General features: G+C 42.8%; 1 protein-coding gene across 2 annotated transcripts; it reads left to right on the top strand.

Moving 5' to 3' along the window:
* Positions 1-30803: 30803 nt before the first annotated feature.
* Positions 30804-106782, top strand: FLOT2 (flotillin 2). 2 transcript variants are annotated; one of them, XM_077480396.1, is made up of 11 exons: positions 30804-31001; positions 68173-68254; positions 82276-82366; positions 93354-93477; positions 97044-97162; positions 98197-98310; positions 98407-98526; positions 98639-98853; positions 100332-100515; positions 102524-102673; positions 104651-106782. In XM_077480396.1, exons 1-11 carry the CDS (start codon positions 30953-30955, stop codon positions 104687-104689), a joined length of 1287 nt encoding a protein of 428 aa, XP_077336522.1. In that variant the 5' UTR covers positions 30804-30952; the 3' UTR covers positions 104690-106782. The 2 variants fall into 2 exon arrangements, with proteins under 2 accessions (XP_077336522.1, XP_077336521.1); XM_077480395.1 differs by lacking the exon at positions 82276-82366 and adding an exon at positions 88139-88229 and having other exon boundaries at positions 30805-31001.
* Positions 106783-144179: the final 37397 nt, after the last annotated feature.

Genomic DNA, 144179 nt, shown 5'->3' on the forward strand with positions numbered 1-144179 from the left:
TGGATGTGCGAAGGCATGAGGACTTCGTCTTTGGGCATACTGTGCTGCAGGCAGTGGTACAGGGTCCTCAGGTCTGAGTACACCCTATATTGTGTGGTTCCCCTCCTCTTAGATAGCATTGCTCTCATTGCTCTGGGACATCCCACCAGTAATTACTGAGTCTCTGTGTCCCGTGATGTACGAGAAAGAAAATAGGCTTTTTATAACAGCTTACCTGTAAAATCCTTTTCTTTTGAGGAACATCACGGGACCCAGAGGTCCATCCCCTCTTCTAATACACTTATATTGCTTTGATACAAAACGGAGGTACCTCCAGTAGGGGGAGGGGTTATATGGGGGATTGAACTTCCTGTCTAGGGTGTGCCAGTGTCCAGTCACCTAGTGATATACCCTATAACCCACCAGTAATTACTGAGTCTCTGTGTACCGTGATGTACCTCAAAAGAAAAGGATTTTACAGGTAAGCTGTTATAAAAATCCTATTTTCTTCAGTTTGGATAGAATCGGGAAGCATTAGAACCTTTGTCACCTTTTTATTGCTGTCTATGTAAACTCTGTTTAAAGTTAATCAGTTTCATTACCCTGTAGTCAGGTTAATAATTGTCTCCAGTATTTGTAACTGTTACTGATTTAGCGATAACAGTTTTTTTTCTGCAGTGTTTCATTTGTGGAGCCTTATTTAATAGTAAATCTTAGTGGTCATTTTTGATAACCAGACATACTTTGTAGCTGAAGGTGATCAAATGTAAACTAATTCCAAAAATGCACATAAATTTATTAGACATCAATCAGCCATAATATTATGACCATCCACCATAACCCATTGAGACATGGATACCATTACACCTGAAGGTATGCTGGGGTATCTGGCAATAAGATTCTTTATATCCTGTAGGTTGCAAAGTGGGGCCTCCGTAGATCAGATTCGTTTTTCCAGTACATCCTACAGTTCAATTGGATTGAGATTTTGAGGCAAAATAAACACCTCAAACTAATTTTTGTGTTCCTCAAACCACTTCTTAATTCCTCAAGGCCACCACCCTCCATTGCTCCTGTTGTCCAGTTATGATGATCATATGTACATTGTAGGAGCTATTTGCTGTGGACATGGGTCAGCATAGGACCCATATGCAACAAACTGCAATACGCTGTGTTCTGACATCTTGCTATCAGAACCAGCGTTAAAGGATAAGTTCTCCTTTTGTAACATGTTACACATGGACCGCCCATGCACCTCCCCAATCTGACAGCTAGCAGGGATCTTTGAGCCCCACACACTAGCTGACACAATTTTAAAAAAAAGTGTCTGAGTGGGGCTGCGCCTGCCTGACCGCATCACTCATTCACAGCATCCTATGAATGGGAATACTACAATTCCATGAACTAACAGTGCTGTGGTAGTTCATTCTCTCTTCCTTTCCAATTGCATCTGCTTGTCCATACGGGCACAAAGATACACTGGGAGATCTGCTGGAGACCTGCATCAGCAGATTGCTGCAAAAGAAGTGCATTTATTTATTTTAAAAAGGGAACTTATCCTTTACCTTTTTCAGCAATTTGAGCGACAGTAGCTCTTCTATTGGATCAGACAACATGGGCCAGTCTTCGCTCCCCCACATTCATCATTGAGCCTTGGCTGCCTATGACCCTGTTGCTAGTTTTTTGGTTTTCCTTTCCTCGCTTGGTTGTTCCTGATCACTGCAAACGGGATCTGATTCTCGTCTTTGTCACAATAGACAATGCAATATGCTTAAGCTGAAGAGACACAAACGATGCAAATTTCTTGTGTCTTTATTGAAGTCCAAACGAATTTTTATGATAAAATGGCACAATAAAGCCAACATATTTTGGGGCCAAACACACTCCTCCCTTCATCCGGGGGGGGGGGGGGGGCTACAAATGGGTGCAAATATACAGGTCATGAAACTAAAAGGTCATAAATGATTACGGTATATACAAGTAAAGAGTAATATATATAAAAGGCAAAGGGTATATCGCCATAGAAAAGAGCAATGGGGAGAGTGGGCATCCCTGCCGTGTACCTCTACTCATTTCAATTTTTTTCGGATTGGTCCCCAGGCTTGTGGCAAACTTTAGATGAGACTTTTTATGGATATCTTTGAGAAATGGCTTTCTTCTTGCTACTCTTCCATAAAAGCCAGATTTGTGCAGTGTACGACTGATTGTTGTCCTATGGACAGACTCTCCCACCTCAGCTGTAGTTCTCTGCAGTTCATCCAGAGTGATCATGGGCCTCTTGGCTGCATCTCTGATCAGTCTTCTCCTTGTCTGAGCTGAAAGTTTAGAGGGACGGCCAGGTCTTGGTAGATTTGCAGTGGTCTGATACTCCTTCCGTTTCAAAATGATCGCTTGCACAGTGCTCCTTGGGATGTTTAAAGCTTGGGAAATCTTTTTGTATCCAAATCCAGCTTTAAACTTCTTCACAACAGTATTACGGACCTGCCTGGTGTGTTCCTTGGTCTTCATGATGCTCTCTGCGCTTTCAACAGAACCCTGAGACTATCACAGAGCAGGTGCATTTATACAGAGACTTGATTACACACAGGTGGATTATATTTATCACCATCAGTCATTTAGGACAACATTGGATCATTCAGAGATCCTCGCTGAACTTCTGGAGTGAATTTGCTGCACTGAAAGTAAAGGGGCCGAATAATTTTGCACGCACCACTTTTCAGTTTTTTATTTGCTAAAAAAGTTTAAATTATCCAATAGATTTCGTTCCACTTCACAATTGTGTCCCACTTGTTGGTGATTCTTCACAAAAAAATTAAAATTTTATATCTTTATGTTTTAAGCCTGAAATGTGGCAAAAGGTTGAAAAGTTCAAGGGGGCCGAATACTTTCGCAGGGCACTGTATGTATCCATGCTGCCAATGCTTATAGGACATGGAGTGTCAAATTGATATACACTCATAGTCCAGTGTGTCTCTGCTGTGTTCCAAGGTTTTTCCGGACATGCGATCAGGAGTCTCAATACGGTGACTCATCTAGTCCAAACAGTCCAAGCAATGCAGGATTATCCTGGTAGGGCCATGGCAGCCCTGGCATCCCATGTTGATGCATTTCATGCACTTGATTGTGCACTTCTTCAAAACAGAATATTATAGGCTTACCTGTTGGGAAAATTGGTGTGTAAGGGTTTACAACCACTTTAAGAAAGACCTTTTCTGCAGACCATGCAACAAAACTCTGCCCATAGAATAATTTGTGCATTTACAGTACTTTATGCAAGTTGTTTACCAGTAAAGGCCTACCTTTTGTAGACATCCGAAAGGGCAGAGGCTACCACTAGGTGCTGACATCTTGGCTGTGATGTCAGCAGCTTCAGCAGACTCAGAGCTGTCAATCAGGTGCGCTTTATAGCATTTCACTTGACTCCCATCATGGCATCTAAATAAAAGGTTATGTAGGGAGTGGAATAGCATAGACCATAATTTGTTATTTATATAGCACTAAGAATTTATACAGTTTACCTGTACATTCCCATCAGACCCTGTTGTCAAAGAGCTTACAATCTAAAGTTCTATTTTAAAAGTGAAAATCTACGCAACCCACAATATAACACAAACTGTACACATTTTACAACCAATATTCTCAATAAATGAATTGTTGCTGCAAAACAGGAAACGTGTTCTCACTTCAAAATAGCTAAATATAATATATAAAGTGCTGTGTTTCATTAAAAACTCAGTTGCACATTATTACAAAAGTATAATGCTGCATGAAGTGACTGATGTAACAATATCTTAATACATACACGATACTTGTTTATAATATGCCAACATAAATTACAAAAAAGTCCAGTATGTATGTGAGAAGGTGCCACCACCACTATACTATTGCAAATCAAACAAATAGTCTGTGACATCCAAAATATGCTCTGATGTAAGGTACAGGCTGATCAACGTGCACCAATGTGATCCCTTTCAGTGTGAACCACCACCAATCACTCTCCACACTCACCTTAATTTTGGATCTTGACGCTTTCCCCTTTAAGGGGTCAAAAATTTGTCACTCCAAATCCTTGCTCCTGATATCTCCAGAGCTCAATATATACAGTATATCAAGCAAGCTCTCCACCAACCCAGTTTCTCTAAAGGAATAGAAACCAAACATAGTGTTTCTTGCTTACAAAAAACATATTTATTAAAAAGTTCATAAAATCCACAGTAGTGCACCACCTTAAAAATTAATGAATAACATATGCCCCCTGTAAGATCACAGCATCACCAAACTCCAGTATCCAGGTTGTTCCTTCCTGATGGCGTCATGACGTCACACTAAGCCCCGTTTCATCACTGACCTTTTAATTAAAGTATATCGGCCTGCCAGTTTGACGTTGCCTTCTTGAGCCGTCTTGAAGTGACGTGAGTGTGCACCAAGTTTCCTTATTGTTATTTATAGTTACATTTTGTTTAAGTATAATATAGATATTTTTGTAACACATTTTTTTTGATAGTGAAGGTCCTGAGGAAGCATTTACATGAAACACAATGACCTCTCTGAATTTTGTGATTTTGGAGACATAAATGGAATGTACAATGTTCTGAGTGGTAAACATATTTTAGGGGGTATTTCCCCAATGTTTTTAATAATTTTTGTATTTGCATTTTATTTTAATCATGTAATAAAAACTTTGATTTTAAAAAACATTTTGTCATTATCCTTGGTACCAGTAAAGTTCGTTCAGTTTTTTTCTTGGTTTTGAATACTCTAGTAGGATGTGGTACAGAGCCAGGCGGCTACTTTTATAGATTAATAGAAAGTGATAATAGGACCTAGAGGAAGCCAACAGAGATGTTTATGGGTTCACCCTGGCCCAACCCAGACATCATCAGTTCCAGCAAATGGTCCTATTTGGGTTATAAAATGCATGCAAGTGTATGGGTGATATTGGGAAACACATCGGGCCTTGATATACAGTAGCTAGATAAAGATTGTATTTGTTATTGGGGTCTACCTCGCTGTTGTACAATAAACGTTTTCAGTATTTCCATCTGAACACATCGGTTTTCCTGATCCGTGCAAGCTTCAGTCAAGAATAAGCCAATCTGGCAAGCTCCTTTTTGAAGTTTGTTATATAACGGGATGAGTGAGATCCAAATACGTCAAGCCTTTCTGCTGAGAATAACAGCACCAGCAGCTGCGAAGAACATTGGAAAAAAGAGACTCCATCATCCATAGCCGCCACCAGCATTTCTAAACTGCCTATAACTTATGTTATTAGACTGGTTAGAAAATTATGATTCATCTACGCTTTTCCTTTTTGTTAAGAGATAACATTCAGATGCAGCAACATCCCAGAATAAATCTGGATGGGGTCATTTTGTCACTTTGGCCTAAACATGGAATTTCTTGCTAATGTAACGTAGTACTGTACAACATTATAATGCAGGGCTTGTTTCTGGGATGGGCTTAGAGACACTGGATACAACTAATATTCTGATGGCATTCCACTGACATGACATCGGCTCTGCTATACAAGGGAAGAACGTTATCGTCATGTGCTCTAGACTCAAAGTGAAATGAGGACAATGACAAATCGGAACACAAGATTTCACCTTTACTTAGTGCTTATGTACTGTATGTTGTATATTGCGATGCAGCTGTCAAATTCTTCAGTCTTCACTTCTGTAACATTTTTATTTTATTTTTTGCAAATTCATTATTATTTTCCCAATTAAAATAAATTTCCTTAAATTATTTTTTTTTCCAGGAAGTAAGAGCTTTTCTTGTCAGTTCCTATGTCTCCATCCTTTACAATCAACTGCTTTGGATTTTTGTTTTATTTTATGTAGAATATAACATGAATAGTAGGAACTTCCTAAGGAAGGTGAAAACCTTATATTGGCGGTTAGTGATAGAAGGGCTTCATTACTTTTATGGTCAGTGGGAAAGTCATTCACTAAAAGTAAAAAACAAAGCTTGTGCCAAATATAATAAATAACTATAAAGCTGCTCCACAAATACTGTAGGCAAGCAATTAGACAATGTGAATGTGTTGGTAAGGGGCACTACAAAAGTGGCACTAATAATAAACATGCTAATAAATCTATTTCAGACCATGTGTCAAGGATAAAGTGAAAGAACAATTAGTGAAAGTGATTAAATATGCAAAATATCTAATAAAAGTCCATAATTCCTTCAGTAAAATAGTCTGGAAGAGAACTTGAAGGGTCAAATCAGAAGTATACAGACAGCCCTTCACCATTTGACAGAGAATGCAAATAACACCCTATGTGCTTCAATGAAAAACCTGATCACCAGATTTCCATTACCTCTTTAACCACTTACCCACTGGGCACTTACACCCCCTTCCTAACCAGACAAATTTTCAGTTTTGAGTATGGATGGGGGTGGATGGGATGGCTGAGCATGGATGGATGGATGAGTATTGCTGAGGATAGATGAGTATTGCTGAGCATGGATGAGTATTGATGAGGATGGATGGCTGAGTATTGATGAGGATGGATGGGGGATAGATGGGATGGCAAATAGATTGGAATGAACTAGTGATTCTTCAATTTTATATCACATCTATTGTTAAATATGGCAACAGTGTGTTGTTTTTATTGTGCTATTGTATTAGTATTTTATAGCTTATTGTTAGAATGTATATTTATTGTCTGCATCCGTTATGATAACATTTTACCATTAGTGTATTCATTTTGTATGCCAACGGTAGTCTATTGTCTCTGATGGAGGCTTGTCACTACAGTGGGAGTGAGTAGGGTGGAGATCTTTTTGCTCCGCCAATCATGTTCCATTGCACATGCTATTTAGTCTTCTGCCTAGTGACCGTAACGCTTCCTGATGAAGTAGCATTATGAAAGTACATCGAGGCGCCTTCCAGTGACGTCACTTCCGGGTCAGAACCTTCGGTTTTGTCACTCAGCATAGTGTGGAACGCACGCCGATCTCTTAGCGTGAGATGAGCAGTGGGTGGTTACCACCAGCATCCATTGCGGGTCATCCCAAGTGCTGAGAATAGACACCACACAATGTAAGCAGGCTTTTGTTATGTTTTAGTACTTTTTAAATAAAGCAATATTACGGAATTGGTCCTCCTCTTGTCTTCTATTTCCCATGGGCAACCGTGCTGGAGAGGAGAGTATAGAAGTTCCCTGACCCATCCTCAGTCTACTTGTTCCAGAACTACAATCTAGCAATCCTAGACCTTCTTTTTAGTTAAAGAGGTGTCAGGAACTTGGTAGGAGGCCGAGATGCTGGGTGGGCTCCCCTTGCGGTCGAGTGCAGCACACCACTGAAGGTGACCCAGCAGGTGTGGTGCCCACAGAGGCACGGGTGCCTGGTTACTGGAGACAGACGTGCTTTGGCAGGTCCAGGAGACAGGGACCAGGGAAGTAACTGGATCGCTGAGCTGGGAGCCAGGCCAGGGATCATTCACAGGAAGATAGTCCACAATAAGATTGACCAAGGGTGAGCCGAGTCTTGATATAGGGAGCAGGATAAGCAGAGTCCAATAGCCAGGCCTTTGTCAAATGCAGGGAGCAGGCAGAAGGAGGTCAGGTGCAAGCCAGAGGATCAGAAAGAGCAGGTCAGAACAAGCCGGGTCGATACAGAGGAGATCACATCAGCAGGTAATACTGGACACAGGAACACAGGGGGAGCTGACGATAAATCAGCAGTGCATTGTTGCAAGCAGTGGGTTTAAAACGTCAGTGGCGTCCAGATTACAGCGAGTGTGCATCGTTGCGTGTTCGCCTGATCACAGCACCGCACATCCGCCTAGTCACGGCACTGCGCGTCCTTGTGCACCAATACGTGCCAACGTGCCCTTGTCTGTGCTGGTTTGTCAATCCTGCACCATTGCACACAAGGATGTACTTATTTCCCTGACAAGAGGTCATGGAAATCTGGTGATCAGGTTTTTCATTTGAACACATAGGGTGGGATTTTGATTCTCTGTCAAGTGGTGAAGGACTGTCTGTACACTTCTGATTTGACCCATCAAGTTCTCTTCCTGCCTATTTGAACGAATTATGAACTTATTAGATATTGTGCCATTTTAACCACTTGCCGACTGCTGCACGCTGATATACGTCGGCACAATGGCAGCGGTGGGCAAATGAGCGTACCTGTACGTTCCCTTTAATTGGCGGGGCTAGTGGGCCATCACGTACAGCGTGACTGTGCCCGCGGGTCCTGTGGACTCGATGTCCGCCGGTGTCCCGCGATCGTGTCACAGAGCCGCAGAACGGGGAGATGCCTATGTAAGGCATTTCCCCATTCTGCCTAGTGACATGACAGGGAGCTGTCATGTCAGTGGTAGCCCATACCCCCTACAGTTAGAATCACTCCCTGGGACACACTTAACTCCTTGATCGCCCCCCTAGTGTTTAATCCCTTCCCTGCCAGTGTAATTTACACAGTAATCAGTGAATTTTTATAGCACTGATCGCTGTATAAATGACAATAGTCCCAAAATAGTGTCAAAAGTGTCCCCCATAATGGCGCAGTCACGATAAAAATCACAGATCGCTGCCATTACTAATAAAAAAAATTAATAATAATGCTAAAAACGTAATCCGGTATTTTGTAGACGCTATAACTTTTGCGCAAACCACTCAATATACGCTTATTGCGATTTCTTTTACCAAAAATATATAGAAGAATACATATCGGCCTAAACTGAGGAAAACATTTTTTATATATTTATATATTTTTATACATTTTTGGGGGATATTTATTATAGCAAAATGTAAAGAAATATAGCTTTTTTTTCAAAATTGTAGCTCTTTTTTTGTTTATAGCGCAAAAAATAAGAAACCGCAGATTTAATCAAATACACCAAAAGAAAGCTCTATTTGTGGGGAAAAAAGGACGTCAATTTTGTTTTGGTGTAACGTTGCACGACTGTGCAATTGTCAGTTAATGCAACGGAGTGCCGAATTGCAAAAAGTGCTCTGGTCAGGAAGGGGGTAAAAACCTTCCGGGGCTGAAGTGGTTAATCACTTTCACTAAGGGTCAGTTCACACCACATGCAGTCCAGTGCATTTTTTTTCTGCATCAAAAATGGACGGAAAGTAGGTTATATGGTTTTCAATGGCATAGTTCACACCAGTGTGGTCAGTTCCAGTGCTTTCCAGTTCCAGAAAAAAAATAGAACATGCTGCATTTTTTCTGCACTGGACTGTACTGGAACGCTGTAAACGCATCAAAAACGCACCGGAACGCACCTAAATGCACCAAAAACGCACTGCAACACACTTGTCCTTATTTAAGGTTAAGAACAAAAAGGGGGGGAAGAACTGGACTGCATCAAAAACGCATCAAAAATGCACTGGAACGCATCAAAAACACGCATGCAGAAAAGCACCTGTAACGCATCTGGACTGCGTTTCTATGGTGTGAACTGGCCCTTAGTGTCACTTTTGGTGACACTAAATGCACCAAAACCACCAATAGAAGCCTATGGGTTAACTGCACGAAAACCACCGGCATACCTGCCTGCGGCCAAACCATAGCAGATCAGTGTGAAACCGGCCTAACATGTTTGAAAAGGTGGGGACATTTTGTATGTGTTTTGGTATGTGTTCTTTGTTTTTTGTTTATTTCCTATAAAATAATGTGTATGAAAAAATAGTGGATCTGAGCGGGGCCATCCACTGAATCTGGGTGGATCGGATCGGATGAGATCTAATGAAAATGGACATGCTCTGACAGGCCGCTCAGTGAACAGAGACAGACCTGTCATCCGCCAGCTCAGCGGAGATCAATGGAGAGATCTCCTGCTGAGCTGGTGGACTCAGCTGAGTGGATCCGTCTTGTGTGAATGAGGCCTTATGTGTATTAAAGTGAATTTGTCAAGAGATAAGGATGGTGGTTGCCATTGCAGGCCACCTAAAGAGGCTGGCTGTTTCTGATTTTAGTAAGTTTTATTCACAGTCCAGAACAAGTATGCTGTAAATGAGAGTCAGAAAAAAATGTGAACTATTTATGCCTATGATTCAGTGGCTGAATTAAGATAATTCTGGTCAATCTGGGGTAGACTTGATCTCTGAAGCTAAACTATAGACATATACATAATGCAGCTATGTATTCATAAATACATTAATAAAGGAGCTTGTTTGGCTGTACCCATCCTTTGGATCACAGAAGTGCAGTTCGTTCTGCACTCCTGTGACCCATTTTCAGCAGACAGTAGGCTGAAGCCCATTGTCGGCTGATGTCATAGAGCCGATCCCGGCTTGGGCAAGATTGCGACAATGAAGGTGGGATCCACCCACATGCCTGGACCACCACCCAGCTCAGCCTCTCAGTGAGTCTCTGAAAGCCTGGCATGGCCGCTCCCACACCTTCCACAGCCCAGCGCTCCAGTGAGCAAGGAGGGGCAGAGCAGAGAGCCGTTGACTGACTGTCACCAGCTCTCTGCTCATTGAGCACTGAGCGATCGGCGGTGTTTGATTGCTCGGTTCTCAGTCTTAGAACCGGCGGGGGACAAATGCAGCATTGAACCGATGCTGTATCCACCTAGGTAAGTATGATTCTGCAAAAAAAACAAAAACATACTTCTTTTTTTAATGTATTTTTTAATGAAAGCTGTGTAAGTGCATGAATTGGGTATCAGTCTATTGTAATGTTATATAGAAGAGCTCAGACTGGAAGAAATGATCTACCCCTGTGCAGCCCAGAGGTCTGCAAAATCTGTTAATTCTTCAATTTACATGGCTAAAGGTGTAAACTGTTACCAAAATGGTGGGGCAGAGATGTTATAACAGCTTTTTACAGCATGTGAGTGATAGATGATGTTTAGAACCACAGACCTAAAAATTTTCACGAAACTCACGATACAAGCCCTGCCGATCCACATCCCCTCCATCTACTTTAACCAAGTGAATGCGATGTTCTATGATTTCATATGGGCCCATAAACGACCCAGGTTAAACAGGCCGCAACTTACTCTACCAAAAATCTTTGGTGGATTAGCTGTGCCAGACATCCATAAATATCAGCAGGCAACCCACTTGATCAGATTCATTGACTGGAACCGCCATCAGGCCACTAAACTGTGGCCTCGCCTAGAACAGTCCCAATGCAAAATTCCTTTAGCTCCCTGGTGCTACCACTCGCTGCCAAACAACATCAAAAATCACCCCCTAGTAGCGCTGACTACACGGATTTGCTCATCACTCTTCCTTGGATACTCCCTCGGGTCAACCCAATCCCCGCTATAACCGATAGTTGGGAACCCTCTATTTTCTCCAGGTTTCCAAGATCCTGTCTTATATTTTTTTGAGGAACTCTGGACACTTCCAAGCCTCCATTTCCTCACCCGTAACAAGTGGCCATCCCTACCCGAGCTCATGAACCCGGAAGGGCCCTTTCGACTTGACCACTGGTGGGCACTCCAAATCAATCACTTTTTCAAGTTTACCTTCCCCACATGGTTTCTGTCAAACTCTCACCACCCTGGAGACTTATTGCTTGGAGAAAGATACCATGCCCCACACCCTATCGGCCGCATACGAATTGCTGATCATGCCGCATGAGGGCTACCAACCGAAATGCCTCAACACATGGGAGGAGGATATCAAGTGCACACTCTCCCCACAACAAAGGTAAAACACGCTCCATTTCACTTTCATTATAAGTCATCCATATGTACAAAGATACAGGAGACAAATTACAAAATTGTCACCAGACCCCTGCAAAGTTAAAAAAATTATTTCCCTTGTCCTCGGACCGCTGCTGGAGATGTCAACAAGACCAGGGAACAATCCTCCACATCTTTTGGTACTGCCCTAAACTAGACCATTTCTGGAAGAACTCCCCATACCAGAAGACCCGGCCTTCTTTCTGCTCCATGCTTCTAACATCCCATGGAAAACATACAAAAAATCTATAATTCGCCACCTCATCGACACAGCCAAGGCATGCATCCCTCTATGCTGGAAGTCCACACAACCCCCATCCATAGGCCTGTAGCTTAACAAGATGGAAGATCTTATCCTCACATCCTGTCACCAACGGGAACATTACACAAAGACATGGACAAACTGTAATGTATTTGCCTTCTTTTATGAGGGTCGTGCCCTCCTGGAAAAAGGGCCACAACGGAATAGCTTGTCTCTAATACAATAAGGATGACGGATAGCGGCCTACTGTCTGCTGAACCCTCCGGTCTGTACTAAAACCTGGGAGAAGCACATGCATCACCCTCCCTCCGAGCTCCATCTCCCCTTCCTGTCAGTCCCCCCCGCATAGCTTTCTCACTAATGCCCCTCTTTACCTTCCCCGCTTCCTCCCCTCCCCCCCTAACTCCTCCATCCTTTTCTGAGCCCCCATGGCTTTATTGATTTCATTTAGTCTCAGCCTTATATCTTCTGGGAAGTTTCTTCTGGAAGTTTCCTTCACTGTTTTATATGTCGAAAAAGTAGAAGCTGAGTCCATGTGACCACCCACTGCTGCACATTAAAAGGCAATGGAGCAGACAGAAGCAGACACCTGGTGAAATGGCAGTAAAAGTGTCTGCCCATGCCCTTTTGGGGCCACCATAGGGTGGCTCTGACAGGGTAGGAGCAAAAGATATGTATTTAACAACTTCACTCATGACACGATACGTTGTTTTATTATATCTGATGATGTTGTGTCTTGTGCTCTCCTGCTTCTTTAAATAAAAGATTTGAAAAAAAGAATGCTTATCCTATTCCGTTGATTACAGAGTTATTTGACCGCCTCAAGGGAGCAACGGTTATCACAAAGCTGGATTTGAGAGGAGCATACAATTTTGTGAGGATCAAGGAGGGCAACAAATGGAAAACTGTATTTAATACCAGAACAGGCCATTATGAGTACCTTGTAATGTCATTTGGCCTTTTCAACGCTCCGGCAGTTTTCCAGGACTTTATCAAGATGTACCCTGAGATTTGTTGCAGTTATGTGTGGTGGTTTATATCGACGATATCCTAATTTTTTCCAAATCCCTAGAGAGTCACCATACAGATGTCTGTCGTGTGCTTCAGAAGATGAGAGAGAACAATCTCTATTGTAAATTGGAGAAGTGCGAGTTCCATCGTGAACAGGTTCAATTCCTGAGTCATTTCCACTGCCGGTTTTTCAATGGACCCAGAGATACTTTCAGCAGTCATACAGTGGCCCCGACCCATGGATATACGTCCTCTGCAATGTTTTCTTGGCTTTGCCAATTGTTATCAAAAGTTTATTTGTAACTTCTCATCCATGGTCAAGCCTCTGACTCATATGACCAGAAAGGAAAGTAACCCACAGAGTTGGTCTCTGGAGTCCATTAAGGCCATAAGGTCTCAAGGCTGCCTTTGTTTCTGCTCCTGTGTTGGCACATTCTAATCCTATGTTACCCTTTATCCTTGAGGTTGATGCTTCTGAGACTGGAGTCTTAACATCCTACCTCTGAGTGCGCTATGCATCCTTGTGGCTACTTTTCCAAAAAATTGTCACCTGTGGAATGCAATTATGAGATTAGGGACAGAGAGTTGTTAGTGATCATTTTAGCCCTTAAAGAATGGAGGCATCTCCTCGAAGGTACCACTGTGCTGGTTCTCATTCTTACTGACCATAAGAATCTTACATTCTTGTCTGAAGCTAAATGCCTCTCTCCCAGAAGGGCACAATGGGCTCTTTTCTTGTCAAGTTTCAATTACATTGTCTCATTCTTACCCAGTACTAAGAATGTAAGGGCCAACACTTTGTCGTGACAATGTTCAGTTCAGTCCCTCTCTGACTTCTCCTTGATCAACACATCCTGAGACTCTCTCCTGTGTACCTATTGAAGACATGCTTGGGTGATGTCCCTTCTGGTTCCTGATCCTGCTTGCTTTTATACTAAGCTGATTCTCAGTTTCCTGAAGTATGCTGATCTCTGGCTCCCTGATGTCCTGGCTTTTCTGACTATCCGTTCTGGTTACTGAACTCTAGCTATGATTTGACTACATTGCTCGGTTTACCTTTTACGATTATTATTATTAAACAAGTGTGATTTTTAACTGCATTTCTGTCTCGGTCTGATTCATTGTTTCTGACAGCCTTGTGTCTTTAGCTAGCTCTTTGATGGTATACTGGAGATATCCTGGCAAGCAGGGTGAAGTAAAGTGTGCTTGTGGTGTCCTGAAGCAGGATGAACACTGTCGCTTGGCAGGGAGTAATTGCAGCACAGGGTTCTACATGTTTAGAAAGACAATGTTGTCTGCTTGCAGTGTCCCTTGTTAGAGGGAGGGCAAGTGCCCATTCACCAGTCCTAATGATCTTTTTTGATGGGAAGTGATGTGAACACTCCGCAGCAGGCCTCTGCCGAGCCTGGCTCTAGGGATGGCGCTCAATCTGGTGTCGTGCTCCACTGCTGCCTAGCAGAATCTGGCATGGATGTGAAGAGAGTGGCTTCCAGGATGCCGCTAGATGACCAGGAGTGGCTAGCAGTGGATGCTCCTGTACACACACATGATGACTCCCTCCCTGAAGCACAGGCCGCAACTCTTCTACAGCTAGGTCTAACATTGAGAGACTTGATTGCAGATCCAGGCCGAGGTCCCAAGAGAGTGATCCTAGCCTATCCCAGGCTTTTTATTACCTCTTCCAGCATTCTCCTCTCCCTCCTCAGCTGGCTGGTACTTGTAATCCGACTTGAATGCAAACCCTGCATCCTTGGACTACAGGTCCCAAGATGCTTTGTTTCAATTGCTGATATTCTTCACCTTGCTGGCAGGATGTGATGACAAATTCTAAGCTGAGCATTAGAGAGGAACAGTCTCACTAAAGTAAGTGCTGCTAAGTGTCTCCTGATAAGGCGGGTGTTCTGCCGAAAACTCCAACTCACCAAAATCTCCAACCATTTCACTTCCGGTGACTCTCCAGCCACAATAATTGGAGATTTTGATGAGTTGCCTGTTTTTTACAGAACAGCATATACAGTACGGTACACAACGAGTTAGCTGTTTTCATAGAATGCTGAGTAAGGAGGAAAAGAGTTGTCGCTGCCTTGGAGGGGGCCATGTTGTTGGCTAGTATCAGTACACTCCAGTACACTCATTATATGGTGTATCGGAGTGAATAGGTTTCCTTTGTTCTGTCAAAACTGGCAACTCGTCAAAATCTCCAATTATTGCCGCTGCAGAGTCACCGGAAGTGGCGTAGTTGGAGATTTTGCTGAGTTGAAATTTTCAGCAAAACACAGACAATATTAGCCAGCTCCTGGCTACAGAAGAATCAGGTCTAGTGACAGTAGTTTTCGCGCCAGACAGTGAGGATAGTTTAGCACTGAGATCTACTGATTTGCCCTTAGTGGGTATTTTACAGGCAGGTCTCACTGCTAGGTCTAATTCCAGGAGGGGAGGGATTAGGTGTTTTACGGGGGTTCGTGGGGGGGATCCCTGGGGGTTGGGTGTATGTAGGCAGATAGTTAAAAGAACATGTTCCAGGTCGGGGACAGGCAAGGGTCGGCACCATATTGGCAGTGAGGTAATCAAGGGTCTTTTTTTTTTTTTGTAATTGTTTATTTTAAATTTTCAACATCATACAGAAGAAAATATACATGAAATATTAATATTAACATATCGAGATTGCAGGTATACTTTGATTACAGGGCATACAAAATCTAAACATATAGGGGTATAGTGATGTGATTAAAGTAGTAATTTGAGTGGGGGAGAGATAATCGCATTCCTAAAATAAAAAAAAAATAAAGAAAAAAAAAAAATTGAAATTGAAGCGACCTTCTACCATACCTTTAAGGGGGTTATAGACAGAAACTGTAAACAGACTATTTAACCTCAAAGAGAGCTTTAAGGAAAAATTGATTTCAGACCTTCTCTCGGGGACATGTATATATCCAAGTTTAACTAAGTAGGAGCAATCCCATCAGAGCCATATGTAGACTCATCCCATGTTGACCAAATTTTAGAAAATTTCTGCATCTTACCCTCCACTACGGCCGTCAAGTGTTCCATTCTGCGTATGTCAGCTACAGTGGTGATCAATTGCGGAAGTGTTGGTGGAGAGGTGGACAACCATAACCTGGGTATGACCCTTTTAGCAGCCAATAAGATGAAGGACAACAATCTGCGCAAGGCCTTAGAAATACCAGAGAAAGGGAGGCCTAGTAGATCATGCATGGGCGTCAGGGGAATAGGAGTGCCAGCCAGTGTTTCTAACAGATTTTGGACTTGGAGCCAGAACTGGTGGACTAGGGGGCAGTCCCAAAAAATATGGTAGTGAGAGCCGACATCTCAACCACATCTCCAGCATTGCTTTTAAATTAACCTGTTACGGGCATGTAGAATATCTGGAGTCCTATACCAGTGCATTAGAACTTTGTATGCAGTTACCTTGTGGGTCACACATCGAGATATTCTGGAAGTGTGCTCCCATATGTTCCCCCAGTCCACCAGGGAAATATTGTGGTGTAGAATCTGAGACCATTTCCTCATGTAGTGGTGGGTGTTCACCGTCATAGGAATTGCTTCATGTAATATTGTGTAAATAGTAGAGATCAGTCGGGGTTCGTAAGGACCCTTAGCACATAGGATCTCAAAGTCTGTGGGTTTGTCCAGAGTCAGAGAAGGGGACCTGGTAGAGAAAAAGTGTCTGATCTGTAAGTATGAATGTAGAAGCCTTTGGGGGATCTGGTGTTGCTTTTGCAAGGTGGGAAAAGTCAATAAATGGCGTGTTGTCGGGTTAACAAAGTGTCGGAGTTGAAAAAGTCCCGCTTGGGTCCATGGTAGCATACGATCATAGGACAGGCTATCTGGGATGTCTGGGTTAAATAGGATATTTAAAAGCGGTGGACACGGTGAGGATAGGGAAAAGCGGTCATTGCACCTTTTCCAGGTATTCAACGTGAACAACATGGGAGCTAGGCATATGTGCCGTAATTGGGGCATATGAAGGGCAGTAGAAGGCCAAAGCATATAGCAAGGATGTACCGGGGCTGTAACACTCATTTCTATTTCTGACCATCTATTTGGGGCCTTCCGGGAGGTCCAGGAGGTAAGAACTCTCAGGTGTGTGGCATAATAGTATTTAATGAAATCTGGGCCTCCGAGCCCCCCCCTATTCCTCCGAGCCAGGACCACCGTCCCTGCTAACCTGTGGGAAGCGTTATTCCAAATAAAACGGAGGCTTCTCCTTTGAAGGGATTTCAACTGTGACATAGGGATAGCCACAGGTAAAGTTTCAAATAAATATAATAACTTAGGGAGGATAGACATTTTAAGGACATTGATTCGGCCCAACAGGGATAGGGGGAGAGATGTCCAGTATGTCAGCAAGCGATTAATTTCCGAGAACAGGGGGGGAAATTGGCCTTATATAAAGTATCATAGGAAGCAGTAAGGCGAACCCCCAGGTATTTAAGTGAGTGAGGACACCAGTGGTAATTATACTTACTTCGGAGCGAAGATAAGAGGGCTGGGGATATGTTTACAGGTAATGCTTCGGTTTTAGTATCATTAATTTTGATACCCGAGAGGCTACCAAAAGTGGATAGTAGGTGGTGAAGGTGTGGTAGGAATGCGTGCGGGTGGGTGAGAGTTAGGAGGACATCATCCGCGAATAAGGATAGTTTATATTCTGCGTTGCGGAGGCAAACTCCTTTAATATCTGAACATTCCCGTATAGCCGCAGCTAGGGGTTCCAGACTGAGAATAAAGAGCAATGGCGATAGAGGGCAACCCTGTCTCGTACCGTTGCTAAGGGGAAATGGACGGGACAGATGGGAGGAGAGTTGTACCTGGGAGGTGGGCTTCGAGTATAGGGCTCGGAGGGCGTGAATAAAGGGGCCTGAAAATCCAAAGTGGTTTAGTATCGCAAACATAAATGGCCAGCTAAGGCGATCAAACGCCTTTTGGGCATCTAAACTGAGTATCAAAGCGGGTTTTTTAGTTTTAGTAAGCAGGTCTATAAGGTCAATTGTGCGGCGAGTATTGTCCCCCGCATGTCTTGTGGGAACGAAACCCACCTGGTCTCTATGGATCAGCGCTGGCAGCAGTAGAGAGAGCCTGTTCGCTAGAATCTTGGTAAAGATTTTGTAATCAGAGTTCAATAGGGCTATGGGATGATAATTGTCAGGGAGGGAAGGATCCTTATCTGGTTTAGGGATAGTGGTTATGACTGCGTGTAGGAACGAGGGGTGTGGTATTGTGCCCTGGAGCAGTGAGGAGAATAGGGTCAGCAGGTGTGGGGACAGGGACTCTAGGAACGTCTTATAATAGGCGTATGGAAGGCCGTCTGGTCCTGGGGCTTTATGCGTGGGGAGATGTTTAATTACGTCAACTAGTTCGTCAGTGGAGATAGGTTGGTTTAAGGAGGAGCGTTGTTCTGGTGAAAGTTTTGGGAGGTGAATAGATGATAGGAAGGAGTCCAATCTGTCTTGTGGGAACTGAGTCTGTGTGCCCGTGTTCAGGCAGTTGTAAAGTTTGTTATAACATTCTCTGAATACTCCGGACATGGTCTGAGGGCAGTGCGTTGGTGTACCGTCTGATTGCAGTATATAATCAGGAATGGATAAAAAGGGCCGGGGCTTAAGTTTGTGGACAAGCATCCTATGTGGTTTGTCTGCAAACTCATAGAACTTTCGCTTAGACCATAACATTGATTTTGAAATTTTATTTGCGTCTATAGCCTTAATGCGGTTGCGAATAGTAGTTACTGCACGCAAGCGATCCACTGTAGGGGAGCGGAGTAACCGCGCCTCCGCCGCCTGCAGCTGGGCCACAAGCTCCACCCTCAGCCCAACAGAGTCCCGCTTCAGGCGTGAGCTGGCTGAGATGCACTCCCCCCTAAAAACTGCCTTGTGGGCCTCCCACACAGTAGATATATCTGAAATGGAGCCTACATTGAGATGGAAAAACTCCTCCAGTCTCTTGAGTAGTCTATCTTTGGTTTCAGCATGTCGCAATAGAGACTCATTCAGTCTCCAGTGGCAAGTTTTAGGTGAAGCGTTATGGAGCGTCACATTGAGAGTAATGGGGGCGTGATCAGACCACGTGATAGGCTCTATTTCAGAAGATATCACACTGGGTAGCAAGGGTGCAGTTATTAGAAAGTGGTCCAGTCGGGAATACAATTTATGCGGGGGGGGGAGAAAAACGTGTATTGGCGATGGGTGGGATGTTTCACTCTCCATGCATCAAAGAGATTGTGGGAGCGGATTAGTTTGCGAAAGGAGGTGGACAGTTTAAGAGTTTGGAGGGACGGGGTTTGTTGAAGTAGTGCTAATCTATCCCTACCAGGGGACATACACATGTTGAAGTCCCCGCCTATGATTGCGAAAGGCTGAGAAAAGGAGCGCAGCCGATCCAATACTCTGGTGAGAAAGCCAATTTGTCCCGTATTAGGGGCATAAATATTAGTTAAGGTAAAGGAGGTGTTCAGATGAGAACAGTTCAGGAGTATAAACCGACCTTGGGGATCTAGGATCGAAGCAAGGATCCGTATAGGGCATGAACGTTTAATCAAAATGGCTACTCCAGCCTTCCCAGATGGGCTGGATGCCATAAAAACAGTAGGGTACAGCTTAGAGGCAAATTTAAATGAGCCCTCCGGGCGGAAGTGCGTCTCCTGAACCATTATCACATCGGCCCCAGAGGATTTGAATTCCCGCAAGGCTAGCCAGCGTTTTCTTAAGGAATTCAAGCCCTTAACATTACAGGAGAATATTTTTAGAGCCATAAAACATTCATGGAGTAATTAGCAGATGATATTGGAATCTGGTACATGTGGTTGGAGTGCTCTGGTCTAAGGAGGTCTGGAAGAGGCATATACACATCAGCATTTCCTAGTAACATAATATTGTATGTCAAGTTTACAACCTGCAGCGACATGTAAGAACCAGGACAGGTCAAAAAAGGACCTGGTAAGAACTTGAAAAAATATTTTAAAAAAAATAACCTGAGTAAAATATAGAGAGACAAAAACGAAGAGATAAAAAACAAAAAACATAAAACATGTATCTTGAAAGCCTGAAGGATATAAAATCTTCAGGAAGCCAAGGCAGAACACCTTGGACCTATAAAGGGACATAACAAACATTTGGAGTGGTAAACCATGTACTGCTCCCATAAAGAATGATTAACCTCGGACTCTTAACATTTGAACAGTGGTCAGACATACCACCATCGACTGGGAGTACAATACCAGCTGGGGGGGCCCCGCAGGGGGGGGGGAGGCGGCTCATTGAGCACTACAGAAATGGGAGAGATTAAAAGATAGGGGAATGTTCCCCGTAGAGTTCCTGAAGAGGTCCGACAGGTTCCTGGAAATCAAGGGTAAGGAGGTGCAATTCGGACAGGCTCTGGAATTTCAGGTGGGTTGTTTAGGCATGTTGGGGCGTTGCGGTGTGGAGAAGCCTCTCTGATGTCTCTGACGAACTGGGGTCCAAATTGCCGTAGGGGCTTGGAGAGGTTTGGGGGCCAGAGCGGGCGGGGGGAGTTGGAGGTCCTCTTCCGGGACAGGTGGGAGGCCCAAATTGCGAATGAAGGCCTCGCATTCATGCAATTCTCTGATAGAGTATTGGGTGCCATCTTTGGATGCTGACAGCCGAAAAGGGAAACCCCATCTGTAGGGGATTTGGTGTAGTTGGAGGTGTGCAGTGATTGGTCGGAGGTTGCGCCTCTTGGCCAAGGTGATGGGAGAAAGGTCGCTGAAGATCTGGATCTTAGAGCCTTTGAAATCGATGCGATTTTTATTGCGTGTGGCTGCAGTTAGAGCTTCCTTGCTGTCATAATAGTGGAAACGGACTATAACGTCCCTTGGATTGGATCCAGGAGGAGGTTTGGGGGCCAAAGATCTATGGGCTCTGTCTAGACGCCAATCGATATCTGGTATGTGCGGAGCCAGAGTGACAAACAGATCAAGTAAGTATACCCACAACTTCTTATCACTGACTGTTTCAGGGACTCCACGAATCCTCACGTTTGAGCGACGTTCTCAATTCTCCAAATCTTCTTGTTGGAGTTGTATTTGGGAGACTGTGTGTTTAAGAAATGCGTTTTCGTCCTCCAATACGTGCATGTATTGCACATTCTCATCAAATTTAGATTCCAAAGTGGCAGTACGCTCTCCAAGCTGGTCAATCTCTCCTCTAAGCTCCTGAGCAAGCTTCCCAACCTCTTTAGCTATATTGCGTGTCAAATCCTGTAGGAGTGTCTGTAGTTTCAGGTCCAGGACCGTTACCGTAATTGCTTCGGCAGGATTTTTTTGCTGGGTAGAGCCACCTTTGTGAAGAGAACTTGGTGTGGAGGGCAGGGGGTCGGTGGCCTCTAGCGGTTCTGCCAGCGTGTGTAAGGCTGGAGATTGCGATCTGTGTAGCTATCGCTCCATGTCGTGTGCAGGACGGATGTCGATGGCGGGATAAAGCCTTGATATATATTCTTTTGAAAACCAACTTTGCCCATGTAGTATCCGGAGGAGTCCGGGGGGCAGCTGATAATGACCCTGTGTATGTGAGAGCTTATGAAGTGGTGCAGGGTCCCTTAGGAAAGGAGCGGTATATTAAGCCACACTAAGACATGGTTTCAGCGTTGTTAGCCGCCCATGAGTTCTGCCGGTTTGCGCTGATTCCAACAACTGAAATTATTAAGTCTCAGTAGAAGGGGGTATGTCTCTTTAAGGGCTCGTTGAAGAGGCTGTATAGGGAGAGCTGACTGGTGAGTAGATGACTCCCGTGGACTCACAGTAGCCGTCTGCCTCGATGGATAAACAATTTCACCCAGACCAGGGGGGGGGGGGGCGCCGCCTCCTGGATTGGTCCACGGAGACTCCGAACGGAGATGGCGGAGGCCAAGCCAGGTGTAGCCTGGAGAAGGGGCCTTAGCTGGAGCTCTAACCCACTAGGGCAGTAGTCAGGCTGTTAAGAGCCTGAACCCAGGAGGAGGCCGGGCCGGAGAGAGGGCCGTGGGGCTTTGGGGAAGGGGAGAGTGTCCAGTACACAGCAGGGAGAGGTCTGGGGAGAGCAAGGGCCCCTTGGGCTAAGACAGTGCCTCACCTGCAGTCCGTGGAGCTCACCGTCACCTCCTCTCCTTCAGCTGTCTTGGGATCCTGGAGTGTGGGTGGATGAGATGGCAGCCCTAGTGTCCAGGTTCCAGTGCGTAGGCCCCCTGCCAGACGCTGGGGCAGGAATGTGTGGGAACTGGCATGCTTCACTGGGCCTCGCTAGGCCTCACTAGGCCGCATCCGTGGCAGACAGTCCCGGGGGCCCCACGGACCTCCAGAGGTCCCCAGTTAATGACTAGGGCAGACCAGGTGGCAAGGGGAGCCGAGCAGCCCACCAGGAGGGCCTCCGTTAGCGTGGTTGAGGAGGGTGGAGGCCGGGAGGACGGCCGCGGCGTCTTCCCGCCGGGCGCTGGTGTAGGAAAGTGCGGGGACTGGCTGGCTGTACTAGGCCGCACTAGGCCGCATCCGCGGCAGACAATCCCGGCGGCCCCGCGGGCCTCTGGACCTTACCGGGCATGGAGTAGGGCAGTCCGGATGATGGGGAGATCCACTGCCAGGTCCCCCGTTGAAGTGGTGGAGGAGGATGAAGGGCGGGGAAGATGGCGGACGGACAAGGCCGGCGTCTCTCTCCGTGGATCCCAAGCCAATCTCGTCCCAATTTTCCTCCAGGCTGAGGCAGGGCAAGTGGTAGGGTGCATAGGCCGAAGGATTGGGGAAAAACGGCCGTGTATGTACCCAGATTGCTGCGGATTGCACTGGGCACTCAGGAGCTCTCTGTGAACACGTCCGTCCTGGGTCACTTCTGGGTCCACCCCTCATCAAGGGTCTTTTAACACAGATGAGCAGCAGGCATCAAAGGCAAGGGAAATCCAAGGTGTCTACAATGTGGGACAAAATAAAAAATACTTTTTATTTTTTTATTTCAACACTAGTACCAAACTAATGTTTATTGCTGACTTATGATTACTTTGAGCTATGTGCACTGTGCTTTAGCTAGCAGCCTGCCAGGGGGTCAGTAAGGGGTTAACACAGGCTTTGTGTCTTTCTGGGCATTCTCTATACCCTGTGTTGCTATAAAAGGGTGGAGGGCTCTGCTCTGATAGCTCCTGATTACATGGGAAGGAGAGCAAGCTGGGCTTTGGACTGATACAGCTGTCACCTCTAAGGAGACCAACCCCTTTTTGGGCAACGAAGTGCGGCCCCACCAAGGTTCAAGTGAATTGTCTGAGCCAATGGGCTTTATCACAAGGAGAGATATGAGCTGGCAGCCTGGGGTAGGAAAGAGATATTTCTGCAGCAAGATATCTGTGAAAGACTGTTGAACTGACTGAATCTGCAAGAGTTTTTCAGTAAATTATTGTTAACGGTTTCAGTGCCTGGTCTGAAGTTCTTCCACAAAAGAGTGCATGCAGGGCATATCACGAACAGGGCTTGCACAAAGGGGATGAAGAGGAGATGTAAGAAAACCATTATGCAAGGGTTAAACATGCAATAAAGTTGGCAGGAGATGTAACTATATTGTCGTTACCATGGGTAACCAATGCAGTGGTGTGAATGTGATAGCAACAAACCACTATTAAGTATTCAAATCTAACAAGTGGAACTGTGCAAAGGCGTTCGGTTTGCTTCTGAGTTGGTGTGCCGATTAGGCTCAGTTGACACTGTTGTGGGTGGCTGTGGGTACAGGAATCGAAGCTGTTCCCACACCCAAATCATGCTGTTCTGTAGAGACATTCGGGGCTGCCATTCTTTCTTAATGACACCCCATGCATCTCAACATACAGCATGTCTGCAGGTGCGGGAACCACAGGGAAATCACATGGTGCAAAAGCAGCATGCAATTTCCCTGTGGCCGTCTTTTTAAAATGGTGCAAGAACCTTTTTTTGTGGGATGCCGTGCCTAAGAAATAGCGGGTTCCAAAAACGCACTGGTGTAAACCAATAGTTAAAGCCGATTTTGCATGACCCCTGTGCCAGTGTTTTCCCAGGGCATTAGCGAGTGCATTTTCGAGGGTCCCCATATCAGGTTAAGCCCTGCCCACACAGGGATCAGAGCTGAAGAGAATCCAGCGATGATGCTGGGCAGAACTCAGTTGAAATAGTCTGCTGGGTATCAGGATTTGTGGACACGTGTGGCATGGCACATTTTGTTAAACACCCATGCTCATGAGTATGTGCAAGATCCAATATGCATGGGAACGACTTGGGTACAATCAGCCTGCCCATACATGAGCCGGTCCCTGCTGAACCATCAGAATTTTGATCCATGTATGGCTGGCTTTAGTCCCTACTCCCTACTTCACTCCTCACTGCTATTCCTGTCCTGATGCTGGAGGAAGCTATTCAGGGAGTAACTGACGGAAAGTCAAGGTTGATTCCTCAGGATAAGAAAAGTCAACAGCAGTTCTTTCATTCTAAGAACTATTGAAGGCAATTCAAGGACACCAGACTACACAAGACAGGGAAAGAGTATATCAGAAGATAGTTCTCAGAACTCCTTCCTGAATTCTGAGAACTACCTTCTCAGACTTCAAAAATTGCTGAGAAATCCTTCCAATGGTCTGTCTGCCCAGAAGCCCACAAGAGAGTAAGAGGCAGATAAGCCCTGTTCTACAGGATCTAGGTGGATTATCAGACCGCTGAATTTTGGATACTATTCAAAAGGGATACAGAACGGAGTTTCTCAAGATGTGTTTGTAAAAACTCACCTTCCCAAGTCTAAAGAAAAAAGTTGATCATTGAATATTATTTCTATTTTATTATTTCTATTCTTCTATTTTTTTTCTGTTTTATTCTTTTATTTTCCATTCTATTCTTTTCTATTCTATTCAAAATTCTAATTTCGGAAGACGGTTATATTCTTTCTACTTTATTTTAATCTATTCTATTACTTCTATTCTATTGTTTTTTTTCTATTCTGTTCTATTCTTTTATTTTCTATTCTGTTCTTTTCTATTCTATTTCATTTTATTATTTCTAGTCTAATCTATTATATTCCTTTATTTTCTCTTCTATTCAACAATTCCTATTTCGTAAGACAGTTGTATCCTTTCTATTCTATTCTATTCTAAAATTAGAATTTTGGAAGATGGTTATATTGTGTTTTTTTCTATTCTATTCTTTTCCATTGAAGTCTACTCCATTCTATTCTAATTCAAATTTCAGAAGACGGTTATATTCTATTTTATGTTATTATTTTATTTTCTATTAAATTCTGCTCTCTTTTACTCTATTCTTTTATTTTCTATTCTATTCTTTTCAATTCTATCTCTTTATATTCTATTTTATTATATTCTTTTATTTTCTATTCTATTCCTTTATTTTCTATTCTATTTTATCCTATTTTGTTTTCGAATTTGATCCGAATACGATTTCAATTTTGAAACAATTTTTTTTTGCTATTTTGGATTCGTTTAAATTTGTTACTATTGCAATTTGGAAATTTGGATACATCCAAATCTCATAAGAACGAAAAATTTGTCAGAATTTGAATATAGAATTAAACAAACTGTACATGTCTACTTGCACTTGTGGCTTGGCTTTGTTCACAGGAGATTTGTCTATTTCATTACCTAGATGATATTATGCTGTTGGCAGAATCTCTAGCTATTCTAGAATCACATGAGTCTATGGTGCTGCAAACCCTGTCAGATTTTCTGATGGATTGTGAAGCCCCAAAAGAGTCAGCTCACACTAACTAGCTTATTATGCATGCATTGTTTGTCTTTAATAATTGTGTCCCTACCTCACTCTGTAGCTAGGGGATGCTCTATGTAGTTAGTCCCACCCTTCTTCTTCATGCTTTAGCCTCAGTTCACTACATGTACTGCATTCTGCTGGAGCTAGACACACTCTGATTTATTTTTAACAATCTGTTGTTTTGGATTAAAGCTTTTTCTGATCTGCAAGATGTCATTTGGATTGAGTCACTGTTTGCCCAGCTACTCAGATTGTAAATTAAGCTATCGCACAACTAAATCAGTTATAGAGATCACGCTTTCAGTGTTTAGACTGCAGAAGCAGAACACCCAAGCACAGAATGGAATAATAGGGATAATATTAGATATGGTGGCACAAATTGTCTCCCTCCAAATGAGGTGTACACAAACATTCAACTTTTCAGAACCACAATGACAGTCACAAGGGTATTGGCAAAATCCTGTATGAACTTTCTAGGCAAGCTTTCAGCTTTAATTTTTATGTTTTTTTTAGGGAAAGGTGGCATCACAAGCATTTCTAAATATTTTCTGCTGCAAAGGGACCAGAGGTCATTTTTTAAATGTATCAATAGATTTTCTATTGTGACAGACATACAGATACTGACAGCAGGAAGACCACTGAGCCTTGGTTTCTGGATCACCCTTATGTCAGATGCCAGTCTACAAGGATGGTGCTCATTGCCTAGCATACCAAGTCCCTAAAAAATGGGAGTCAGATGGGTTGCATCAATTTGTATGCCGCTATACTTAAAACCAAAGATGATGGGGGGGTCACCAAAATGTACTGGTATAAGTCTCTCGCTGAGCAACCACCACAGGGCCCGACAGGTCTAAACCCAGGCAGTTGCACTAACAAAAGCTCCCCGTGGGGGCTGGAGCCAAGGGACATTGAGATGGTATGAGGTTTACAGGGAAACATTTAAAAAGAACAGGCCAATCTAGGGAGGTCATAAAAAATATATATAAAGTTTAAACATTTAAATTGTCCACTGGAGAGAGACATCCAGGAAAAAAGGGGGAGTCAAGCATTGGATAGCAAGTTAGAGTACTCAAAAAATCTCACATTTGTATACAGGTGGTTGTAAGTAGTCAAGAAGACTTGTATGGAGTGTCAAGCGACAGTCTTGAATCTAAAAAGCCAAATGGGGTAACATCAGAAAGGGGAGAGACCGCACAAAGACAAGGTACAGAAATGTAGAGGGGTCCATATCAATATGTATATACCACGGAACATAGTCCTAAAATGTCTTTACCTTAGTCTGGATAGCGGTCCGCATATGCCATGTGCAGGCTACATCCTAACGCTGATCTGTCACTGTGGCCATTTTAAATAGTAGCTACTACTAGAGGACTGGCCAATCAGCCACCCCATCCAAGTTTGGATGTGTTGCCAGTTAATCGGGTAGCAACGGCATTCAGTGAGCTTCAGCTGAAGTATGGGCAACTTCTACCCGTGAGGTGCGCGGTCCCACCGATGGGTGGGGTCACTTCACACGGTTGCAGACGCAAAAATGCCCATAGCAGATGCAGGGGTGAAAGCAAGCCCTGTATGTAACCAAGCCTCGCTGTGGATCACAAAGGACAGAGCAAAGGTCAGCCAACAGGAGGCGTGGCCAGTTCTGCCACGCAACCAATGAGCAGGGATGGCTTACGTGATGGAAAAAAGGGAGATACAAGGACCAAGATGGAAATTGCATCAACTCCTGGGCAAACACCAGCCACACCTATGGGGTGGCCTGGGTGTGCCGGGCAGAGCAATAAAACAATGGGGTCGAGGCCAGCCCAGACCACAGGCGGGCAGCATGGAGAAACACCAGGGTGGGACATAGATGGTGAAAAGCAGGGCGGCATCTAAAAATGATGGCCCCCTGAACAAATGAGGGCCAGATTGTTGCAATAATCAAATACTAAACATAATAACACATCTACAATATAAACGAAAGACTCAATATACTTTACAATCGTCAATTATCATAGTATCCCTTAATGGATAGAGAGGAAAAACAAGATACTGTTATCCTCACTGACCCTGAGGACTTTGCTTCTCATGCTTCCGCAAACTTGCTATTCTTCAAAGCCTGCAACAGGACCCAAGAATTTGTGGAATCAAAGAAAAGGATCATTATTAGTTGGCAACCCTCCTTGACCACTATTACAAAGGGGAAAGTCTCAGAACTCATCTCATCCCCACAGAGGGAGTAGAGGATGACATTTCTTGAGGACACCTTAAAGAGGAGTTTATGTAACACCTTTCCAGACTGGTAGGTTACAGTCTCATGGAAAAACCTATTTTGAGGCTTCTGTTGGTCAAAGGAGCGGTGAAGAAGGGGGCCACCTTAGTGATGCATGTCAAAAAAATTTTAGTCCTCGGCGCCCAGGGCTGTCAGCTTCCTATCGACTGCATCTGCATTATATGGTGTAAGATTATCTAGGGGCAAAACCAGATATGGAGAGGTTTGCAGTTGACGATCCACTGGGTTACTGGGTCATGAGAATAGTCCACTGGCCAGAACTTGCCCAGTATGCAATTGAGCTGGTGGGCTGCCCTGCATGCAGTGTGCTTTCCGAACAGGCATTCACTGCTGCTGGAGGTTTTGTGACAGATAAAAGAGCATGTCTGTTCACACACTCTGTTGACTGGTTGACATTCATCAAAATTAATAATTTCTGGATTAACAACAGCTATAAAGCCCCTGGTGCCGATGTCACCAATGAAGTGTTTTAGGATGTGGAATCACTGCAAGACTGTCTACACTGACTAGCTTTGTGGGTGTTGATTTTATCTGGAAGAAATTTTTAAATATACAGGTTTTATGGGCAAAGTTAACACTCTAGGAGCAATTTTTCTGCACATGTTTGACAGATGCATATAATTTCAATTGTTTACAGCAAGGCCAATTCAAGAATACCTCTATAGGGTTACGGTGTGAAGGCACCACCAACATCCAAAGCCCAATTTTTCCCTACCTGTTGCTTTTTTCCAAAGTCTGCCAAACAGACACCAAAATGTATCCAAAAATCTCTAATCTTGTTCCAAGTGCACTAAATTGTGGTGTCATCACACAGACTGACTCCCCAGCCGCTTTTTATAAAATAAAGTAAACTTGCATGGAAAATATGATTTTTTTTTTCTTTCGTTTATTTTTGCTGCAGCAGGTTCTATACACAGTACAGATGCGCCACTTTGCAGGCAGACTAAGGGGACCTCTCAGACACTATATTTAAATGCATTTTTCATTGTTATTGTTTCACTTTAAGCATCATTAAATCACTGCTTATTTAAAGAGGAAGTAAAGGCAAAAAAAAAACACACCCTGTAAGGCAAAGGCATAATGAGCTAGTATGCATAGCTTCCTTGTCTTCCTCTTCGCCGCTGCCATGTATCCCGGAGCGACTTCCGGGTCTCGCTGCTCCGGCGCTGTGATTCGCTGGAGCCGCGATGACGTCACTCCTGTGCATGCACGCGGGAGCTGACATTCGCGGCATATCGCCGCGATCTGCGGCCTGCCGAGTGCGCCTGTGCCGTAGACAGCGGTGGCTGTCTTCGGGTAAATATCTCCTAAACTGTATAGGTTTGGGAGATATTTCTTGGACCTACAGGTAAGCCTTAAAGAGGAAGTAAACCCTGATGAGTTTACTTCCTCTTTCATTCCCTGTAAAGGCAAAGCATAATGAACTACTATGCATCGCATAGTAGTCCATTATGTGTCACTTACCTGACACAGGAGCCAGCGAAGTCACCGCTGTCCCCTGTAGTTCTGAGCGTCCATCTTCTTGGTGGGTCTCCGTGGGTCCCGCTGCTCCGGCGCTGTGATTCGCCGGAGCAGCGATGACGTCACTCCTGCGCATGCGCACGGGAGCCGAGACTCGCGGCATTGCCGTCATCGACGATGCTCCGCTCAGTGCGCCTGCGCGCCGCTGTCTACGGCGCATGCGCCGTAGATAGCGGTGCCCTTCTTCGGGCAAATATCTCCTAAACCGTATAGGTTTGGGAGATATTTCTTGGACCTACAGGTAAGCCTTAATCTAGGCTTACCTGTAGGTCAAAGTGGTTTGTAAGGGTTTACAACCACTTTAATCTAGGATTACTTGTAGGTCAAAGTGGTTTGTAAGGGTTTACAACCACCTTAAAAATGATCTTTTTTAAAAACTTTTTTTGCATTGATACATGTCCCTCAGGGCAGTACCCAGAAACCCGCCCCCCCCCTCCCCCCTGCACCCTTTGTATGGCCGACAACTTGCATATAAGCCTTCAAAATGGGCACTTTTGATTTTTTTCCAGGTCTGGTCGCTGTTTGGCTCCGAACTTTTGCGATGTTCTAAAGTTCTGGTGCAAATTGAACCCGGGGGGGGGGGGGGGGGGGGTGGTTCGGCACATCTCTAGTTATAAGTCTGTCTATATATGTATTATTTATGCTCTGTTTATCTTTATTTTATATATATATTTTTTTTTTTTCTAACTGTCTATATATTTATTTTTTATAATCTATATATTTATTAGTTATACTGTATATGTATACATTTATTATTTATACTTTATATGTGTTAGTTATACTCAATATATCTTTATTATGTATACTGTATATACATATGTTTGTTATCTATCCTCTCTCCACAATCATATATATATATATATATATAGACACACACATATACAGTATATTTATTATTTAAACTCTATTCAGTATTATTTATAGAATTGTTATTTCTTCTCTCTCTCTCTATACTTTAGCCCATGTTTGCCCTGATCTCCGTACATTTGAACCTCACATATGTTCGATGTGAGATTTTCTGCAGCAAATCAGAGATATTGGGGATGAAGAACTTGTGTCCATATCTCCAGCATGGCGAGCGGTGACCAGGGAATGTTATCTCTCCCAGCTCACGGATGTCGTCAGCATTCCAGTCCAACATAAACACTGGACGGGGGAGGGGTTCTTTCTGGTCTGCGTTACGCTCTCTGCTGGTCTACAAAGCGTTAACTTCGGAGGCGCAGACCCTTTTCCCGCGCGCTGATTGGACGCCAGCTCTGTGTTCATGCTCACGGCCTGCCTTTTAACACTTTCACCACCGGCCCCGCCCTCTGCCTGGGCTAATATGTACAGTGATAGAAATGATTGGGCCACACCCAGTGGGCGGGCTTGTTCTGTACGCGGGCGCCGCCTCGGCCGGGTGTGTGAGAGGACAGTGACGGACAGGCGGCTCGTTGTTTTGGTTGTGAAGCAAGCAGAGGGGAGGACTCGGCCGAATATCTGTAGCAGAGAACAGCCTAGCCGTTCGGAGTCATGGGGAACTGTCATACGGTGGGGCCCAACGAGGCGCTGGTGGTGTCTGGTGAGTGCGGGGCCTGGCGGGGGCTCTTCTCTTCCCGCAGTGTGATGTGCCCGGTGCATTGTGGGGTATACATGGAGTTCTAATGCGGAGAACGGCCCGGAGAGATCCTGTGATGGAGGAGAGGACGGGACACTCGGGATATCATTCACCACATGTGAATGTGGGATTCCCCTTATTGGCTCCGTGCAATGGTCACTATGGTGACGGGGTGCTGTTCTTGCGTCAGTGCCCCTCCCCCGCCCACCTACCCGATATTTAGGGATCACTGTACAACAGAAGGGGCTGCCCACCTACCTGATATTTAGGGATCACTGTACCTCAAAATGGGCCGCCCACCTACCTGATATTTAGGGATCACTGTACCTCAAAAGGGGCTGCCCACCTACCTGATATTTAGGGATCACTGTACCCCAGAAGGGGCTGCCCACCTACCTGATATTTAGGGATCACTGTACCTCAAAGGGGCCACATTACCCCAGAAGGGGCCGCCCACCTACCTGATATTTAGGGATCACTGTACCCCAGAACGGCCTGCCCACCTACCTGATATTTAGGGATCACTGTACCCCAGAACGGCCTGCCCACCTACCTGATATTTAGGGATTCCTATATCCTACAAGTGGAGGTCCCCCCAGAACTGAGAAAGGCACCCCATCTTCGGTCATGTATATGAATATAGTGGGGTGTATAACATAATAGACGTCTGTATTTTGGTGCCCAGAAGCATGGCACAGAGCCGCATGTACAAATGAATCTCGGCATACCTCGGTACGGGGTGTACAGGTATGGTATACTCTGAGGCAGGGGTCTTCAAACTATGGCCCTCCAGTTGTTCAGGAACTACAATTCCCATCATGCCTAGTCATGTCTGTGAACGTCAGAGTTTCGCAACAGCTGGAGGGCTGTAGTTTGAGGATCCCTGCCCTAAGGCATGGTTCACACTATGATGTCATTTGCAGTGCGATTATGTAGTGTACCTTTAATGTGACTTTGGTTGTGGATATACATATTATATGGGGCCAAACGGCACCAAAGTCACACAGGAGCCTTACCTAAAGTCACATGGCAACATTGAAGCAATATTTCCATTGTTGTGCGACCCAAGTTGCATCTGAAATCACATCAGTATGACCCAGGCTTAGGTCTCGTCTACACTTGCAACTAGGGTTGGTGGTAAAACCCCCACAGCTTAGCTGTGGTTTTACCTCCCCCTTTTGATGCAGAGGCTGTGATGGTGCCTAGCACGCTCTGTGGGTGGTACCACCCGCTAAACACAATCCATTCAAGTGAAAGGGGCCACGTTGCAAACGTGCACAGCACATGTGATTGCCTCATGGTTGTACGGCATGCGGGGGGTTAAAGCAGGAGGCGATACAGTGTATCCTTATTGCCTGTTAAAAGCTCTGTAAAAAGTGATCCAAACACAGATTGCTCTTCAGAGAGCAATGCTAGTGTAAATGAGCCACAAGTGTAAACACCTATACAGATGTTTTCATTCAGAGCTGTATCCTGTAATTTGTATGTGTGACTCCACCACCCACCTGCGGCTCCCGAGTGACAAAATACAGACGTCTATTACATGATAGGGGGGATGTTTCTTATATAGATCACCTAATGCTACGGGATAAATGATTGTAGGGTTTAGTGATCCCTAAAAATCATCAGGTAGGTTGATTGCAACGTGGAGTGTATAGTAATCCCTAAAGGCAGATGATTGCTTGTATAGTATAGTGATCCCTAATACTCGTCAGATGACTGTATAGTATAGTGATCCCTAATACTCGTCAGATGACTGTATAGTATAGTGATCCCTAATACTCGTCGGATCACTGTATAACTGGGGTTCTGCAATCAGCGGACCTCCAGCTGTTGCAAAACTACAAGTCCCATCATGCCTCTGGGTGTCGTGCTTGTGGCTGTCAGTCTTGCTATGCCTCATGGGATTTGTAGTTCTGCAACAGCTGGAGGTCTGCTAATTGCATATCCCAGCTGTACAGTATAGTGATCCTTAATGTGCATCAGGTAGGTAAATAGCTGATTGTAGAGTACAGAGAACCCTAATAAGCATCAGGTAGGTGGGTGGCCCCTTGTATAGTAATCCCTTAGGCTGGATTCAGACCTATGGCATTTTTAGTGCTTTTTTTTTCATTTTGCAGATTTGCACTACAGAACGTGCTCCATAGGAAACCATGTTAAATGGACTGTAGTGCAAATCTGCAAAATGCACTAAAAATGCCTAGGTGTGAATCCAGCCTAAAATGCATCAGGGAGTTGGTCAGCCCTTTGTATAGTGATCCCTAATCAGAGGCGGCTCTAGGCTTTTTGAGGCCTTAGGCAAAACCTAGACATGAGGCCCCACCCCTGCCCATAATGGGAAAAATAATTCAAGCGATAAAAAAATGAACTGTACAAATTACATATATTAAGAGCTTTAAAGTGCTGGTGTCAGTGCTCTTGGTGCTGGTGTCAGTGCTCTCTATCTCAGTGCTGGTGTCTGTGCTCTCTATCTCACAGGCAATGTTAAACCGTTGCCGCTCTGAGCTTAATGCCGCAGCGGCATTGTTGTCAGCAGAGGCGGCTCTTCAATTAGGCTGTCAGGAGGCCCCTGTGAGTGCGAGGCGTTAGGCGACCGCCTTATTTGCCTAATTAGAGAGCCGCCTCTGTCCCTAATAATCTTCACATGGCTTCCTTTTAGAGTGTGGTCATCCCTATTGCGCATCAAGTAGGTAAATGGCTGATTGTAGAGTACAGAGATCCCTATAATGCATTAGGTAGGGGGGCAGCTCCTTGTAGAGTATAGTGATCCCTAATGCACATCAGGGAGGTGGACAGCCCTTTGTATATTGATCCATAATTCTCATCATATATGGTAGGTAGATAGCTTTGTGGAGAGTATAGCGATCCCTTAATACACATCAGATAGATGGACAGCTCCTTGTAGGGTATAGTGATCCCCATTACGCATCGTGGGGGGGAGGGGGACTGCTTTAGATACTGCCCAGTGATGGCACATCCCCTGCAGCCGATGGTAAACACACATACAGTGTACACGCCTATGGAGCAATCCCTTGGAGCTGCTTAAATCTTCAAAGATGAGGAGACAGGTGCACAGCCATTCTCATTTCATTGGATTTTTCAAAGAAAGGCATTGATTTCCTGATTTGATCATCATTCATTTAGCGCCCAGTTCTAATTTGATTATCTTGTGTTTTGTGTTAATTGGTGAGATCTCAGCGTCAGTTCCTTCATTGGTGTTTTAACTCCTCTCTGTCTGACAGAAGGTGAACCAGAAGAAACCAAAAGCCCTGTTATGTGTAAATATAATAATATTTATTACACCCACTTGTAAACCTGTCTCCGCTTGTAGATGTAATTACCTTGAAAACCCAGACAACATATATATTCAATATATTCTGCGTTTCAGGATCTCTGACAGGTAACTAGTTGTTATCACTGCCAAATGCACGCGTCTGGAAGGGATACACGCCCAGATACATATATATTCTATTGGTCCTAATTTGTTTTGCTAACCTGTTAAAGGTTTGTAGAGCTAATTGTTTCCATAATGTGCCTTGTTCATCCTATGTATGCTAATGTGATCATTATGGGAGGACAAATGCAGTGAGGACCATGGAGCTGGCCTCCATTGACTGCCGACGCTTGTTTATAGAAGATGTAGAATCTGCAGGGAGTGGCAGCACTTGGGATTGGCTCCATGCAGAGTAATCATCCTATTCCCAATAGGTCCAAGGCTTGACCCTTTCCTGCCTGGAGGAGATTGTTTCACATTCATATTGCAGCTCCCCCTAGCACTGAGCCGGTTGGATAGGACTGTGTGTGTTTTCCCTGGGCTCACTCAGAGGTAATTCGATCAGGATGATTGATATGTTCTTTAGGTTCTTTCTTACATTTGCATCCTGAGTCCGTATGATGAGCTTGCAGGATCTATCCAGTAATCAATCTGCTTGTATTACTCTGAGGCTGCCTTTCCTAGCCAGGGTTCTCTTGGAATCCGAAGGCTCTTCCAGAGGTTCTTAGGGCTTCCTTGAGCTGTGAACCAGTGACAGATTGCTCTCCCACCTACAATAACTAACTAAAGGGGACTGTTTCACATTACCGTGTAATGGAAGGAGTCACAGTGATCATCAATGCAAGGGGGCTTTTTTTCAACTAACCACCAATGTAAACAGGCGTTTCTCCACCGACCACAAATGTAGGGGGATGCTACAATTTTCAGTTTGATTCTTTTCTGGCCATTATTAATAATTTTCATGATAGTTATTGACTTCTAGAGCAAGGAGGGTTGTAAAATCAGCTCTGGCTGTCGGATATTCTGGGTAATGTCATGTTCTGTATTCATATTTTTAAAACTTTAACAGCTTACTGTATGTGCTACTTTACAGTAAAATGTATTCTTTTTTAACAGGGGTTTCCTGAGACCTCAGTTATATTGAGTGCAGGGGTCTCCAAACTTTCTAAACAAAGGGCCAGCTTACTGTCCTTCGGACTACAAGACGATTTATTTTATTTAAATCAAATTTATTTTAATAAAATGCTTTTGAAGTAGAAATCTATCTAAAGGTAGTTTACTGTTTTAAGATACATTAATTTAGTTTCTTTAGCATGAACTTAGTTATATAGCATGAGGCTGTATATCCTGCGATATTGTAACTTTTTTGTAAACCCCTTTAACGAATCCAAGCTCTGCAAGCTGAGATAACATGCACTGTCCTGATGCATTCACACACTTTCACAGTAACCCTTAGATAAAGCAAAGTTCAGGAATATTCCTTTATCACATTGTTTTGCAAATCTATGTACACTACAAATTGTATGATTATTTCAAAAGAAATTCATCTGTACCAGGCTGTGAGGAGGAAGGGCAAGCAGCAAAACCCACTAAGCAGCTTATAGAACTTGTGATCTTTCTGCACATAGCTAGAAGTGCTTTATTCCTCCCTTCAGGAGCAAAATGGCAGTAGGCCATAAAAGATACCCAGTTTGGGAATATTTACTACCCTGACAGCTTATTATTCTAAATAGGAAACCTTTAAAGTGGTTGTAAACCTTTTACAACCACTTTTTACTACGGGCAAACCTATAATGAGGCTTACCTGTAGCTACACTGGATATCGCCTAAACTTGCACGGTTTAGGAGATATCCCCTGTATTTGCATGGGCCAACATCATCGGCACATGTGCACTGAAGCAACGGGACGTACGTCCCGTTATTTCAGTTAGACTGTGCCGTTATTTATTTTTAGGGTTTACAACCACTTTAATTTTGTTTGCAAATATGAAAGATTCTACCAGCAAGGAGGAGTCCTTTTTATATTTAAAGAGCACCTGTCATTTCAGATCCATCATGGCAGCGCCTGTTAGTGGACATCCACTCACCTTGTTGCGTCACTGCCGTATCACCAGCCATCCCATTAAAGTGAATGGGACTGTCCGTGAGTCAACAGCAGGCCAGAGGAAGAGCCGCTGTGGGACACAGATGACAGTTGCTCTTTAAAAATTATGATTTAAATATAGTTACTTTAAATCAAATCCACCCCGTTGGTATCAGTTGGTGGCATAATGTCCCATCATTGGTATTCGTGGAAGAAATCATGCCCCATCATTGATATCACTAGGAAAAATAATGCCTTATATCTGTAAATGGAATGGTGCCCCAAGGGCCAGATAAGAACAAGCACAAAGGGCTGCAGTTTGGAGACCACTGATCTAGAGTAAAAACTCTGCTTGCCCTAAGGTTGGCGTGAAGTTTGTCTGGTTCTTGAAGATCCAGTTAAAGTTCTTTGTGTATGGCCAGCTAAAGTGCATTATGTATTTTGGGTTTGCTTTGTGTGGGATGTGTCTGAAATAATACAGGACTACAGCATGTACTGTAATTAGCAGGATATATGTCAACAAATGTGTGGAGTAAAGTATTTTTGTAATGAGATAAAATTCTGACCCATTACAAAGAATAAATGTAGTATATGGCAGGGTTCCTGATTACGCTGGTTTATTGTACATTTGGCCTGCACTGTTTGTATTTCTTTACTGAATAAGAATGTTGGAGGACATTTGCTCACATGACTTGGCTGATTATTGTAGGATTGTGTTCATTCAGTATCCAGTGTCAGTGTTTACAGTTGCTCATATGATTCTGGAGGAAGCAGCTTTAGACATTTCAATGTTTTCAGGAGTGGCCTGAATGTTGCAGGAAGCCTTTGAGAGGAAACCAGCCTAATGTGCAATACGTACGTTTCTGAGCCATTTTACTTGGTCCAATCTTTTGGATCCAGGAGTTGAAAGCTTGCTACAGGCACCTCTTTCAAAATCAAAAGTATGACCCAAGCTTTTTAGGCCATACTTCAACTATGGATCACAGGAGTGCAGTTCCTTCTGCATTCATATGGCTTGTTTTCAGCCGATAGCAGGTTTTAGCCTGCTAATCGGATAACGTCACTCAGCCAGTCCAGGCACGGGAAAGATCCCCACTTTACAATCGGATCCACCCAGATGCCTGGGCTGCTAGCTGGTTTAGCCCCTCAGTGTATGTACAACGCACTGGGTTTAAAGCCCACACCCTCTGCTGCTGTATATATGCATTGAGCAGTCTGCAAGAGATTAAAGCAGTTCTTCACTGTGTTTGCAAAAAAATTAAGTTCATTGAATAAATGAAATACTTGTATAGCGCACAATGCAAACTGAATCGCCTCTAGGCGCTGTGGTGAGCTTTGATCATCTGCTAAAAGAGGAAGGTCTTGAGTTTTTTCCTAAAAGCCAGGTGATTTTCTTCCAGGCGGATGTTGATTGGTAGAGCATTCCATAGCCGAGGCCCTTGGACAGCGAATCTCCGATCACCCTTGGATTTATACCGGGCTTTGGGCACGAGGAGGAGGTTTTTGTTGGCTGGTCGAAGACTGCGGTTTGGTGTGTAATGATTTATTTTCTCCATTAGGTATTGCGGAGCTTCTCTATGCACGCATTTGTGGGTGAGGCACAGGGTCTTGAACTTGATCCGATTTTTTTACGGTTAGCCAATGTAAGCTCCTCAGTGAAGGAGAGATGGATTCCCAGGGTTTTTTTCCTGTTATCAGCCTTGCCGCCGTGAATTGGATCAGTTGTAATCGCGCAAGTTGATATTGTGGTAATCCTATGTAAAGCGAGTTTGCGTAGTCCAGTCGTGAATTAATGATTGTTCCAACTACCACTGCTTTGTCATTCTTTGGGATAAAAGGGATGAGTCTGCGAAGCATGCGCAGCAGATGGTGAGATCGACTGACTACAGATCCTATTTGCGCATCCATTGACATTTGTGCGTCTAAAATAACCCCGAGACTCTTCGCTTTGGTCTTTGGGGAGATAGTCTGCCCAAAGACGGTTGGTGGAGACCAGGAGGTTTTGGTTGCGGGCTTATGATTTGGGTGTAAGATAAGAAGCTCTGTCTTTGATTCATTCAGCTGGAGGGAGTTGGTGGTCATCCAGTCCTCTATTGATTTGAAGCAGTTTTCAAATTGTTGTTGGTGATCTTTTTTTCCATTGATCCGGAAATAAAGTTGCGTGTCGTCAGCGTAAGAGTGGAAGCAGAGATCTGAGCATCTGATGATTTGAAGGAGTGGGCGAATGTAAATGTTGAAGAGAACGGGTGACAACGGAGAGCCTTGAGGGACTCCGCAGGTGACTGCCCGAGTTTCGGAGAGGAATTTTCCTAGTTTCACTGTCTGTGACCGATTTCCTAGGAAGGACACGAACCAATGGAGATCAATGTCTTGGACTCCAGCTACTTCTGTGAGGCGGATGAGTAGAGTATTGTGATCTACTGTATCAAACGCTGCACTTAGGTCTAGCAGTACGAGGAGACACGGCTCTCCGTCATCTGCTGCTTCGAGGGCGTCATCCCAAATCTTGAGGAGAGCTGTTTCTGTTCCATGACCCGGGCGGAAGCCTGATTGCAGCGGGTCCAGGAGTTTGTGAGTATCCAGGTGAAGTTGTAGCTGATGTACTACAGCTTTCTCCATGATCTTAGAAATGGTGTTGAGGCTTGTAATTGGCCTACGGTTGTTTGGATCCTGAGGGTCCAGGTTTGGTTTCTTGAGTAGAGGTTTGACGATGCCTTGTTTGAGGATGCTGGGAAAAATCCCTTCGTGGAATGATCGGTTTATGAGGTGGGTTATGGTTGGAGCCACGATGTCGGAGCATTCTTTCAGTAGTTTTGTGGGGATGATGTCAATAGGTGAGGTACTGTCACGCAGTTTATTAATGATGTTTTTTGCGGTGTCTACGGTAATTGGGTATAGTGAAAATTTTGGCGGTTGCGGTATGTTGGTGCAGACATCCTCTATGTATTTGCTGGCTGAGGTTGGATGTTTTCTTCTGACAAATTGTTTCTCTGATGGTTTTGACTTTATCGATGAAAAAATCCGACAGTTTGTCACAGTAATCCTGGGATTCGCTTTCTGGGGGTTGTAGGCACACCAGATTCATTGATTGATTAACCAGTTTAAACAGTTCCCGTGGTTGGTTTGCGGCCATTGAGATTGTATATGAGAAGTGGTCCTTTTTGGCTTTGAAGATTGCTTTCCGATAATTCTCTGTGAGACCTTTGTAGTTAAATAGGTTTTCCTCGGTGGGATTTCTTCTCCATGTTCTTTCCGCTCTTCTGCGTTCTTGCTTTAGTACGGAGAGGGAGCTATTAAACCATCCAGCATTTTTCTTCCTGATGAGTGCCCTGCGTTTTGGTGCTACCGAGTCTGCTGATTGCAGTAATGCCTTGTTCAGGGAGTTGAGTGTTTCCTCCGTAGAGTGGTTTAAGGTTATTGTAGATATCTTTTTGGACAGAGTGGTTTTGAAGGCTTCGGAGTACAGTTTTTTTATGCAATCTGGTCCAGTGCATTGTTACAGGTTTCCGTTTTGTGTTGGTGATGTTGGTAGCGATTTTGAATTTGATGGCGTGGTGATCCGTCCATGGCAGAGTTATGTTGTTGCGTATGTTGATGTTCTGTTTGAAAATGAGGTCCAGGGTGTGTCCTGACCCATGCGTGGGAGTCTTTATCAGTTGCTGTAGACCCAGTTCTTCTAGTTGATTGATGCAGGCAGTCACGATGGGGTCTTTAGGCTCGTTTGCCCAAAGGTTGAAATCTCCGAGTGCCAGGAAATTTAATTCAAAGACGTTATACTACTGTAGCAGCTGACTTTTTTTTTATTTATTTATTTATTTTTTCTTTATCGTGCATCATGGGACACAGCGCACCATAGTAATCACTATGTGGACGTATATAGGCACCTTCAGGTGATGGACACTGGTATACCCAATATAGGAAGTTCACTCCCTATATATCCCCTCCTCCTACCAGGAATACCTCGGTTCTTTTTTTTTTTTGCCAGTGTCTAAAAGGTGTTGGTCACGAGTGAAGATGTGCTCTGAGGAGCTCCGCTGGAGGGATCCTTGCTGGATTTAAACAGCCTTCATAGACTGGATCCATCCAAAATGCCACTAAGGCCAAGGTGGAGGGTACCCAGGCCTTGTATACAAAGCACAAGGTTTTGCCTGTAACGCCTCTTTGCAGGGCTGGACCCCGAGACCCAGGGCTTTTTGGTAATGCCTACATTACCTAAAGTTATTTCCTGGCGGGGTGCTAATGCAGGTCCAAGGGAGTGGAACCCCTATTAAGGGACCCGATCCTTGAAGGTTTGCTAAATGCAGGCAGCCATAATGGGTTAAGTTCTGCTCTGACTGGTACAACAGTATCCTGCAGCGAGCATAAGGTAAGGGAAGAAGCCTAGGAACTGTAAAAAGTCCTATGTTTTTATTTTATTTTTCTTCCATGAGTAAAATGTTGCCATGCCCTAAAGTCTTCACTAGAGGGAGTAAATGCACATAGCTTGATATGTTGCTTCTCAGTCAGCTCAGTGTCCAGCTAAAGACAGCATGTGTGTGGTCTCAGCAGCCAGGGGCGATTTATAATCAGGAACAAAGTTCAGCATGTTCTTCTGCCCCCTTGGGGAACTAATGGGGTGGGACATACAACAGTGGTTGCTACTCTCCCCAGGGGGTGCGGTGGCGGCTTCCCTGTGTGTATTTTTTATTACAATCTTTTGCATGCCTAAACGGAGCAGCTAAAATATTCCCCACATAGCCATAAAGCTCATTTCCCCAGCCCTAATCCATACTTGTTTTTTACTAGGACAGAGCCTCCCCTCCTATGGGTCTGCACTGGCAGACCCGAGTACCGTCCGCGCATGCAGACTGCTATTTAATTAAAAAATTTAAAACAGAGGGGCGGGCTAGCGACGAGGGGGCGCTGTGGGCGCAAGCAGAGCTTGCACCTGAGGCTTTTAATAATGGAGACTTCATTAACAGAAGATCATCTCTATCAGATACAAACTGAAGAGATGGAAGTCTGACACACAGGAGTGCTGGGGCATTTAAGGGATGCATGCAGGCATTTTCCCGTACAGAAATAATAATGCAAATAATCGAGTGTGTGTGTGTGTGTGTGTGTGTATATATGTGTATATATGTGTATATGTATATATGTGTGTGTGTGTGTGTGTGTGTATATATGTATATAATATATATATTAGTCATACAGTTGAACTTCAGTATAAACGTTGTAACAATTTGTCAATGCAATAGACTGTGTGTAAGTATAATAGTTTAATCACTAAACCTTTTTCTGACATTTGCTGGTTTCAAGTAAAAATTTTTTGGTTTTTTTTTTTTGCTAGAAAATTACTTAGAACCTCAAAACAACATGATAAAATAGATTATATATAACTGTATTTGCGCAGCAGTCTTTCAAATGCTATTTTTGTTTTGAAAAAATGACTTTAATGAATAAAAAAAAAAAAATAGTAAAGTTAGCCGAGTTTTTGCTTGGAATAAAAAGATCACAAGTCTCTCACTATATATCCATCTCATTAAAAAAAAAAAAAGAAAAAAAAAAAAAAGAAAAAAAAAAAAAAGACTTAAAGCGGTAGTAAACCCGCACATTTTATTTATTTTTTTTATTTTTTTTAACCTGCAAAGCAAAAGGCATAATGAGCTAGCATCTGGCCCGATCCACGCCGAGGGAGCTGACATGCTCCCTCTGCGTTTTTTCTTCCGGGTATCGCGGCTCCGGCGCGGTGAGTGGCCGGAGCCGCGATATCGTCACTCCCGCACATGCGCGTGGGAGATTTCATTCCGGCCGCTGGCCACTGCCGGATTTTCAGGCCGCGAATCCCCTTGTGCGCTTGCGCCGCTGCAGTCAGCGGCGCATACCGAGGGGGATATCTCCTAAACCGTACAGGTTTAGGAGATATTTTTTTTACCTACAGGTAAGCCTTATTATAAGCTTTCCTGTAGGTAAAAGTTTAAAAATCGAGTATACAACCACTTTAATGAATAAAAAAACAAAAAAAAAAAACACACACACCACAGTAATGTTAGCCCATTTATATAAAAAAACCCTAGTTAGACTTACCGGTAACGGTATTTCTACGAGTCTTTCAGGACAGCACCTGGAGAGAGCGCAGCTCCACCCACTTTCCCAGGAATCACTGCAGATCACTTTAAAGACCCGACACTTCCACCATGGCCTCAGTTGTTCATAGAGTACCTCCAGCCATGCTGAAATTAAATAAGCAGAACATAACAATAACACCACATTTTTCAAATACAATCTAGGGTGGGTCATCGGCGCTGTCCTGAAAGACTCGTAGAAATACTGTTACCGGTAAGTCTAACTAGGGTTTTCTCCCTTCATCTTTCAGGACAGCACCTGGAAATGAGTACTTGCTCTAGGGTGGGACCACCGCCTGCAGAACCTTTCTGCCAAATGCTTGGTCTGAAGCTGAAAGCAGGTCCAACCTGTAGTGGCGGGTGAAGGTGGAGAAGCTTGTCCACGTAGCCGCTTTACAGATTCAATTCGGAGAGGCCCCTGCTCTTTCCGCCCAGGATGTTGCTACTGCCCGAGTGGAATGGGCGACAACCCCTGCGGGGGGGCTCTACTCCGGATGCACTATAGGCTTCCCTAATAGCCATTCGTAGCCACCTAGCTATAGTATTTTTGGATGCACTATAGCCCTTCCGTGGTCCTGAGAATGCGATGAAAAGAGAGCTTGACTTCCTAAACTCACTTGTGATCTCTAGATAGTGTAATAGGCACCTTCTTACATCTAGGCTATGAAAAGATTTCTCTTTAGCGTTTGAAGGTGAAGGACAAAAGGTAGGTAGAACTATTTCCTGCGTCCTATGAAAGGCTATTGAGACCTTTGGTAGGAAGCCCGGGTCAGTTTTAAGACCCACCCGGTCCGGGAATATGTAACAGAAAGGCTCCACTATTGATAAGGCTTGTAATTCGCTTACTCTTCTAGCAGATGTAATAGCCACTAAAAGGACTAACTTAAGTGACCACAACCTGATAGTCGCTGCTACTGGGGGTTCAAAAGGTTCCTTGGTCAATGCCTGTAGAACCAAAAACCGGTCCCATTTAGGGAAAAACTTAAATGGTACAGGCCTAGCTCTGGCCAACGCTTTAAAAAAAATCTAATAAGCGGTTCTTGAGATAACCGTCTCTCAAGGAAAACCGATAAAGCAGCCACCTGTGTCTTCAGAGTACTGGCTGCCAACCCTAGTTCCATGCCCTCATGGAGAAATTCAAGAACCGAAAGAATCTCCTGGGGAGGGAATTCCTTTGATAGGCACCAGGAGTTAAAATGTTTCCACGTTTTAATATAAATTGACCTAGTAGTATCTTTTCTACTTCCTAAGAGGATTGTGATGAGCTTATCAGATAACTCCTTTCTCTTTAAAATTTGCTCCTCAGTAACCACCTGGTTAAGTTGAGTTGCCCGATCTTCGGATGCTGAAGAGGTCCCTGGGTTACAAGATCCCTTTGAAGCGGAAGAACCCAGTGGGGTCCCACCGCCATCCTCTGTATGGTAGCAAACCATGTCCTTTTGGGCCAAAAGGGGGCCACTAAAATCAGACTTGTGGATTCCCCCTGCAATTTCTTTAGAACCAAAGGGATCATTTGAAAAGGGGGGAAAGCGTAGCACAGGCGGAAATCCCACGGATGTGCTAGGGCATCCAGTCCCCTTGCCTGATCTTGCCTGTTTAAAGAGAAGAAGGCCCTCACTTTGGTGTTGCTCCGTGACGCAAATAGATCTATCTGAGGAAGACCCCATCTCACTGTCAGATCCTGAAAAACGTTGGGGTTTAGACTCCATTCTGATTCCCAAACTTTTTCCCTGCTCAGAAAATCCGCTACAACATTCAGGTCCCCCTTGAGGTGTACTGCTGATATGGACCTCAGGTTGCCTTCTGCCCATGACAGAATCTGTCTGGCCAAGGATAGCAGCACCCTGCTCCTTGTGCCCCCCTGCCTTGGTATATAGGATACAGCTGTGGCGTTGTCGGATAAGATCTGGATATGGAGGCCTTGAACCACTTCCTTGAAGGCCCATAGTCCGAGCAGAATGGCCCTGAGTTCCCTCCAATTGGAGGATCTCCTGGACTCCCTGACTGTCCAGCTCCCCTGGGCCATCTGCCCTTCCAGGTGGGCACCCCACCCCCAGGAGCTTGCGTCTGTAGTCAGCCTCCAGTCTACCGGAAAACACCAAAGTAGACCCCTGTCTAGAGATGAGTGATTCCTCCACCACCAGAGCTTTCTCTGGACCCGAGGGGGCATCCTGAATTGTTTCTCCAGGGACTCCCCGTAGGACCAATTCGTCAATATTGCCTGTTGGAGCTCCCTTGCATGCAGGCGTGCCCACTGTACTGCAGGGATGGATGCTGTGAGGAGGCCCAAAACAGACATGGCTGCCCTGACAGAAATAGGCAGGTTTGTCTGGGTCCTCTTCACAGTACTCTGGACTTTTTCTATTTTCTCTACTGGGAGAAAAATCTTTTCCTGTCTGGAGTCGATGGTGTACCCCAGGAACTTTATCGACTGGGATGCAATCATGCTTGATTTTTCCCTGTTTATCAGCCATCCGAGACCCTCTAAGTGTCTTACTGTCCTCCCCAGGTCCCTCTCCAATAGATGTTTTGTATTGGCAAAAATTAAAAGGTCGTCCAAGTATGGAACGATTGATATACCTTCTACCCTGAGGGGCGCTAGGGCCTCTGCTACGATCTTTGTAAATATCCTCGGAGATGAGGATAGACCGAACGGGAGAGCTCTGAACTGGAGATGTATCACCGAGCCTCCCGTCCTGAGCGCAAACCTCAGATATTTCTGTGAAGCTATGGCCATGGGCACATGGAGATATGCATCTCTTAAGTCTATGGATGCCATAAAACAGTTTTGGCATCAGAAGACTCTTCACCGAGAAGATTGTACCCATCCTGAATCTTTTGTATCTGATCGATTTGTTTAAAATCTTCAGATTCAGGATCAATCTGAATTTGTCCGATGGTTTCCTTACAAGGAAAATGTGTGAGTAACAGCCCAGCCCTATCTCCTCGGGGGGAATGTACATGATCACCTTTTGCTGCATCAGTTCCCGCAGAATAGAGATCATGGCTACTGATTTTTCTGGGTCCTGAGGAGCCTGGGTTACAGAAAACCGTGCGGGAGGGGGATGATTGAATTCCAGCCTGTAACCCTCTTCTATTGTTTTGAGGATGAACAGACTGTTTGTCACTGACTTCCACTGCGGCAAAAAGGCCTGTAACCTTGCTCCCACAGCTGGAAGACTGTCACTGGCTTTTTGGGTTCGGGGTAGGGGGGCGGACTAACACTCCCGACTTGCCCCTTCCCCTCTGAGGCTTCCAGGGCCTCCTATATCCTGTCTCTTTGGTCTCTGAGGTTTTTCGAAAAGCACGAAAATTTTTAGTGCTCTGGGGAATCGCCTTCTTTTTAACAGGAAAACCCTTCCTTCTTCTTGTCAGCCGTTCTGTCCAGAATGGCTTCAAGGTCAGGGCCGAACACCAAATCTCCCTCCAATGGAAGACCGCATAATTTGGCTTTTGAGGCAGTATCCCCTGTCCATGTCTTCACCCATAAGGCCCTACAGGCTGAGATTATCAGGGCTGAGGACCTGGCTGACATCCTAATTGACTCCGCCGAGGCATCCGCCATATACCCCACTGCTTTTAAGAGAACAGACAAGGTATCGAGCAGGTCCTTTCTAGGTGTTCCTGCCTCAATATGGTCTTTTAACTGTTCTAGACAGTGCTCCAAATTTCTGGCTACTACAGTTGAAGCCATTGCTGGCTTGAGGTTTGCCAATGTTGAGTCCCAGGCCTTCCTTAGGAGGGAATCAGCTCTTTTGTCCATGGGATCCTTGAGGATACCCATGTCCTCAAACGCAAGATCCGTATTCCTTGAGACCTGAGAAAAGGCCGCGTCGAGCTTAGGTTTCTTGTTCCACACCTGCGAGCTATCCTCCTCAAAGGGAAACCTGCGTTTGAGGGACCTGGAAAAGAAAGGAGCCCTCTCAGGGTCTCTCCATTCCTTTTTAACAGTTTCGGATAGAAACTTATGCACCGGGAAAACTGTGTTTCACCTCGCCCAAACCCTGAAACATTTTGTCATGTAGTGACAGTTGGGCCTTATCCTCTGTGATATTTAGAGTAGCGTGGATATTTTTAAGCAGGTCATCCACCTCCTCTAAGGATAATTTATACCGGGATGAAGAAGCAGAAGCCTCCTTTACTTTCTCTGCCTCCTCCTCTGAAACAGAGGACGTACCATGTTCCTCCTCCTCCGAGTCACTGCCCCCCCTGGATGCAGACGCTGGAGAGTGAGAACAGGGCGCTAAACCACTACCTGCAGCTGGGCGTCTGTCTAAATAAGACCGGAAAGATTCAAAGGTATCTGACAATTCTTTCCTGAAAGAACTTAGTAGCTCTCCCTGCTGAGACGCAGGGTTATTGGAAGCTGCTTCTTCTTTGACCAAGTCGCTTATGCAGGACCTGCATAACACCTTAGTCCAAGAATCTCTTAGTACGTTTTTACATGATGGGCACCTCCTCTTGCTGGGAGGGGACACATTTTTGGTCTTTTCTTTCGCTTTCTGAAATATACCAAGGAAAAAACCTGAGTTACAATACACATAAAAATATAAAAAAGAAGATATGCTGCCAAATAGAACAGATTAACAATTTTCACATTCTATTTGCTCTTCAGCCATTGAATCCCCCCACAGACTCACTAAACAACTATTGAAAGCATTATTCCTAAATAGCATCATAGGAAAACAATGCTGCTGGCTTCCCAATGCAAGGAAGGGAGAAAACAATCAAGGCTCAAACAGTAATGACAGAGACCACTGCCCCTGCTTACCTGAGCCTGGCTGACAATCGTGGCTCCTGTTCCTGCCACCGCCGATTGATCCTCCTCCATCGTTCAGCAAGGATCAATGGCGTCTGGGCGCTTTTATCTGTTTAAATTCCACGCCAATCCCGGAAGTGATGTCAGCCGAAGAGACCGCCCCCTCTCCCTGCGTTCCAGCGGCCGGAAGCTGCGTCGCACCGTCGGAAGTCCCGCCCCCGGCCGGAATGACGCCCTTGTCATCCAGACCCGGAAGGCGTGAGCCTGAACGAACGGCGCGAGATATGAATCTCGGCCGCGTCCCAGACCCAGCCACCGGTCTAGAAGAGTGGGGAACCTCCACGGCCTGACCCCCCCCTGGGTATGAAGGAGAGCGGACACCGGAGCGACCCCAAATGACGGTATGCCTCCAACTCTCCCCACCTGGAGAGAGCGCAGCACCCCTTGGTTCCCTGAAGCGCTTCCACCATGGCCGGAGGAAACGCTACAACTGAGGCCATGGTGGAAATGTCCGGTCTTTAAAGTGATCTGCAGTGTTTCCTGGGAAAGTGGGTGGAGCTGCGCTCTCTCCAGGTGCTGTCCTGAAAGACGAAGGGAGAAATAAAAAATGGGCTAACTTTTTACTGTGTTTGTTTATATATATATATATATATATATATATATATATATATATATATATATATATATATATATATATATATATATATATATATATATATATATATATATATATATATATATATATATATATGAGACTTGTGATCTTTTTATTCTAAGTAGTGGTGTGCTTTTCCAGATTTGGCTTTGTATGTAGCAAGAGCATAGCTAATTACTGGTTAGTTCAGCAAATTTTCTAATTTTTGGCTAAGATAGGCCATAGGGTGGAAGGAAAGAATTGCTTGATTTCCCCCCCCCCCCCCCATCAACACGGTCAGTGTTTATAGGCGAATACCTCCTGACATTCTGCTGGTAGGGAGCAAAATGCAATGATCACTTCAAGCGGGGGTAGCCACTAGCAGTGTTCTGCATGCAAAAAATCTTGACGGGCTGGTTGTACTGAAGTCAATCAATGGTTCAACGTTAGTACAATCAGCCTGCCCATAGATTGAGATTCAATCCATCTATGACCTGATTAGCTTGACATGTTACAGATAAACCTCTAAACCTTTGATAATACACACCTGAACATGAATAGTAACCTATCTGTGGTCATTCTTTCTCTCACTCTTATTGAACATGCTGATAAAAAAAGCTTTAATACGCTTCTTGGCACGAGTCTTTATTTACATAAGCTTTGCATTCACAAATGATAAGTACCTTCTTATAAGTACCTGCTTAAAGGGGTTGTAAAGGTACGTGTTTTTTTTTCTCCCTTGAAGCATCCTATTATATATAATATAGTATGTATAGTAAAGTTGTGGGTTGTTTAACTCTCGTAGTAGATGCTTTTGCCAGCGATTCAAACCAGTCAGGAACTGTATTTTGTATTTTTATTTAAAAAGGCAAATAAAAGTCCATAACATAACTGTTTGCCACACAGGGGTTCTTCTCCAGCAAATACACACAACAGAAAATGCTTGCCCGCCTGACTCTGTAGCAGTACTTCTGCTCTTTTATCCTGGTCACACAGACCACTGGATCCTTCAGTGCGGACGGCTTTACTTTGGCGCCAACAGCTCCGCTCTGGCCTTAGTCCTCAGGCTGTTTCACGGCCTCTTGCAGTCACACATGTTCTGGCAGCCCCTCTGACTCCTGGCGACCTCCTGTCTCTTGGTATGGAGCAGTCTCCAACTGGGAGTCCTGAGGTATTCCCATAAACTCAATATAAGGGCTGTGCTCACCTGAGCACGCACCCTGCTGGGCATCTACAAAATCTGGACACGGTTGGAGATCAAGTCCCACCCAAGACACTATGGAATCTCCAAACTAGATAGCCCCATGATGGAATACCAAAACCTGGAGAAAGCTGTGAAAGTAGTCTTCTCCAGTCCAACACCTATGCTCTGCGGTCTTGCACCAAGCAAATGTGCACACCCTGTGTCCCCCCCCAAACTACCAATTTTACCATGACAGCATCTCCTACTGTGTTATATATTAGCAAAATACAGTGCAATGGCCCTTGATTTTAGTATAATGATCTGTGTTACTGAGGCCCCTTTCACACTGGGGCGGGAGCGGCGTTAGCGGTAAAGCGGCACTATTTTTAGCGCCTCTTTAGGCCCTTTCACACTGAGGTGGTTTTCAGGTGCTACATCGCTAAAAATAGCGCCTGAAAAAAAAAAAACAGCCCCTTTTACTCCAGTGTGAAAGCCCTCCGGCTATCACACTGGAGTGGTACTCTAGCAGGACGGTGAAAAAAGTCCTGCTAGCAGCATCTTTGGAGCAGTGTATTCACCGCTCCTACCCATTGAAATCAATGGGGCAGCGCAGCTATACCGCCGGCAAAGCGCTGCTGCAGCGATACTTTTGTGGGCGGTTTTAACCTTTTTTCGGCCGCTAGCAGGGGCTAAAACTGCCCAGCTGGTGGCCGAATACCACCGCTAAAGCAGCGCTAAAAAATAGCGGCTATTTACCGCCAACTCCGCTCCTGCCCCAGTGTGAAAGGGGCCTTGCCGTAATTTTAGCGGCGGTATTCGGCCGCTAGTGGGGCATTTTTAAAAATCATTAAAAAGGGTTAGAAACGCCCGCAAAGTGCCGCTGCAGCGGCGCTTTGCCGGAGGTATAGCTGCTCTGCCCATTGATTTCAATGGTTAGGAGTGTTGAATGCACGTCTCCTTCACCGCTCCAAATATGCTGCTAGCAGGACTTTTTTCACTGTCCTGCTAGCGTACCGCTCCAGTGTGAAAGCCAGAGGGCTTCACACTGGAGTGAAAGGGGCCGGTTTTTTTCAGCGCTGTAGCTCCTGAAAACCGCGTCAGTGTGAAAGGGGCCCAAGTGTGTGTTTGTTTTGTTTTTTGTGTTTTTTGTTTTTGTTTTTTTACTTATCAAAGCAGACACTTCTATTTTTTATTTTGTGTTAACTTCTGTTTGTATTGAATTGAAACTTCAGTGCAATGTCCTACCCAAAACCACAACTCTTTACAGTGACTCTAAATTTTGGATTCACATATATTGATTTGAAACCTCATGACCTATCATTTGGGAGTGAATGGCAACTGACTGTGCTACTAAACAAGAATTGCTATGTAGCAATGCCATATATCATATCATATCATATCATATCATATCACCATATCAATTAGGATGAATACATTTTGTCTATTTGAGATTTCTGACCCATGGAATTTCCCTTTTTTTTTACTTGTCATGTACACATGAATGCACCTGTTAAACTTATTTTCGTCACCTGACATACATTCATTCATTATTCAGTGTATGCTGGGATCTGCCTTTATGCTTCTGACTTGTCTCAAAATAAACAGAAAAATAAATAGAAGTCCTATTTTGAGTTATTTACACTTAAAACTCCAGTGTTTTAAGGGCTGGTTTAGACCATGCATAGAATCTAGAAATTTTAGAACTTAGTGATGCTAAACACGATATTGTATAAACATCAAGCCACTGTATTTAATTTAATATAAAAAAATGCTGCTTATTTAAAAAGGAACCTAAACTGGAGCATGATCATAGATGTCAACAGCTGGCCTACACAATGTCAAGCTGCAGCGGAGACAGACAAGTGTTAAGTTACCTGTTAGGAGTTACATAGGAGGTCTAGTGCTACAATTATTGCTCTAGCGATCAGAGCGATACCTCACGTGTGATCTTAACACCATTTTACATTTGCAGGCATGACTTGGTATGTGTTTTCTTTGACGCACGGAGGGATGGGTCACTTATAAAAAAAAAATAATAAAAAAAAACCCCTTTAAAACACTGTCCCTTTGCTGCCAAGTAAACCGTAATTGAGGTTGCTTCTGGTTCACTATATCGGAGCCCCGGTCAAAGCTGATTCTGACTTTGTTTGGCTCTCTGGCCAGCCGGCGGACGTGCCAGACCCGGGTGGGGGGGTGGTCCACTCCCACCGCTTGTTATAACAGCTGAGCGGCTGATTGGCCAACCAACTGTTGGCTCTAAAAAATGATACTTGGGTGATGCCTGCAGGTAAGTGGTTTTGCGTAAAGTGGTTAATGACACATTAAGAGCTCTTTCATGCTAACAGCGTGGCTGTGTTAGCGGTAAAGTGCTGCTAGTTCTAGCTGAGCTTTTCAGACAATATCGGGGCGCTTTTAACCCCTGCTAATGGCCAAAAATAGGGTTAGATCAGGGGTTGACAAATTTGCTTGGAATCTAGGAGCCAGCTTAAAAAGTTAGGAGCCAGGTCCGTGACGGCGATCCGGACCTGTCCCTGGCCTGACATGGAGACGAGTGAGGGGAAGATAGCAGCGCCGTCGCCGCCCACCCCCCGTCTCCAAGTCATTGCCCATAGCTCTTAGAGGGACATTTTATTTATTTTTTTTCAAATGACAATTTTTTTTTTCAATTGCATTTTAGTGTAAATATGAGATCCGAGGTCTCTCTGACCCCAGATCTCATATTTAAGAGGACCTGTCATGCTTTTTCTATTACAAGGGATTTTTACATTCCTTGTAATAAGAATAAAAGTGACACAACATTTTTTTTAAAAGAACAGTGGAAAAAAAAAAAGTTAAAATAAGCAGAAAAAATAATAATTTTTAAACGCGCCCTGTCCTGCTCGCATATAAAATCGGTGTTCGAAACACACATAGGAGGTAGCGCCGTGATCGGTAGAGCGAGAGCAATAATTCTAGCCCCAGACCTCCTCTGTGTAACTCAAAACGTGCAACCTGTAGAATTTTTTTAAACGTCGCCTATGGAGATTTTAAAGGGTAAAAGTTTGTCGCCATTCCATGAGCGGGTGCAATTTTGAAGCGTGACATGTTGGGTATCAATTTACTCGGCGTAACATTATCTTTCACAATATAAAAAATAAATTGGGCTAACTTTACTGTTGTCTTATTTTTTTATTAACTAAATTATTTTTCCCAACAAAAGTGCGCTTGTAAGTCCGCTGCACAAATACGGTGTGACAGACAGTATTGCAACAACCACCATTTTATTCTCTAGGGTGTTAGAATAAAAAATATATATAATGTTTAGGGGGTTCTTAATAAAGGGCAGAAGAGGCAGGTAATATAAAACAGGCAGAGGAAACTTTGCAGAGGAAATTAGCATTGCTGGTTTGTCATACCAACAGCGACCACAAGAGGGCGCCAGATTCCATAAGGAATCATAGGACCGCAGAAGGCCTCAAAGCCGCGGCCTAAATTTTCGGCCGCCGGCGGAACGGCCCGACGCGATCACGCTGGGGGGGTCCACAGAGACAGGATTACCCCCAGCTGTGCTGCCCCAGGCGCGAGGTCGCTATTTCTAGTCGCCAATGCGACCTGGCGCCCGGGTTTTGTCGAGCCCTGGGTTAGATGCACCTGAAAAGTGCCAAAATGTTTTGGCAGCGGTGCCCATTCAGTTCAGTGGGAAGGGGTGGTAGAGGAGCAGTGTATTCACCGCTCCAAAGATGCTGCTTGCAGGACTTTTTCTAAGTGCACCTCTCCAGTGTGAAAACACTTGGACTTTTACCCTGAGGCTGCAGGGGAGGCATTTTTACGGTGCTTTACGGGCATTATCTTTAGTGCCTGAAAAACACCTCCAGTGTGAAAGGGGTCTGAAGTAGAACTATAGGCAATACCTTTTTTTTTTTTTTTTTTTTTTTTTTTTTTTCATTTTGGTTAGAGTATGGGGGTTATTAGACTCCCTTACTCTAACCAAAATGGGGCAAAAAAAAAGTTTGCCATCTTTGTCCCATTTGTGGCGATTTACCTTCGCTTCCTGTCTCATAGCCAAACAGGAAGTAAGAGGAAATCCCTGAAAATTTGAGGTATCTCTTGGGGACCTCCAGGTCACCATTCTATTTTAAAGCCAGATAGAGAAACCAAAAATGATTGTAGCATGTGAAGAAAGACTTCTAAATGTATGTTGCCTTCACTACAGTTATGTTAAGGAAGCATATGGGACAGGGATTTCATCTAATGTGGTTTAAGACCCGTTTATTTTAGGATTTCAAAACTGTTGGTAAATGATTTTCTATCAGAGGTATTTCACATAATTTTTTTTGGTTTGCATAATGACTTTGTAAAGAAGGCAAACCACAGAGAGAGACTTTCTAAGAAGACATCGGCACCAATGTATTGATTGTTGCAGTTTCCTTCTATGCATTTGTGGGTTGTGGTGTTGTAATAACTGACAAGTACAACAATAATCCAAATGTTTAAATTGCAAAACCATCTGACACAGAGCCTATGCAGGGTTAGAACTATGGGGGAGCACTGAGAAAGTGACTAGAACTGGGGGTCCGAGGGTGGGCTAATGTCATTCAGATGTATTGCTGGCCAAGTAACACTCTCTTGTGGTGTGTGTGTGTGTGTGTGTGTGTGTTTGTTTTTTTTTGTGGTGTTTTTTTTATATTTTATTTTTTTCCCACACATGCTAGTTACTCAAACATTAGATGGCAGTTGTTCTTAAATTTGGGCTGTTGGCTGCGTTGCACGTGAGATTTGTCCAGCTATACTCATGAACCTCCTCAATTTGGCGGATGGCAGTCTTTGTACCTTTTTTTTTTTTTATTTTTTTTATTTATTTTTTTTTTTTTATGCTGTAGAGCAGGGGTCTCTGAACTTTTTTTTGGTATGATGGCCACATTGTATATTGATTCAACTTTAGTACAACCAGCTTGTCTGTCTGTGTGTGTTTTCTGCATTTAATCGCTGCCGACGGCTATAGCCACCAGCAGTGATAATTGTGTTCTGCTGGCAGGGAAGGCTCTAAATCAGCAGAACGCAATAGTGCTGCTGAAAGGATTCTCCCATTACCACTGACTGTGTTGGTGGGGAAATCAAGTAATTTTCTTTCCTTCCACCAGTGGTGGTAGGAAAGAAAATTGCAAAATCACTGAGCTGCTTTAGGCAGGTCCTCACATTGCATAGTTTTGGTAAATCTAAGATTGATATTGTTTGGTCAGGTTGTAAAGGTGACCCTTATGATGGTCTGCTTCATTCATATCACCATAACCATGGATAAAACCTCCCCCCATCAAAAACTGGTACAGGTGACATGTAGGATGTTATACAGGAAAATGTGAGTGGGTAGAAGACCTCCTCTTCTTCCTCCCCCCCTTTTTTTTTTTATTTATTTTATTTTTTTGCCTCATAAGTATTCAGTATTTGGTTCATGACCTACATAATTCTGAACGGAAATGGTTCTACCTGTTCACTGAATTCCACAAACCATTTCCTTTCGAATTGGTGTTATTGAGCATTCACTGTACAGAGAATACGGGTGAGCTGTAGATGGAATCCCTTCATTCAGAACATCACTACTTTGGACACATTCCTCTGCATTCCTCCACTGCAGCTATATAACCTGTCAGACTGTAAACTGTAGTGTGTCCCGTCATTTGAACATTGAAAAAATTCTTTGTATTCACAATTTTTTTTTTTTTTATAAACTTGCTGTACTATTTATAGAGTGTTAGGTCCATGTATGTAAATCCTACTGAACCAACCCTCTGAGATAAATGATAAAAAGTCCACTGGTCTTTAATAGTTTTAGGCACTTTTAGCAGACTGATGTTGAAAGTGGGAAGTATTAGAGTACAATCCTTCTGCTGCGTTAGTAAGAAGGAAACAGACTGATTTTAAGCCAGCAAATATGGCTGTGTGTGCATGTACAGCTGGAGTGTAGATGTAAGATACAAAAGCTAAAAGTGGTAGTAAACACTCATTTGGATTTTTATAGGTAAGCTTAGAATATAGCTTACCTGTAGATATGATTATTTCCTAAACGTGCATCGTTTATAAAATATTCTAGCGAGTAGCAGCCGGGGGTGTCGCCGTCGCATGCCTGTGCTGTTCCTGCAGAGCGCTGTGCCGCAGGAGTGATGTCATTGCAGCTCAGCCATTTGATCTGCTGGAGCCCGAAAACCCAGAAGGCATAACGGGGGAAGATGGAAGCCTCGTCAGTGATGATGGTGCCCTGCTGGAAGGTTTCATTCTAAGGTAAGTATTTCATGTGCTAGTATGTAATCCACATTATTGCCTCGCAGGGGATTTTTTTTTTTTCTCTCCCAATGCTGCGGTTTACTACCACTTGAAAGGGTCTGTTTCAACAGTACACTCGGCTATAACTTGTGGTATATTTATTATAATAATTGCGAATGGTTGGTTGTTAATCCTTTAAATGAACAAAGCATATCCTTTTATTGCGCATACTTACCTCAGTCCATAGCACCTAGTGTGGTTCCTGTCTGATGTCTTTCTTGTGTTATCTGCATCTGCACTCTGGCAGTTTTTACAGACACCAGTAAATTCTTAGGGAAGCCCCACCCGGCTTCAGCACATAACAGGTGATTGGCAGCCTCAGCTACTCATATTTTCCTATGAACATAGGCGTGCGCACATTGTGAGGTACTGATTCCCCCTGCTTCCTGTCCCATCTCCCCCCCCCCTCCCCCCTGTCCTTAGTTTCTTTCTATGTCGCAAAAGTGAGACATCAGGGGTCTGTTTAGACCATGGGTCTTCAAACTATGGCCCTCCAGTTGTTCAGGAACTACAATTCCCATCATGCCTAGTCATGTCTGTGAATGTCAGAGTTTTACAATGCCTCATGGGATGTGTAGTTTTGCAACAGCTGGAGGGCCGTAGTTTGAGGATCCCTGGTTTAGACCCTTGATATTTCACCAAAGCCACATAATGAGTGGCTCCTAAAAAAAAAAAAGTAAAAATGAATAAATAATATTGTAAAAATTATTTAAAAATTATAAAAAAAAAAAAAATTGACACGTCCAATGCTCTGCTGATATACACTCATGTGTATTTGTTCTCTGAGGTGCACACCCTAATGCTATAGTCTGCGCACACCAATGCCTATGAAACTGGGTAGAGGCGAGTTCATTCCCTCCGCTCAGGTCTCAGATTACACTCAGTTGTGTGCTGTGCAGTTTGTGAGGTCATATCCATGCCTCCTGCAAGCTGAAAAATAAACTTTCTTTTGTGTACTTTACCTCTGGAGAAGAAGGGGCTACAGATAAAAAGGTACACATTTTGTGGGAGAATTTTCTTCATCACCTGAGGCCAGTCATGGGATTATATAAGGGTTAATTATCACTTTAAAGTGGAAGTCCAGCAAAGAACTAACCAAGCCTAAAACTGCTATCGACCACCTTCTAACTCCTATACTAAGTACCTTTTTAGAAGGAAGATGCATATAGTTATTCTCAGTGCGCGCCAGTTCAGTTCAGGTTACGTGACCGGCTCCCAGTGGCTGGCTTCAACAGAGAGGAGGGCCAGCCAACGACAGATGCTCTATAATAATACTTATGGGTGACGTCACCACCCAGGTATTCCATTCATTGCTAGTACCCTCTTCTCTTGCCATGAAGCCAGCCTCTGGGGAAGTCATGTGATTGGACCAAAGCTCTCTGCAAATGTGTAACTATAGACCTCTTCCTTCAACAGGATTGTTGGTAAAGAAGTTAGAAGGGGGGTGAGAGCAGTTTTTTAAGTTTAGTTATAGATTGGACTTCCACTTTAAGTTCAATAGTAATAAAAATTGGGGAGAAAATGGTAAATATTACCTATTGTATAACAAGCACTTACAGTGGCGCTCTAAGTGAGTCTAAAGAGGTGCGGCGCTAAAAAGAGACCAGTGTGGGTCAGAGGAGGGATTATACCCACCTCTTCTGCTTGCAGAGTTGGTTCTGTTTAACGCTGAGCTCAGACTACTGCAGTAATGAGCAGTACCACCCCATAACATGCCCCTCAACACACTAGGGCAGGGGTGCTCAACCTGTGGCTCTCCAGCTGTTGCGGAACTACAAGTCCCATGAGGCATAGCAAGACTCCGACAGCCACAAGCATGACACCCAGAGGCAGAGGCATGATGGGACTTGTAGTTTTGCAACAGCTGGAGAGCCACAGGTTGAGCACCCCTGCACTAGGGGGAACACATTGCCTTCCCAAAATAGGGGTACTGGCAGCATGTTCAAATTAAATCCGCTGTCTGTAGTGTGTAACCTAACAAGCTTTAATGCACCACACAGATTGTGTTCCAGTCTATTGACACTGTCTGCCAGCAACGCATAAAACTAGCACTGAGCTATATTTATATATTTTTATTTTAAAGAGGAAAACTTTTTTTTATTTTTTTTAAAGCACTGATGTATACAAAAAAGGCAACTTATAGACTTTAAAAATTAACTAAAATTGTTCTGATTTCCCTTTTTAATGATACTTTTGATCTGGCAGCAATAAGTTACTTTTATATGCATTTGCATTTTCTCTGTGCTCTGACTAATGTCAGAATTGTAGCACAGCGAAGTCACATGTTTGTAAATTCCCAGCCGAGGTCATACTTTTGCCATCATTGTAGGGAAATTATGCAATGATTTACGTGACTTATGCCCTGTACACACGATCAGACTTTTGCTGGCAGAAGTTTCCGATGAGAGCTTTTGGTCGGAAAATGCGATCGTGTGTATGCTCCATCGGAATTTCAGCCAGCAAAAGATTGAGAGCATGTTCTCAATTTTTCAGTCGGAAAAAGTTCCGATCGTCTGTACAAATTCTGCTGCGCAAAATTCCTACGCATGCTTGGAATCATTGAACTTAATTTTCTTGGCTCGTCATAGTGTTGTACATGACCGTGTTCTTGACGGTCGAAAAGTTCAAAGAACTTTTGTGTGACCGTAATGTATGCAAGACAGCTTGAGCAGAATTACATCGGAAAAACCATCAGAGCTTTTTCCGACCAGAATTCCGATTGTGTACACGGCATTAGTGTGTGACAGTGCAAAATAAAATATGCAGCACATTTCCACAATGAATTTTCTATGTTTTGTTCCTTTTAACTGTCCTACTGCCAGAGTCGTTATTTTTAATATCCATGTTTGTCTACACGCTTTTTTTATTTCTATTTTTTCTGAAAGCATAAAAAGTGTGCCGAAAAATGTTTTCAAAGAAATCGGAGCTTGACATTTTTTGTTTTGTTTTTTGTTTTATAAAATTGGCATCTTTTCACTCGCTCAATCACAAAAAATATATTTTTTTAACCGCTTCAGCCCCGGAAGATTTTACCCCCTTCCTGACGAGCACTTTTTGCGATTCGGCACTGCGTCACTTTAACTGACAATTACGCGGTCGTGCGCCGTTGTACCCAAACATTGACTTTCTCTTTTCCCACAAATAGTGCTTTTTTTTTGGTGGTATTTGATCACCTCTGCGGTTTTTATTTTTTGCGCTATAAACAAAAAAGTGAAAATTTTTGAAAAAAAACTCTATTTTTTCTTTTTGCTATAATAAATATCCCCAAAAAATATGTAAATAAAGGTTTTTGTCAGTTTAGGCTGATATGTAGAAGAAAACATATTTTTGGTAAAAAAAAAAAATCACAATAAGCGTATATTGGTTTACGCAATAATTATAGCGTCTATAAAATAGGGTATAGTTCTATGGCATTTTTTATTCTTACTAGTAATGGCGGTGATCTGCTATATTTTTTTTTTTTTTTTTTTTTTTTTTTTTATTGGGACTGCGAGATTATGGCGGACACATTGGACACTTTTGACACATTTTTAGGACCATTGGCATTTATACAACGATCAGTGCTATAAAAAATGCACTGATTACTGAAAAATGTCACTGGCAGGGAAGGGGTTAACCACTAGGGGGCGATCAATGGGGTTAATTGTGTCCCCTAGTGTGTGTTCTAACTGAAGGGGGGGAGGGGACTATCTAGGAGAGATGACAGATCGCTGTTCATACTCTGTATGAACAGACGATCAGTCTCTTCCCTCAGAGAACCAGTAACTGTGTGTTTACACACACAGATCCCGGTTCTCAGTATGTCAGCAGTGATCACGGGAGCACGGCGGTGATCGTGACTGCTGGGCACTCGCATCGGCTATGCGCGTGCCCCTAGTGGCCATAGGGTGAAGTGATGTTACATAATGTTTTGCCCAGCCATGCCATTCTGCCGCAGTTAAACTGCGGCAGCTGGACAGCAAGTCGTTAACATAAATGCCATAAACTACTTTAGTAGTGAGAAATTTAACATCCTGCACTCACACTTCAGATGAGCCCCAATTCATGCCCCTTCACGCCTCAGATCACTGTACCCCTCCCTGCAAATCTGTCCTGCCACTGTACCCCTCCCTGCACATCTGCTCCACGAATGGTCCCCTTTTCTCATCTGCCCCACCACTGTACCACCCTGCTCTTCTGCACCCAATCTCTTCCCCCCCCCCCCCCCCCCCCAATCACAAAAGCTGATGATCGCAGCTACAAAGTTAGAGAACCAAACAATTTTTCCCATCTTTTACAATGTGTGGGGTCACAGTGCCTCCCCTTCAGTGCAGGTTCAGAGTGGGGAATTCTGAAATTGGAATGCATTAGTGTCTCACTGACACTTCCCTGAGCTGCTGATGGGGAGGGAGACGAGTGCCGGCAAAAGAGGTTCTCGTGCTGCTTGCGGCACCAGTGTCGGAGGTTGCTAATCCCTGGCATAGACCATCAATAAAATGGACAATATTTTGGCTACAACTTTCTACAGTTTTCAGTAAAATAAAAAATGCATGAATTTATTTTGGTGCACACAAACGCATAATACCCATTTTGTTGGCTAGTTCTAAATCCTCTGTTATGGATTGACAACACACATTTTTGTAGATTAAGGCCGGCCATAGATGGTCGGTTCTGCAGGAATCGGCAGAGGTTCTAATCACGTATGGGTAGGCTGAATTACCAAGTTGATTGCTTGATCTGCTTGGGTACGTCCAGCCTTCCAGATTGACTTTCAATTATCACTAGCAACTGCTATAGCCGCTAGCATTAATCACTGTCTCCCAGCGGTTTCAGGAAAGAAATTCGCACCATCTATGGTCTGCCTAACTTTGACAATAAGGGGTTGTTCAAGCACTAAAGGGCTAAAAATCGCCTCTCCTGCAGTCCCAGTGTGAAAGCCCCGGTGCTTTCACACCGGAGAGGTGTGCTTGCAGGATGTTAGAAAAAGTCCTGCAAGCAGCATCTTTCGGGTGGTGGGGGAGTGGTGTATCCTACGCTCCTCCACACATCCCTTGCCCATCCCTTGTAAAATCAATGGCTACTCCTCCTCCAAAGTATGGCGATACCACATGTGTGAGACTTTTACATTGAAGTAGTACCTTCAAGCGTTCTAGGAGCATAAATTACACACCTCATTTCACTCTTACCCATCACACTTTTGAAGGTCCTTGAGCACTAGGACAGTGGAATTACCCACAAAATGACCCCATTTTGGAAAGCAAACACCCCAACGTGTGTATGAGGCATGGCCTGCAGATAGGTACTTGGGTACTCTGATGTCCTGGTGACAGGTACTCGGGTGAACTGTGACGGGTACTCAGTAGAGCTGCACAATTAATCGCAAAGAATCATTATTGTGATCTTGACCAGAGTGTTTCACAATTCTTTCTATGCAAAGAATTCTCTCTGCTCTTCTGAAACCACAGCCCTCAAAAGGAAGGAAGAGAAAAACTGGGCAGTCTGCCAAGAATCAAAACATTCTTTATCAGTTGAACTTAATTATAAACATTGTAACAATTTTGTCAATGGAATAGACTTTGTACGTGAAAAAGTTTAACCACTTAAACACTAAACCTTTTTCTGACATTTGTTGGTTTGAAAGTTGAAATCTTTTTATTTTTATTTTTTTTGCTAGAAAATTACTTGGAACCCCCACAAATGTATATATTTTTTTCTAGTAGACACCCTAGAGAATAAAATGGTGGTTGCTGCAATATTTTGTCACACTGTATTTGTGCAGCAATTTTTTGGAAAAAATTACTTTAATGAATTAAAAAAAAAAAAAAAAAAAACAGTAAAGTTAGCCCGTTTTTGTATTTATTTATTTTTTGGTATAATGTGAATGATTTTACGTTGTGAGAATTGTGATCTTTTTTTTTTTTTTCTAAGCAAAGAAATTGTGATTCTCATTTTGGCCAGAATCGTGCAACTCTAACACTCGGGTACTCCGGTACTTAGATGGGCTGTGACAGGTACTCGGGTACTCTGATGGCTGGTGAAGGGTACTTTGATGGGTGGTGACAGGTCCTCTTTATTGGAGGGGGGCAGTCAGTACTGTAAGCGGTAACGAGATGTTACTGCAATCTCCTTCTCACACACGATCAGTGTGAGGAGGAGAACCAATTAACATCTCGTTACCACAGTTTGTTGACCTTCTGTGACCAGCTGTGCTTGGACACAGCCAGTCACGTGGTAAAGAGACTTTTTTTTTTTTTTTTATTGGCTCTTTACATGGATCCGGGATGGACTGTGTCCAAGCGACACACCTCAACCCCCGATTGCCACGCTGCGGGGGCCCACAGGAGCAGCAAGAAACCTAGGATGTCATATGACGCCTTCCCAGGATGGGAGATCCCATCTGCGGACATCATATGACTATAGCCCGGTAATGAAGTGGTTAAACTAGGTCTTCCTTCGTAAAATACATTTCTTTTTTTATTATTATTATTATTATTATTATTATTATTATTATTATATATTTTTTTTTTTTTTTTTTTTTTTTTTTTGAACGTTCGTTCAATTTTTCTAATTGTTAGTAGAGTCAAATCGATGTATATTTTCAACCACAGTGACGGGAAAATTTGGAAATAGAAAACTTCTTGTTCAAAGGAATTTTCAGACAATGTGGTTTTCGTTCAGAAATGACATTCTTTTTAAAAACAGACTTTTAAAAACAAGTGACAATTTCATACAACATTCTTTCATTCAGTGACTGTACAAAGATATTTTTGTCTGAATAGTAATACGTGTATGGGCAGCCTAAGGCTCGGTACACACCTATGCAGTTTGCTTTTGATCTGTTTCTGTAGTGCTTTTTGCTGTGCGTTTTTGATTTTTGCGCACGTGATTTTGCTGCGATTTATTCATTTTATCTTTTTTGGCACATTAAAAAAAACGGATTACTACAAAAAACGCTTCTCAATTTGAAGTATATTGAACCAAGTTTTGTGTTTAAAAATAAGTCTCTGACCCTTTCCAAATACGCAGCGGCTGAAAAAAGCATAGATGTTAAAGTGTGCCATAGGAAACCATATAAATGAATTGTAGTGAGTTTCTGCAAAAAGAACCAAAAAACACATAGATGTGATTTTCAGGTCTACGAAGTTTAGTAACATAATGGGGTTAAGAAAACTAAAATTAGCCCTTTATAGTACAAAAAAAGCAGATAATCACTACTGGAAGGGGTTCATTTTTTTACACTTTAGAACTGTGTAACATTTACAGTAGTGATTATGTGCTTTTTGTACTATATAGGGCTCATTTTGTTTTTTTAATCCCATTATGTTACTGGGCGATTAATCGATTATGAAAATAGTAATCATTTAATTCCATAATCTGTTAGTTGTCGATGAATCGATTTAGTTGCTTCAGCCCTACTTAAGGCCTGACACCGATGCAGTTTTTTAGTACTTTTTGCATTTTACAGATTTGCACATTTAACATTGTTTCCTATGGAACACGATCTGTAGGTCAAAAAGCACAAAAAAATACATAGATGTTAATCCAGCCTAAAAAGCACCCCACTAGTGGCCAAAAAGCTCAGTTTTATTAACGCCCCTCCCCTCCGCCCAAGTGTGAAAGTAGCCTAAGTGTTGTCAGCATGCTCATACCCACCTACTCTTTCATCTCAAGAACACGAAGGTTACTAATTCTATAGTCCTAGGATGAGGACTCTGAGAGCTTACTACTTTAAGGTGAAGCAAAGTGAGCACTGGACACAGTGTTACCTCGTGTACTAAAAAAAAAAGTATCGCTACATCACTGCTTGTGCTGCTCCATGTAAAGCAGCTATCTGGATTGGCGTTTTGGAGGCTGTACCCAAAACCTACTAACCTAGATGTGTAGGGCTTACCTGGGTTGTCCTCTATAGGCACAGGGATTGCGTTGTAGTACTTTTCAGACTACAGTGTACACCGTGTGTTAGTTTCAGAGCTCTTTCCAGGTGTAGAGCCATGGCACAGCCCCAGAAGGAGCCTCGTCCAAATTTTCCCCAACCTCCAGTTTTACCAAAGCGAGGGTTAAGGGAGAGGGACTGAATGTGGACATCATCCTAAGTGCCTGCTCCTCATCTCCATTTTCCCATGAAGGCAGTGCCATTCTGCTGCTGCTACTGAAGCACCACATGGATGTCCAGTCTTCTGTCTGCTTCCAGTGCCTGTCTTGTAGTGTACTCCAGAACCTTGGACTCCCTATTGTTAGTCCTCATTTATCAGAATTTTTCTCAGCTCCATCGTGTGAGGCCGAGGCCTCCCCCTGTTCATAGGGAGTGTCTACTCTGGACTTCATGGCTGTTTCTACTCAGTTCCTGGGGCATTTTGCCTGCAGTGGCTGTAAGCATGCTCCAGAGCCATCCCTTACAGTGTCTAGCTATGAACCCAATCAAACCTGATTTGGGGCCACTGTTATCATCTCTAAAGAGGTGCCACATGCGTTGACTCAGTTTTATGCAGTTTGGATTACTTTGCATCTGTAGGATCAGCCTGCTGTTCAGGCATTTGGTCTTTCGGAAGCTCTTACAGCTGAAAAAACCTTTCTGCTTTCTGTTACTATTTGAGTCATTACTCAGACTGGAGACACTCTGAAGGGTCGGGGGTCCCACCTAAAGTGTGTCAGAACTTTTCACCTTTTTAAAAGGACATTTTGTAAATTGGCAGTCTAACACAGTAGAGACACCAATTATCCAATATAACAGCGCTAAAAGGGTTGAAGTTGTGCTCCCCTTTACTACATATACTCCTAATCTGTCAAAATCCCCAATTGCGTCACTTCCCCTTTTTCTTTCCAGCAGTAGTAATTGCAGATTTTAACAACTTGCATCTTTTCAATGAACACCGGCAGCGTATGCATTACGGTATATGACGTCTTAGCTGTTTTGATAGAACAATGACTAAGCAGTAAAAAAATGTGTTTTTGCCTTGGAGGCGGCCATGTTGGTTAGTAGTGGGCGGAGTAACAATGCCCACTAATTATATTGTCTGCTGTAGTGTATACGCTGCTGGTGTTCATTGAAAAGAGACAAGTTGTCAAAATCTGCAATTGCTGCTGGAGAGAAACGAAGTGACTTAACTAGAGATTTTGACGAGTTGGCTCTTTTGACAGAACACCCCCATACAGATGCCCAGAGCACTTTGGCTGTGTAGTTGGGACACTGATTCTGTATTCAAGGAACGTCTGACCTAATTGAACGCTGAGGGATGTTCTGTTTTTTGCCATGTTCTTGACACCTCGATTATCTATGCCACGGGTGGACAGAGTGCGCTCCTCTTCAGTGTAGGAGGTTGGTGAAATACCACCCTTCATCTTCAGCAACAGGTACCCTGTAGTGTGTTGGTACAGGTACCAAGTCGTGTGTTTTGAGTTAGATATTTTATTTTTTATTTTTTCTTCAGTCAGCAGGCCGAAAGAAAGAGAGAAGGATCAGATTCCTTCTTCCACACAAGCGAGGTGGGTGGCGGAATAACCTCCAGCCAGGATATTGTACAGCGGGACTCTCCAGAGACCCTGGAGAATAAAATGGGTGTTGCAATTTTGATTGTCGCACAATATTTGTGCAGCCCTTTATGAAATGCAATTTTTCAGGGGGGGCGGGAAAAGCATGAATTTTAGCACACACAATATAATACCCACTTTTTGTTTAATGTAAAAGACTATGTTGCATCACGTAAGTAGATGGCAAACATGTAAAGACACAAGTGAGTTAAAATAAAGTTTGTTAGAATAAACTATTAAATAAATGCATCAGAGTTGTGTATATCAAAGGCATTGATATACACAACTCTGACGCATTTATTTAATAATTTATTCTAACTGAAACTTTATTTTAACTCGCTTGTGTCTTTACATGTTTGCTATCTACTAGTGATGCACCGAAATTTCGGCCGCCGAAACATATCGGCTGAAAATGCCCTTTTCTGCCATTTGCCGAAAGAGAAAAACGGCCCATAATGGGGCGTGGCCTGGGTGGGGCAGGGCTCCGCCCCCACCCCCTGGTGACGCCCATCATGGGGGGTGTATAGCGCAGGAGAGCCGCCTCCGCCGCTTGCTTGATCACAGCGCCGGGAACATCAAAGCTTTCATTTCAATAGCTGTGTGTTCCTGACCGCGCGCCGTCACACGCAGCCCCTCCCCCTTCTCCGGGCACTTAGATAGACAGATCATCCGCAGGATTGGACGGATGATCTGTCTATCAAAGTGCCCGGACAAGGGGGAGGGGCTGCGTGTGACGGCGCGCGGTCGGGAACACACAGCTATTGAAATGAAAGCTGTGATGTTCCCGGTGCTGTGATCAAACAAGCGGCGGAGGCGGCTCTCTTCCCTACACAGGCTGCAACAAAAGGGGACACACAGGCTGCCAATGGGGACACACAGGCTGCAAAAGGGGGATGCCTCCTGTACCGTGTCCCCAGTCTCTGACCATCTCCTGTACCGTGTCCCCAGTCTCTGACCATCTCCTGTACCGTGTCGCCAGTCTCTGACCACCTCCTGTACCGTGTCGCCAGTCTCTGACCACCTCCTGTACCGTGTCGCCAGTCTCTGACCACCTCCTGTACCGTGTCGCCAGTCTCTGACCACCTCCTGTACCGTGTCGCCAGTCTCTGACCACCTCCTGTACCGTGTCGCCAGTCTGTGACCACCTCCTGTACCGTGTCGCCAGTCTGTGACCACCTCCTGTACCGTGTCGCCAGTCTGTGACCACCTCCTGTACCGTGTCGCCAGTCTGTGACCACCTCCTGTACCGTGTCGCCAGTCTGTGACCACCTCCTGTACCGTGTCGCCAGTCTGTGACCACCTCCTGTACCGTGTTGCCAGTCTGTGACCACCTCCTGTACCGTGTCGCCAGTCTGTGACCACCTCCTGTACCGTGTCGCCAGTCTGTGACCACCTCCTGTACCGTGTCGCCAGTCTGTGACCACCTCCTGTACCGTGTCGCCAGTCTGTGACCACCTCCTGTACCGTGTCGCCAGTCTGTGACCACCTCCTGTACCGTGTCGCCAGTCTCTGACCACCTCCTGTATAAAAATATTTTTTAAAAACAGTCATTTTCGGTATCGGTGCTGTTTCGGTATCAGTTTCAGTTTTCGGCCTAGTGCATTTTTTCATTTTCGGTATCGGTTTCGGCACCAAAAAACCCATTCGGTGCATCCCTACTATCTACTAAGGGTCCTTTCACAGGGGGCGGATCAGTGGTGATGCGCCCCGTGGATATCCGCTTGCTCAGCGGGGATCGCTCCGCCGATCCCCACTGAGCAGGAAGATAACAGGTCCGTCTCTGCACACTGCGCAGGGACGGACCTGTCACAGCGCCGCTCTCCCCTATGGGAGATCGGGTGATGACGGACCGCAGTGTCCGTCGTCATCCGATCCGATGACGGATGGAAAAATAGCTTTTTACTCCGTCACTTTTTCGGAGCGGGTCGGATGTGAGCGGACATGTCAACGATGACATCCGACGCTCCATAGAGCTCTATGGAGCATCCATTCAGGTCCGCCTGAAAAACTGACAGGTGGGCCTGAACGGATCGTCCGTGTGAAAGGGGCCTTAAGTGACGCAACATCATCTTTTACATTGATGTGTTACAGACTCTTTTCTCCTGTAGTGCAAATCTGCAAAATGCAACAAGCACTAAAACTGCATATTTGCACTACAGTCCACTTAACATGGTTTCCTATGGAACGCGATCTGCAGTGCAAATTTGCAAAATGCAAAAAGCACAAAATGCATAGGTGTGAATCCAGCTTTAGTGCTGATGTTACTCTGACATTGTCCTGTGTATGTTCTGACTCATGTATTATGTATAGGAGGCTCCCACGGGAAGTAGTGTAAGTCTTCATGTACACGGGACGTTGTACATGAAGCCTAAAGAATTACTGCGTTAAGCCGCATTTTAGAAGCGCTTGAAATGCCTGTAAGCTCATCTTCTCTATGCATTTTTAAAAAAAAATGACCAACTGCTCCTAAATGTCCTTTTTAATGGCAGAAGTGTACATGAGGCCTAGGACTGCTGCTGTCATGATATGAAGCCAGACTGCTCATTTGTTTTTCAGTGCACCTTGCTGATGGATACCTGTCCAGGTGTGCTGCCGGGAATAGTACATGTACTTTTTTTGTGATTTAGACCTCCTAATGCAAGGCACATTAACTGTCCTGTGCTAACAGACTATCTCTTCAGTGTGAGGGTTAGGCCTTTCACACTTGCGTGGCCTGAAAGTTGATTTTGCGGCGACTTTGCCGCAATTTCGACACAACCTGAAGCAGTGCTTGTATAATGTCAAGGTCTAGGGATCTTAAGTCGCCCCAAGGTAGTGCAGGGACTACTTTGAAGTCACTGTGACTTGAAGTCGCACAAATATGAATGGTACGCACTGAAAATCATGGAATATGACTTGTCATGCGACTTTGCAGTCTCAAGTCGCACAAGTGTGAAAGGGGCCGAAGTCTTCTCTTCACACACCAATAATTTTTTAATAAGTAATGTCGAGCTTGAATGTTTAGTTTGACAAGTGGTGTGCAATCGAGATAGAGATATAGATAGATATAGATATTTTCAACTGCCTATAATTGTTTTTACATATAGTATATACTGAAGGTAACTATTGCTTTTGCATTTTTCATCACATGTTTAAATTTTGAATTGTCTAGCTTTGTGACTGGTTTACTTTATTTACTGGATTCTTCGTGCTGCAAGTGAGCTTTCTTTAGACATTTTACTTTTAACAAAAAATGTGATGGTTTCTTTCTTGGTGTGATCCATATAAGTTTCTGACTGTATCCTTCTGTTCTAGGTGGCTGCTGTGGCTCCGATTCTAAACAGTATGTTTATGGAGGATGGGCCTGGGCTTGGTGGTGTATCGCCGATACTCAGAGGTGCGTAACTTAGATTTAAGTCGGCAAAAACTGCAGTGCCTGCAAAACCAGGGCAGTTATTGCTGTGCGAGTTTGTTGCATGTTACTTTATTTTGCTGTTTTCATTTATTTTAAAGGTGCAGACTTTCATGCAACTGCATTGAAATCCAGAAATATGAATAAAGTCTAATTACAATTTATTGCCACACTCCTAATTTTGTAATCTCTTATCAGAAAAGTTTTGCACCTTTAAATGATTTCAAATATTACACTGCATGCACTTAGTTGTCATGATAGAAAATGTTATTGTGAAAATGTAAAGACAAGGCAACACTTAGGCACACATTCTATAGCTTTTAAAATATCTGATGCCTTTACAACAGATTCTTTGTCAAGCTTTCAGATGGGACAGACATTGTCGATGAGCATCGCCAGTTGAACATTGTAGGAAAAGATGTTCAGCTGAAGCTTAGGTGTTAAAGTTTGCCTTGTCTTGACATTGTGATATTGGCATGGTACACTCTCCAGTCAACAGTGATATTGCATAAATTCTTAAAAATTGGCACAGCTTAAAGCGGTGTTTCACCCATTTCTGTATTTATTAAAAGTCAGCAGCTACAAAAAGTGTAGCTGCTGACTTTTAATAAACAGACACCTGTCCCAGGGTCCACCCTCTCCACAGTGCCGACATTGCAAGTGTGGGCAACCCAGCTGTGACAGCTTGCGGCTTCACAGCCGGGGCGCACACTGTGCGAGTCGCGCTGCGTGTTCTGAATGGCCAGGCAATCTTTTGGGACCTGTGAGGTGTCCCAGAAGATTGCAGTGAGGCAGGGGGGAGAGGAGAACTTCCACTCAGCCCCGCGCCATGAGCGGAAGTGGGAGCTGGGTACCTGTCAAAACTAGGTACCCGCTCACATGTGACATATTTGGGAGGCCTTAAAGCGGAAGTTCCACTTTTGGGTGGAACTCCACTTTAGGATAAATACTTTTCTTTTTTTCATTTGTAGGTTTCCATGCAGGAGAGTCATGTTACTTAGTCATGTGACCGGCATTTCCTTCAACGGATGCTTTTTTTTTTTTTTTTTTTTTTTTTTTTTTTTTTTTTTTTTACAATGCGGAGCAAACTCCATGGCACACACTGTATGGAATAAATCACATGGTGATTAGTGGGTAGTGGTTTCTACTATCCACTATAAATGGCCCCCTAGGATTGGGCTCGACAAACCCCCGGGTGCCAGGTCGCATTTGCGACTAGAATTAGCGACCTGGGGCGGCACAGCTGGGGTATCCTGTCTGTGTGGACCCCCTCACCGGCACGTGATCGTGTTGTGCCATGCTGGCCGGTAATCGTGGCCACGACTTTGCAGATTTCTGCAGTGCTATACTTCCTTCTGGAATCTGGCGCTCTCTTGTGGTGGCTGTTGGCATGACATCCAGCAATGCTAATGGAGCTTCCGCTGCCTATAAAAATTAACCTATCTTATCTTAACTTATCTTAAATTTACACAGACTACTAGAACCAAATATTATATATAGGCATTTAACTTGTGTAGGTAATTAAGTGTTTAATGATTAAGCACTTGGCGTCCCATCGGAATATTTTCATTACCTACACAAGTGTGTGTGTGTGTGTGTATTATTAGTTTGGTTCTAGTCGTCTTTCTGTGTAAATTTAAGATTGGTTCATTTTTATATTGAAAATTAAAGCTTTATTGGTCGTTAAAAAAAAAAAAAAAAAAAAACTGGCTCCTAACATTTTTTGCTGGCTTCTAGATTCCAAGCAAATGTGTCAAGCCCTGCCCTAGGACATCATCCAGTTTCCTTTTTTCTGGCATGAGTCAAATATACGCTCCTTTTGGGGAACTCAAAAGGGACTGATGATGATTTTATTTAGAAATATTTGAAGAGTGCTCTAGACCAAGAAAAGAAAAAACAAAGTTCAACTCTTTGGTTGGACAGAACGGGGAGGGAGAGCATTTTGAAAAGGAGAAACTGCAATGCAAGGATTAGAAATCCTTCCGCCCTCTATGCCTAACTAAGATCGGTTTTGATGCAGTTTTACTTTAACAATTGATACCCAACAAAAACAAAGCTGATCAATTAGATTGCTTCTTTAATTTTGCAGGAAATCCTAAAGTGGAGGTTAGCGATGTTCAGGTGATCAATACTAAAGCAACATAGAAACATCACAGAACCTTGTAGCACAGAGTGATTGTTGTTACACTTAAAGTGCAAAATGAGGCTAGCTATACCTATTCTCAAAAAAGAAAATGTCCCCTCCTCACTTCTACTTATCCTGCACAGCCTGCATAAAAAAAAAAAAAAATTTCCCCCCAATTTCTGTTCTAGTCGCATGTTTAAGCAGCTCCCCTGTGTCAGGATGGTTCATGGGAGCGTGTGTGCAATTTCATGACTGGGATTTTTACAGCCGCCATTGAGCGCTCTCTTACACATGGGTGCTGGAGCTGCTGGATCACATGACCTGACCAAATTAAAAAATGATAAGCACAGTTTTAAAGAATAAATTATAGATAGCCTTTCATCACACACATGTTAAATCTAAGATATAGCATTAGCAGCTTAATGACTATAATTGACCCCAAGTATCAGTATGTTCCAAATGTCCATAGTTTAATTGAAGAACATGAAATGGTCCATCCATGTGGTTCATACACAGCATAAATCCAGTCAGGGTTCCCTTCACCACATCTCGTGAGACCTCTCCCCTATGGTGATTAACTCACCAGAAATCCTCAGAAAATGCACCTGTGTAGAGACAGGGGAGGAAGCATCATATGATACAGAGGAAGGAGCTGTAGGAGTGTGACATTGTATCCCCTGGTGCAGGGATCTCCTGTGTAAGATGGAAGCATGCCCCCTGATGCAGATCACATGCCTGACAAAGGGGCCCTGCGTGGCTCTGAAATGTTGCACTATCCTATCCTTGTGTTGTGATCATGCAATAAATCGCCCGTTTGGACACTATATGTGTGGTTCCATGGTGTGCTGGCAGATATCTTCACCCAGATTGTAATACAGGAGCATTTTCTGAGGATTTCTAGTGAGTTCATTACCATAGGGGAGAGGTCTCACGAGGTGTGGTGAAGGGAACCCTGACTGGATTTATACTGTGTATGAACCACATGGATGGACTATTACTTCATGTTCTACAATTGAACTATGGACTTTTGGAACATATTGATACTTTGGGTCAATTATATATATTAAGCGCTGCTAATGTTATATCTCAAATTTTAACATGTGTGATTGGTTTTATTTATAGTAGCTGCTATTAGTGCTAATTTACTCAAATGAGAGGGTTCTATGTGCGCTGGGGAAGAAGCATCTGTTCACACTGGGTGATTTTAGTATAGTTAGCCTTTACTACCAGTTTTAAATTTGTTTCAGAACCCCAGGATACTGTTTTATGCCATTCATAAAAGTACTGTAGACCACCACAGTCTTGTGAATCCTATTTGTAGCACCATTCCAAAATACGACATTGAAGGCTGCTTTGCAGCTTTATTTCCTCTATACCGTTTTTTCCATAAAAAAAATCCATTTGGCATTCTTGAGCTCTTTTAAATGCACTCGTTGATTTGCTGTCATGCTAACACTCTTCCTTCAGTCCGCTTGGTAATGAGCTTGAAACAAATATATAATTCCTCCCTTTCTCTCTGGCTTTTCTAATCAACATACTTGTTTCTAGTCCATTATTATGGCTAATGGTTGTCATACCCACTAGTCAGCTAGAATTTTCTGGAAGAGGTTATACATCTGGGACTGGTCCTGTATTTCCTTGATGGGTTTTTGGAAACACCTGCCATAGTTTGAGATGCCAAATACCTGTTGATCTTGGAGAGTTAACTTCATAGTTCACGTCTTGCATGTTTTCAGATACTACAGCTTCAGTCTTGTGGCATCTTTTGTAGCATCTTTGCACACACTGCTCAATTGTCACACTCCTTGAGGCTCTATTAGAAGTGGGTTAGCATAATGTATTTTCAAGCTGGAAGGTCCAATTGGGGAAAAATGTAATTTAGAACTGAAACTTCAGGGAAAGTTGGGGCTCTCCAAGTGTGCACCTGGGTGCATCACTTGAGATATCTAGAGCAATTCTATTAGGGCCCTGTGCTTAATGGCATTTCCTGCTGTTGGTGTCACCAGAGGTAGGAGGACTGACTTGCTGAAGAAACATAGAATGCTATTTGCCATAGCTAGTATTATGTAGAAGCCGTTACAATCCCTCTCCTTTTGAAGTGATTGTAAACACATATAAACAAAAAAACAAGTTGAAATTGCTTCCTTTTGTGCAATGGAATTTCACAGAGGGGCCCACAACCTCCTTTTTGGGTCCCTTACTATCGCTCCTGCTGTTCAGTGGGTCACCATAGGAAGCTGGCTCCTATAGTGGCATACCTGCTAGCTCAATCACAAGCTGTGCTGCCTGTGTCCTTAGACACCACAGTGTGGCTCAGCCTCCTTTGTCACAGGATTTAACTTGCAGCAGTGGGAACCAATGGCTCCTGCTGCCTCAGCCAAGCCTGTGAGATCAGGAAGTGAGAAGAAAGATCTGCTGCAGAGAGGAACAGTGCTGGATCGAGTGAGGGCTCAGGTAAGAATTGGGGGTGGGGGCGATACTTGGTTATCTAAACAGTTTTTTTGTTAGTTTTTTTTGTTTTTTACCTTTTATTGCAAGGAATGCATTAAGGTAAAAAAAATATATTTAGGTCTTGTAAACTCCTTAACCTGTATTTCTTCAGTAAACCAGTTTGTCCTGCCATAGTGCACAATGATAGGCCACAGGAGGCTCCCAGAAAGCTGATTGTCCTCCCACTGCACACCAGACATAGTCGATACAGGGTGGGTTGCTGGGCTCCAAGATGGCAATCCTCAGATCCCATTGTGTATAGGGTCCAAACTAATGTGACCCCATCACTACTTGCTTTACTCTTGAGGTGAATCTGTATCACCCCTGGTATTTGGTGGTGTTTTGGTTTCTACAGATTTTTCCTATACAGTGTTTTTGAAAAATCATTACTAGAACGATGAAGTTCACCTGAGGAGTAAACTCTGTTGATGTAGTGGTTTGGAATCTGAAAAGCCAGCCTCAAGACAAACGTGTGAGGTCTGCTTTTTACTCCTTTTTAAATAGTTCTAATGCAGATGTATAGGCCTACAATGTTTTAAGCTGCTAGGTAAATCTTTTATGAATTCCAACCAGACCAAATACAAGGGCTGCTGTAGTCAAGTATATCCCAGCAAAACGAATACACTCAACATATTACATTGTGTGTCTCCATACACAACGGTCCATCTCTGAATGGTTGGTGCACGTTTTTTCTCTTATTCCTGTGCATTTTGAGGTGCATGTTCTAAACGCTCATTACTCTTGAGGAACTTGTATGTTTAGGCATGCACGTGTATGTGTCTATTAGGCATGCACATACACTGCAAATGTGGATTAAAGAGGAACTGTAATGAGCACCATTGGACACCCCATGACAAAATGTTATCTTTTGGGATTAGGGGCCTATTTTTTTTGTTTTTAAGGAAGTTGACCCTGCCTTTTTAAAACCCTTATTGTAATATTTAAAGGGCAAGTCCACCCACCAGTAACAGATTAAATTATAGTGGAATGAATCAACCCCTTTTTATACCTGTTGGAGACTCCAGTCAGGGAGCTCAGCTCAGTGCACACAATTGAATCTGTAATTTACAAGCTGATTGACATGGGTATAAAAAAAAACCTGACTAGTGCCCCTTTTTAGTCCCAGTATCACATTTCTAAAAGTCCATAAATTGAGAGGTAGGACTTCACTATCAAAGGCTGCAACAGGTTTGCTCAACTGGACCTGAGGTCTCTCCAGCTGGAGTCACAGTGAGGTACTAGACATTTTTAAAGAGTGTTTTAACTGCCAGGCATCTGGCAAAAATTTAAATATTGGTTTTGGGTGGACTGATCCTTCTGTGGAAATTTGCAAGTGTAAAACATAGGCACAATATAGGATATTAAATCTTTTGTAGTTTTGCCGAGCACGTATTTGTTAGAATTAAAGTAAATTGGTTACAATTTCAACTAATGGCATGCTCAGATATTGTGGCATTATATTTTGACTTGCAGCTAATAGCCCTGTTATCAGGTAGAATTGTGCTGCTGTTTATACCTTTACCATATTCATTGTATCTGGTCTCTTGTTAAATGCACCAGCAACAAAAATAGAAAAAATAGAGGTTGCCAAAGTTTATTAAAGAGTTTTGGTGTTTGAAATGTCAAGTAACTATCTTTTCCTAAACCTAAACCCATTTGAAGACGGTAAACGTGAACTGTTTCCATTTTTTTTTTTTTTTTTTACTGGAAATTGTTAAGACTTTAATAACCATGCAAAGAATATTTATTTTACATCGTTGACCTAACGCACTATAACCTTCCACAGTTTTGAACTACGTATAGACTTCAGATGGCGACATCAAAGAACCAATTGATCTAACAAAAATTCAAAGCACAAATGAGCACAGTCCTGTTCATAGTCTAAAAAAGAAAATTAAGCTATGGCGCTAAAACCTTATTAGTGTGCTATAAATATAAATGCTGATACTCTGCAAAATCAAACGAAACCTAATGTAGAATTTCCCAAACTCCACTATATGCGTGGTATTAAACAAATTGCGTGAGACGAAAAAAATGTGAATGAAATGTGTGTCTTATCTTACAACACAAACATGCACAGGTGTAGTGAAAAATACGGTTAAACTAACACGGCTAAAAATATGGGTGCTTGAGTAAAAAAGTGCTTTTGCTCACATGTGTGAGCCAATAATTATACTCCAAAAGTGACAATCAGAAAAGCATTGTGAAAAAATATCAAATAAGAACACCAAAAAAATATTTTTTATAATGTCCAACTAAAAATATTTGTTCAAAGTCGCATCTTCTAGTTGTCATAAAAACGCATAAAACTTTTTTCTGGTAAGGAAGGTAAAGCAAGGTGACTGGTGTAAAGGGTTGGATTCCTCTCCGGTGCGCCACTCTGTGTTAGAGAAGAAATATATATATGCGCTCACCAGACATCAAACCCTTAATGGGTTAACCAAGCAGTCACAGTATGAGCCACTGTGCAGCTCTCGCAGGGCTCTGCCTCCGCTGTGCTGTGGAGATATTTTGCACTCTTCCAGACATCAAACCCTTAATGGGTTAACCAAGCAGTCACAGTATGAGCCACTGTGCAGCTCTCGCAGGGCTCTGCCTCCGCTGTGCTGTGGAGATATTTTGCACTCTTCCTTCCGTGAATGGTCCGTTTAGCGTTTATGCATAAAGGGAAATAGAAGTACAGCCATAGTGCAATACTGTTGTATAAACGTACTTGTTTATTAAAATCAGGTTACTCACATAATCCAAAAAGACAAATCGCTGTGAAATTAGTTGCGCCGGCGTTACTGCTTGAATAGCGGTGTAAGGTGCACGCCCTAGGCCACGCCCTACGCGTTTCGTCAGAGCGACGTCATCTGGAGCGCAACAGCGGTTAGGCAGTTTATAGGAAATGGTCTGAGGACAGATCCCTGAAATAAACCAAAACAGTGGAGGAAAAATTCTATTTGTAGACATTTTTAATATAGTCTCCACAAAAAAAAGATATTTGGCTGCTGCAGATTATTGTGATTGCACGCTAGATTCCCGTTGTGAGGCAACAGGGTTGGAATGCATGTATTTCCCAGCAGTAAACACTGGGCGAATATTTATTTTATACTAATAACAAAATGCTAAGAGTGGTCCTAAATGGGACTTTACAGACTTTAAAGGAGAAAAACCTTTTTGCAAAAAATAAATAATCCACATTGCATATTTTTTCTTGGAGCCTGTAAAGCAGATGTGTCCAACCTTTTTGACCTTCATTGGGCCACATTGGAAGAAGAAGAACTGTCTTGGGCCACAATAAAAATACACTAACGGTAATAGCTGATAATCACAAGTTAACAATCACTGATATAGATAATGTATCTCTGAGTAATAACTTCATTTTGAAATTTTTGTTTTTGTAATTTTTTTAATTTTTTATTTTTTTTATTATAAAAGTAAAAGGGCAACATAAATATAGTACGATATTAGATGCTGTTTTTGCTAAAATGCAGCAAGACCGCATCATTAAAGAGGAAGTAAACCCTGATGGGTGTTACTTCCTCTTTGATTCCCTGCAAAGGTAAAGCATAATGGACTACTATGCATCGCATAGTAGTCTATTATGTGTCACTTACCTGACACAGGAGCCAGCGAAGTCACCGCTGTCCCCTGTAGTCCAGAGCATCCATCTTCTTGTGGGTCTCTCTGCTCCGCCGCTGTCATTCGGCGAAGGCGCGATGACGTCATTCCCGTGCATGTGCACGGGAGCCGCCACTCGTGTCATATCGCCGCTGTCTACGGTGCATGCTCCGTAAACAGCGGTGCCTGTCTTTCGGCAAATATCTCCTAAACCTTGTAGGTTTAGGAGGTATTTCTTGGACCTACAGGTAAGCCTTAATCTAGGCTTACCTGTAGGTCAAAGTGGTTTGTAAGGGTTCACAAACACTTTAAGGCCCGTGTTCTGTTTTTGATGCGGTTTTTGAATCGACCTGCGGAAAACACTACAAGCACAGTAGTTCATGGTAAAATGGTTGCAAAATCATGTGCGTTTTGGGTGCCATTATCGGTAGCGATTGCTCTTATCTGCCGAATGCCGATAACACAATTTTCGGACAACATTTTCACTGCATAGCTAATATTTTTGTTTGGGAAGATAACTTGGTCTAAAAGATACTGTCAATTTTGTCTTCGGCCTCATGTGTTTGCTAAGTGTAAACACAATTTTACAAAACATTTTAAAGTAAATTTATGATTTTGTGTTGGGCCGTATTTATAGCCATCTTGGGCTGCAGATTGGACACCCCTGCCGCATTGCAATCACGATCAGAGGAGCACAGATGCAATGTTCCTGTAGGTCAGGGGTAGGCAACATTGGCCCTCCAGCTGTGGTGAAACTAAAAATCCCATTACTCCTCTGCCTTTAGGAGTCATGCCTGTGATTGTTAAGGTCTTGCAATGTCTCCTGGGACTTGTATTTTTAAAACAGCTGGAGTGCCCAGGTTGCCTACCCCTGCTGTAGGAGGTTTGAGGATGAGAGGCTGTGAAATCTAAACATGTCTCATGTTACTGCCTTTAACCACTTAAGGACCGAGCCTCTTTTTGACACTTAGTATTTTTGCTATAAAACTACGTGGACCCCCCCCCCCCAAAATATATATATATATATATATATATATATATATATATATATATATATATATATATATATATATATATATATAATAATTTTTTATATATAGAGAGAGAGAGATAGTCAAAAGATAATACGAAATGTATAACTGTACATTATTAAATTTCATTTTCCTGGACTGGCAAAAATCAAGCTACAACAAAAAGGTAGGTCAAATGGATTACCTGTGTATTCAAAGAATACATTTTAAAAGATTTTGAAGGCTTCAGCGTCATAGGGATGAATCAATTGGTGTAGCCATAGAGAGAGATCTGTATGTATAAACAATTGCCCACTAATGGTTCATCTATGGGGAAGTGAAAGTGGTAATCAATAAGGGGATAAAAAATCCACTAATCCAAAGATAGGACAGGAAAAGCATCTACCTGATGCTAAAGGCCTTGATCAATTCCAAAGATTCCGAAAAACCAGGAGAGGAGAAATAAAAGCCCTTTTTTTTTTTTTTCTTAAAGCTGCAACATATCAGAGACCACCTTTTTAGAATCCATAACCAAATCGACGCATGTCTCTGATCAGCTAAGGATAAGAGCCAATAACCAATACCTCCAGTGTAGCTTAATTACCTGCAATGAGACCCAGGATATTCTCCCCCCCCCCCCCCCCCCCATGCTGGACCATCAAACCTAACTGTAACTGGCATCTTTTTTATATCTCTCTCCACCTCCCTATGGAGACAAATTGGCTCCAAAAGAGGGGTGAGGACGCCCTAATGCCTTAATGCGTTAGTACACATGCCAAGGTCATGCCGGAAGTGACGTCAAGACGCCAGGGACGCATCGGAAATGATGTCGACAATGCCAAGAACAGGAGCGTCCACAACACATCAGACGTTACACACCAGAAATGATGGCAAATGTGACAAAATGTCTGACATCAATAGGATCAGACGTTGGAAATAAAACCGATGTTTGTGTCAGACGTCAAGAAATTGATTCATCCCTATGACTCTGGAGCCTTCAAAATCTTTTAAAGTGTGTTCTTTTGAATACACAGGTAATCCATTTGACCTAAGTTTTTGTTGTCGCTTGATTTTTGCCAATCCTGGAAAATGAAATTTAATAATGTACAGTTATATATTTTGTATTTATCTTTTGACTTTCTCTATAAAAAATAAATAAAATGTCAAAAAGAGGCTCGGTCCTTAAGTGATTAAAGGCTGTAACATGAGACCTGTTTAGATTTCACAGCCTCTCATCATCAAACCTCCTACAGCAGGGGTAGGCAACCTCGGCACTCCAGCTGTTTGAAAACTACAAGTCCCATGAGACATTGCAAGACCCTATGTTTCCCTCACTAGGCTCCAGGCCTGTCGGGGGAGAGTATGCGATCGTCTCCACCGCTACCGATGGCTCCAGTAAGCAGCGGAGAAGACCGGAGCGTGGTGAAACTGATCTTGTGGCGAATCCGCCGCAGAAACCACTTTTGCTCTAAAGAGAACCACCCACCGTTGCTGAAAATACAGGTCTTATGGCAGTTAGCTACTGCCATAACGGCATTTACCGTCAAAGTAATGACGTACAGCCACGGCAATTTGTGGTAAGTGGTTAAAGACGTAATGTCTTTAAGTCAAAATTATACTCACCTAGGTGGATGCAGCATCTTTCCTCTGCTGCTTCTAAGACTGAGAACTGAGCGATCAAAGACCACTGAACATTTCTCCACTTTCAAGAAGCAGAGAGCTGGTGACTCCGTCACCAACTCTCTCCTCTGCCCCTCCAGGGCTGGGGGGGGGGGGGGGGGGAGCAGCTGGTTTAAGCTCTCAGCAGCTTGCTGAAAGGCTGAGCCAGCTGCCGGTCCGGGCATCTGGGTGGATCCCGACCATATAGTTGGGATTTTTTCAGAGCCTGGACTGGCTCTGTGACATCAGAAGGCTTCAGCCCACTATCCGCTGAAAACGGGTCACAAGAGTGCAGAACAAATTGCACTCCTGTGATTCACAGAAGTATAGCCAAAAAAAGCTTTGGTTATACTTCCTTAACATCCACGATGTAAAGTGAAACCTGGTCAAAAAGTGGGGCTTTAGATAGTTGTTACTAGGAGGCTGGGTTTGATATATGCCAAGACTGTTATCTTATTTTTGTTGGTGCCAGTATCTTAGGTATAACCTAGACCAGAACATTATACCCTTCATCAAAGCACCCACTGTGGAGGTGGTCCTTCTGGGTTTACATGGGAGGTGTGAAGTATAATACTAACTTGGCAGAGCACAGTACCAGAACTGACATCGCAAAATTATTGTGGGGTGTGGTATCCAATTTAGTAAGAATGACTTTTGAACATCTCCCCTGTCCACTGCAAATCATTGATCTAAACCCAATTCCAACTAGACCATCATTATGGTAGCATGCAATGGCGGCGTAACACCTTTGGGTGACGAGAAAGCAGAATCACTGTTATTGGCTCTCCCCTGCATAGACACTTATCAGCAGAAAACTATAGATTTTTTTTTTTGGAGAAACTGCTATAGTTTTTGGTAGTAAGAAGGTTCAAAGTGGGTCTGGTGTGGTACTAAATAGGAGGAATTTCTATATTTATAGAAAGCGCTCCCAGTGTGAAAGGGGTCTTACACTGGTGCTTTTAATTATTGTTGGGGGGGGGGGGGGGCATAAATTTTATTGGGCTATAGCTTTGCATGACCGTGCAGTTGTCAGTTAAAGCAGTGCTGTATCACAAACCTCTCCTTTTTGTTTCCTCGGTTTCCCAGCCAGGGGTTGGTGACCCTCGGGAGGGTCCCGGCTGAGCTCTTTGCCCAATAAAATGAACGTGACAGATGTCGGAAGCCCCTCGGCCTGGGCCTGGAGGGGCATCGCCACGGGGTTTGCCCTGATTTCTAAGTGGACACTGGGGTGCCAGATCATTTGACTAAGATAACGTGGTGGTTTAGCCACGGCTGGGGCCACTGCTGTTGCAAACTGATAGGTTTCCCCCGATCCCCCACACAGTGTTGGTTGACTGTATTTTTGTTAAACTGGAAAACTGAGTGATCTATGTCTTTTACAGTTTATCTTTGTATTACCTGCAATCCGTAAATAAAGAATAAAAAAAAATAAAAATAAAAAAAAGCAGTGCTGTATCGCATAAAATGGCCTGGTCATGAAGTGGGTAAAACCTTCCGGCGCTCAAGTGGTTATAACCACTTCCTGCCTGGTCAGTAGCAGATTGACGTCCGGGAAGTGGTTCTGTTATCCTGACTGGGCGTCATATGACATCCAGTAGGATAACATGCCAGTACGGGGGCGCACGTCGTAAGTGTGGCGTGTCAGTCTGACATGCCGCATCTCCACCCGTGATGAGCCTCTGTCAGAGGCTTCTTACCTCATGATCAGCTGTGACCAATCACAGCTGATCACAGCATGAGCTAGGAAGTGCCGGTCGGTGGCGCTCTCTGTGATTATTAGCACATCAGATGTAATTAAAAGCTGCCAATCGGTACCCAGTCAGTGCCCCATCATAACACCCTGCCAGTGCCCAATAAAGTGCCAATCAGAGCCCACAACAGTGCCAATCAGTGTCCATCAGTAACACCTGTCAGTAACTAATCAGTACCTGGCACTGATGGGTGGTACTGACAACTATAAGTGCCCATCTGTTCTACATATCAGTGTCCATCAGTGAAGGATAAAACAAAATTTTATAACCGAAACGAAGAAAAAAAATATTATTTTTTTTTTTCAAAAATTTGGGGCTTTTTTTTAGTTATGTAAAAAAATGAAAACCCCAGTGGGGGTCAAATACCGCCAAAAGAAAGCTCTATTTGTGGTTAGAAAATGATAAATGTTTAGTTTGGTTACAGTGTTGTATGACCTTGTAATTGTCATTCAAAATGTGACAGCTCTGAAAGCTAAAAATTGTCCTGGGCAGGAAAGGGTGACAGTGCATGGTATTGAAGTGGTTAAAGAAAAAATGAGACACTTGTGTGGGGTTCTTTTTCCTCTTTGGTGTTTGTCCAGTTTGAGAGCTTTTCTTTAACTGTCCTATATACAGAATAGGAAGTGGAAGGAAGCCTGTAAGAAATCGCCCAATAAACTGTACAACTGGGGTAATGCTTTCCAGTGGGAACACAGGCCGCAATAAAAACCTGACATGTTTTTACCCTTCTCTACTCTGTCCAAAACTAATATATAGGGGAAAAAATGTTGACTTTTGTGGTTGTGCTGCTTTTGGCCAATTGAAAGGGATGCGTTTGTTATACTGACATTTTATGTTCTCTGCAGTTTTTCAGAATACACATACATTTATCTCAGAACTACCAGCTCACATTCAACAGCTTTATTTTAATGTTGTGATGGTGAAAATGTGAATTGCAGAACTGACAGCTTGCGGTTATACAGTTTGTGCATAAACGTGATTGCTGCTTCCCCTGCAAATGTTTCACTGCTATTCACAACCTATTTCACCAATGTACTTTGACTACAGTGGCCATGTACTGTCCATTTTTTATATTGTCACACAATTTAAATGTTGGAATAACCTAGCCAGTTCTAGATGTGGGTGGGTTGGAAGGGGGGGGGGGGGGGTTATGTAGTCGCACAATCTTAGGTTGCTGCTTACACCATTGAACAGCACCTGTAGTAACCCACTTTGGAGCTCTGGTTGGACACGCTGCATGCTGCTCCTGAAAAGGAGAATCAGACTAACTACACTACTCTTCTCTGTCCTTTGGTGGAGTAGGTTTGTGTGTTGCTCTCTGGTAACCACTCTGTGTATTTGCTGCCCTCATTTAATGCTGCTCAGACTGTCATTGGAGGTTATGACCATCCTTTGTCGCTGCGAGAATATTGAGACATCGGAGGGGGTCCCTCTGTTCGTAACGGGGGTTGCACAGGTAATCGACTTCAAGCTTCCTAACTCTACTCTTTGTTTCCGTTTTTTGTTTCATTATAAGCAGCTACATCGGCAAGAGGATCCTCCATTAACAATAATAACCATATTTTTCTACATATTCCAGCCTTAATCTTTAAACTTTCCTTCCTATGCATTCTATCCCCTTTTCCTGTGTGTCCAGCAGTCACGTTTGGATGTAATGTGAAGCTCTTAGAAAGTTTGCAAAGGGGTTGTGTGCGTGTTTTTTTTATTTATTTATTTATTTATTTATTTATTTTTTGTGATCCTAAAACTGAACCACAATTTCTTGAAGTTGCCTGTAGTTAGAATCTCTCTTTTAAGACATGTATGAGTGATCAAGTCCTCATCGGTTGTACTGACTTTCTAAACCGAATGATGTTTGTGTGTCCTCTTACACTCCAAGACGATACAAAACTTGATACCTGCAAGATTGGGAAGACGCTATTTAAGTGAAGTGGACTCTTTCTTTCCCTTTCATTACATACCACTAAGATCAACTCACTTTCTAACTTTTGTCAAATATTCTTTCCACTAAAGCATTATTTTGGTACTTAGAAAAGCCTAAAAAGTAACTATAAAAAATAACACATTGAGAGATTAAATAAGAAAGGAGCTGTTGCAATATTCGGCATGAATCCAGAGTTTTTTTCCCTGCAGAGTAGTTTCTACCACAAGGTATCCTCAGGCTTTCAGGTTTAATGGCTGACAGCCAGCATCATTTAACCTACTTCCTCTAGGCCCAGGGCATCATGAGCCCATCCCCAGCCACTGTCTTTTCTGCGAAAAGACAGCACAGTGCTGAGTTTCTCTGTCACTCCAATTCCTCCTTTTACAGGAACTGCGAGAAGCTGATACCAGGTAAAATTCAGGAACTTGCAGTAAAGCTGCTTTTGCAAAAAATACATTTTACAGTGTAGTGATGAATACAGATACATTAAAGTGGTTTTAAAGTCTTTTTTTTTTATTTATTTTTTCCTTTTTACCTTTGGGCAATCCCCTGCATTTAAATGGTTCATAAAGTCGGGAGGTTTTTTACTTTAACGCATTAAGATAAATAGCCTTCTGTGTTCAGCCCCCTAATACTTACTGGGGCTCCTTATGTCCACTAGTGTCTCAGCCAATCTACATAGCCGAGACAAAACCGCGCCCTTGGCGGCTTCCGCTGCTGTCTATCGATGTCTGTTAGCCAATCAGGAGAGAGAGGGGGTGGGGCCAAGCCGCAGCGGTGTCTGAATGGACATGCAAAGCTGCAGCTCGGCTTGGGTACCCCCATAGCTTGCTGTGGGGGGCACTCAACTGGAGGGAGGGGCCAGGAGCACAGAAGACGGACCCAAGAAGCGGAGGATCCAGGCTGCTCTGTGCAAATTCACTGCAACAGAGCAGGTAAGTATAACATTATTATTATTACTATTACTAATAAATAAATATATATATATATATATATAATTATAGAAAAAATAGATTTTCCGATGTCTTTAAAACTCCTAACTACAACCCCCACCCGAACATTTACTTGAGCCCATCAGCAATCCAGCACTGTGGCTGGCTGCAGGTATTCCCCCGTCACTTCCTGGTCTCACAGTAAACTCGGGCACTATTGGCTCCTGCTATTGTCAGGGAAATCTGAGGAAGGAGCAGGGGGTGTCTATGGACTCGCACAGCCCAGCTTTGGAGCGCACCTGTGCATGTGCCCCCATAGTACATGGCTTGCCCTGGGGGCACACACAGTAAATTAAGAACAGAGCATGCTGGAGGGGGACTTCAGAAGAGGATGCATGAGACAATAGTAATGCACAGAGCAGGTAAGAATAGCATCTATTTTTTTTTTTTTTTTTTGTTAATAGTTTACAAGTTTGATTTATGTAATATCTGTCTATAGTTTCAATTTATACTACCAAAAGAGGTGATCACTATTTCAAATATTGTGGATGCATGTGTGATACCTGGTCCATTTCTATAGGAGCTGTAAATAGCTGTAGTAGCCTGAGCCACTGCAGTGATCCTGTGATCTCCTGGGTGCCATGCTGAGCAGCTGCTCTTCTGCATAGTAACCACGGGGGGGTGGTTGCTCACTCGGCATTCCACCATTCAGAGAATGCCTTGCATTTTTCATAATGAAAGCAAAGTGTTCTCTAATTGGCTAAAGAGGGGCACTGATGTCAATCTTCACCTTGTCAAATTAGAACACTTTGCATTCATTAAAACATGTAAGGCACACTCTGAATTGCAGCCCTGCTGAGCAAGGCGCTGCCTGTGGTTTCTATGCCAGGAAGATAGAATGCCCAGCATAGCACCTGTAAGATTATGGCCATCACTAGATATATCAGGCTTGATCACATATGCATACTTACAAGTATGCAAAATATACCACCCCTGGGGTTCAGCTTGAATAAGCTGGCAGCTCACTCTGCTCCCTGCTGTGCCCTCCACGCCATAGCTAAGGGAACTTGGTTTTATGCCCTTGTCTTCTGTAATTTTAGCCTGAGAGCAGTTAGATTACACTTTCACTGTGATCTACTTCTGACTGTAGCTGAAAAGGCCCTACAAGCTGTGCTCAGATTAGTCAAATCATTTGCGAGCATGGTGCTAAAAATGGTCAGTTTGAATGGTCATACTGTGCTAAACTAGCTATATTTAGGTTGTGTGGTTGTTACACGTTCATTAAGGCTGAGCGTTCAGAAGCCACATTGTTTGCTGAATGTGGATGGGCACATTTCATTCACTTATGCTGGACATAATGATTCAAATCTCATCCTGTTCAGTGGGGACTGGCCAAGATTCTAACCATCTATGGACAGGCTGATTGTACCCAAGTCAATCCATTGATCGAATTGGGTACAACCAGCATGTCTGACTTTTTTTTTTTTTTTATGCAATTCTTTTTTTCCAGAGGCTATAGCCCCCCACCAGGAGATCACAATGGCTCCCCCATGAACACTGGCTGTGTTGATGAGGGAATCTAGCGATTTTCAAAGATCAAACCATCTTTGACCTGCCTTAGATCTTTGACTAACACAGCCATTTATGCCTCATAGATTTATATATATATATATATATATATATATATATATATATATATATATATATATATATATATATATATATATATATATATATATATATATATATATATATAAGTGTAAGTATAGATACATTTATTTAACTTGTTCAGATCCGCGCTATAGCCGAATGACTGCTACAGCGCGGATCTGCTTTGCCGGGAGGACGTCTATTGAAGTCTTCTCCCTTTCAAAGCTGGCCACTCCCCCCTGAAGGGGGTGCGCGTCGCGTGCTGTGATCACCCGAGTCAGCGAGACTTGGGTGATCACAGATCCGAGTAAGAGGCCGATCCCGGCCCCTCACCACGTGATCAGCTGTCAGCTTATGACAGCTGGTCATGTGATGTAAACAGAGGATCGGTAATCTGTTTTTTTTTTTTGTTTGTTTTTTTTTCTTCTCTCACTGACAGCTTGTGAAAACAAAAGCCGATTGCCGGCTTCTGTTTGAGGGGACAACGGTCCCGAAGAGGAACGGGCAAAACTGCCTCATGTTACCACAAGTAGCACCCGCCAGTGCCACAAATCCGTGCACACATTAGTAATCGATAGTAATCAATGTCGCCTATCAATGCCCACCAGTGGTGCCAATCAGTGCCACCTAGCATTGCTGCATATTGGTGTCACCTACCAGTACCAGTGCCGATCAGTGCAGCCTCATCAGCGTAAATCAACTCATCAAGGAGAAAAATTACCTGTTTGCAAAATGTATTAACAAAATATAAAACGGTTTTGTATTTTTTCTTTTCTTTTTAAAGCGGCCTTTTTACTTTGGGGTTTAAAAAAAAAATAAAAAATAAAAAAAGGTGATCAAATACCACCAAAAGAAAAGCGAAAAAGAAGAGTTTAGTGGGACTTTATACGAGGCATAAAGGGGCCGTTCAAATCCCCCTCCTCCATCCCGGTTCAATATATTAAATAAAAAGGACTTTTCCATGAAGCATGGGAGCAATAAAATAAATGAAATAAAAAATAGGTTTTAATTTGTTCAAATAATCATAAAATATTCATATTGGTTCTATGAGTTTTGCTATATATAAATAATTTTACAATTCGTTAGAAAATATTGCACATTGACATTCTAACAAGGAGTTAATGCATATATTATGAGATACATAGGATAATTGAGACATGGTTTTATAAATTAAATTACTAGCTGTAAAAACATCTCTAAAATGCCCTGAAAATTAAAATAAAAACAAATAATAACATAAAACGAAACGGATGAAAAGAACGACCATCAAGAGAATTCAGAATTTGTACGTGTGTGCACTCGGTTGTTAGCTCTACGCGTTTTAAGGCATTATAGCCTATCATCAGGAGAAAAACCATGGTAGTGATCTATGAATGAAAAAAGGATATATGATATTTGGATATTAAAGAAATATCTCTAATAAATATATATATATATATATATATATATATATATATATATATATATATATATATATATATATATATATATATATATATATATATATATATATATATATATATATATAAATATATATTATAACCATGTCTCAATTATCCTATGTGTCTCATAATATATGCGTTAACTCCTTGTTAGAATGTCAACAATCAATGTGCAATATTTTCTAATGAATTGTATGATTGTAAAATTATATATATATATATTAAAACGCATAGAACCAATTAATATGAATATTTTAACCAACTAAAACCTATTTTTGATTTAATTTATTTTATTGCTCCCGTGTGCTTCATGGAAAAGTCCCGTCATTTGTGCCTTTTTATTTAATACCACCAAAAGAAAGCTCTATTTGTGGAGAAAAAAATGTTTATAAAAATTTCCATTTGGGTACAGTGTTGTATGATCGCGCAATTGCGTTCAAGGGATGAACTCCACAATTTTGGAGACTGGCAGGCATGCTAAAACTGTAGGTTTTGTCAAAAATTCTGCAGACTAACCTTGGGTATCCTAGAAAAGGCACCCAATAATACACATACATGCTGGATAGAGATGTCTCTCTGAAGTTCTCACCGGGCTACATTTGCAGTGTTTGGTCAGTATCGAAGCAGCAGTGAAAATATTTTTAAATTTGTGTTTCAAATATTTTGTTTTTGGAGTGATTGATCAATCATTTGAAACATAAGAGGTTTAAGACCAATTCCTGAAACTTCTCTTCTTCTTTATTTTTTTTTGTATTTTTTTTTTTTTGTATTCCTGAAACCTTTGAGGGCTTTCAGGAAGTTGAATTGCACACTGTGTTTTGGAAGTTGTCCTGCTATTGAACCTACCAGTGTCCTCCCGAAAGTGAAATAATAACTTTGGTTTGACTTTGCATTTAATCTTAGCAGCAGGTTGTATAACAGTGCTCAGAAGCTGCAAGGACCCAACTTTTTGCAGCTCCAGTGAAAATAATTTCTTGTCATTTTTAGTATGTCTCTTGTCTTAACTTTAACACTGCTTTTTATGAGGAAAAAAAGTGGATTGTCTGCTTTTTACCTTTTTTTTTTTTTATGGGTAATTCTTTTAAAATGACCTTAATTTACAATTGGTGCTGGTGCATTTAAACCCAAAGAGCGGAAATATTGTGCCGATAACATACAAAATCTGAGCTAAGCATTGCGTACAATGTGACTGTGGGCTAGAAGGGGAAGGTGATCTATAGGAAGTGTAAAGTTGTTGATGGCAAACTGGAAAATATGCAAATGTTTTACCTTTTTGACAGGATCTCCTTAGAGATAATGACGTTACAGCCCAGGTGCGAGGACGTAGAGACGGCTGAGGGTGTAGCTTTAACAGTCACAGGTGTGGCACAGGTACTGTAACAGCTGATCGTTTTGGAAATGCATGACTCCGGAAATGGATGCCAACAGTGCCAAGACAAGTCGGCACCCAGGTGTACATCTAAAGACACTGGAAACATCCATAGTTGGTTGCACAATGAATATCTTGCAGAAATTGTTTAGAAAATGACTGCTTTATTGCATACTGTAAAGTGTAGTTGAACCTTGGCACGGTTATAAACTTCATGTTTTATAATTGCTTTATGGTAAACCTGTCAATAGTTATAGTATATAAATATTGGTTGTTCAGGATAACATCTTCATACCTGGACCCTAAATTGCAGGATTATGCTAAATGTAAATCACTTCTGTCTGAAGTATAAAATTACTCTTCAGTTTGAGAGCCCTCTTTGTTATAAGTCTTTCCTTGATGCATCTGACAAATTATATCCTACAGGGTCCTCGATGGCAGTAAAACCCTGTCAGAATTTGAATCCCTCCCCACTTTTGATTATTTATACATTTTTATAATTGGCAGTAAATTAGCTTTTTAATAGGCCCTCACTAAACTATATCTGCTGGAACATTACATCCTCAAAGGTCAATGCAGGTGTACCACAGCCATTCCAATCCTTCTCTCGGCAACTGTTTCTCCTCCCAGAGCTTCTGTTTTGTGTTGCAGTAGCGATTAGAAGGCTGCCTAGATAGATGTTCACTATCACAAAATCTTCCATTCAGAATTTTCTATATTATTATTGTGTGCATTTTTCTTTAAAGCCCACCTCGGCACAAGAAGAACCTACCTTTACAGTCCATGGAGGGCACCACACACTTCAAGGGTTTAATGCTCTTCAACTCGAGGGGTAGAGCAATAAGGTGTAGTACTTGCCTGACTTCTCACTCTGTAGCTTCCCATGTAGCTTCCAAACCTAAAGCCTCATAACCTCCTTTCAATGCCTGCCGTTAACATTACAATGGGCACTTCACAGTGCAGATCACACAGGTTGGGCCTTAATCGCACCTATATTATTTATGGTGTTGGTGAAGCATTTATAAAGCGTTAGCTGGGTGCTGGGGGAGAGGCAGTGGAGTTTCCTGCACTAGTAAAAAGAACTAGGACAAAGCAGCTGCAGTCAATTTCTGTTTGTACAGAGCAGCCATGTGATGACACCATTTGCTTCTGTGTGCAGGCAAGGGCATTAAGCCAGTCAACAATACTGACAGTGCCAGGCAGAGCGGAGGCATTAAGCATTATTGCTTTTTTGTATCGGCATGATTGAGCTGGACCAAGCCAAGTGTCAGAATTCAAGCAATACAAATCCATCTTGCAGAGAATTCACAAAAATCCCTGCTATCTCACCACAACCTAACCACCAACACAAGTGATCGAGCCCTAAGGCACTCCCAGCTGTTATTTTACACTTGCATATAACATATAATGCAGGGCTATTAGCATTGTACACAATGGTGCCATGGTAAAATGAGCATTTAACCCTTGCAGTGTGGGGGGTTTGCCCACCGCGTATTATATTTTATTTTTTCATCTCAGGGCTGGGCTTTAATCTGTGAGGTTGCTCATTTGTTTAATGCAGTTACATAAAGGAGCACTGTGCAGCACAGGAGAAATGTGAATCATGTAATGGAATGAAACTAATTTTCTTATAGAGAATACATTAGAAAATTACAGCAGCCAGGCTTCTGTATTGGCTGCAGGTTTAATCACTGTGTGCCATTTGTGTTGCATTAGGAAAATGTCATCTACGTTATGGCTTTTTTTATTTATTTTTTTTGCTTCCTACAAATACAGCAAAATTACGTCTTGGAAGACTTAAAAAACATTTCAGGAGAAACTTTGTTTCGCCTGCAAATTGCTAAATATGCAGTTAAAAAATTAAATGGGCCATTCTGCCTGCCATTGAATTTAGAACTAATGTGGATGGTCCTGCCTGACACAGGATTTATAATTGTTTGAGGGTGTAGAAAATATGCAGGGTTACCACAACTTCGGCTTTGCAGTTTTCAATGTTCACCTGCTTGTTGCACATTGAATTGGCTGTGTGGGGCAGTAGTGAGGTGACATAATAAGCTTCAAAGCTTAACCAGGACATAGTTGTCCACTTAGCAGTCAAAGTAGCAAAAATGTGTGATCACAAGATTCTCTGAACTGCAAAACCTCTGTCAGAAAAAATGTTCATACCAGTGTATTTAAAGGTCATATACTGTATAGTGATTTTGTAGAGTCCAGAGCACCTGCTGCCATTTTCTGCACCCCAATTCCTATGTTTTCATACATAGGACATTGAAACCAGGCTAAGCAGCTAAACTATGCACACAAACCTAGGAACTGGGGTGTAGAAAGAAAGTAGCAGGTGCTCTGGACTGATAAGTCAAAATTTGAAATCTATTGCTGTAGCAAGAGGCAATTTGTTGGGGCAAGGGCTGGAGAGCGGTACAATGAGTGTCTGAAAGCAACAGTAAAGCATGGTGAAGGTTCTTTGCAAGTTTGAGGCTGCATTTTTGCAAATGGGGTTGGAGATTTGGTCAGGATCAATGGTGTCCTCAATGCTGATAAACATCTCACCATTTTTCTAGGTAAATATATTTCTAAAGGTTCTATTGGCATTACATTTTCACCATATGTTGGTAACAACCCATGCATACAAAGAAGCCAAAACAAGTAAGTTTAGATATTAAGTTGTGTAATACAGTGGAATGACACAGGGAAAGTATTGACCACATGAAGAAAGGCATGGAAAGCCAAGACACCAGCTGAAATATAGCAGTAATTGGAAAGCAATCCTGCCACTTGTCAGTGTAAATTAACATCCATCTCAACTAATGGCCTAAAAAAAGTGTCTCATTACCAAGGTGCCACACAGACCTCTCATGATGGGTAAATGCAGACCGCTCTCTCAATACCTTTGCAACCTTACTGTTACAAACCATTCTGATGACTTTGATTATAGAAGGACTTCAAAACTTCTGAATGTCCCAGTGAGCACTGTTATGGCCATAATCCGTGGAGGGAAAGATCCTAATTTCACGATAAACCAGCCATGACCAGGTGCTCCTCTCAAGACTTCTGACACAGGAGTTAAAAGAAAAGAGTTGTCCAAAAGCCAAGGACCACTTGCGGCGAGCGCCATAAAAACCTTGAATTGGCAGGTACGATTGTTTCAAAGAAAACCATAAGTAGTAATGCACTCAACTGCAATGCCCTGTATGCACACTCACCATGCAAGACTCCATTGCTGAAGAAAAAGTATGTTGAAGCTTGTTTTATGTTTTCTGCACAACACTAAGCCTGGGCTCACACATGTAAGGTGCGAATTGAAGCTCAGGATTCCCCCTGCAAAGAGAAAACTCAGTTGTTCAGCGTTTCATGTCAGTTTTTGATCAGTATCAGTTCAGGATTGCATCGGTATTTTATCCTGTTTACAACGGAACACAGCTGCGAATCAGATGCGTGCCCATAGAAGATAATGGGTCTGAATTTGCACCTGAGCTGGACCGCACTGCCTAGAAAACGCACACTTTTTTGTGCAATGCGGAGTGCGAATGCACTGCAGATATGTGAACCAGCCTCATTAAAATGAATGTATTTTGAAATGTCCTGCGAATTCGATGCGGTGTAAGCCGCATCTAATTTGCATAGGTGTGAACGGGGCCTTAGACAAGCCTGTGAGCTACTGGGAGAATGTTATCTGGTCAGATGACACCAAAATGTAACTCTTTGGATGACATTATACACACTGTTTGGAGGTCAAATGGCACTGCACCTCACCCCAAACACTCCCATACCAACAGTGAAGTTTGGAGGTAGGAACACCATGGTGTGGGGCTGTTCTTCAGCATATGATACTGGCAAACTTCACATTGTTGAAGAAAGGATGAATGGAAAAATGTACCAAGACATTCTTTGATAAAAATCTGCTGCCATCTACCAGGATGATAAAGATGATACGAGGGTGGACATTTCAGACAGGCAATGATCCCAAACACATGGAAACTCTCAATTGGTTTCAAAGAAAGAGAAAATCTGCTAGAATGGCCCAACCAATCACCTGACTTGATTCCAATAGAAATTCTATGGAAAGAACTAAAGATCAGAGTTCATAGAAGAGGTCCATGGAACCTTCACGATTTGAAGACTCGAATGAGCCAAAATCACACTTGAGCAATGCACGCGACTAGTTTCTCCATACAGGAAGCATCTTGAAGCTGTCATTACCAACAAAAGATTTTGTACGAAGTATTAAATACATTTCAGTTAGTGTGTTCAATACTTTTTCCCTGTCATTCCATTTTATTACACATAACTTAATTTCTTTAATTTCTTTAAATTCTGTAGCTATAACCACACAGCCCAGGTGCTGGATACTGCATACAGCCACTTATAGAAATGAATGGCTGTACTCTGGTATACATCGGTATCCTCATAAACACTCATAACTTTTATGTACATATGCAGAAAATAGAAAATTTGCCTTTTTTTGCAATATGCTCCTGTTATCCAAGTGCAAGCAGCAGTTTATATCGGAGTACAGCCAAGGCACATGTGTGCGTGTCTTTTGGTCACTACGCCCGGGCTTTCCGGGCAAGGGTTATACACTGGGATTTTACTTTGCACAGGCTCAGGTGGTGGTGTGGAAGACGCCTTTATGTTTATAAGGTTGGTCTAGTTATTGCTTCTTCATTGCAATATATATGATTGCTTTTAGGTAATACTCCAGACCAATCAAAAAAAAAAAAAAATTGTAGATCAATCGGTGCCAAGAAAGAGTTTACAAATGCTTAGTTCCAGATTAAACAGGTTGCTCTTTATTGGTTGCACAATGCTTAGATATGGTAAAAACTAACAGGTTGTTCAGCATCCATAAATCATATGTAGGCTGTATGTTAGAGCACCACCTGTGCCAAGAGTGCCTAGAGCTGGCAATTCTCTATCCTAATGTTTAAACACAGCTCAGAAGTGGCACTTCTTTATTTAGACAAAATTGGGCTTCTTTGTTGAAGAAAATTAAATTTTTCATCAGTTTATTACTTTTTCCACTTGACTTGGAAAGATTACTTTTCTTGGATTTTGCTGTATGTGAAACTGTATATCATGTACTAGAAACCATTTTATACAATTGTATGGGATTTTTCTGTCTCTAGGTGAAAATCATGACAGAGAGAGAGCTCTTGGCTGTGGCGAGTGAGCAGTTCCTTGGCAAAAATGTCCATGAGATAAAGAATGTGGTACTTCAGACCTTGGAGGGACACCTACGATCTATTCTTGGTACAAAATATAGATGGGTTTACTTGCTATATAATTTTAGTACATGGAGACCTGTTGCCATTTGTTTTTGCATTCTTCATAACATTGATTTGTGGACTTGCTAAATAAGTGTGGTTTTGTGTCCATGTTATATGTTGCGTTTATTTTCATATTGGGCTTAAATTGATCAAAAAGATTTTGTTTTTTAGTTTTTTGAACTATTGATACCAGTGAACGCTGCAGCATAAAAATCATTGCTCAGAGATAAAAGCTCCCTAAAAGATCATTGAACTTAAATCTTTTTTTTTTTTATTTTTTTTTTATTGCATGTCCCAGCATTACGAAAATTTCCCCCTCCTTTTTATAGCATGTCCAAGTAATTCTTTAAACCTTTATTCCTTTAACAGGAAACGGCTTTCTCTAGCCCCTGTAACCTCAGAAGGATTGTGAAAGCCTTGCAGGGACCGCTATTGGGAGCTTATTTCCTGTTGATGTAGGCAACGTCTCATAAGATCCCTGTTCATACACCATGTATCCGCTACCTTTTGGGCGTTAAAGCAGTAGCATTGTCTTACAGGGAAAAAAGTAATTGTATTTGGAGAGGCACAGGGATTGGTGGGGTGGTGGAGTTTTTCATCAGGCAGGACTGGCAATGCTGTTTTGAGTTTCAATGCAGCAAAGACACTATATTGGCAGTGCAAACAGGAGTTTAGAAGCACATGGAAATTATAGTATATCAAAAAGATATTTGTATGTACTTGCAGAGTTTTTAATGGTATACTCATGCATTTGAGACATGTACAGAATGTTTTATATTAAGTTGGTTCTAAAAGCGCAAGGGGTATGTTGTGTGTTGGGGTTTTTTTTTTTTTTTTTTTTTTTTTTTTTACCTTTCATGCATTCAAGTAAAAAAAAAAAAAAACGCCTGTGTGCAGCAGCATCCCCCCCCCCCCCCCAAATACTTGCCTGAGCCATTGGTTCCCACTGCTGTCAGTCACAGCCAGTGAGCCAATGAGAAGAGGGAGCGGGGCCGAGCAGCGGTTGTGTCTGAATGGACACAGAGCAGCGGCTCGGGAGTGAGCCTGCTTGAGTGCTTCCACAGCAAGCTGTTTGCTCTGGGGGTACTCAACAGGTGGGAGGGGCCAGGGACGCTGGTGGGGAACCCGAGAAGGAGGATTGGGGATGTTCTGTGCAAAACCATTGCACAGAGCGGGTAATTATAACATGTTTGTTTAAAAATTATAACATGCCTTTTAACCACTTGCCGACCAGCGCACGCCGATTTACGTCGGCAGAATGGCACGGACAGGCAGGTACGTGCCCTTTAAGAAGCGATGTTGCGAGGTGTCCAAGTAATAATAAAAATGCTGTAAAAAAAAAAAAAAAAAAAAAAGCTATAAATCTATCCCTTATTTTGTAGATGCTATAACTTTTGCGCAAACCAATCAATATACGCTTATTGTTTTTATTTTTTACCAAAAATATGTAGAAGAATACGTATCGGCCTAAACTGAGGGAAACCTATTTTATTTTTTTTATATATTTTTGGGGGATATTTATTATAACAAAAAGTAAAAAAAGTGTGTTTTTTTGAAAATTGTCGCTCTATTTTTGTTTATAGAGCAAAAAATAAAAAAACGCAGGGGTGATCAAATACCACCAAAAGAAAGCTCTATTTGTGGGGAAAAAAGGATGAATTTTGTTTGGGAGCTGACCGTGCAATTGTCAGTTAAAGCGATGCAGTGCCGAATTGCAAAAAGTGGTCTGGTCTTAAGCCAGCAAAATGGTCTGGTCTGAAAGTGGTTAAGTGGTTTAAGGTAAAAAGCCTGTAGTGTCTAAAAACCACTTTAACCACTTAAGCCCTGGACCAATTTGCAGCCAAAGGACCAAGCCCCTTTTTGCGATTCGTCACTGTCGCTTTAACTGACAAGTGATCGGTCGTGCGACATGGCTACCAAACAAGATTGGTGTCCTTTCCCCCCCCCACAAATAGAGCTTTGTTTTGGTGGTATTTGATCACCTCTGCCGTTTTTATTTTTTGCGCTATAAACAGAGCGACAATTTTGAAAAAAATGCAATATTTTTTACTTTTTGCTATAATAAATATCCCCAAAAATATATTTAAAAAAATGTTTTCCTCAGTTTAGGCCGATACGTATTCTTCTACATATTTTTGGTAAAAAAATTTTTTCCAATTGGCAATTGATTGGTTTGCGCAAAAGTTATAGCGTTTACAAAAGAGGGGACAGTTTTATAGTTTGTATGTATGTATGTGTATATATATACATATATATTATTGACTGCGACATTATGGTGGACACATCGGACATTTTTTGTCATTTATACAGCAATCGGTGCATTTAAATGCACTAATTCCTGTGTAAATGGCAGTGAAGGAGTTAACCACTAGGGGGCAGTATAGGTGTTATGTATGACATTTATGTGTTTTTTTTTTTTTTTTTTTTTTTTTTTTTATTGTAGGGGGTGTGGCCTGGCACATGACGTCCCTGATCGTCTTTCCCTATAAAAGGGAACAGACGATCGGTGACGGCCACACAGGGAAGCACGGGGAGAGGTTTGTTTACACAGACCTCTCCTCATTCTTCAGCTCTGTGACCCGATTGTGGGACCCAGCTGTGCCATTCTGCCGACTTATATCGGCATGAGGCAGTCCTTGGTGGTTAAGGTAATCAAAAATGTGCAAAAAAAAAGTCCCAATATGCACAATAGACATAAGAAGCAAAGCTGTTGCATTACAGCATAGAACAGAGAGATTTCTCAGTCAGCAGTGCCATTCAATTGGGGGATCTGGTGGTAATTGTTCATGTCCTCTTCATAAATTTTGATTGTGGACTTCACTTTTGAACACTGACTTTTTGAATATTGACTTGACACAATAATCCCAGGACTTTTAGGACACAAGATTACATATTTATATGCATTGTGATAATTTATTATTGTCACATTTTCTTTGCACATTTTTGATAACCTTTAAAAAAAATGTTTGATTCATAGCACAGCACTGTTTGTATTTCAATTTTTACTGTATACACTTTTGTGCTGGCAGCTTACCTGGGATGGTTGCACAAATTGTATTTTTAACTTTTACTCGCTTGTTTTAGCATGGCTTATTTCAGTTAAATGCTTAGACCATATGTTGCTTTTGAGTCTGCCATGGAAGAAAATGACCTACATGTACTGTACATTGTTAACCTGCCCCCTTTCTTTCTGTTAAAAATACCTGAGCTCATAAACCTGGTTTATAATATACAATATTATGTTAAAAATGAAGGCCAAATTGAATAACTTGCATGTTTTGGATGTTGAAGGTTTTTTCGCAGGATCCTAGCAGGGAGAATTCTGCTCCTAGCAATAAATTTTCATACATTGGTTTAATGTTCCCATGTATGTCTGCAGATCTGGCCAGTGTATTTCCCCTTGGTGAACCCTAGGCATTTATTACAATTTGCTCTGTACGTTTTGGTAATCTCTCTTCCTGGTACTAATAACTGACTGGTTACACTAACAAGTAAGCATTCAGGGTTGGGGGACTGCAACATTAAATAAATGCATTATGTATTTTTCAGGTACCCTAACAGTGGAGCAGATCTACCAAGACAGAGATCAGTTTGCCAAGCTGGTACGGGAGGTGGCGGCTCCTGATGTTGGCCGTATGGGTATTGAGATCTTGAGCTTCACCATCAAGGTGAGAACCTCCACATAAAGTTATGCAGAATACATTTGCACTTCTACGATGAACCAGCATCCATTTTTTATTTTTTTTTGTACCAGAACAGTGGGCATCTAAAAGAAAAATTAATGTAGTACAGCTGGACTAGTGTGTGGGTTTTCTTTTTGTTACTGCTTTACATTTTGTGCTTAAACTAGAGAGAGTCCAGAAAAGGGCAACAAAGCTAATAAGGGGACCTGAGGACATTTCGTTATAAGGAACAGCTACAGGCATTAAGCTTATTTTCCATGGAGAAGAGGCGGTTATGAAGGGATATGATTGAAATATACAAATCTTTGAATGGTGACTCTAGCATTGGGTGGAAACTATTTAACCTAAGGTCTCTAGAGAAGACACTTGGCCACACAATGAAAATGGATGAGAAGCGGTTCAATCTTAAACTTTGTAAGAGGTTCTTCACTGTTCGAGCAGTAAGGATGTGAAACTACCTTCCACAGTTGTTGGTGTCAGTGGGGAGTGTAGATTAATTTAAAAAAAACTTCTAGAAGAGTTTCTTAGCGAATATAGTGTACAGGGATCGAAAATGGTAGTAACGCAAACGCGCACGCCCACACGTAGACTCAGGTTGAACTGGATGGACTGGTGTCTTTATTCAACGTTTAAAACTGTGTAACTTGTGTTTGTGTATTTCTCGTAGCGTTGACACATGATGGATTACAGAAAAATCAAACCTTTGTTGTCCATCTGCTTTTAATGAATTTACCTTCTGGCACATTTCTTACTGCACACAGAGGATCTAAATAACCAGAGAATACTGGCTGTCACTGCAGACTGGTTTCATTCTGCTATGCAGTAGCTAGATTTGGGGTATTATATTAAAGTATGTATTTACACAGGACTGCTTTCGTAATATCTACTATAATAAGGATATATATATATATATATATATATATATATATATATATATATATATATATATATATATATATATATATATATATATATATATATATATATTATAATTTTTTATTTCTTTTTTATCCTTGAAGGATGTGTATGACAAGGTTGAGTACCTGAGCTCCCTGGGCAAGACGCAGACTGCTGTTGTGCGGAGAGATGCTGATATTGGTGTTGCTGAAGCTGAAAGAGATGCGGGCATTAGAGTGAGTAAAACCATGATAAACACTATCATATACCACACGTAATGCAGGTAGAGATTTGTAAGTTGGATAAGAGATACTGATTTATTTCTCCTATAGGAAGCCCAATGTAAAAAGGAAATGCTGGATATCAAGTACCTGGCTGATACCAAAATAGCAGATTCCAAAAGAGAATTTGAACTTCAGAAAGCAGCATTCAGCCAGGAAGTGAATACTAAGGTAGGGGGCGACTATCCTGCTAACTACAATATTTAAGTTTTTAGATCTTTTTCTATTATAGTTGCCATTTTTGGTCTCTTGCATTGACATCATTTTCTCTTTTCTTATATAGAAAGCAGAGGCCCAGCTGGCTTATGAGTTGCAGGCAGCCAAAGAACAGCAGAAGATTCGCCAGGAAGAGATTGAGATTGAAGTGGTGCAGCGTAAAAAGCAGATTGATATTGAGGAGAAGGAAATCATACGTACGGACAAGGAGCTGATCGCCATGGTCAGAAGACCAGCAGAAGCTGAGGCATATAGGATGCAACAGATTGCTGAAGGAGAGAAGTACATACCCCTTTCCTTTTTAATATTTTACTCTGTGTTTCTAATATTACCAAATTTAGCTTCTCCAAAGATATGTGCAGGAGTTTGTACATAATTCAATATAACATATTTCCTTGACTGTTGAAACTAAGGATAAGGGGCTTAGCTGTAACAATATCACCCTCTGTAAGAACAATCCTGGATATGTTTTAAAGCTGATCTAGAAACAAAAATGTAACATATGGCAGCTTACTGGCCCTTAGATGAGGGGGCTGTATTTTTTATTTTTTTCCCCTTTATTTTCACCTATTGATCCTTTTATATTAGGGATGCTCTGATACTGGTATTGGTTCCCGATACCAAGTATTACCAAGTACTCCTGATACCCAAAACCAATACTTTGCAGTGCAATTTGCGTCCATACAAAATGAATGGGCGCAAATCTCCTGGCAAAGAATTGCATGCAATTTAAACAGGCGTGCGATTCCTGTCTGAATCGCATGCCGTTTTCTGCACTGTTCCTGTGTGAACCCAGGCTTGTCCTAGCGATTTTGAGCCTGAGTTCACACAGGTGTGGTACCACAAACCTCCCTGTATGATAGGCTCCACCATCCCTGGCTCCTGATCAGACTTTGGACATCTGTGGCTTGGGCTTCTCCTGCCTCTCCCATAACTTTGTTCCCAGCATCTCCTCTCCAGCCGCTCTCACCCCCTAGAACACCCCCCCCCCCAGTCCCACTGAAACAGATCACCGCAATACCCCACTGTCAGATGCCAAAAAAAAGCCTCTTCACCAGTCCATCGCTTTGAAATCCCTGTGGCTTTCTCTCCTCTCCATGCAGTGCTATCAGTACCGACGACAGTTATTCTAATTGGTCAGAACCATCACAGAAGGGGATCATGGCAAACTGGTACAGCAAGAGGCGTTCCAGTGGATGGCTCGAACGGATGGATGCTAGAGGGAGAGAGCTGCTGAAGATTGGGGGAACAAGGCCATGGAAAAGGCATGAGGAGCCCAAGCCTCAGCTGCTGATGTTCACAGTTGGATAGGGAGCCAGAGCTGGTGAAACCTGTCATGCAGGGTGGTTTCTGGTTTCCTGCACCGCTCCTGTGTGAACTCAAGCTCAAAATCACTATGACAAGCCTGGGTTCACACAGGAGCGGTATAGGAATTCACATGCAATTAGGACAGGAATCGTTCCACATTACTGTTCAAATTGCATGCAATTCTTTGCAGTGCGATTTGCGCCCTTCATCTTGTAAGGACTTAAATCACACTACAAAGTGACATTCACAAACCTGACTAGGCATGAGATGGTAGTTCCTGAACAACTTAAGGGCTATAGTTTTCCCAGACATACACTTGATTGTTCAAGGACATACACATTTGAATTTGGGGTTTTAAACTAGATGATACTTTTATGTAGAAAAGAGATGTTTTTTTTTTGTTTTTTGTTTTTTTTTTCTTATTTATGAATATCTGTGGCCTTTCTGCATAGGGTTAAACAAGTACTGATAGCTCAGGCCGAAGCTGAGAAAATCAGAAAAGTGGGAGAAGCTGATGCATCGGTTATTGAAGGTATTGGTAAAGCAGAAGCTGAGAGGATGAAACTGAAAGCTGGAGCTTATCAGAGTTATGGAGAGGCTGCTAAAATGGCCCTTGTTTTGGAGTGCCTGCCTGAGGTAATGGGCCATTACAACAGTGCTAAATGTTACATATTTTTTTTATGCTTTTCCATCATGTCTGTTAAAAAGACAAGTGTAGGATTTGAAAAAGACAAACAGACAGACAACCGTTGCACGCGATATGAGCGTTACGGAATACAAAATTTTGTACACAAATATCAAGAAGAGTCCACGTTTCACATATGAATTTTTTAAACTGAACAGTTTTGGTGAGAAAAACAATGGCACAGTACTTTCTGAACAGGAGAATCTGCTCCAGGAACTCCATATTGCCATATAATATACAAAAGTTCGTACATTCTGATACAGATATAAGGAATTTATGTAATAAACAACTCATGTAATGGTGAGAGTAGAGGAGCACCTACATCCCACACCTTACTATAGTTATTTGGACAACCCCTATACTCAAAAATTAAGTTTTTCATAAGTAAGTATTTGATTCGCCATCTTTATCCGTTGATGGACAGATGGCGGAACAGACTGATTGCAGTTAATTGCAATAGCCTTACGGGCTAGAAACCAATGTTTCCTATAGTAAAATTCTGGTGTACATTGGCCATTGCTCTTCATCTAATATACCCAGTAGGTAAATCTATGGGTTACATGCCACAGGGACAAAAAGGATGCTAGACAGCGTTATCACCTACTGCCAGTTTTTTTTATTTTATTTTTTTAAGCACTGATCGCTGTATTGGTGTCACTGGTTCTCGCAAATTTTGTGTCCAATTATTCGCCGCAATATCACAGTCCCACCATTACTAGTTTACATTTTAAGAAAAATTCCATAAATATAGTCTATAGTTTGTAGACGCTATAATGCTCCCGTAAACCAATCAATATACCCTTATTGGGATTTTTTTTTTTTATCAAAAACATGTAGCAGAATACATATTGGCCTAAATTTATCTTTTTTTTTAAATTTTTTTTTATTTTATTTTTTTATTGGATGTGTTTTTATAGCAAAAAGAAAATTGTTTTTTTTTGTGTTTATAGCGCAAAAAAATAAATGCAGTAGTGATCAAAAAATACCACCAAAGCAGAGCTCTATTTGTGGGGGGGGGGGGGGGGGGGGAGGACATACATTTTATTTGGGTACGGTGTCGCATGACCGCACAATTTTCAGTTAAATTAATGCAGTGCCGTATCACCAAAAAAAAAAAAAAACGGCCTGGTCATAAAGGGGATTAAAACCCCCGGAGGTCAAGTGGTTAAGTATAATAAAATTAAACATTCCCCAAGAACTTGTAAAATTTCTTAATCAACTTCTTTATTTTTTATCTGAATTCTAGGCCTATTATTCATGGTCCGCTCTAAACTGATGACCTGTAGGGGCTTTTCAAATTTAGGCTACTGAAGTGTGACGCTGTTTCACGGGTGCATATCATTTTAGGGGCGACATGTTGGGTATCTATTTTCTAGTCACAGCCTCATCTTTTATATTTTACCATAGGGTGATATATTGTGTACCTTTTTAAAATTTAAATTAATTTTTGACAAACCTTTGCGCTAATATCACGTGACATAAAAAAATTGTCACTGCAGCGGTTTTATTCTCCAGGGTCCATACTTTAAGAAAATGTTTTGGGGGTTTAAAGTAATCTTCAGGCCTAAATATATATATATATTTTTTTTAAAGTGTGCAAAAACTTCTCTGGCAGTGGAATGCTTAAGGCCTTTCAGATTTTCTTCAAAAATTCATGCTACAGATGGAATTACATGAAATATGCCTGTTGTCTTGTGCATATCTGATGGGGTGACTGGGATGGCTTCTTTAATATAATGAGCCACTTTGCACACCTTTTTCCCTTTTTGGAGCATTTCCTTCTACATGCTTCCAATCATTCCAAAAATTTTCTCTGAGGTTTTAATTGATTGAAATCTTGATGTTAGGACTGCTGACAATGAATCAACCAGGTACACAGAGGGGTATCAGTTATGTTTTATAAGAAGGTATACTAATCCCTAAAAGGTTTAATCTTTAGACTCTTGTTTGTATCTCCAGATTGCTGCCAAAGTTTCCGCTCCCCTGGCTAAGGTGGATGAGATTCTCATTCTTAGCGGTGAAAACAGTAAAATAACTGGCGAACTGAACCGCCTGCTCGCTGAAGTCCCTGCTTCTGTTCAAACAATCACTGGAGTGGACCTGTCTAAGGTTTGTATGTGAGAATATAATGCTCTGTGCTTAGAGACCCCTGCTTACTTTCTAAGATCACAATGACAAAGTATGTTTTTAAGTGTTGCTAAACTCAGCCATAAAATCAGTGTATATGCAGTAAAGCATGCTTGTTATACTCACTGTGGAGCCTAAGGGGTTAATCCTCTGCATTGTGTAAAACTGCCGTTTGATCCTATCTTCTCTGATCTTCCACTGTCCTCAGTCCAACTCCTGATAGCCACTCTGCACATGCTCAGTTTGGTGGTGTGTATTGCTAGAAAGTGTTGTGTTCTTCTTTTATTTATTATTTTTTTTATTTATTTTTTGAGTGCATGTGATCAGCACAGGATCAGCACTGTCCAGACAGAGGGTCAGGGGTCCTTTGGCCTCATAGGACAGTCACAGTAGAATGAAAGCTCCTCCTACAAGCTTTAACCAGACACTGATAGAAGTTACAAGACTGCTATATACTGCTGATGAGAAAGGGTATTAAAGAGGAAGTAAACCCTGATGGGTTTACTTCCTCTTTCATTCCCTGCAAAGGCAAAGCATAATGGACTACTATGCATCGCATAGTAGCCCATTATGTGTCACTTACCTGACACAGGAGCCAGCGAAGTCGCCGCTGTCCCCTGTAGTTCGCCGCATCCATCTCGCTGGTGGCGTCTCGCAGCTCCACCGCTGTCATTCGGCGAAGCCGCGATTACGTCACTCCCGCGCATGCACACGGGAGTCGACACGCGCGGCAGCTCCATTCTTGGAAATGCCGCGCTCAGTGCGCCTGCGCGCCGCTGTCTACGGCACATGCGCCGTAGACAGCGGTGCCCGTTTTCGGGCAAATATCTCCTAAACCAGTGATGGCGAACCTTGGCACCCCAGATGTTTTGGAACTACATTTCCCATGATGCTCAACTACACTGCAGAGTGCATGAGCATCATGGGAAATGTAGTTCCAAAACATCTGGGCTGCCAAGGTTCGCCATCACTGTCCTAAACCATATAGGTTTAGGAGATATTGCTTGGACCCACAGGTAATCCTTAATCTAGGCTTACCTGTAGGTCAAAGTGGTTTGTAAGGGTTTACAACCACTTTAAAGGCCCATACACACGATCAGACTTTTTGACAACAAACATGCAAATTAGCTGTTTTGGAGCAACATCCGACCGTGTGTACGCTCCATCGGACAAACTTTTTTGGTTTTCATCTGACTTTTGTTGGCTGTGCGAACGGACAAACTTTCTGGCAACAAAAGTCCGATGGAGCAAAGTCTGATCGTGTGTACAGAAAACCATAGGACTTTTGTACAAAGTACAAACAGGCATGCTCAGAACCAATGCAAAAGATCAGACAACAATACAGAAGTTGACCAAAGGTGGCGGTAAAGAGCAGAAAAACCACGTGATTTGGTGAAAGTTGGCTGAAAAAGTCCTGCTGTGTGTATGCAATACAAGTTCAGGGCCGACGCCCTTTGTACAAAAATCTAAGGGAAAGTTTGTACAAAGTCCTATCGTGTGTATGAGGCTTAAGAGGTTTATATTTACTATGATTGCATTTTTATGTTCTGTTTACTGTGGCAGACCAGCTATAATTAGGTCTTAGGTTTAAAAACACTTTAAATCAATGTAATTTACCTTTCTGTTAAAAAAAATCAATGTAATTTTGCATTTATTTATTTTTTCCCAAACTCCCTTTTTAGTCACCTTACACCTTTCTAGGCACCATTCATATTACATGCAAGATGTCAGTGCCCGCCTCCCTTTTTCACAAGCTTTCTATCATAAATATTGCACCAACATACTACAATGTAACACTCGAATATGAACAGAAGTGTGAACAAGGCCTTAATGCAGTTGACCAGTTTTTCAGTCATCAATAACCATAGCCCATATACTGAATGTAATAATGAGAAATTCTATTTTGTATGTGTGCATTCTGTTTCTGTAAGCTCAGGTTTTCTGTTTTTGTTTCCGCAGATCCCTCTGCTACAGAAAGTCACTGGCATCATGACATAAGATGGAGGACAAGATGCCACCCCTTGTTCACATCAGTGAAATGCCTTCAAACATGTCAGGACTCTGTTTTACACAGAAAAGACAATTTCAGTTACATTTGAAATATCTGGTGCCTTACATTTCAGGACCAGAATACTATGTCTCATTTCATTTTGTGTTTTTAGTTCTCATCAGTTGATTTTATTTTCTTATGTTTGATAGTTACTTGATTTGTTTCTATAATGCAATGTTTGCAAGGCAGACTTTATTTGGCTGGAGTCGCTGCCTCGGTGCCTTCAGGCTTTTCACCCTCTGGTGTATACTGTCAGTGCTGCCAAAATGCTGCTTTTCATTCTTAAATGCAAGGACTCCAGCCGTTTTGATATGTTTATGGCACTGACCCATGGCGCCTGCCGCTAGATGTGTTTGTGTGTCAGAGCTGACTGCTCTTCATCAAAGTGACCCATATATAATCGCATCAAAAACATCTGGCCTTGGCTACAGTTACTTTGCATCTTACTGAGAATCTATGCAGGTGACTAAATATTGTGCTTCAGTAGCTTGGAGTTTTCATTGCCAGCCATTTTGTTAGGTCTTGGCTGTGTAAATATCACATGTAGCGCAGACCTAGTCAGACAATGACACTGCTTACTGCTGGTGCTCATGCCCTTTACTCATGCCTCAAAAGCCTTTACTTCCTGGAAAAAAATGCTTACTATTGCCTCTTTAAATAGACTGTGTGGTTTTATATTACATAAGTTTATCCATTTCTCTGAAATTTCTTTTGAAAGCATTTAACTTCTGAAATAGATGTGCCCCGATATATTATATACAGCGTGGTTATATAGCTATACATACATATATATGACACTATGTGATTAACTTTTTACTGTAAAGAAATTTCCAAATTATCCGAGGTGTCAATACTTTTTTAGTTATTCCCTAAAAGTAGTAAAGATACTGAATGATTTGAAAGGACATTTTACCTTTAAGAATATTGGTATGCTTTTTTTTTTATTTATTTTTTTTTTTCAGACCTTTTTATAAAATCTTTAATTTTATTAAAAAAAAAAAAAGGTTTTCAGGTTCTTTTAGCTTTCTATCCCAGGGGTGAAATAATCTGGGTTCATTCCCATCTGATTTTTCTAAAATGTATTTGTTTGACCCTGTTACATTCTACCTTTCAGTTGTCTTGTAGTCTGCTGAAGTGGTGGAGCTTGTTTTCAAGTGTCAGAAGGAAGTATTGTCATATAGTCTGTTTTGCAGCAACTAATCGGACTGCCCTATTTCATTTTTAGAGGCATTAAAGAAAGTAGTTTGGTTACAAACAGCAATATGGATTGGCTGGAAATAATCTTCCACAAGACGCTATTTGCTTATAAATTGCAAGACTATCACTGCCATCATCCGTGTTGAGTGCACAAAAAGAAAAAAAATTCAGACTGTACTGGCCAGACAAGGAGTACATAAATATATAATTTTATTACAAATTTGCTTAAAATTCATTCAATTATCCACTAAAATATTATTATTATTATTGTTATTAGGCATTATATTGTATGCTTAATACCAGTGTAAATTCAATTCTCCATGAGTCAGCACATTTCACTTAAATTTTGCTTCATCAGGACACATAGAAGGGTATAATGGTCTATAACAAAAAAAAATTATTACACGTAAAGGTAGATACGCAAGCATTACTACATATCACCTGCAGAATACCACCTCAATGGCTAAGAAACTATGCATAGGCGATCCATGGGACGGTGGTTTACAGTTTGTCTGCCTGTGAGCCTTATTCTATGTTTTTAGGGATATATCATACAGTATAGTATGAATTTTAAGTAGGTCTGTAAACAAAATTAATTTTTTTATATATACATATTTTGTGTACTCCTTGTCTTGCCAATATAGTCCAAAGATGCTAATAAATGGGCCTCATGAAGTCTCATAGATGAATTTTCAACCATATTTAAAGGTAACCGACCATCTGGGATAAATATGTTAGTGATTGATACATTTTTGACAGTTACACTTATCCTAAATAATAGGCACACTGTTTGGTGTGCCTGAAACTTTCTGCCATTTTCACAATAAAGTTAAAATGTCCAAGACATAGTTGCTGTTATTTTTATGTTTCCTAATAGACGTAGTTTCAAGCAGGACATCTAGTGTTGATTTGTATCCAGTCAGTTCTACCAAAGCAAATTCTGCAATTCAGAAGTGTAATGTCAGTTTTATTTGAAGGTGATGTTACAGTATATAAATAATACCCCTAATTTAAAAGTGTATGTGCTATATATTATGTATTAGGGATCCTTTTTTTTTTTTTTTTTTTTTTTTTTATGTCCAGATGATGCCTTAGATCTAAATCTGTCTTCCTGTATACAGATTTGTATCTTTGTAGTTTTTAGGTTAACCCACCCATATGATCTCTCCATCTCAATGTTGCTGCTGAAATTGTAAAAAGCCTACTTTTTAAGGGAATCTATCATGATTTTGGTATTGCATTTTCTTAATTAAAATGTGAATTTCTTTTAGGTTTAACCTTTGTGAATATGAAATGAACATGAATATTTCATACTTTGTCACTAGTAGCTGCTGGTGCAGTAGTAACTTTCATTACAAAGCTACACTGAGAGTGTCTTCTAGCTTAGTGGTTCTCAACCTCAGTCCTCAAGTACCCCCCAACGGGCCATGATTTGGGAACTTCCCCCAAGACAATACCATGTCTATGGCAATTCTTCCCCTAGACCAGGCATGTCCAAAGTCCGGCCCACAGGCCAATTGCGGCCCACGTTCCGGTTTCATACGGCCCCACTGGTAATTTTGGATGTATATCTTTTGTGGCCCCCAACGAATCCCAGAGCGCGGCACAGGATATATACTGTATTTATCGTTCCTTGAAGGGGGCAGGACGAGTGCCGTCAGATTGCATGCAGGATAATATCCTGTTTATGCGGCGGCCTCTGTAATAGGAAGTCCCGTCTCCTGGGCTGGCATTGGATGACGGCTTTGTCTGTCATAGGAGGCTGGAGTTTGTATTAAAGAGGCCACCAAGTAAACGAGAGATTCTCCTGTATGTAATCTGTTGGCGTCTGTCCTCTCCGAATCTGCAGATGGGCATCGATCAGGCTGCATTAATGGCAATGGTGAGGCTGCAGATGGGCACTGACCCTTATTTTGTTCAGTTCTTTTTTTTTTCCCCTGAAACTTCCCTCTTAAAGTGAACTTGCATGTTATACACCGATAAATATAGTGTATACAAATTACACACCCAAGCTCATCCTTGGACTCTTCACCACACACAGCCACAAAGACAAGTGAATTCTTGTTAGGCAGTGTATTAATTTGCATTTAATTTTAATGGTTCAAAGAATGTCAGGCAAAATGGTTGGCTCTCACACATGTTCACTTCATCAAATCTGGCCCTATTTGACAAAAGTTTGGAAACCCCTGCCCTATTGATTTAAAGAATCTGTGCAAGCTAAAGGAAAACCTGAAAACATGGACCGTTGGGGGTACTTCAGGACTGGGGTTGAGAACCACCGTTCTAATGGACATTTAAACCAGTGGAATAGGGCAGAGTAGACCTTACCATTTCTGTCTCCAAATCATATTGGCATGGCTGTGCTGTTAATATAGAAAGTTAAAGGGTTTTTTTAATTTTAATTGTTAAATACAGTTGTTTAAAAGTGTTTTTCTCAACCCATCTTTATAGATTCCCTGTACACTATTTTATATATCTGTAGTACGAGAGGCCTACTCTTGCATTGTGTGCTGAACTATTAGGCAAGCTGTCTGGCAAAAGCATAGGGTTAACTAGCAAAAACAATCCTTTTTCTCTCTCAAGTGTCACTACCTGATGTTTGCCTAATTAAGAATTGCATGTCCTAAAATACAGCCACACTGGGAGAAGAGTGGGTGGATGTAAGTGGCTGAGATCATCTTTCACTTGATTAATTGATGGAAGGCAACATTGACTGTTATGGCTCAAGCTATTCTTGAGGTAGGGAGTACAACAGCCCAGAGAACTGATGTCATTTGTTCTCTGCTGAAAATGTAGTTTTTTTAGAAGAAGTCTTCATTCATGTGGTAATTCCACACTTCTGACTGGAGTTGAGGAAGCCATTCCATAAAACCTGTGCCACATACTAGCTCAAGAATTCAGAGGTGTGGGTAGCATTCAGATGGCAGAATAAAAAGGAAGAAAGGAGAACAGAAGGGAAAAGGGGGGGGAAAAGAAAAAAATATGAACCCAAATGGAACAGCCAGCCATACTTGATGTTTACTGGAGCCTTTCCATGATCCACATTCAAGCTCCCAAAACATTTGCACATTGTATGTATCCTGAAGGCTCAAGCGCCAGACTGGCGCACATAATGTGGTTATCCAGTTTACTGAAAATGAAGGAGAGAATGTTGCAGCCATGCAAGTCACTGACCGTGTAATATTTGCTCTGCAATAAACTTAGTAGCCATAGCACAGAGGGGTACTTTACTGGCATTCATGGGCAGAGAGGTTCTGAGGTCACTGAAGGGTTCTGACTTCATTGCACTCTCTAAGCCATGGTGGCAGAATCTGGTATTTTTGTGGTTTTAGTTACCTGTATTGTGATTGAGATCTAGTGCCTGATATATCAACATTTGCTGTCTGCAGAGCAATAATGTAAGTTTGTAAATGAGAACTAAAATTCCCCAATTTCAACTTTAAGACCCCTTTCACACTGGAGGTGTTTTTCAGGCCCTTTAGCGCTAAAAATATTTCCGGTAAAAGCGCCAGAAAAATGCCTCATCTGCAATCCCAGTGTGGAAGCTCAATTTTACACAAGGCACTGGCAGGACGTCAAAAAAAAAAAAGTCTTGCAACCAGCTTCTTTGAGGTGCTGATGCCCCCGCTTGGTTAGTGTGAAAGGGCTCTTAATAACAAGTTTGCTATCCTTGCTTTGTTTTTGTGGCAAAGAAAATATACACAGTATTGATGGCTTTGCTGTTTTATATTTGTTTTTTCTTTTGCATTCACAAATTACCTAAAATCACCTTTGCCATCTTTCCATTTCATAGTAACGTCTATTGTTTTTGTTCTATCTTGGAAAGAGTATTTAATACTTGGTGTCACAGATATATATATATATATATATATATATATATATATATATATATATATATATATATATATATATATATATAATTATATTATTACACATGCATATCATTGTTGTGTTCTTTTATAGTTTATGCTTCAAGCAAGGTATTGCTTGGAAATATGTGAATTTTGTTTTTAAGCTGTGACTTCCCTATACATTTTGGAATTGTATAAAAGTTTTGCTGACTGAAAATTGGCAAATTACCAGGGGACCTGTATGCAGGACAAATCCTTCAAGTGAAACCTTATCCCCTTGTGTTTTTTGTTCTACTTGCTTGTGGTGTTCCTTCAAAGATTTCTACAAGGAGCACCCAGCTATTGATTAATAGTTGTATGATGTATTTTATATTTTAGACCATATTTTCTTGCCTGAAAACGTTGTCAAATGTCGGCCAAAATAAAAATTCTACTTCTACAAAGTGCTTTTACCCACTGCACTTTGATTCCACTGTACTGTAAATCAGTGGAAGATTCTTTTATGGTGTAGGGGGTCACTATGTTTGATATTTTGCACTGCCTTTTACAGAGATTCTACAGAAAAGGGGTAAAGCCTTTAAGGTTTAGTCACAAATGAAGAAAAATCAGCACACTGGACGTTACTTACATTTATTAGGTTGTGGCTTTTGTGCTGCTAGCTCCAGGGCTGGTGCTAGACTATTTTGCGCCCTAGGCGAGACCAGCTACTTGTAAAATTCTTAAAGACAGTAGAAAATAATACAACAGCCTGTAGCTTGGGTGACATGCCCCTGCTTTATATCTCCTGATATCCTTGATGTTTCTCTGGACACTGGACTTTGTGTCATGCCCAGAAGGGGGTCTAGCGGTGTGCCACACTGGGATCACAGAAACCTTCGTCTCTATATGTCCTAAGTGTGGAGCGATGACAATTGTCTGACATCCTGGGCCTGTTGTGGGGAGTGCCAGGCCTTCCTTTTTGAGGTGCTCCCAGTCTGACTACCTGGTACCCTGCCAAGACACCGTGCTCTATGGACCATTGCTGCTAAGGTCACTGCAGATGTACTACGGGAGACGGTCGGGGACTGCAGATGTACTACGGGAGATGGTCGGGGACTGCAGATGTACTACGGGAGACGGTCGGGGACTGCAGATGTACTACGGGAGACGGTGAGGAAATGGGGAGGGGAAGAGGGGTCACAAGACAGGAAATCTCTGGTGGGATCGCAGGATAAAAAGTGAGTGGAAGTAAAGACCAGACAGATTTCTCTCCACACTATCTAGAACACAGCAACCCCCCTCCATGCACACTGATTCTGCACATTCTATGGGACCTCCTGTTAACACAGCAATCGTCTCATATAAACAGATTACCCACATACCTGTCCAGTGCACACAGCCACAGTGGTCTACAGATTTGACTTATTTTGTCCAGACACCTCTGACACACCGCCCCTACTGGTCAGAGGACCAAACCACCACCTGACAGCACAGCCACAAAACTACTGGAGCTGTCTCTCAGATAGACAGAGCCTGGTGAATGTCTTGGCCATAGGCCAGCAGCGGGCAGGGCCTGGTCTTGATCCGAGGTTTTTTGCTCCTGACAGCAGATCCCTGGCTGTCTCCGCCTCCTGTCTGTACTTGTCGTCTGGGTCTCCAGTCAGCCTGTCCTCCGAGGCTCTGGGCCTCTGTTACTGTAGATAATGGAAAGGAGAGGAGATCGGAGAAGGAATCCAGGCTCTGGGGGGCGCTCCCATGCAGTGGATGCTGCACCTTCTGCTGCTTTCCTTTTTAAGGGGTAAAGGAGGGAGTGGAGCTCTTCTCCCTCCCGGGCTCTCAAGCCTAGCTGTTCACCTTCCCCATGGCCTTCCGTGTGGAGATAGATGGCCGCAACCCTGAGGACACTTTGCTATCCCTCTCCTGCCTCCATTGATCCAGGACTCTCCATGATATGCTGTGGCTGCCTAGTGGAACTGCAGGTTCTGGCTAGCTCCTGAATTGGATAAACTCTTTTTACTTCCGTTCCCCCTCCTAATATGTGCCTGTCAAAGGTCTATTTGCTCTATTAACTGGAAGATTACAGAACAAGGGACATTACTTGCAGCCAACAAGATATGTCCCTTGTGCTGCTGGATCTTCTTTACCTGAGACAGGAACTCATCAAGGTTATCGACTATGCTGCCCTCCTGTTCCTCCCACCACCTTCATTAATACTATAGGAGGTAAGTGGAAAGGGTGGGCACCCTTGATGAGTGCCTGTCGCATGTCTGGAAGTTCCATCAGTACAAGATGCACGTCCCTTGTGCTATTCTTCTTCCTTTTTTTTTTTCTTTTGTTACTAAACTTGGGCTTTAACATCTGTTAATTGATATAAATCAGAGCTTTTTAGCCACAGGAGTGAACAGTGTGAAGCTGGTATCCTTATCTGCAATCTTCCTGCTGAGATGGTTTGCTTAATAGGGGATGTGCTGTAACAAACAATTTACACAGAACCGGCTCAATCATTTCAGCATACTGTATTTCAGATAGGGACAAAAAAAAACAATATAACTTGTGGTCTGACCTTAAAAGTTAATTGCTGTATATGAGGGAGTAATGCTAATTCCCCCATACACACTAAACAGAATGGAAGAAGGAATGTGCACGGCCAGTTATTGTGTTCAGACTGCAGCCAACAATTTTCCACACCTACTTTAATTTTGAGATAGACATTTGTCATGTCAGTGGGTACCGACAAGGCCATCCACAGCTTGAATGTTGTCTGACCCTGTCAAAATACAAGCTACCTATGGCCAGCTTAAAAAAAGTTTACTGCTCCCAGGGAAAAATGCCTAAATGACACCTGTCCAGCCATAAATATGGGAGCTACCAGTGCATACTTGTTTTTCAAGGTGCCAGACTTGGGGAGAGTTGTTCCCCTGTGAGATACAAAGGCCTCCGTGATGTTTTAATATTGGGCTCCTTTCATGAGTAATGGTGGTTTACAGTAGGCGGCCCCCTCAAATATTGCAAACCACGGCTCTCTCCTGAAGAGTTCTCATGCATTGCCATCAGTTTTTGCCGCTTTTCAATGTCTTTATGGGTCAATGTGGTCTGCCTTCTGTGAATTCAAGATCTTTTTCAGTTTGACTTGTTTTCTTTGCCTTTTATACTAATGTTGTAAGACTGCTTGTGTAGTTGTTTTTGAATGAGTGTCCCCTCTTATATTCATTCTTTGTTACCAAACATTTTTTACTTGGCCTACCTTTTTCATTGTTTGGTTCCAAGCATTTGGTGGCACTTTCTACCACAATAATTGACTCTTATCTTCACGTTGACATTTTAATTTTAGTTCTTCCTATAAAAGGTACTCTAATTTAGAATTGTGCATATCTTTAAGTACTAATAGCTCTTAAAGCGGGAGTCCACCGGGACTCCGCGTTTTTTTTTTTTTTTTTTTTTTTTTTTTTTTTTTTTTTTTTTTTTTTAAAAGCCAGCAGCTACAAATACTGCAGCTGCTGACTTTTAAATAGTGACACTTACCTGTCCAGCGCGCCCGCGATGTTGGCACCCGAAGCCGATCGCTCGCTCGGCTGCCGGGTCCCGCCGCCATCTTGGGTATGGGAATCAGGAAATGGAGCCTTTCGGCTTCATTTCCCGGTTCCCTACTGCGCATGCGCGAGCCGCGCGGCGCAATCCGGACGGTCCCCGCTGCCTCTGGGAGCTGTGTGTTTCCCAGCAGGCAGCGGGGCACTTGCTGAAGGGGGCGGGCGCTTGCGGAACGTACGCCCCGTTCCGCAGAGAGCTAGCCCGGAAGTGGGTGCAGTTACCTGGATTATCCAGGTAACTGCACCCCCCTCCCCCCTGAAAGGTGCCGATTGTGGCGCCGGAGGGGGGGGGGGATTCCGATGAGCGGAGGTCCATTTTAGGGTGGACCTCCGCTTTAAGTACAGAACTGCTGGGCCTTTCTTTGTGTTAGGGTCTCCAAACTTTCTAAATAAAGGGCCCTTTTACCATGCTTCAGACTTTAAAGGAGGTTGGACTGTTGCCAGCGGGAATATTTTTTCTGGCATTAGTGGGAATAAACCATGCCCTATCTTTGGTATTATGGGAAGGAACAGTGAAAGGGAGAAATGGCCCCACTGATGTCAGTGGCAGGAAATATGCCCCATTGTTGGTTTCAGAGGGCAGAATAGTGTCTCATATCAGTGGGTTGAATAGTGCTCCAAGAGCCAGAAAAAGGCAAAGGACTGCATCTGGCCCCTGGGCCGCAGTTTGGAGACCCCGGTATATAGTCTCTGCAGAAGATAATGGGGCAGTAGAGTAGGGTGGCTCAAAGTGGTTTATATATTTTGTAAGGTTTTAACTCGTGCATTTTATAACTTGATTCCCAGCTCCAGTCTTCAGGGACTGCCAACGCCAGCTGCACTTTGAGATGTTTGTGCAGTAGTGTAGCATTTTGTGTTTGATTCAATATGGTCATTTCACATGATTATGCATATATAATGCATGATCTATTTTTTTTTTTTTTTTTTTGATGGTCCCATTTTACAAGTACAGCTGTACGCACACAGTGCTTTGTATTTATATAGGCAGAAACAATTGTGATGGTATGACACAATTTTAAACTTTTCTGATTACAGCTTTTCATTGTGCTACCATTTTGTATCGCGTCTAATTCTATACAGCAGCACTTATATTGTACAGCCTGCATGCATAAAAATCGGTTTTGCCTGCTTTGTACACTTGGATCATAATGCCTTTTGGAGGGCTGGAGTCTGAATATGTTAATTTTATAAGACATCTTACTGGTAACATTAATATGATCTTACCAAACAATACAGTAGAGTATGGGGAGCACTATAAGGCTGCTTTCACACTGGGGCGGTATTCAGGCGTTACAGCGCTAAAAATAGCGCCTGTGTAACGCCTGAAAAAAACCGGCCCCTTTAACTCCAGTGTGAAAGCCGGAGGGCTTTCACACTGGAGCGATGCGCTGGCAGGACGGTGAAAAAAGTCCTGCTAGCCGCATCTTTGCAGCGGTGAAGGAGCGGTGTATTCACCGCTCCTATACCGCTCCTACCCATTGAAATCAATGGGACACCGTGGCAATACCGCCGCTGCAGCGGCGCTTTGCGGGCGGGTTTAACCCCTTTTCGGCCGTTAGCGGGGGTTAAAACCACCCCGCTAGCGCCCGCACACCGCCGCTAAAACGACGGTAAAGCGCCGCTAAAAATAGCGGCGCTTTACCACCGACGCTGCTCCCGCCCCAGTGTGAAAGCAGCCTAACAATGTAGCAAACCGAGCCCAAACCACTAACACAGGGGGGGAAATATAAAATGGATCATACCAGTGTAACACAGGTTTTGTACGTAAAGGATTTGATGTATTTACTTTTATACTATGTTAATTGCTTATCGCCTAGCAGCCATCCACATTTTGGTTAGGCTTTAAAAAACTTTAGATTTTTATTTGTATAAAATGTATTATATTTGCAGCAGTTTTAGGTTTAGTTTGATTATTTTTAGTTGCCAACTGTAAACCAGTGTGATGGTTCCTAAATAAAAAAAAGTAGAGCCTGATGTCTTACTAAACTTGATTTTGATGGGGCATTATAGTAAACCTTGAGCTACAGGCCAAAAACTCTAGTTTTGCATTGAGCATATCCAAACCTTTGTACCTCATAAAAAGTGGCCATTTTCTGGAAGGATTATCTGGGAATATATTTTGCTGTTCTGGAATTTATGGGGTAGAGTTGCAAGTAGGTAGTGTACCCCCAAGGCAAGATTAAACCCTAAACCAAAAATGTATTGGATTGCAGCTTGCCAATCATTAGATGTGGTAGCTGCATCAGTTTTCTTTTGGCTTTTCCTCTCCTGTTTTCACCTGGTGACCTGCCCAGTAACACACCTCCTGCAATAGTGAGACACAACCCTAGAGGAATGAGCAGAGGAGGCACAGCAGCTTTGGTAGACTGGGGGAGAGGTGAGGGTTAAAGGTTTTAACAGATTTCGAGACACTAACAATTTGAAGCCAAAATTCAAGTAATTGTAGAGTCTCAAGGTTTTTCACCTAATGCATTGAAAAACCACCTGTGCTGCAGCTCCCCTTAGACCCCCCTTTTTTCTTACCTGAACCTGATCCGATCCTGCGATGTGCACGAGCCCAGAGGCTCCCACCTCTGTTTCTCTCCTCATTAGACAGAAGGAGCGCCATTTGCTTCCACAACTCTCAATCAAATCCTGGGACGGGCCGAGTTACGCTGTCTGTGTCAATGAACCCAGTAGTGGGACTCGGGAGCAAGCCCACATGGGTGCCCCCATGGGAATCGGCTTTCAGTGGGGGCATCCGATGAAGGGGAGGAGCCTGGAGCGCTGGTGGGGCACCCCAGAAGAGGAAGATCGGGGCTGGTCTGTGCAAAACACTTGCACAGAGCAGGTAAGTATAACATGTTTTGTTTTTTTACATTTTTAAAAACAAGGGTTTACAACCCCTTTCTGCTCACACTTTATAATCCATTACAGCAACAGTTTTTTTCCTTTTTTAGAATGAAGGTTTTCCATGAACAAATAAATAAAAGCTGATCATTATTTATTTTTTTATATATATTTTTTTCACCTGTCAGTGGTAAGTGGTTTGTCTCACCCATGTAAGTTGATAAATTCTTCAGGAGAGCTTGAGTTTGTGAAAAACGGCGAACGTACTGTCCAGATCACCAGATGAAAATATCCTGAAAACTACAACGAATACAGCCATCACATAAGCATTGGTAAGCTGCGATATAATACACGTTTGTATATATTGCAGCTTACCAGTCATTAGATGTGGCAGCTGCATTTTTTTTTTTTTTCCAAGCTAAAAATGTTTTCAGTAACTATAGAAAAAAAAATACAACCTTGAACACTACCAAATGGCTTTGAAATACTGGAGTGGATTGTGTTGCAGAGCTTTTCAGAATAAAGGTATTTTCGGAAGTTTGGAGGAGGTCTGTGCCATAACTACATCATAGAACCTCAGCTATGACATCATTTATTTGTTTTGCTCTGCCGGGCACTAGTAAACACAGGTATGTCTTCAGTCCAGCATGTAATGTTTACACAAACTAAAAACGGCTAAATAGAGAGCTTATCAAAAGAAATCACATTTGATGTTGATTGAACTGACCCTTCTAACTATGTAATTCAATTTTTTGGCCATGGTGATTATGTAATGGTATTTTAGTTATCAGCTCATGACAAGGTATTTTTTACTGTGCCTTAGAACCCTTTCATTAATTCCTTTGTCAGTTCTGGTCCAGTCCTCCATTCATTTCAATGTAAATACCCTAAACTGAAAGTCTGAATTTTTATACAGGGTCATGGAAAGATGTGGCTTGGATAGTTTTTCCTTTGGATATCTCAATGAGAGCTGTTGGGGAATGTAAAAAACATATCCGTTAAAGCCACATTATTCCCTTTCCCAGGTCAATTCCACACAGCACTATTGTATAAATTCTCAGAATGGCCTAGAACGCAGATACAGAAGGTCACCACTGACATATTTAGCTATGTACATAAATCTATGTATACATTATATAGTTTATTCAGACTGACAAAGAATGAGTGACCTATGGTTGGGTAGGGATTGTGAGATTGTCAATGTGACCTCAGGGAAAAAGGATTTTTGTTGGCCTGATCAGACAGAACAGAGATGTGATCCCTTGTATAATATGTAGGCTGATATTCAATGACTGTTATGTGATTTCACATTATATGCATGTAAATTGTACACTGCATACGTACACCATATGACTTGTATTGTTTCTATTGTGATTTAAGTGTTTCATACATATATAATAAAAATATATGCTACTAATCCTTGTGTGTTTTTAACTTGCATTAACCAAAAAAAAAAAAACCTGCTAGGGACTGATTTTGCATTTTTTTTTTTTTTTTTAAGGTGTGTTTTTTCCTGACGCATCATGGCAGCACACACACTGGGTTGTGACTCCGCCTCCACAACCTGATAGGACTGGTTAGCTATAAGATTTGAAGAGGAGTCCACCGTTGCATTCTCCTTTTTTTCCTCACCTGAATGGGACATCACGTTTTGCGTTCGGCTAGCAGATGGAACCCCTTACCGCTCTACCCCAGCTAGGTTCAGCCTCTCCTACCTGGAAGTCTCTGTCCGTACGGTCTCTAAATGAGCCATAACGCAGGGAGCACCACTCTGGTGGTCTCAGGGGCAAAATTACAAATCAGCAGACTTTTAAGAGAAAAAAACCTTAAAAAGGTTGTAATAATTGCAGCGGTCTCCCCCCTCCTATCTGATTGTGCTTCCACTTACCTCCCAGGCATGCCTCCCTTTCTGCCTACTTTCCGTTTTCAGTTTTCAATTTTCTTCTCTTTTTCTCCTTTTTTTTCCCCCTCTGGGCACGCTGAGCCCTGTAGTTCCACGGCGCTGTGACCTCTCCATCATGGCGGTTCCGTTCGGACGCTCGGCGCTCAGGAAGTGACGTTTTCCCCTCGCCCTCTGCATTTGCCAGCATCCAAGATGGCGCAGGACGGCGCGGCCGGCCAGTGCGCATGCGCGGCGGTGACGTCACTCCTCCGGCGACGGCGGGCTATTTAAAAAATGTCATTTTCGTTTTGAAATGCTGCTTGTGCTTTCCACATCATCTACCATCCTGATCTCTGCACACAGCCTGCTGCCTTGCAAGACAAGTCCTCCTGATCTCTGGTAAGCCTTTTTTCTATCATCTTTATGTACTTTTCCATTCATTTCTGTGCCTGCACCTTCTGCCCATACTTTGCATTGGCTCTTACACTGAAAACCTCTGGTCACAGGTGTACTCTATTCTTCCCTATGGAGACCGCTGCCTTAGTAGACCATCCTAGAACCACAAGGTAAGGGGACGTATGGATTGGTAAGTAGTGAAGAGGAGAAAAAGAGAGCACTGCCACTAATACCTTTCATTTTGGTAGCTCTGGCAGGTCATCTGGGTCATCCCATTCTAAAAGAAAGGAACGTTCCCCCTCAAGACACACTCACTCTCGGCGAAGTCGGTCAAGGTCCTCCTGTCATCGCAGAGAAGCGTCATCCTCACACCGAGAGGAGCACCATACCCGTCCGGCGGTTAATACCTGCTGGGTCTGTGGAGCGCAAGCATTACCTAATAAGCTTGTTTGCCAAATCTGTCTGGAGGAAGCAACTCGGGACAAGGAAGCTGACGCTAGAGAAGCTTCCAATATTATAAGAGACTCAGTTAAAGAAACAATCCTACAGGTGACAGCTTATGATCCAATCAGGTCATCTAACTCAGCCTCAACCTCTCACACCCCTCAGGATCCAGATGACTCCCCAGAGGATGAGGAACCCCTGGCTCCTACAGTTTTCGACTTTGCATTAATAAATCCATTTGCGAAATCGGTTAAGGAGGCGATCGGTTGGGAGGAAGAGAGAGACGTCCCGCCTAAGTTACGGAAATACTTCCCTAACCTAAAAAAAAGACCCTGAGGTTTTCCCCTTTATTGAAGAGCTAGAGGAGCTCATAAAAGATGAATGGCAAAAACCAGAAAAGAAGTCAGGCTTGAACAACAGATTAGCGAAGCTCTATCCCCTAAAAGAGCCAGCAGTGAACCCTCTTATCTCCGCTCCCGTGGTAGACTCCTCACTGATGCGCTTAGCGCGTCATGTAACCCTACCAATAGAAGATGCCGTAACCTTTAAGGATGTGATGGATCGCAAAATCGACCTCGACCTTAAGAAAGCCTACTCAGCAGCTATAGGTAAGCTGTAGGTAAGCAATTGCTCTAGCAGCGGTCGGTAGAGCCATCACCTCCTGGACGTCTGGCGTTGAAAAATTAATTGTAGAAGCAGCAGACCAAGACAAGATTATTTCAGCACTGCAGGAACTCAGCCTTGCGGGTGATTTCGTAGCGGAGGCGGCGGTGGACGTTATACGGTCCTCAGCAAGAGCAATGCTAGCCTCAGTAACTTCCAGAAGAGCTCTCTGGCTAAAACCTTGGGTTGCTGATGCAACTTCCAAATCCAGCTGGTGTAAGATCCCTTATGATGGCACTAACCTTTTTGGTTCAAAACTAGATTCCGCAATATCAAAGGTCACGGGGGGAAAATCGGGTCTAATACTGTCGGACAGAAGATCCAAGCAACAGAAAAATCCGCCCTTCAGACGTCACCTTCCAGAAAGGTACCGGGACGTAAGATCTTATAGACCCGGGAAAGAATTCAAACGGAATTGGCGAAGCACACAACCCTCTTTTGTGAGAGTCCAAAAATCAAAGACAACCATGCCGGGAGACCAACAAAAATCTTTTTGATGCCATGCATGCCCAGCCCGCAACAGTAGGTGCGAGGCTGAGGCTATTTGCCCAAGTATGGATAGACAAAATAAAAGAACCCTGGGCGATATCCACCGTTCAGCAAGGTCACAGGTGGAGGTTCAAGCGAAAACCGCCAAAAAACCACTACAGACCTACCAAACTACCCTTTTCGCGCCTGAAACGAAAGCTTTTGGTCAGATACATTATGGAGTTGCTCCAGAAGCAAGCAATCATAGGAGTTCCACAGGAGCAGAGAGGAGAGGGGTTTTACTCCCCCCTTTTATTGGTGTCAAAGAAAACAGGAGACCTGAGGCCCGTGTTGGATTTAAAAAAGTTGAACCAAATGATTCTAGTCGAATCATTCAGGATGGAGAGTCTCCAATCAATATTACTAACAATAGGGGAGAGAGATTGGATGCTCTCGGTTGATTTGTCCGACGCTTATCTACACATTCCAGTGCATCAAACCTTTCAAAAGTACCTGCGCTTTGCGATAGGCAGGCAACACTTTCAATTCAAAAGCCTCCCATTTGGGATATCAACGGCACCCAGGACCTTCACAAAGGTGTTACTTCCGGTTATAGCACTATTGAGAGAAAGGGGTCTACACTATCTCGACGATATTCTTCTTCTAGCAGACAATCGAGAAACACTTCTACGACATCGTTCAATTCTGATTTCCACACTCCAGCAATTCGGGTGGATAGTGAATTGGAGGAAGAGCAGCCTGGTCCCAGTACAGAAAATGGTCTTCCTAGGAGCCGAATTAGACACCAGATCCAACACAGTAGGGCTTCCCCAGGAGAAACGTCATCCTCTTATCCGCAAAGTGAGAAAGCTACTATCAGTAGACCACCTGTCTGCAAGAAAATGCTTAAGCGTTCTGGGCTCAATGTCATCAACCTTTCTAATGGTTCAGTGGTCTCAATGGAACTCGAGGGTATTCCAGAATTCGTTCCTAAAACAATGGAACGGGGTGTCAATGTCACAACAAATAACAATCACCAGGACAGTCAAGGAGTCAGTACGATGGTGGACTCAAACCAGCAATTTAACACGCCGTCGTCCCATCGTTCATCCTCTCCCAGAAATAGTAACATCGGATGCCAGTTACCTTGGCTGGGGAGCGTATCATCTAGACCGGGGAGCACAGGGCCGCTGGCCCTTCTGTCCACAAGGGATAGTCTCAAACGTTCTGGAACTCAGGGCTGCATGGCAAGCACTTCTAACTTTCAGTCCCCTCCTTTCAGGGAAGAGTGTCCTCCTGCGTATGGACAACACAGTGGCTGTGAATTATGTCCACAGGCAAGGGGGCACCAGAAGCAAGGTTCTAATGCAGGAGGTACGACCTATAATCGAGTGGGCTCAAGTCTACCTGACGGATCTGAAGGCAGTATACGTACCCGCAATTCACAACCAACTCGCGGACGACCTAAGTCGAATATTTATTTATTTATTTCAAACAACGAGTGGTCTCTCAGTCACAAGGCCTTTACTCTTCTGGCACGCAAATGGGGTGTTCCCGATATGGATCTGGCAGCAACTCCAGCGAATCGCAAATGTACTCGCTTCTTAGCAAGGACTGCCTATCCAGCAGCAACAGGGATCGACTGTCTCCATCATCCTTGGGAATTTTGCCTAGGTTACATATTCCCTCCGGTGCCCTTGATAGCCAGGTTTCTGGCCAGACTGAGGACTTCGTCTTCCACGGTAATAGCAGTATTGCCCTTCTGGCCCAGAAGACCATGGTTTCCGACCATCCTGCAATTGAGCACAGAAGAGCCTCTCCCACTTCCGCTGTTCCCAGACTTGCTCTCACAAGGGAAATTCCTACACCCGTCACCAGAGCGATTACACCTGACGGCTTGGAAACTGAAAGGGAAAGGTTGCTAGATCAGGGTTGTTCATTAAGAGTAATATCCACCTTACAACAAGCAAGGAAGAAATCGACAAACATATATAATAAGATTTGGAAAAAAATTTCCGCAATAGCTCAACTACAGTCCTGGAACCCCCTTTCTCCATCAGTCTCTCAGGTGTTAGAATTTCTACAACTAGGTCTAGAGAAAGGTTTAAGGTCAAGCACCTTAAAAGTTCACGTCTCTGCCATATCCACAATGACAGGAATCAAGTGGGCTTTAAACCCCCTCATCATTCAGTTTCAGAAAGCATGCCTAAAAATAAGGCCTCCTAGAAAACCAATTTTTCCGACCTGGGACCTGTCGATCGTCCTGGAAGCCTTAACAAAAGAACCTTTCTCGACGGGGGGGATCAATATCCCTATGGGACTTGACACTAAAACTATCATTTCTAGTTGCAATCACATCGGCCAAAAGGGTCTCCGAGCTGCAAGCTCTATTAATCAAAGAACCACACCTAGTTTTTTTCCCAGACAGGGTCGTACTCAGACCTTCGGAACAGTTCGTGCTAAAGGTAGCATCTAGCTTCCACTTTAATCGGAGATCAATCTTCCTGTTCTTCTCAACACAGATGGAAATCCACACCCTCTGGACGTGAAGTCTGCAATATCTGCCTACCTGGAGGCTACCGCTCCATTCAGGAAGTCAGAAAATCTCCTGGTCATTCCGCATGGCGCCAAAAAAGGTCAAGCGGCTTCTTCAAGGACAATATCCTCATGGTTGATTAAAGTCATCAAGAAAGCAGATCTAGTTCAACACCTTCCAATACCGGAAAACCTGAAAGCACATTCAACGAGGGCGATGGCTGCCTTATGGGCAGCGTACAGCAGAGTATCACCAGAGACTATTTGCAAGGCAGCAACTTGGTCATCAAAAACCACATTCATGTCACACTATAGAATAGACCCGGCTCAATTAACTACGGTTGAGTTCGGGAGATCGATTATTCAATCAAACTCATCCATAACTTGTACTTGAGTAAATAAAAAACTTCTGAAAGGCACCCTCCCATGTAGCGAGTTATTTCCCAGTGTGTGTGCTGCCATGATGCGTCAGGAAAACGGAAAATTGTATACTCACCTTTCCGTAATTTTCCTTTCCTGACGCATCCCATGGCAGCACACAGATCCCACCCCTCTAAGGTGATAGTTACTGAGAATGCAACGGTGGACTCCTCTTCAAATCTTATAGCTAACCAGTCCTATCAGGTTGTGGAGGCGGAGTCACAACCCAGTGTGTGTGCTGCCATGGGATGCGTCAGGAAAGGAAAATTACGGAAAGGTGAGTATACAATTTTCCGTTTTTTTGTTTTGTTTTTTATAGGGACGAAATCACAAAATACTCACCATGCCTTTTTTTAGCAAATACTGTGGGGTGCCTACTTTACAAAATGGGGTCATTGGGGGGGGGGGGGTTGTGCTATCTGGACATTTTGGGGCCTCCGTACCTGTGACAGGTAGGAGTAAAATCAAAATTTTACGCTTTTAGAATGCCTGAAGGCGGTGATTGGTTTTCGGGTCCTTTACGCGGCTAGGCACCCAAAAAGTCTCGCACGTGGTATCCCCGTACTCAGGAGAAGCAGCAGAATGTATTTTGGGGTGTAATTCCACATATAACCATGCCACGTTTGAAAAATATATAATTTAGTGACAACTTTATGTAAAATAAAAAAGAAAAATGTTAATTTTCCCAACACGTGTTGCAAAATATTCCATGGACACAACACGTCTCTGCAGATAGCTTGGGCTGACTACTTTCCATAAAAGGGTAATGGGGGGGGGGTGTTTTAACTGTCCTGACATTTTATGCACAACATTTAAAAGCTTATGTCATACATCACCCACTCTAACCACTCGAAGACAGCCCTTTCTGACAATTTTTTGTTTTTGCATGTGAAAAATTTGTATTTAACACGGGAACACGGCGCTCATTCGGAGAGAGGCAGAACGAGGGTAAAAAAAATATTGGATATGTTTTATAGTACAAAGTAAAAAATATTAGTTCTTGTGGTGATCAAATACCACCAAAAAGAAAAGGACATCAATTTTGTTGCACGACCGTGCACTTGTCAGTCAAAGCAACACAGTACTGCAAATATTGCCCTGGTTGGATCAAAGTCAGACCAAAGTAGTACGGGGACTACTTTGAAGTCGCACAGATATGAATGGTACTCATTGAAAATCATGGGGTACGACTTGTCATGCGCCTTTGCAGTCTCAAGTCACAGGACATGTCGCACAAGTGTGAAAGGAGCCTAAGGTGGTAGTTGGTAGCACTGTATTTGTTTTTAGTTACAGCTATAATGAAAGATCAGCTGAACAGAGATTATTCTCTTGAGAGGAGGACAACATTATAACTTAAAAAGAGAAATTCATAAGAAAATCTCCACTTACCTTTCCTCGCTGTAGGGTTATCTGAGATAAACCCAATATTCTCCCTTCACGGTGGGCTCCGAAACTTTCAGGAACAGGGGAACCTAGAGGTTACCCACAATCCTGGACCTGCAACAGCACCCTACCAGTGTCTTTTATTTATTTATTTTATTTTATTTTTTAACAGAAGCTCTACCAGTGGATTTATTCACAACACTGATGCTCTGGGATGGAGGATTGGCAACCCACAATCTGGGCTTGCCAACCCACCATCCCAGAGCAGTAGGTCGCGGGCCACATGTGGCCCCCGAGCCACTAGTTGGGCACCTTCTGTTCTAAAGGATCTTGGGTTATCTCCTTTGGTAGTGTCTACTTTGATTAATGCCAGGAAGCTGGCTTCCAGAATCATTTACTATAGAGTCTGGAAGGCATAGGTAGGATCCTTGATTTCCTGCAAATGGGATTAGAAATGAAGCTGCCCTTGAGTACTATCAAGGGCCAGATATCAGCCTTGTCAATGTTTTTTCAATGGCCTCTTGCTTCCCACTCTCTGGTGTGTAGGTTTTTTCTGGGGGTAACACAGATTAATCTCCCTATCAAGGCATCTCTAAATTCTTGGGATTTAAATTTGGTCTTACCGGCTTTGCAGAATCAGCCTTTTGAGCCTTTACGGGAAATTCCCTTGATTCTTTTGACAAGAAAGATAATCTTTTTGGTTGCCATTTCTTCTGCTAGAAGAGTATCAGAACTAGTGGCTCTGTCTTGTAAAGAGCCATATTTGTTCATGCAAAAGGATAAGGTGGTTTTGCGTCCTCATCCTGAATTCCTACCAAAAGTGGTGACAGATTTTCATTTAAACCAATATATTATTCTTCCTTTCTTCCCAGAGCCTCAATCTAGTGAAGAGAAAGCACTACATTCCCTTGATGTAGTAAGAGCGATCAGAGTCTATTTAAAAGCAACTGCTCAGGTTCGCAAAACAGATGTTTTGTTTGTACTGCCAGAAGGTCCAAAAAAGGCAGCATCAAAATCTACTATTTCCAAATGGATTTGTGAAGTGATTGTTCAAGCATACGGCTTAAAGAAGAAAATTCCTCCTTTTCATGTTAAAGCACACTCAACCAGGGCGATTAGTGCCTCTTGGGCGGTGCATCATCAAGCCTCTATGGCTCAGATCTGTAAGGCTGCAACTTGGTCTTCAGTTCATCCATTTACCAGATTTTACCAAATTCGATGTTAAAGGTCATGAGGATATTGCCTTTGGGCGCAGTGTACTGCAGGCTGCAGTATGAGTCCTCTGGCCTCCTTTTTGCCCTACTTTTTTGTTGTCTCCCTCCCTTCAGTTGTCATTGCCATGGGACATCCTACATAGTAACTACTATGGCTCTGTGTCCCCTGATGTATGAAAAGAAAACAGGATTTTTAATACAGCTTACCTGTAAAATCCTTTTCTTTGATGTACATCAGGGGACACAGAGGTCCCTCCCTTCTCGGTATACACTTGTATTGCTTGGCTACAAAACTGAGGACTCCCAGTAGTGGGAGGGGTTATATAGGAAGTGCACTTGTTGCCTAAGGCCCCTTTCACACATGCGGATGATATGTCCGTATTTCATCCATCCGTTTGCGGATGAAATACGGGCATACATTCATCCCTATGGAATAGCGTGTGTCTGCGGATGAACATCCGCAGACACCCGATTTCCTCCGCCTCCGTAACAGTCCGATTCTGCAGACTGAGGAAAATCCTATTTTTCTATCCGTCTGCAGAGCGGATCGGATGAACACGGACACACGGTCCGTGCTCATCCGATCCCCATAGAGGAGAGCTGACAGGGCGGTCCCCGCACAGTGTGCGGAGACCGCCCTGTCCGCAGCCGGCTCAGCGGGGACAACGGAGCGATCCCCGCTGAGCGAGCGGATCATCACGGGGTGGATCATTACTGATCCGCCCCATATGAAAGAGGCCTTAGGGCGTGCCAGTGTCCATCACCTTTCAGTGGCCCTATTACCCACATAGTAACCACAATGGCTCTGTGTCCCCTGATCTACATGAAAAAAAAGATTTTACAGGTAAGCTGTATTAAAAACCCTGTTTTTTCCCCTTTGAGTATTCCACACCCCTCAAACCTGTTCACTCATGGATAAGGCCGTTTTTCACTGGTGAAATAAACAATTTCCCTATCTATTAATAAGCAATATAACTGTTCAGATCCCAATTTAAAACTTCATCTAAAAAGATGTTGCAATACTGGTTATGTGCAGTAGAGGTCGCCTTATGTCAATATACCTCTATCCTATTCTATAGCAGAGAAATTCTTGTCGCACCCCACATATTCAAAGCAAGCTGGTTAAAAAATATATATATATATATATATATATATATATCATGTTTGCTGCTTCACTGCTCAAAGAATTTGTGGCTTTTAAAGGACCGTAACAGAAATTTATAGAACTTATTTAACCACTTCAATACTGGGCACTTATACACCTTCTGGCCCAGACCAATTTTCAGCTTTCAGTGTTGTCGCAATTTGAATTGCGCGGTCATGCTACACTGTACCCAAACAAAATTTTTATCATTTTGTTCCCACAAATAGCTTTCTTTTGGTGGTATTTAATCACCTCTGGGATTTTTATTTTCTGCTAAACAAGTAAAAAAAAAAGACTGAATTTTGAAAAAAAAAATGTTTTTTTTGTTTCAGTTACAAAACTTTGTAAATAAGTACATTTTCTCCTTCACTGATGGGGCTGCACTGATAAGACGACACTGATGGGCATCGATGAGGTGGCATTGATAGGCACCGATGATGGATACTGATAGGTGGCACTGATATGCAGCACTGATGGGTACACACCTCCTGGGAGATGCTATACAGCTAGTCACGGTCCCCACGGCAACTGACTGAGCGTGCGTACCTCCCGATCGAGTTCCGGTGGTTGAGCTGTTGGTCTTCCGGGTCCCGCGGAGTCCCTTCCGACATCCGGACGAATGGTCACTAAGGAAGCTGTATAGCATCTCCCAGCATAGGAGGCGGTGGATGTGTTTTCCAACTCACAGCGGATATCTGACCGACCATCAGACTAGTGGCTGCTCCAGCGTTACTCCTTGCCTTCACCATGCTTACAGTGTATTGTACCATCAAGCCCCCTGCTTCCGGATTGAGATGAGCTAAAGTTACCAAGTCAGGTTAACCCCTTGCTTTAATCTTTAAAGGCGGTTTTGCTACTATATTTTTGCTGCATTCCTGTGATGAGCTTTTCATTGCATCTGACTGCTTATTGTTTCTATATTAGACTGTATTGTTCCTGTGCATTGCATTATATTAAATTAATTTTAAATACTAATTTATTTTTCGCCTGTCCCATTGAACGCTGTTATATGCATAAGACTCTATGCGAATCAGTGATGCCCATTGTGGGCACTGATTAGCATCCCTGGTGGTGTAAGGTGGCATACCTGGTGGTGACATCCCTGGTGGTCCTAGTGGCGTTCCTGGTGGTCCAGTATGGGCATCCATGGGGGGCTGCGCTGATAATCGATCAGCACAGACCCTCCCCCTGTCAGAGGAGCAGCCAATCGGCTCTCCTCTACTCGCGTCTGACAGACGCGAGTGAGGAAAAGCCAATCAACGGCTCTTCCTGTTTACATCGTGATTAGCCATGATGGGACACAGCTGATCACGTGGTAATGAGTCTCAGTCAGAGACTCTTTACCTAGATCGGAGTGACATACCACAACAGCGATCACCGATATGTGCACCCCCGGGGGTGTGCATTGGCTTAATATCCTGGCGACGTCATATGACGTCCGGTCAGGATATTGAAACCACTTTGCCGCTGTCATTTTTCTATATGGCGGGGAGCAAGTGGTTAAGTAAATAAAAAAATCTGCTTATAGCAGCCATTCTCAACCTTGTTAACTTAGAGGAACGTCCTGCTAATGATTGCTCTTGGTACATTAGTGATCTCTGGAAAGGATGCTCCTTACATTTGTGGTCATTGGGAAGAATCCCCCCTACAGATTGTTAAATAGATTAATGCTGCTAGTGGTTACATATCGAAGAGGCAGAAATTGCTCCTTGCTCAAAGAACTCTTAGCAACCTCTAGACTAGAGCAATGTTTCTCAACTCCAGTCCTCAAGTACCCCCAACAGGCCATGTTTGCAGGTTTTCCTTTATCTTGCACAGGTGCTGTAAATAAGAGTCAATGGCTTGGTATTTTGGACAGCTATTTTATCTAAGAGAAATTCTCAAAACATAGCCTGTTGGAGGTACTTGAGGACTTGGTTAAGAACCACTGCTCTAGAGCAGGGGTAGGCAACCTCGGTTCTCCAGCTATGATGAAACTACAAGTCCCATGAGGCATTGAAAGACCCTGACAATCACAGGCATGACTCCTAGAAGCAGAGGCATGATGGGATTTGTAGTTTCACCACAGCTGGGGGGCTAAAGTTGCCTACCCCTGCTCTAGAGGAACCCTATTGTTCCACAAAACCCAGTTGGGAAAGGCTGAGTTAGAATGTGCTGCTGCAACATTGTGGCATACTAGAACATCTTTACTTTAAAGCAGTGGTGTTTTCCATAGAATATGTAAAAGCTGTTAAAAATGGATCCAGATGGCAGGTATCTTTTGCTACAAGGGACTATTCAGGATACCAAGGTTACCATTATGACTTATTATGCTCCTAACTCTACCCCGGGACCTTTTTTCACCCATATCTGCGGCATGCTGGCTTCCCACCATAAGGGTACTCTGCTTCTAGCGAGAGAGTCAAATTCCGTGGGTCCCTCAGACTCGATCGCCGTGGGGATACCCTCAATTGTCTCACGGGAGGAAGAACAGGGAGATGCCGATGTAAACAGCATCTCCCCGTTCTGCCTAGCAATAAGTGACATTGATCTCTGCTCCCTGTGATTGGAGCAGAGATCAGTGATCTGTAAAACACAGCCATGCCCCCCACAGTTAGAAACACACCCCTAGGACACACTTAACCCCTACACTGCCACCTCCTGGTTAACCTCTTCACTGCCAGTGTCATTTACACAGGAATCAGTGCATTTGTATAGAAATGACAATGGTCCCAAAAATGTCCGATGTGTCCGCCATAATGTCCCAGTCACAATAAAAATCGCTGATCACCGCCATTACTAGTAAAAAAAAAAATATTAATAAAAATGCCATAAACTATCCCCTATTTTGTAAACACTATAAATTTAGCACCAACCAATCAATCGCTTATTGCGATTTATTTATTTATTATTTTTTTTTTGCCAAAAATATGTAGATGAATACGTATCGGCCTAAACTGAGGAAATATTTTTTTTTCTTTTATATATTTTTGGGGGATATTTATTATAGCAAAAGTAAAAAATTATTTGTTTTTTTTTCAAAATTGTCGCTCTTTTTTTGTTTATAGCGCAAAAAGCCGCAGAGGTGATCAAATACCACCAAAAGAAAGCTCTATTTGTGGGAAAAAAAGGATGTAAATTTTGTGTGGGAGCCATGTTGCACGACCGCGCAATTGTCAGTTAAAGTGTCGCAGTGTCAAATCGCAAAAAGTGCTCTGGTCTTAAGCCAGCAAAATGGTCCTGGGCTTAAGTGGTTAAAGACCTGAAAGTGAATAAATGACCTGGTCCAGGCGGGTATATGGTGCTTTATTATAGAAAGCTAGATGACATTATAGCCCCACATCTGACAATTCTGCACAATTAGGTTAAGGACAGCCAGACCTTTACATCTTACTGACCACTAATATAGTGATGCTTCCTAACCCTGACCGGGCTCCCCAGAGACGGGCAGTGGATGCTATCCATTTAATACTGCAGTTACAGCACATAGCCCACAGCCGCTCATTAGAATCAATGCTTTTGTCTCTTGATGTGAATAAGGCATTCAACACTTTGTCATGGTCTTATCTTATGTCTGTACTCCACCACTATGGTTTTGGTGCCTCATTTTTGTGATGGATGACAGTGCTATGTGATTCCCTTCAGGCTAAAATAAGATATTTACAGCTTTGAGTCATCTGTTTTTAATATCGGGATGGGCACCTGTCAAGGTTGCCCACTCTCGACACTTCTTTTTGTTCTGGCTCTGGAACCATTGACGGAGGCTGTTCGTTCTCATCCAGACATAAAAGGTATTGATATTGCGGGCTTTCCCCATAAAATATCCTTATTCACAGATTATAATTTGCTGACGTTAAAGTGGAAGTAAACTCCCCTATCGTTTACAGCCAAGGAAGCTGCCATCTTTGCCTCTGTTTAATCTTCAACTGCTATGGTGCTGCACATGTGATTCGTTATGACACCAGCCATTGGATGGTTTGGTAGTTCGGCTGAGAGCACAGCCAATGTGCAGTTAGCATTCCCGGCATGCCTTTTTTTTGTAACTTTAAATCGATGGGTTTACTTCCACTTTAACATCTCCCAGGATATCTTTACCAAACCTACCATCCCTTCTAGACACTTTATTTGCATCTCTTTTGGGTCTTTGCGTCAAACCCTCTAAGTCTAAAATGCTGTCGGTCAATCTCTCTCATTTAGTATTAACAGATTTGAAAGCAGCCTTCCCATTCCGTTGGCCATCCTCCTTGCCCTACCTGGGAATTTGTCTTACCTCAACATATGCAGGATTGTACCAGGCTAATTTCCCTATCCTGCTCAAAAGATTGTCTGATTTGTTATCCTCCTGGTCCCACTACCACTGTCTTGGTTTGGTAGGATAACTGCAATTCATATGTCTTATCGCCTAAAATTTCCTAATTTGTTTTTTGAGTCTTCCCAGTTTTAGTCCCTTCACATATTTTACTTATAAACCAACGTAATAAGCTCTTGCAGTTTATATGGGGATCCAGCCATCCTCGAATCAGTATACACGTCTTGTATGCTCGAAGGATCAATGGTGGCCTCTCGGTTCCTAACCTGCCGGCTTACACTGCAGCAAGTATAGCTCAGTTATCCCACCTTCATAAAACCCGCCAGCTCCTGTTATGGGCCAGAATTAACCTTGTCGATTCGGCTCCTATACCTATCTTTTGTCTACCTTTGCTTCCTCTTATCCATCGCCCGGACACAATAGGACCATGTTTAGCCCACTCTACGTTTGTGGGATTCAATTAAATATTCTCTCCCCCCTGATCTCTCCCCATCTCCCACTTCTGCCATTTCTTCATTGCCCATTATTTCCCCCAGGTTCTTAAAATCCAGCCCAATTTTCATAGTGGACTGCAAATGCATTTATGGATATCCACTCCCTGTTCACCCCTACTAGGATATTGATATTTGATGCCCTGATTTCCTCCCATAATATTCCCTTACGAGAACATTATAGCTACCTCCAACTTAAGCATTTTCTTCAACAACTAATTAAAACCTGCCCTACTCCATATACTTTGAGCCCTTTCAAGAGCCTTTGCAGAACCCGACCACAGTCCCTGGGACTGATATTGTTATACTCATCTATAAGATCTCATTACCTTCAATGGAAAAAAGAATTAAGGAGACCGTAAGATCCGGAGCACTGGCAGAGTATGACTTTAGCCCTTTATAAATGTTCAAGAAATGTTCTTATTTTGGCGAATGCCTATAAAGTGTTGTATAGGTGGTATATGCCAGTCAGATTGGCCTGTTTTATCCCCACTTACTCTCCTCCCTGTTTTTGGGGGTGTTTACAACAAGGTTCTATGGCACATATTTGGTGGTCATGCCCGAGGGCATGCAGGTTATGGGTAAGGGTCTACATCCTTCTTCGAAATGTATTTATTTAAAAAGGGATCCCCATGAAGCCCTTTATGGCAAATCATTGTTTGGGCAGATAGTTGAATAACTATATCCGGAAGACAGTTGGCCCAGCATCTCCTTACTGCAACTAAACTAACCATTGCATGGCATGGAAAACCCCCACAGTTAGTTTTGAGGCTGTCAAACACCACACGAATGACGTCCTGGTGAATGAGAAACTTACGGCTACACATGACAAATTTCAGATTGGCATCTGCCTGGGCACTGATAGAAAGCTACCTAGGCACTGATTGGCATTTCCCTGGTGGTCTAGGGTGGCAAATCTGGTGGTCCAGGGTGGTGCCAACCAATCCCTAGTGGTCCTGGTGGTCCTGAATGGGCATCCGAGGGGGGCTGCACTGATTATCAGCACAGACCCCCCCCCCCCCCTTCAGGAGAGCAGCCGACTGTCTCTCCTCTACTGGCGTCTGTCAGACACGAGTGAGGAAAAGTCGATCAACGGCTCTTCCTATTTACGTCGTGATCAGCCATGATTGGACATGACTGATCACGTGGTAAAGAGCTTCTGTCAGAGGCTCTTTACTGAAATCAGTGTAGTGGTGTCTGACACACCGCACTACCAATCGCCGCAATGTGCGCCCCCCAGGGGGGCGTGTGAGAGCGGTCATTCTGGGAGGACGTCATATGACGGCCGCCCAGAATGAGAGCTGCGCCGCCTGGCCATGACTTGATGGCCGGCGCGAGGTGGTTAAAATCTAACGTTGCATCCTGTCAGGAAAGGTTCCCTCCGCTGGTAATATCGATCATTAGGCGTGCAGTACTGAGATCCACCAACAGGTGTCTCCTGGCAGTTTTGAGCTGTCAGACGAGCTTTTTCCTGCTGGAATTATGTCATATTTGGGCCGCAGTCCTGACGTCCACCAGCAGAGGGATCCTGGCAGTGTGGAGAAGGTATTACCTTCTGCAATCAGGAGTCACATGACTGATAGCAGCCATAGTATAAATACCCGGCAAGTGCACACACACCTTGCCCTGGTATTGTCCTTGTGCCCTGACGTGCAGCCTGTTTATCTGGTACCTGTTAGCCTGATCCTGAACCTTGATTCCTGCATCCTCCCTCCTGAACCTGTTGTACCTGATCCTGTCTATTCCTGCATCCCTGGAACCTTGTCCTGCAACCTGATCCATTTCTCCTTGTCCCCCCATCTGCTGACCTCCTGTTTATGACCCTGGCCTGGCTTGACTACGATTCTGGTACTCCCTTTTGCTACATATGCTGGTTTGTTTGTTTATCATCACTGTTTGTTTGTTTGGTTTGTTCACTCAGTACGTATTGGTGGTGTGTTCACATTTATATGCATTTACTTTAATAAAATTACTTTCACCTATTTATGTCTGGTTCACTCTGTCACAGTCACACAGTTCTGGTCACATCTAGTATATGACACATCCACTTTGACACGGAGACTCTTCATTGCAAACTTTATGTATCATTATGCTAAGTTCTATATATATGGACAATTTTGTTTACAGGTATTCTATGACTCCTAGGGTACCTTGGAATGATCTGCGGGACGTTACACTAGAAACTTCCATAACTTTACTGTTTGTCTCCTTTATACTGCTGTTCAGTTATTTTCTAACTGTCTACTACGCAATGTAACCATCTAAATGCTGACCTGATATGTTGGATTATATGCTAATAAATACTTTTGTAAATGAAAACTCCTCCAACAAGCTTTAACCAGTTCTTGGCCAGACACTGATAGAAGTCACAAACCTGCTCTTAAGCCCCACACACACACGATCGGAAATTCACCCAGCAAAAGACCGATGAGAACTTTTGGTCGGAAAATGCGATTGCCTGTATGCTCCATTGGACTTTTGCTAGCTAAATTTCGGCCAGCAAAAGATTTAGAGCATGTTCTCAATTTTTCGGTCGGAGAAAGTTCCTATCCGAAAATGCGTTTGTATGTATGCAATTACTATGCGCAAAAACTAACACATGATCAGATTCAACTACAAGACGGAAGCTATTGGCTACTGGCTATTGAACTTCCTTTTTCTAGTCCCGTCGTATGTGTTGTACATCACCGTGTTCTTGACAGTCGAAATTTGGTGTGACCGCGTGTATGCAAGACAGCTTTAGCGAAATCCTGTCGGAATTCCCTCGGGAAAACCATCAGAGCCTTTTCCGACCAAAATTCCGTATGTACGCAGCATAACTGCTGATGGGAAAAGGTATTTAGCAGTTTTTATTTACTAGAATAATTGCACTTCCATATTCTGTGTACTGTGGGAGACCAGATATAGTGAATGCAGGGTCCTGGATTTAGTAACACTGTAAAATGTACCTTTCACTAACAAACAATGTCTGCCAAATAAATTAGGGTCCATAAAAATTGCAGCATTAAAAAAAAAAAAAAAAAAAAAAAAAAAGTAAATAAAATTACTTTTCCTCCAACTTCTATTTAACAGGTGAATTCTGTGAATGCTGAAAATGAGAACATATGAGAAGGTACTCCAGCACATTGCAAGTTAAAATGAAACCAAATACAGCCAAAACGTTTTAAGCAGCATGAAAAATCTTTATTTTTATTTATTTTTTCTTATTTTGGTATAAGGGTTTTAACTTGGACAAGTTGGTCTGTTAAAGGAAGTTGAAAAATAACATACTGGCTGGATCAAAAGTAATAAAACTATTTTATAGGGAGGACACAGAAAAACAGACTACTGGTAAGTGTGTCTATGGTCATAATGTAAAATCACATATTAATTTCTACATTATATTCAATTTATTTATAGCCTACTCCACTGCATAAGGCTAGAAAGGGATACAAAGCAATCTCAAAGTGTTCAGACATTCATCAGTCGACAGACAATTGTCTATATATTGAGACAGCTTAGTACTGTGGCTACTCTCCCAAAAAAAATGGCGCCTAATCATGATGACTCCCAAGGCACAATGCAGAATCCTCAATGAAGTAAAGAGGAACCTATGTGTAACAGCTAAAGGCTTGAAGAAATCACTGAAATCGGTAAACATCCCTGTTCATGACGAGTCAACCATATGTAAGTCTTTGAACAGACAGGGTGTCCATGGCAGAACACCACAGAGGAAGCTGCTGCTCTCCAAAAAAAAAGCATGCATGCCTAAAGCTTGCCAAAGAGCACTGCAAACCTCATTGCTACTGGGAAAATGTTTTGTAGACTGATGAAAAAAAAGTTGAATTGTTTCGGAAAAATACTCATCACTATGTATGGCACAAATAAGATTTCTATATTACAGGGTATCGTCTCTGAAAATTGATACCATGATGATGCCTGATAGCTGTAGGCATCATTCCAGTAAAACCACTTAAACCTGACCATGTTATATGAAGACCACACAGGGGGAAGTGGTTAAAAAAATGGCATAGAGTTTTGCTTAATATTCCAACTAGACCCTTTTCTAAGTACACAGTCTGGGTGGCCAGGAAGGGGTTCCCTCTTGTACCATGCCAGGCCATATGCCTTTCTGAATTAGGGCAAAGTCTCTATCCATTCAGAAAGTACCTATGTCCCAGTATTGAGGGACAATTGCCTCCTGGCTAAAGAAGGCAGTGGAGGTAATATTGGGGGACTTACGTTGGATTCTGGAAGTCCCTCTTTTAATAAAAGGGCCACCAGATATCTGCACTCTCCCAGGGGAACTCATATGGGATAAATTAGTACATTTCACTCATTTCCACAATGAGTTTAAAGTAAATAAACATATAGACACAAATGTAAAAAATTATTTCTGTTAAAAAAAGAATGCACACATACATGCTTTTAAAAATAAATTGATATTCCCAAGTAATTCCACATCATTTAGGTCATGTCACCGACTAATTTGTAAACCCGATGGGCATAATAGGTCTAACCTGTGTAGGCCTAATGTTTCCTTTTAGGGGATAGGGGGAGGGGTGAGCATGGGTGATAGTGTGAGGAACTGTTTGTGTGAGATTGGCAAGAGAAATCATCATGCTGCACTTGCACTTTAAGCACTTCAAAATGAAAAAAATATAATATTAAAATAAAATAAAAATCAAGAATTCCCCCCCCCCCCCCCCCCCAAAAAAAAAAAAAAAAAAAATGCCACCTCTGAAATAAAAGGACACTTTTTTTTTTCAAGGGAAAACTTTGCTGTTTAACTTGAAAAAAGGAACTTAAAATAAATGATAATCTCAAAATACTGCTCCTCAAAAGGTGACTGATGACCTTAACCACTTTCAGACCGGACCAATTTGCTGGTCAAAGACCAGACCACTTTTTGCGATTCGGCACTGCGTCGCTTTAACTGACAATTGCGCGGTCGTGCGACGTGGCTCCCAAACAAAATTAACGTCCTTTTTTTCCCACAAATAGAGCTTTCTTTTGGTGGTATTTGATCACCCCTGCAGTTTTTATTTTTTGCGCTATAAACAAAAATAGAGCGATAATTTTGAAAAAAACGCATTATTTTTTACTTTTTGTTATAATAAATATCCCCCAAAAATATATAAAAAAACATTTTTTTCCCTCAGTTTAGGCCGATACGTATTCTTCTACATATTTTTGGTAAAAAAAAATCGCAATAAGCGATTATTGATTGGTTTGCGCAAAAGTTATAGCGTTTACAAAATAGGGATAGTTTTATAGCATTTTTATTAATAATTTTTTATTATTTTTTTTTTTTACTAGTAATGGCGGCGATCTGCAATTTTTATTGTGACTGCGACATTGTGGGGGACCCATCGGACATTTTTGACACATTTTTGGGACCATTGTCATTTATACAGTAATCACTGCTATATAAATGCAGTGATTCCTGTGTAAATGACACTGGCAGTGAAAGGGTTAACCAGTGGGTGGCAGTGTAGGGGTTAAGTGTTCCTAGGGGTGTGTTACTAACTGTGGGGGGGTTGGGCTTTCATTTAGTGTACACTGATCTCTGCTCCAATCACATGGAGCAGAGATCAGCGTCACTAGTTGCTAGGCAGAATGGAAAAATGTTGTTTATACAGCATTTCCTCCATTCGGCCGCTCCGTGAGACGATCGCGGGGATGCCCGCGGCGATCGAGTCCGCGGGTCCCGCGACCGGACTCACGGGGGTCCCAACCAGCGCGGGAGCTCGCCGCCGGCGGCGCACTCCCGATGGCACGGCGGCAACGAATATTGGACGTACATGTACGCCAATATGCCTGCCCGTGCCATTCTGTCGACGTACATCGTCGTGCGCTGGTCGGGAAGTGGTTAAATCAACCACTAAAAGAAATTACAGGTAAATAAGCCCTTCAATAAAAAAAATAAAAAAACACAGCAAAGGCTTGATTTCCTAAAACGCTGACCCTTATCTCTCCATATACAATTTGTTACCTTTGTCTACCCTACCGTAGCTTCCAATACACTGACATTATGCTCTGTGCCCCCCCCCCCCCTTTTATAATGAGGGGGATAGTACATAGGCCAAATGTGGGGGCTTTAAGACAGATGACCTAAGTTCAAAGGCCCTTGAATTGCAATATGGTTACAAAGAATTCACCATAAATTTATCAGGGTGGTGAACCTAGAACATACAGGATGCGCATCAAACCAATGATAGGTCCAAGCCACATCCCTAGTGTTAATAAATGCAACATTGTTTGGGGGCGTGACCAGCGAAGGACATGTAGACAGTGCGCCTTGAGAGCTCCTCCTGCACCGAAGAATCCTGCACAGCATCCGAGCAGAGTGACCTGTCTACGCCTGAGCGGACAGCTCCAGTAATATCCCTGCCACTACAGGGAACCAAGAGAATGGGTCAGAACGGACTGGCCGGCCATGAATCCGTGATGGAATGAGCGGCGTCGCAGGCCGTGAAAAAGGCCAAAGATGGAGCCAGCTTGTCTTCCTCCAGTGGCAAACTACCGAAGGACAATCCGCACCTAATGGGTGAGCCCAGTTCTCAGGCCTGCTCACAAAAGTCCTCGGGCACCGCTGCTAAGACCAAACCACCGACCACTATTAAAGAACACTTTGCAGATTCCCCGCACAGTCAGCACACGCCAACGCTAGTGGTAACCCATGCGGTGGAGGGAACAGAGCCATGGGAGGAAGCGGGAGCCTGGGAGAAAGATAGTGAGTTGGGCAAACTATCACAGAGTGCCGGCTAGGAGGCAGAGGCTGCGTTGGAGCTGGAGGGAGAGGAAGAACTCACTTTAAAACAGGTAATGGGGGCTATTCATCAATGTCAGACCACGTTAACGACGCAGATTGAGTCAGTCAGACTGGACTTATCTATTGCTAAACATGATATGCAGACGATCCGCTCTAGGATCTCCACCTCAGAACAATGAATTGGTGATATGGAAGACCGCATACAACCCATGTCTGCTACCATCCGTACACAACAACAAGATATTAAGGAACATGCCATGAAATTGGGAGACCTGGGGGACCGCATGCGCAGGAACAACCGGCGGTTTGTCGGTTTTCCATAAGGGGCGGAAGGCAAGGATACTGAGTTGTTCTTGGAGCAATGGCTGAGAAATCTGCTTGGGCGGGAGTCCCTATCACCCTTATTTGCGATCAAACGGGCGCACAGGGTACCTATGCGCCCTTTGCCCCCAGGGGCTCCTCCACGCCCTATCCTGGTGAAATTGCTCCACTTCAGGGATAAGGAATCCATAATGCGCACTGCTCGCAATCTTCAAGATATTCAGTACAACGGAAAGAGAATTTCAATTTTCCAGACTTTTCTGCCACTACCCAGAAACAGAGAGCAGCTTTTACTAATGTGAAGAAGTGTCTGAGAGACAAACAACTTCCTTATAGCATGTTATATCCTGCTAAGCTGAGAGTTGTTAATGATGGCAAGGTCCAATTTTTTCTATCTCCTGTGGAAGCCTCGGCGTGGCTGGACGGTCTACAATAAGTCCGAACGGACAGTGGCAGTGTCTGTTCTGACTGGCGTTACAATGCTGCTGCATTAATTCTGTGATATTGTTGATGGTCCACAGAGCCTACCCCCGATGTCCTAACTGGGAGGAAGAATTGACTGTGTGCTATTATGATGCAGATCAGTGCACTGTATTCCTCTTGGATGGAGGATCACTTTGGAGCAGCCCCTCCCTCCCCCCCTTTTTTTTCTTTCTCTCTTCCCCCTTCCTCCCCCACTTTTTTGGGGGGGGGGGGGGGCTCCTGGGCTGAATTGATGCCTCTTATGATCGCCTACTGAAGGAATATATATCTATTGGACCAGCAGCTGTTTGCTACAAGCCAGCAGGGGATGCACACTTGATAACTTTGTAACCCTACTTTGCAGGTGCCTCTATTGCTCACTATGACTTTTCGAATTTCTTTTTGCTGAACTACTAAGTTTAAGACACTAACACTAACTGGGAGATACGCCTGGTCACTCCTCAGTTTGATTCTTTGGTTTTCGGGATGAAGCTCATTACAGATTGGGGCAATGAGTAGGGAGGGGTCAGTTTATATGTTTAAGTTTGTTTTTTTCTTTTAGTTTTTATTGCACGTACTTTGCATGTATCCGCTGGATGAGGGTAAGATCACGGAACATATGTGGTCAGTACTCAGTTGCTGTGAGAAATATTAAGGATGTCTTAACTACTGGGGTGGTGGAAAGGCCTGGTTCTGACCGGGAAAGCTTTCCATCCCTCATTGATCCATGGTCTCTCCATCCTATCGATAAGTTTTAACTGTATTACCTGGAATGTTAGAGGCCTAAATTCAAAGATTAAGAGATCTCTCGCCTTTGATTACCTAAAACGTACAAAAGCGCAAATAATTTTGCTCCAAGAAACTCATCTGGTGGGATCCCGAGTCATGGCATTAAAGAAGCACTATATTGCACATGCTTTTCACGTTAGTTACTCTAGAGGAGTTTCTATACTCATATTGAGATCTTTGCAGGTCCAAGTATTGGAGGTCAAAACTGACCCACAAGGTTGTTACATTGTTGTGGTTTTGCAATGCCAGGAAGTATTGTACACATTAGTGAATTTATATGTTCCACCACCCTTTGACCCACAAAGGCTGAGGGACTGTATGTCTATAGTACTTCCCATGGTACAAGGTCACCTCATTATTGGAGGTGACTTTAACAAGGTAATGAATGCTGAGATGGATAGGCTCCGATGCGATGTTAAGAGACTGGGCGAATGCCTATGACTTGACGGACATATGGCGATGGAAACACCCAGATAGGAGAGAGTTTTCTTGTGCATCGACGTCCTATAGGTCTCTATCTAGGTTGGATATGTTTTTTTCTCTCCAGAGATGTGTTGCAGAGGGTGTGGGGGGGGTTTCCTACCTACCGAGAGCAATCTCTGATCACTCTCCCCTGCAATTGACCATAAATGTGTCTAAAGTGTCGGGTAACCAGGTAGGGCGGATGAGTCCTTATTGGCTGCAGGAACCCATGGTGTTATACACATGTAAAGATGCGGTGACTAACTTCTGGCAGGAAAACTGGGAAGAGGTTTCAGAATTAATCACTTGGGAAGCCTTTAAGGCAGTGTCCAGAGGGGCTTACATGAAGGGGGTCCTCGATCTGCAGAAAGCAAATGGGGAACGAATACAGGGGTTGGCCTCTAACTTAAAGGAGGCGGAGGATCGCTATGTTGGGGATCCTTCCCCTCTTTGTTATCAGCACCTACAAAGAGCCAGTAGGGAATATGACCTAGCACTTCTATTGAAAACCCAGAAAAAGGCACTGCACCAACGTCAGAGGATCTTTGACATGGGAGACAGGAGCGGAAAACTGCTGGCATTTCTGGCTGCACCGATTCCTGATCCCATAGTTGTCCCTTGCATTTATGATGCTTCTAACATACTGAGAGACCCACATGAGGAGATTATAGAGACCTTCCTGAAATTTTATACAGACCTGTACTTATCCCAGGCTCACTATACCCCTCCAGAATTATACGAATACGTAGACACTATTGATTTCCCTACTCTGTCATTGGAACAAAAAATGTCCCTGGAAGCGCCCATTTCTGTGGAGGAGATAACGCAAACCATCAAAACATTCGCTAAACACAAAACCCCGGGACCAGATGGATTTCCCATTGAATGGTACTTGGAATATCGGGAAGCCCTGGTCCCTAGGCTGTATAAACTTTTCTCCACTATTTTCGCACAGCACTATCTGCCCTCATCTATGAAAGAAGCTCTTATTGTATTAATCCCCAAGCCTAATAAGGACCCTCTTTATTGTGAATCCTATAGACCAATTTCCCTAATTAACACGGATTTAAAAATTCTATCAAAAATTCTAGCCTCCTGTATAAATTCTGTAATCACCACTTTAATAAACTCGGATCAAACTGGGTTTATCCCGGGGAGATCTACTTATAGTAACATCCGTAGATTATTCACAAATCTCCAGGCCCCAAATATACTAGCAGTCCCCAGAGCAACAGTGTCCCTTGATGCCCGTAAGGCGTTTGATTCAGTGGAATGGCGTTATCTCCTCTACATTATGGAAGAATTTGGATTTAGAGACAATCTTATTACCTGGATTAAAATATTGTATGATCAGCCCACAGCCCGTTTTAGGATTAATGGCACCATATCTGGACCCTTTAGAATTTGCAGAGGCACCAGGCAAGGGTGTCCTCTATCCCCTCTTTTATTTGCGTTGGCTGTAGAGCCCCTTGCTAGATTAATCAGAGCTTCACCTGAACTACAGGGAATGTGGATAGGCTCGTTGAAGGAGCGTATATCGCTGTATGCAGATGATATGCTGCTTTATCTATCGGATCCGAAATATACGATCCCCAAACTTCTCAATCTAATCACTGACTTTGGTGCATACTCCGGCCTGAAAATTAATTGGACTAAGTCCAATATATTCCCAATAGATTCTGACTCACCCTCCGATCTCCCACAAAACTGTCCATTACAGGTCGTCACAATGTTTAAATATCTGGGAGTTACTGTTCTATTACCAATCGCAAAGTATATATCAAACAATCTTCTCCCCTGTATAGACTCCCTTAACCACTTTCAGACCGGACCATTTTGCTGGTCAATGACCAGAGGTCTTTTTACAATTTGGCACTGCGCTGCTTTAACTGGTAATTGCGCGGTCATGCAATGTTGTACCCAAACAAAATTTGCGTCCTTTTTTTCCCACAAATAGAGCTTTCTTTTAAAGGTATTTGACTGACTCTGCGATTTTTATTTTTTGCGATATAAACGTAAAAAGACCGCAAATTTTGAAAAAAAATGATATTTTCTACTTTTTGTTATTAGAAAAATCCAATAAACTCAATTTTAGTCATACATTTAGGCCAAAATGTATTCAGCCACATGTCTTTGGTAAAAAAAAAGTCAATAACTGTATATTTATTGGTTTGCGCAAAAGTTGTCACATCTACAAACTAAGGTACGTTTTCTGGAATTTACGCAGCTTTTAGTTTATGACTGCCTATCTCATTTCTTGAGGTGCTAAAATGGCAGGGCAGTACAAAACCCCATTGAATATTTAATTTTTTTGCCTCAAGCGATTGAATAATGACCAAAAAAAAAATTTTTTTTTTTTTTTACACAAAGTTGTCACTAAATGATAGATTGCTCACACATGCCATGGTTATATGTGGAATTGTACCCCAAAATACATTCTGCTGCTTCTCCTGAGTACGGGGATACCACATGTGGTCGACTTTTTGGAAGCCTAGCCGCGTACGGGGCCCCGAAAGCCAAGCACCGCCTTCAGGATTTCTAAGGGCATACATTTGTAATTTCACTCCTCACTACCTATCACAGTTTTGAAGGCCATAAAATGCCAATATGGCACAAAACCCCCACAAATGACCCCATTTTAGAAAGTAGACACCCCAAGCTATTTGCTGAGAGGCATGTTGAGTCCATGGAATATTTTATATTTTGCCACAAGTTGCGGGAAAAGTACAAACTTTTATTTTTTTTTATTTTTTTTTCACAAAGTTGTCACTAAATGATATATTGCTCACACATGCTATGGGCATATGTGAAATGACACCCCAAAATAAGTTTAGCTGCTTCTCCTGAGTACGGGGATACCACATATGTGGGACTTTTTGGGAGCCTAGCCGCGTACGGGGCCCCGAAAACCAAGCACCGCCTTCAGGCTTTCTAAGGGCGTAAATTTTTGACTTCACTCCTCACTACCTATTACAGTTTTGAAGGCCATAAAATGCCAAGATGGCACAAAACCCCCACAAATGACCCCATTTTAGAAAGTAGACACCCCAAGCTATTTGCTGAGAGGCATGTTGAGTCCATGGAATATTTTATATTTTGCCACAAGTTGCGGGAAAATTACAAACTTTTTTATTTTATTTTATTTTTTCACAAAGTTGTCACTAAATGATATATTGCTCACGCATGCCATGGGCATATGTGAAATGACACCCCAAAATAAATTCTGCTGCTTCTCCTGAGTACGGGGATACCACATATGTGGGACTTTTTGGGAGCCTAGCCGCGTACGGGGCCCCGAAAACCAAGCACCGCCTTCAGGCTTTCTAAGGGCGTTACAGTTTTGAAGGCCATAAAATGCCAAGATGGCACAAACCCCCCCCCCCCAAATGACCCCATTTTGGAAAGTAGACACCCCTAAATTTAGGGGTACACTAGTGAGACTAGGTAATAAATGGCGGGTGCCCTGAAACTATACAAAAATAACTAACCAACCAGCGTCACCTGTAACAGTTATATGGTGATCACTGGTGAAAGGGTTAACTAGGGGGCAATCAGAGGGCTTTATGCGGTAGTATATGGGGGTCCCTGGCGCTATAAAAAGCTGCGGCGAACCTAAATACCTACCTGCCTAACTAGCGTCACCTGTGACACTAATACAGCGATCAGAAAAACAACCGCTTATTAGGCTGGGTTCACACTGGAGCGATGCGGGAACGCCACGAATCCGCGGCGGGTTCCCGCATCGCATGCCTCCCGGCGGCAGTTCACACTGCCCTATGCGAACTGCTGGGAGTGTCAGTGAAATGTGAATGACACCCCCAGATCAGTTCGCATATCGCAGTGCGATCTGCAAACTCGGATCGCATGGTGTGAACACCC

Source organism: Lithobates pipiens, unplaced genomic scaffold (assembly GCF_037356315.1).
Source record: "Lithobates pipiens isolate NorthernLeopardFrog02 unplaced genomic scaffold, aLitPip1_a1.2 Scaffold_16, whole genome shotgun sequence".
NCBI classification, from domain to species: domain Eukaryota; kingdom Metazoa; phylum Chordata; class Amphibia; order Anura; family Ranidae; genus Lithobates; species Lithobates pipiens.

Excerpts from the sequence above, each read along its gene's own strand:
- FLOT2 (XM_077480396.1), top strand. The coding sequence starts at position 30,953 with ATGGGGAACTGTCATACGGTGGGGCCCAACGAGGCGCTGGTGGTGTCT. Across the intron at positions 82,367-93,353 it reads TCGTAACGGGGGTTGCACAG|GTGAAAATCATGACAGAGAG; the intron begins GTAATCGACTTC and ends TTCTGTCTCTAG. Across the intron at positions 98,311-98,406 it reads AAAGAGATGCGGGCATTAGA|GAAGCCCAATGTAAAAAGGA; the intron begins GTGAGTAAAACC and ends TTTCTCCTATAG.